Below are 126705 nucleotides of genomic sequence, written 5' to 3' on the forward strand. Positions count from 1 at the left end.
TTCCATTTCAGGAAATATATAAAGAGTATGCACAATTCAGCGCAAGAAGCACTGACTCAGAAGGTTCAAGATTGCAACATCAGAACATGCTCTCGCAAGACATCAGAAGATGGTCAAGTAGAATCAAAACATGGTCTATGAAGCATCAGAAGAACTTGAGTTCAGAAGTAGAAGCACTGAAGTTCTTATGGTATCACGCTAGAAGAACTTCAAAGTCAGGAGACAAGAAGATGCTTTGCACCAAGCTGAATGACTCTGATATTCAAATGTTGTATCTACAAAGATCAGATTAGAAGCAAGTACAAGATGACAGGCTACGCTGACTGACAAAAGGAACGTTAGAAGCTATTAAAGGCAAAGACAGTAAAAGCAGGAAAAGCAAGGCTCGAGGTAGTTGACAAAAGAGTGAAACATTAAATGCAACGATGTATAGATCACGCAACGCATTAAATGCTCCTAATGGTCATCTTCTCGAAATGCCTATAAATAGTGAAGTTCTAATCAGAAGCAAGGTTACGAATTTACACAACACTTAACGCAAACAACTCTGCATAAAATTGCTGAAACGCTGTTGAATCAAACACTATCAAACTTCATCTTCAACCTCACATAACTTGTAATATTTAGTGAGTGTTAAGCTTAGAACTTAAGAGAAATATCACAGTTGTGATTACTGCTTTATAAGAAGCACTTTGTATTCTTGTAAGAATTTGTTTACATTAATTTGTAAAGGTTGCTAGAGTGATCAAGTTGTGATTAGAAACTCTAGAAGTCTTAGAAGGTATCTAAGCATTGAATTTCCTAGAGTGATCAAGTTGTGATCAGTATACTCTAGAAGACTTAGAAGGTATCTAAGTGGAAAACCATTGTAATCAAGATTGATTAGTGGATTAAATCCTCAGGTGAGGTAAATCACTCTAAGGGGGTGGACTGGAGTAGTTTCGTTAACAACGAACCAGGATAAAAATCATTGTGCAATTGTTTTTATCTTAAGAGTTTTTAAAGTCACACTTATTCAACCCCCCCCCCCTTTTAAGTGTTTTTCTATCCATCAATTGGCACCAGAGCGCCGGTTCTAAGGTACAAGCACTTAACCGTGTTAGAAAAGATTCAGGAAGAGAAAAACGCTAAGTCAAGATAGTTGAAACTCCAACACCTACATTTACATCTGGCTCTGCTGAGCAATACAATGGAAATGGTAACAATGGTTACACTAGACCACCAGTATTCGATGGTGAAAACTTTGAATATTGGAAAGATAAACTCGAAAGTTACTTTCTTGGATTAGGGTGACTTATGGGATCTTCTGGTGGATGGTTACAAACATCCTGTGAAAGCTAGTGGAGAAAAGCTGACAAGACAAGAAATGAGTGATGATCAAAAGAAGCAATTCAAAAATCATCACAAGTCTAGGACTGTTTTGCTGAATGCTATCTCTCATGCTCAATATGAGAAGATATCTAACAGGGAAACTGCCTATGATATTTATGAATCATTGAAAATGACTCATGAAGGAAATGCCAAAGTCAGGGAGACCAAAGCTCTTGCCTTAATCCAGAAATATGAAGCCTTCAAGATGGAGGATGATGAAAACATTGAAACAATGTTCTCAAGATTTCAAACTCTAACTGCTGAATTGAGAGTTCTTGACAAGGGATACACAAAGGCTGATCATGTCAAGAAGATCATCAGAAGCTTGCCAAGAAGATGGGGTCCAATGGTGACTGCATTCAAAATTGCCAAGAATCTGAATGAAGTCTCTCTTGAAGAGCTGATCAGTGCTCTGAGGAGTCATGAGATAGAGCTTGACGCTAATCAACCTCAGAAGAAAGTTAAGTCTATTGCGTTAAAATCTAATTATAAAAAAATGTACTAACGCATTTCAGGCTAAAGAAGAATATTCTGAAGAATCAGAATCAGAAGAAGAAGATGAACTGTCCATGATCTCCAGAAGGGTAAACTATCTCTGGAAAAGCAAGCATAGGAAGTTAAAGAACTTCAAAAGTTCTAAAAGGCTTGAAAAAGGAGAATCTTCTGGAAGCAGAAGATATGACAAGAAGAAGGTCACGTGCTTTGAATGCAATGAGCCAGGACATTACAAGAGTGAGTGTCCAAAGCTTCAGAAGGAGAAACCAAAAAGAAGTTTCATAAGAAGAAAGGTCTTATGGCAACTTGGGATGATTCAGATTCATCAGAATCAGAATCAGACTCTAAAGGCGAGCAGGCAAACATTGCACTAATGGCCACAGTTGATGATGGATCAGAATCTACACCAGAATCGGATTTTGAAGAGATATCCTTGGCTGCAAAGAAGAAAAAGGAAAGCATGTCATGGTACCTGGATTCTGGGTGCTCGCGGCACATGACGGGAAGAAGGTCTATGTTCCAAGACCTGGTACTTAAATATGTTGGAGAAGTTAAGTTTGGAGGGAATCAGAAGGGTAAGATAATTGGCTCAGGAACCATAAGTACTGGTAACTCTCCTTCCATAATTAATGTTCTTCTGGTAGATGGATTAGCTCATAACTTATTGTCCATAAGTCAATTAAGTGACAATGGTTATGACATAATCTTTGATCAAAATTTTTGTAAGGCTGTAAGTCAGAAGGATGGCTCAATCCTATTTACAGGCAAGAGAAATAACAACATTTACAATATTGATCTTTAGGATCTTAAGAATCAGAAGGTAACTTGTCTTATGTTTGTTAGCGAAAAGCAATGGGTCTGGAATAGAAGATTAGGCCATGCTAGTTTGAGAAAGATTTCTCAGATTAACAAACTAAATCTGGTCAAAGGACTCCCTAATCTGAAATACAAATTAGATGCTCTTTGCGAAGCATGTCGGAAAGGGAAGTTTTCCAAACCTGCATTCAAATATAAGAATGTTGTCTCTTCCTCTAGGCCGCTAGAACTTCTGCACATTGATCTGTTTGGCCCAGTCAAAACAGCACCTGTCAGAGGGAAGAAATATGGATTAGTCATCATAGATGATTATAGTCGATGGAGATGGGTAAAGTTCTTGAAACACAAGGATGAGTCTTATTCAGTGTTCTTTGAATTATGCACTCAGATCCAATCTGAGAAAGAGTGTAAAATCATAAAGGTCGGAAGTGATCATGGTGGTGAATTTGAGAACAGATTCTTTGAGGGTTACTTCAAAGAAAATGGTATTGCCCATGATTTCTCTTGCCCTAGAACTCCACAGCAAAATGGAGTTGTAGAGCGAAAGAATAAGACTCTACAAGAAATGGCTAGAACCATGATCAATGAAACCAATATGGCTAAGCATTTATGGGCAGAAGCAATAAACACTGCATGTTATATTCAGAATAGAATCTCTATCAGACCTATTCTTAATAAGACTCCTTATGAATTATGGAAGGACAGAAAGCCCAACATTTCATATTTTCATCCTTTTGGATGTGTTTGTTTCATTCTGAATACTAAAGATCATTTGAGTAAGTTTGATTCTAAGGCATAGAAGTGTTTCCTTCTTGGATATTCTGAACTCTCTAAAGGCTACAGAGTATACAATACTGAAACATTGATTGTTGAAGAATCAATCAATATCAGATTTGATGATAAGCTTGGTCTTGAAAAACCAAAGCAGTTTGAAAATTTTGCAGATATAGATATCTCAATTTCAGAAGTTTAAGAACCCAAAAGCAAAGTATCAGAAGATCAAGTTGCTGCTTCTTTAGAGAATCTCAGAATTTCTGAAGAGTCAACTGTCAAAAGATCTTCTAGACTTAACTCTGCTCATTCAGAAGATGTTATTCTTGGAAAGAAGGATGATCCTATCAAAACAAGAGCGTTCCTTAAGAACAATGCAGAATGTCAATTAGGTCTTGTTTCTCTAATTGAGCCAACTTCTGTTGATCAAGCTCTAGAAGATGCAGACTGGATAATTGCTATGCAAGAAGAACTAAATCAGTTTACAAGGAATGATGTTTGGGATCTGGTTCCTAGACCAAAAGGATTTAACATCATTGGTACAAAGTGAGTCTTCAGAAACAAGCTAAGCAAAAAAGGAGAAGTTGTAAGAAACAAAGCCATACTGGTTGCTCAGGGCTATAGTCAGCAAGAAGGTATTGACAATACAGAAACCTTTGCACCAGTGGCCAGGTTAGAATCTATTTGTTTATTGATTTCTTTTGCCACTCAACATAACATCACTCTATATCAGATGGATGTTAAGACTGCCTTCTTAAATGGTTATATAGATGAGGAAGTCTATGTCCACCAACCTCCTGGTTTTGAAGACTCTAAGTCTCCAGATCATGTTTTTAAACTAAAGAAGTCATTATATGGATTGAAGCAAGCTCTTAGAGCTTGGTATGAAATATTAAGTTCTTTCCTTCTGGATAACGGTTACAGTAGAGGAAAAGTGGATACTACTCTCTTTTGTAAAACCTTTAAAAAGGATCTTTTAATTTTCCAAATTTATGTTGTTGATATTATCTTTGGAACATCTAATGCTACACTTGGAAAGGAGTTTGCTAAGTCTATGCAGACTGAGTTTGAAATGAGCATGATGGGAGAACTCAAGTACTTCCTAGGGATTTAGATCAATCAAACATCAGAAGGAACTTATGTTCATCAAACCAAGTACGTGAAAGAACTTCTGAAGAAGTTTAATCTTTCTGAAAGCAAAGAAGCAAAGACTCCTATGCATCCAATGTGTATCTTAGGTAAGGATGAGGTAAGTAAGAAGGTAAATCAGAAGCTCTATAGAGGTATGATTGGATCTCTCTTATATCTTACTGCTTCTAGACCTGATATTCTATTAAGTGTTTGTCTGTGTGCAAGATTCCAATCAGATCCTAGAGAATCTCACTTAACTGTTGTTAAGAGAATTCTGAGGTATCTGAAAGGTACTACTAATGTTGGTTTAGTCTACAGAAGATCTGAATAATACAACTTAGTAGGATATTGTGATGCTGATTACGCTGGAGATAGAATTGAAAGGAAGAGTAATTCTGGAAGTTGTCAATTTCTTGGAAGTCACTTGATCTCCTGGTACAGCAAGAAGCAAGCTACTATTGCCCTTTCTACAACAAAAGCAGAATATGTTGCTGCTGCTGGATGTAGTATACAGATGCTCTGGATGAAGAGTCAGTTAGAAGATTATCATATATGTGAGAGTAACATCCCTATCTTCTGTGATAATACTTCTGCTATCTGTTTATCTAAGAATCTAATCTTACATTCCAAAGCTAAACATATTGAGATTAAACATCATTTCATTAGGGACTATGTTCAGAAGGGTGTTCTGTCTTTAAACTTCGTGGATACAGACCATCAATGGGCTGATATCTTTACAAAACCCCTTGCTGAAGATAGGTTTAAGTTCATTCTGAAGAATATCAGTATGGATTTATGCCCAGAATGAGAAAGATGAGAAGCTCTGATGTATGGATTAGTTTTGAAATGTTTTTTGTCTTATCTTCTTATAAGAAGTTCTGATATTGATCAGTTAGATATTTTGATTCTATTATTACTAACGTTTCATATGTCTAAGTTGATTCAGAATCTCTTTTAAAGTAAAACAGCTGTCACCAGCTATTCCAGAAGATGAACACGTGTTCACTCTATTTGGATAGGCATGCGTGCAGTTGAGGAGACGTCGCCCTAGGTAATTGTGCAAATCATTTCAAATATTACATTCTCTCTCCTAACTTCATTCATCATTAAATGCAATTGATTCTATGTTTTTCTGTAATCCTGTTCACTCAAACACATATTGCATTTCATTTCAAATCCGTCTCTATATAAACTCATCTCCATAACAGTTCATCTTTTTACATTCTCTCTCTTCATTGTCTCTTTCGTTCATCTCTCTCTCTCTTTGTTGCATAAACCCTAGTTTCTAAACCGTATCTCAGAGTGCATTCATGCTTTCATCCTCGAGTATTCAACAAAAAATGTCTTCAGCACATCTTGTTCAACACAAATATTGATATCATCCCTTGAAGACTTGTTATATTCCGTATGATGAACTGGAAGTTCTATATGAAATAATGGTGGACTTTGAAAATCTGTTAGAACATGATTTCAAAACCAAGGCTGCAATGCTGGTACAAGGTTGGTCAAACTACTTCGATAGATTGGTTGGCCCTATTTATCCTCTCTTGGTCATGGACTTATGGACTCATGCAACAGTTACTCCAACTGCTATCATCTCCTTCATTTTAGGGCATGAAGTTGTTGTAACTGAAAATATGATAAGGAAGTTGTACGGTCTTGATGACTCAGATGGAGTCACAGGTGCTCCTCCGGGAAGATTTGATTGGGAGAAAGTTGATAAAGAATTCTCTTCTTCTGGATCGGCATCTCATATCACTACTTCGTTGAAGCCTTCTTACAGAATATGGGCAGAGATTGATCTGGGATCCTTCTATCATAGAAAGCTATATCTTGCTGCTACGTATGTTAATCAAGATCAGAAGAATGTACTTTTCTGCATTGGAAAAGGTACGAAAGTTAATCTCTCTCACATTCTCTTTCAACATTTGAAGACAAATATTGAAGAATCAAGAGATGAAGAACGTAAGAAGAATCCAAATTTCAAGAAGAATACTATTCCTCTTGCCAGAATGATTTCAGACATTCTGATGGAATGTGACTTGATGGATGTTCTGAGAGCTGTTGGTTCACCCAAGTTCTTAACTGTCATTCAAGGACGCATTCTGAATTCTTTTGATTTACAAAGGATGCAGCTGATTGAAAAGATAACTTCTATTCCAAGAATATTTCTAGATATTCTGACTAGAAGAACTCCTATTGAGAGCTTCTCTCACATGTTCAAAGAAGAGCTAGACAAGTCTGTTAAGCGCTATTTGAAGTCATGTGTCAAAGCTCAAACTTCTCTTGATCCTGCGTGGATTCGAGGAAGAACTCTTCCATCTCTGGATGAGTTAGGAAAGAAAGAACATAAGGAGAAAAAAAGAGATTAAAGAGAAAGGTCTCAGAAGTAGGACATAAAGCTAAGCCAGCTAAGAAACAGAAGTAACCTTTCGATCCTATCAAGGTACAATCTGATGATTATCTTGAAAAACGGATTAAGAAAGCTTTTTTTGCAGATTCTTCTGCTTGTTCCTCTCAGAAAAATCCTCCTTCTTCTGTTAACCAATCCTCTTCTTTAATCATCAACAGTAACCATCCTTTTACTTCTATACCTTTTCTGAACCCTCAACCACTAAATATTATCCCCCAAACACCTTCTGAAAATCCATCGTCATCCTCCTTCACCACAGATTCTCTACCTTCTGTAACCCCTCTGTTCTCCAGAAAATCAAAACCTACAGTCTTCTGTACCCTAATTATCGTTTCACCTTTAACCCTCCTGAACCATCTATTGATATATGCTTTGACTTGTTCAAACTTAAGTTCAGAACAAGGATGGAAACTCTGAGAGCTGCTCATGACTCCAAGTTGGATCATGGTGCTATTCGAAGTTTGTGGAAAATCTTCAAGAAGGAATTTCAGATTGATGCTATGAACATCGAGAAGAGATACTTGGCTGAGGCATCTGGTTCTCCTGGTTGTTTCTTGGAAGCTGATGATGGTAGGTACTATCATCTAATCAGAAATTGGAAATCTCTTGAAGAGAAGAAGTTTGTTGATGAGCTTGATGATGAGCCTTATCTCACCATGGTCGTGTGGAAGCCTCATTTTTATGTTCTGACTGGAGACTTTCAGTCGTTATTCAACTGGATAAGGGAGAATCCCTCAGAGAAAGCACCAAATATGGTATATCCTGCTGTTGAATATCCATCAGAATTTGCTGCTCCTACTCCTCCAAGGAATCTGGCTGAGATTCTTCAGGCTCTTGAGAATGAAGATTCTGATATTCCTGCTCCAGATTATGCTGAAGATGCTTCTTTGTCAGAAGCTGATGCTGAGAATCAAGCTGCTGAGAATCATCCTGCTGAGAAACTTCCTGTTCAGGAAAATCAAGATGATGTTCTCATGATTGATGCTGCTGTTGAGCATGCTATTCCTCTGAACGATAGTTGTGAAGCTTCTTCTGGTGAACCTTCTGTTCTGGTGAACACTATGAAGGCTCTACAAAAGAATCAAGCTGATCTTGCTTCTCGTTTGGATAAGCATGAAGATACTCATAATGAGTTTCGCTCAGTTATGAAGACGCAGACTGAAAGCACTTCTGAGATCCAAAACCTTCTGGCCAAGATAGTTTCTAAGCTAGGCTAGTCGTATGTGTCTTGGTCTTAGTTGTTCTCTTGTTTCTTGCATCTGCCTCTGTCTTTTGTATCTTCTGATATTTTATTGAATCAATGAAATATTATCTTCTTCACTCATATTGTTTTTCATCTGAATCTTTTAAATGCTTTTTGATGTTATGACAAAAAGGGGGAGAAACATGATAATTGATTTGGTTTACTATATCAATTGTTGGGATTAAGTCTCAACATTCCTAACAATATTTGCAAGTTCTATGTCTTTGAGATTTTTTTGCAGGATTGATGATATTCTGAAAAAGCTCAACATCAGAAGCAAATACATGGGAAAAGCAATTCTATACAAAAACATGTTCTTGGAATTTGAAGTAAGCTTAGTGTTGTGAAGCTTCAAATATCAGAAGCAAGAAGGAAGAATGTTCTGATATTCTCGTGGCAGAATATGCTCTAACACGTTCTTATCTCTCTTATGTTCTGATACATTTTTCTTTTTAAGAACTTATCAAAGCTTGCTCTGATACATGTTCCTTCTTAAAAAGAATGCTCTGATTCATTCATGCCCTAACTGTTTGTCTAGTTTGTTTTGAAACATTTCAGGATGTAAAGATGCTCTGATGATGCTCTAATACATTCAAGGATGTTCTGATACAATCAAGCATGCTATGACTCAAGAAGAAATTCAAAGATCTGAAGCTGTCCTATGGAAGCAAGAAGCAGAAGCTCTGAATGTTCTGAAGTTCTAGGAAAATGTGAATGTCTCAACTGAAATGGAACATATTAAGGGAAGTATTTTATTTATAAATTCATCTAGTATTCATTTCAGGGGGTATTGTTAATCTCAGGGGGAGATTGTTAATCTTAGGGGGAGACATATTCACACTATGTTTATATGCTAATGCTATAACTGTGTAATTGTCTTTAGTCATATGTTATTCTGATTGCAAATTCATATCAATTATATATGTTTTTGTCATCATCAAAAAGGGGGAGATTGTTAGAACAAGAATTGTTCTGATCAATATTCTTAGTTTTGATGATAACATTATATATGAATTTTATATAAAACAATGTGGTAATCTAATCCTATGCATTTTCCATTTCAGGAAATATATAAAGAGTATGCACAATTCAGTGCAAGAAGCACTGACTCAGAAGGTTCAAGATTGCAACATCAGAACATGCTCTCCCAAGACATCAAAAGATGGTCAAGCAGAATCAGAACATGGTCTATGAAGCATCAGAAGAACTTGAGTTCAGAAGCAGAAGCACTGAAGTTCTTATGGTATCACACTAGAAGCACTTCAAAGTCAGAAGACAAGAAGATGCTCTGCACCAAGCTGAATGACCTGATATTCAAATGTTGTATCTATAAAGATCATATCAGAAGCAAGTACAAGATGACAGGCTACGCTGACAGACAAAAGGAACGTTAGAAGCTATTAAAGGAAAAGTCAGTAAAAGCAGGAAAAGCAAGGCTCGAGGTAGTTGACAAAAGAGTGAAACATCAAATGCAACATTGTACGAATCACGCAACATATTAAATGCTCCCAACGGTCATCTTCTCAAAACACCTATAAATAGTGAAGTTCTGATCAGAAGCAAGGTTACAAATTTACACAACACTTAACGCAAATAACTCTGCACAAACTTGCTGAAACGCTGTTGAATCAAACACTATCAAAGTTCATATACAACCTCATATAACTTGTAATATTTAGTGAGTGCTAATTCTAGAACTTAAGAGAAATATCATAGTTGTAATTATCGCTTTATAAGAAGCACTTTGTACTCTTGTAAGAATTTGTTTACATTAATTTGTAAAGGTTGCTAGAGTGATCAAGTTGTGATTAGAAACTCTAGAAGTCTTAGAAGGTATCTAAGCATTGAATTTCCTATAGTGATCAAGTTATGATCAATATACTCTAGAAGACTTATAAGGTATTTAAGTGGAAAACCATTGTAATCAAGATTGATTAGTGGCTTAAATCCTCAGGTGAGGTAAATCACTCTAAGGGGGTGGACTGGAGTAGTTTCGTTAACAACGAACCAGGATAAAAATCATTGTGAAATTGTTTTTATCTTAAGAGTTTTTAAAGCCACACTTATTCAAACCCCCCCTTTCTAAGTGTTTTTCTATCCTTCAGCAATCAGGAGTTACCTACCCTAAATTTTAGTCTTTCTTGTTCTTTTCCTTTCGTTTAATGGAAAGAGACTATCCACACCATTAGTTAGTGGGAAGTCCTTTCATTGGATGTTAAGGGACATCGAAGGGTCGTCCAATGGTCATAGAAGGCAACATGTAAGGATATCTTAGCACTCATAGTGACTATCATCATTTTATCGTAGCGTCATCGAGGGACAAGATCATATCATCGTAGGGAACTCGAAGGTATTATGATCTTTATATCGAAGAGACTATGATGATTTTGTAGGCAACATTTACTAAGATGTCTCTACGCTCGAGAGACTTGACCATGTTATCGTAAGGCAACAAAGAGAGGATACCCTAAAAGTGCAAGTGTGAGAGGTGTTTGATTTCAGTTTTTATCTTGAAGTTAGTGAGCTAGCGTTCAATTGTTATATTTCCATGCACACCCTAATTACTAACAGTTTAAATATGCACAGAAAATTAAAGTTCGGAAGGTAAAGTTCCTACGCTATTACTGGGCTTCGGGATGGGGATTACAATAAAAACCTTGTGGGAAAATAAAGTGCGGAAAAATAAAGGCCCTGAGTTACTATTACATCCCCTAAGGAGTTACATAACTGGTAAAAAATGCGGAAATAATATATACAAATCAAAATGGATTATAAATGATTATCCATGAGATAGTCCAATAACTCCATGGTAGTAATACCTCACAAACGAAACCAACTGTTAGTAGAATAACAGTGCATAAAATAATATATGAATGATGGAAAAAAAAAGATGAACAAATACTATCAAAGAGAAATCTACCAATTAAATTATAAGAAGTGAAATTAAACATTTTTTTGTATTTTTTTAGATATTAGAAAATATAATAAAAATAAAATGCATTTGTATTTTTGGAATAATCAAGAAATTAAAATATTATTAACACAAAATTAACAATAAAACTAGAATAGAAATAATAAAATAAAGGAGGTCAAAAAACAGTAAATGGGGTGTAACAAAGTAAGAGGCGTTGGGCTTTTAGAGAAGATGGACCCAAGAATCACTTGAAGACTCAATCAAAAGGAAGGAGGTGTAGATTGAATTACGTAGGCAACTTGGAGCAAACCGGATGGGCCAAGGAGAGACTGAATTATGAGGCCAAAAGCAAAATTAAAAACCCTAGCTGAACCAAAAATCGGTCCATCCCCTTTTCTGACTCCATTTCCACCCCCTTTCTTCTCAATTTCACTACTCTCTCTCCTAATCCAACACTCTTCATCTTTCAAACTATGTTCAAACAACAAACTCTCCATAATTTGTTCTCTAATGTCCATATGCTTTCAATCAACTACAAAAATGGCCCTCTTATTCTTACTTCTCTAAAGAACTTCTCATACTCTCAGAATTAAATGTTACACACAAAGAAATAAACCATAACAAGTCAAGAATAACACAATTGCGTAATGAAATGAAGCTACAAAGATATCACCAATCAAATGATGCAGTATCAAATCGAGAAACTAGCAACTATAATATGACAAAATGTTACCGATCAAAGAATCAGTCATGTATTAGCTATTGTGACGTGCAAGTCACGATATGTTGTTGTGCTTGGTGTGTCGATCCATTGTAATTGTTGCGGATGATTGTTTCGAGTGTTGTTAGCTTCTGCGATTTGAATCAAAAGGTCTCTGGTGGATGTTGTGAAGCGTTCATACGTACCATTTTCTTGCTGTATTTGGCCATAGTTAAGTGATGAAGCTGATGGCCGAAGGTTTTATGGTTATCATGCGATGGAAACAGGCGCACCGTTGTTCCCTGAGCGGTAAGCTGGTGGTGGTCGCGAAAAGCTGCAGGTCGGACCTCTCTTCTCTTTTCCTTCTACTTAGAAATTCAATTCACTGATTATTATCCTGCCATAAAAAAAACAGAAACAGAAAACAGGTTATTTGTAATATTGAAAGTTTGAGAATTTTAATTTGTGGTGAACTCAATTGTTTATGGCTTGAAATTGTTTCTAGTATGATTTTTTGTTAATGTCATGAAAAATTTTATGAATGATTGAAGAGAGTTTGGTTTTGTAGATTTTATACAAGGTGTGTTTTGATAAAAAAATGGCTTGACTAAAGAATAAATATAAAGATTTGACTTATATATATATATATATACATACATACATGTATATATATATATATATATATATATATATATATATATATATATATATATATATATATTTTATATATATATATATATATATATATATATATATATATATATATATATATTATATAGTACGGAGTGTTAATTTTTAGTGTGTGAATGTGAGATCAATTGAAAAATGGTTGATAAAAAAAGTGAGACGTTAGATCTAGATGATTGCCAAATTGTCTGTGAAAAGGTGGAAAATTTATATGTGGTATAAAATTATTAGTTTGTTAAAGAGCAAGAGCCATCAGAATTGACATCATATGATTGAAAACAAAAAAAAAAATTAGGGAGGGGGCCTCATATGGAAATCATTGGCCAAACAAATAGAGGGTTTGAAAAAATGTATGAAAAAAAAAAAGATCTGTAAAAATTGTGAGTTATTGTTGGTTACTGTTGATGAAGGTTAGAAAATTGTTGATGATCGAAAAAAGAGAGTGGGAATCCTACTATTTATAGACTATAATTAGATTAAAAATCAATCCTAAATAAGGAAATGATCCAACCCAGAGGCCCATGGACCTTCTTGGTCCCAAGATTAAGAACCTGGACGTACTTGTGTCCAGGTACGTCTAGGTGGAAAAAAAGATAAAAAATAGTTTAAAAAAAAGATAATGCACCAAGCGGGATTCATACCTGTGACCTTCTGTCTGCAAGTCTTTCCTTCTTACCAAATGTGCTATGTTATTTATTTTAAATAAAAAAACCAATTGAAATTGTATGAAGCATAGGCAAACATTTTTCTATTTATTAAACTATTATATTTTAAAATAGACTTTAAATTGAATATTTATAAAACATAGGATGTCAATGTAAATGAACCCAAAATTTTAAAAATAAATTTGAATAGTTTGAAAAGTGCGGGCAAATTTTGGGGTACAACAATATGTCACCAGGTTTTCCTTGGCACACTTGTACTCTTTAGTTAGTTATTTTACTACCAACTCTAAGTCACCTTTCATATCCACATCTCTGATGCCCACATCTAATATAATTTGGAGTCCTATGATCAAGGCTTCATATTCGGCCTCATTATTAGAGCATTCTCCCTAAATTTTGTACCTGAATTTTGGTTAGGATTCCATCTGGCGACACCATGAAAATGCCTACCCCAGTGCCTTCTTTTTGTCGAGACCCATCAAAGTATAATTGCCAAGATTTTGTATCTACGTAGGCTTCTGTGATGTCGACCACTGAATGGTCAGCAATAAAATTAGCAATAATTTGGCCTTTGACTGCTTTTAATAGGACATACGTAAGTGAATATTAAGTTAATGTTAATGCCCACTTACCAATTCGACTGTGTAAGATAGGCTTAGACAACATATGCGTAATAACATCATAGTGGGAATAAACAGAAACTTCAACTGGTTTTATATATTGTTTGAGTTTACTAGAAGAGCAGTACAAACATAAACACAACTTTTCAATAGCAGTGTACCTAGTTCCAGCATCGTTTAACACTCGAGTAAGATAATAAATGGCTCTTTCAACACCATTTTCGTCGTCTTGGGCCAACATGCTACCCAACGTCGACTCGGACGCTGAAATATACAATTTCATGCTCTTATTTCTGCTAGGTGGTTCCAACATGGGAGGTTTCATCAGATACTTATTTAGGCAATCGAACACCTTTAGGTGACGATGCTCCCATTTAAACTCTAACTATTTACCCAGACGTAGAAGAGGAGAGAATGCCAAAGTCTTGCCACTCGTGTTTGACAAAAATCGTCTCAAGAAGTTTATCTTCCCCAACAAAGACTGTAACTCCTTCTTGGTAGTTGGCGCTTTGTTATTCAAAATTGCCTTAGTCTTGTTCTGATTTATTTCAACTCCTTTTTTATACACCACGAACCCTAAAACGTCACTTACACGAACACAAAAAGCACATTTCAATGGATTCATTTTCAATCCATATTTCCTCATCCTTTCAAAGGATTGTCAGACCATTCCCTGAGGGTGATTTAACTACAATGTCATCAATGTACACTTGCATAAATGTGCATATGAAGTCATGGAGCATTTAATTCATTGCTCTTTGATACGTTGCCCAACATTCTTCAACCTAAAAGGCATTACCACCCATTTATAAGTTCCTAATGCCCCAGGACATTGAAACACTATTTTAAGAGTGTCTTCTTCAGCAATAAAGATTTGATTATAACCAGAATAACCATCCAAAAAACTTAAATACTCATGGCATGTGGCTGAATCTACCAACATTTCTGCCATAAGCATTGGGTATTCATCTTTTGGAGTAGCTTTGTTCAAGTCCTTAAAATATACAGAGACTCTAAGTGTTCCATTCTTCTTAATCACAGGGACTATATTAGCTAACTATTCAACATACCTGGTTGTTCTGATGAATTTACTCTTTAATAATAGTTCAATTTCAATCTTTATTTTTTACAACATTTCTGGGGTGAACCTCCTTGGAAATTGCTTAACTTGTCATTTTCCCTCACGGATAGGCAACCTCATTTCAACCATCTCTCTACTGAAACCAGGAATTTCGTTGTAATCCCGTGCAAAATAATCCCTAAACTCCCTAAGCAACTCAATCACTTGTTTCTTCATTGCTCCATCGACCTTGGTGCTGATGTACGTGATTCGCTTTGTGATTCCGTCCCCCAAGTTGACTTCTTCCAAGGGATCTCGCGCTTGCATTCTTTGAATACCATCTCTTGGGTCTTTTTTAAACCCCAAAGGCTCATCATCATAATTCCAATCAAGCCTCCGGCTTTCTAAAGTTATTGGTTGGCTGATTTGGCCAATATTTTCTGTCAACGTGGCTTTAGGTGTCATATTTATTATGTTACTATTGGCCTCTAAAGCCATATTTAATCTGTTTTCGGCTACATAGGCTAAAATCCTTGCCACAACTTTTGACCCAGGCATCGTCACTATTATTTTCAGCATCCCACCCATTGGATGGTAAACCCATTTCATCAGCTAGATGTTTGTCCACTTTTCTTGGTCTAAAATGAAACCATGTGTGGGATGCAGGGTTAAAACACTTTCGGTATCTGGGCGTGGCTAGAATAATTCATGTTCTGGATAACATGGAGGTATTGTCGCTAATTCCTTATCAAAACAAAGTTCCTTCTATTCACCATTTTTGCATCAGCAGTGAAGTAACCATGATCAGCTTCTATATTCTCAACAATATGATCTTCACGCCAAATTGACACTCTTTGGTGCAGCTTCGAAGGTACAACTCCTATTCCATGAATCCATTTGCGCCCTAAGAGCAAATTGTAATTTTCTTTGGATGGAATTACCATAAATAATGTTGGTCTCACAGTCGATCCAACTGACAAAATTACTTGAATCACTCCCAAGATGTGGCTTGTCTTCCCCTTAAAGTTTGACAAGACCATGTTGTGTGGGCGTAGGTCTGTGTCGACCTTTACGATCCTTTTCAGCAATGATTGAGGCATTAAGTTCACTGCGGAACCCCCGTCAACGAAGAATTTATTTACTAGAAATCCATCCACTTTTGCCCTTATGAACAAAGGCTTTAGCTGATACATCATGTTGTTACGACTAGCTTTAAATTTTGAGTTATTCTAACTTAAACTACAGAGTTGCCACTTATGTTTTTATTTTATCCTAAGATAAGTGTAAATACGGAAGAAAAAAACCTAATGTTAGAGAAATTGGGTAAGTTGAGAAATTAGGGTCAAGGGAAGGTGTTAGGCACCCTTAACCCTTACTTAAGGTTTTACATTTTACGATAAGAGTTTTAGGGTAAGATTTATAAAAAGTTGTGGTTAAAGGTGCACTGTAGGGTAGAGAATAAAATCTCAAATCTACTTAATTTTAGGGAATATGGACTCGTTTCGGTTGCCCAAATGCCTACGTACCTCTTTATTGGAGGATCAGAGTCAACGTAGTTTGTAGTTATTTGTTGGTGTTTTTTTTATGGGATTGTACGTTATTTTGTATGTTGAATGTGCTTTACTTAGTTTGCAGTTTTTCGTAGTTCGTAGGTGTGATTAAAAGATTTTTTAGTGTACAATCCCTATTTTTATATTATATGTATTGAATAATTAATAATTAGTGTTTTAATTGAATTAGAATATTAAGTACTTTTTAATAGAAATAGAAATCTGAGGTTTATTAACTTAGAGAAACAAAAGTAACTTTAAGAGTTTATTTTACAACTGTGATATAATTTTGGAATGCAAAAGTTATTTAGTAAAAGAGTATAATTTATGGATTTATAAAGGAGATAGTAAAGAGAAAATTATTTACAGGTTTTTTCAATTATAATTATAATAAATCTTACAAAATTAAAAGATTGGTAAAAGAGTTAAATATAAAGCCATTTGAAATTGGTTATAACGTACAACAGGAATTAATATTTTAATGATTTTAGCAATTAAATAAATCCTTTTTTTTTCAACATGATGAGATATTTGACTAAGCCAACTTTATTAATTAAACTAGTCGTTATTTCTAATAAGAACATAATTTTAGTTATTAATCTTCTAAATTATTTGTTAAACAAAATAATAATTGCTACATATTAGAAGATGTCAAATAATTAGTTATTACATTATTAATTTATTATTCAAATTATTTATTTAATGTAAGAATATAGATTAAAATTTATTAATTAAAATCAGGGGGTGTATTTTATGTTCATGAGTAATTTTCAGGGGGTGTTAATAGATACAAGCCTGACCCAATAGACATTTTCGAGTCCGTCAGGCACTGTGTAGGCTCGCTTATGATGTTACGGTGGGGTTGCAAGATCTTGATCGTTTGATCCAAATCTAATTGTCCAAAGAGTTGCGATCTGGGGCGTAGATCCAGAATGAGACGATCTAACGGTCTGCATGTGAGCTGGACCGAGGGACCATGGCAAGGGTTACGCATAAGATCATTATTATTATTATTATTATTATTATTATTTTAACAAATTGCATTTTTTATAAAAAAGAAAAGGGCTGGTTATAACGATTCATTCCTCTTTTCTTTTTTTATCCGCTCCTCTCTCACTTCTTACCAATTCTCTCTCACTTTTCTGCAAAAAAGGAAAACCCAGAAACATAACCACCACCCATGAACTCCAACAACAACACAAGAACCCTAACCCCAATTGCTAACCTTAATCCCCAAAATTTTCAGATTTAAGCAATTTCTACACAATCAGAACAAAGCCCTAAGCTAAGTTTCATTCGATTTAGATGTTAGGGATTTGATTTTGTATAGATTACAGAATTGATTTTGTACCACTTTTAAAATTAGGGATTTAAGTTTTCATGAGTTTTAATGTGAGATTCGATTATTATTCTAATTTTGGAAGTTTGTAATCAGATTTTGATTTACTGATAAATGAAACAATCAATTTCGTCTATGTCTATATTTGATTTATTTCCGAATTTGTTTCTTCCTTATTTGATTTTGAGTGATTGTTGATTTAGATTTTAGGGTTTGTGTTGGTAGAGGGCGGCCGCTGCGGGGAAGAAGATGAACAGGGTTCTAAACCCTAATTTAATGTAGTCAACAATTTCCAAATAAACAATAATAATAAAAAAATAAATAAATTAATATGATAATGTTAATACTTAATTGTTCTCTTACATTCAGGCTTCATTATATATATGATAATGTTAATTACAGAATTGATTTTGTACCACTTTTAAAATTAGGGATTTAAGTTTTCATGAGTTTTAATGTGAGATTCGACTATTATTCTAATTTTGGAAGTTTGTAATCAGATTTTGAAAACAATTAAGTATTAACATTATCATATTACTTCATTGTTTTGTTCTCTTACATGCAGGCTTCATTATTTTGTTCTCTTACATTCACCACCATATTACTTCACTGTTTTGAAATCCATTTACTCATGCAGCAATTGCCATGGATGCATTGCTTGGTAATATCTTCTTTTTTTCTTATCCTTGTAACCACCATGGATGCATTGCATGGTAATATCATATTTCCAACTATTAACATGCAATAGAAAGAAATAATATTTTTCAAGTGTTCTTCATTTTGCAAACAAAAATGCAAAGGAAAGAAATAAAACTATCATTATCAAGTTCAAATGTGTGAGAGAGAGAAGTGAATGGCTTCCTTTGTTATTGTTATGGCTTCCTTTGTTTGTAGTCATATTAAGCCATTGTGAATCAATCCTCCCATGCAAAGTTCAAAAACAAGCAGTGATGTTTCTGATAGCAGTAGCTCTCAAACCGAACTTGAGAATCACTTTTACGCTTCTTCCTACGCTGAGGAAAAGGTTATGAACATGAAAGTTCAAACTAAAAGAAATAAGCTAAAAAACAAGCTTAATAAATCAGTCACAAAACATGGGAGAGAATATAAACTACATTTGCTATTACATATTCACTTATGCATGGAAGATGTGGTTGTATTTTTATGCATAATAGCCATAGAAATATAGAAATATGTAATGAGGACGGAAATAAAACGTTTTTCTTTTTCTGAGTCGGGGGAGTCTTACTTGTATATGCATGCATGTTATGTTGTCTTGCTACATCTTGTTTTTATTACCTTTTATCCACACATTTCCTTAAACTTTTGATTGAACAAATTGAGTTTGTCTTTCAATGGTTTGGCTTCCTGTCTATCCATTGAAAATTGAACGAACCTGAAAATCACTTGCCCACATGAACACATGAGCTGCAGTTTCGGTACTCCACTGTAAACCATTGATTGTTTCCATCTTCTAAAACTAGTAACAAACCCGTGCATACTTCTAAAACTAGTAACAAACCCGTGCATACGCACGGGTTCTGGTCTGTTGCGCGTATTTGTGTACATAATATATTTATTTTAAATAGAAGGTTCAAAAAAGTATTTAGATCAATAATAAACTTTTTCATAAATAAAAATATTTAGATCAATAATAAATTTTTTCCATATATCATTTTTGAATTAAAAACTATTTGGATCATAAATATCATTTTTCATATATAAAATATATAGATCAATAATAGATTTTTTCCCGTATACAAACTTCATATTTGTTTAGGTATCATTTACAAAAATATTTGGATCAATATAAATTTTAGTATATAAAATAATTAGATTAATAATAGATTTTTCTTTCGTATAATAATTTTGAATAAAAAATATTTCGATTTTAAATACTATTTTTTTATATAAAAATATATAGATCAATAATGGATATTTTTTTCGTATACAAATATTACTTTTGTTTAGATATCATTTTAAAAAATATTTGAATCAATGGTAAATTTTCGTATATAAAAATATTTAGATTAATTATAAACTTTTTTCCGTATACCATTTTTGAATAAAAAATATTCGGATCATTAATACCGTTTTTTATTAAAAATATATAATTCAACAATAGATTTTCCCCGTATACATACTTCATTTTTGTTTAGGTATCATTTACAAAAATATTTGGATAAATAGTAAATTTTCGTATATAAAAATATTTTGATTAAAAATAGATTTGTTCTCGTATACCATTTTTGAATCAAAAATATTTGGATTTCGTATATAAAAATATATACATCAATAATAGATTTTTTTCCTGTATACAAATTTTAATTTTGTTTAGGTATCATTTACAAAAATATTTGGATCAATATTAAATTTTCGTATATAGAAATATTTAGATTAATAATAAATTGTTTCTCGTATAATATTTTTAAATAAAAAATATTTGATATAAAGTAATATTAAAAAAAAGAAAGAAATTGTAATTGAATTAGATGACATCATCAATTGATCCAAACTTGACAACAAAAGGCATAATAAAATAAACATGTAGTTGAAATAGAATAAAGTAACATCATTGGTTTGGGAAAAAAGTAAATTTTAGATACAAATTGCCCTCAATTAGATGAGGTGACAAAATAAGAAAAAATGGAAGATGAGAGATTTCTAAATCATCTAAATTTTTTTTATATTATAGATTTTACATAAATATTCTACATAGCTAAAAAAACATAAATAAACACCAACTTTTTAAAAAAAAAATTATAACATATATAAATAGTTTATAATCATAATATTATCATATAATCATAATATTTGATATAATAACATATATAAATAGTTTATAATCATAAATAGTTTATAATATAAAAAATTTAATCATAAAAATAATGATTAAAATTTAATATATAGAAGTAATGATTGGATGAGAAAGGTATGAACATGTTAACTATTAGCAAATTATATGTCAAAGTAATTAACAATAAACCAAGTAAACTATTTCAACCGTCTAAAAAAGTTATAATAATTTTATTACATAAACACACTGACACACATATCAAAATAATGATAAAATCACATATTTTTGGAACGGTGATATAAAAAAATTTGGATCAAAATTAATAATGATTAATATTTATTTTTAATTTATTGGATCAATACGATAATAGTGACTCTAATGGTTCTAAATCATGATTAATATTTTATTTTTAATTTATTGATAAATTACCTTTTAAGTTTTATTGTTAATTGATTGATAAATATAACAAAAATTTGAATTAAAAAATGTTTCCTTTTCCATTGCAAAAATAACATAAATTAATTAATTTTTTCAAATGACAATAAATTCTTTTTATACTATTTAATATATTAACAAATTTGTTTCAAAAACTAAACATTTAAAAGTCTATATGAAAAAGTCAATGCAGTTTCTAGATGAAACTGATTTTTTTTTCCGTATTTGGATATAGATGAGTTAATTTCATTTCCTTTTTGAAAATTCATTGTTGCCAAGATTTAAAATCACAATCTGCCTCATATATATATATATATATATATATATATATATATATATATATATATATATATATATATATATATATATATATATATATATATATATATATATATATATATATATATATATATATATAAATCACAATCAGTATTTTATAAAAAGAACAGTCCATATCAACCAATTAAAATTAAATCACAATTTTAAAATATTTAACTTTAAAAAAATATACTAATAGAGATTTTGAGTAAAGGAAATTAAGTATTTTATAAATCAAACAATCAATATCAACTAAGTATATTCATACATAATATATTCACGATCAAAATCAATTATACACCTTAAATTTTTTTTATATATAAAATCAATATTATATAATACATAATCAGCATTTGTTATAATGTAATTATTGTTTTTAATTTTTAATTTAAGAAATACCAATGTAAGGTAACAGTATAACTTTTACCTTATAAACACTACTCTGTTAATTAAATAATTTATTTATCTTTTGCCTGAGTTTGTTGATCGATTTCTCTCTATTTTATATATTAAACAATCAATATCAACTAAGTATATTCATATATAATATATTCACAATCAAAATCAAATAAGTATTTTATAAAAAAAAATTAAGATAAAATATTATAAAAGAATTGTCCAGTTTGGTTCCACTACATTCTATTTTAAATTATATATTAAATATATTTGTAAACCTATAAAGTTTATTATTTTACTTACTATAAAAATTTAATCAAACTTTAATTTATCCTCACCACATTACACATCTTTATCAAAGAAACAATACATCAAAATTCAGCAATGCTTTTATTCCTATGCATATGTATTGAGAAGAAGACCAAGTGTGACTGGAGCAAGAACAACCTGTAAAAGAATTTCAAATTAAATTGTCATTAATTAAAATTCAGGTTAGTGTTGTCAATTGCATAAAACAATGATATGTACAAATTTCACTAACAATTCATGTTAAAAATTGTATCATTGTGTTTGTAATTTAAATGTTTTATAGGTATCTCCAAAAGTATTACAATTACAACCCTATTTAGTTGTGTTATCACTGACTCTTACTTAAATCTGGATATGCTCTGATATAAATTTTTTTCTGCAAATACATAATCGGGATTAAGTCACATACCTGGAGAATTGATAAACCCTGCAAAAATAAATTTTTATGAAAGAGATTTGTGAGAAAGAAATTTGATAATTTATTTCAAATATTAAATGTCAAAAAGTACTCTGTAGAAATATTCAGATAACACACCATATCAGCTTAATTTAATTTTTCTGACTGCCCTGTGATATCCTAGTCAATGTTACTGTTAGCTTGAACTTTCCATGTGTATGACTTTCAATTTCTGCAAGTTTCACAGCAACTTTAGGAGATAGTGATAAGAGGTTACCAAATGCAATAAAAAGTATATGTAAATACAATAAAAAAAGGTTCATATCATAGAATCGTGTTCTCAACATTAAAAACTATTCATATGTTGCAACAATAAAAAAAATCAGTTCAACACCATTGAAATTAAAAGTATAAATATTTAATAATGTATAACCCAAATTATTTCTACTATGCACCACTGCTGCCTCATACATCAAAGGAGAAAACCTGCAAAGTCAAAAACACAAAAGTTGAGCAAAGTGAAATCTAAAAGAAGAAGATGGTGAAATCTGTAAAACACAAAAGGCGAAGAATCAAAAATCGCAACATCATAGTTTCAATATTAGTCACGGTTTGATTTCAGATCTGGTGGTTTCGATTTCAGATCCGCCTGGAGGCCGTTTCATATCACAGTAAAACAACCTGGAAAAAAACATTTAATAGATCTGAAAAAGAAGAAGAACATCTATTGGTGAAACAACACAAAAAAAAACTATGAAATCAACAAAACCATGAAGAAGAACATATATTGATGAAACAACAAACAAATACCTTCTTTGATTTCATAGATTCAAAACATCACTTGTCTTTCTCATAGATCTAAAAAAACCACTGATTTCACAAAGAAAAGAGAAAAATAATTTTGTGATGTTTGATAGAAGAGAGAAAAGAGTAGTACTGAAAGAAGAGAGAGTTGTTGAGGAAGAAAGGCAATGTGATAAAAGAGTGAACAGTAAAAGCATTGGAAACATATATTTTGGAGTAGCTTAGGTTAGTTTGTGTTTTTCATGATACTTTGGTTCAACTGCAACGAAACTGAACTTATATAATATATAAATATTGGTTATTAGCTTATTTTCTTGCAAATCATGTTTGTAATGTAACCAAAATCAAGTAATTGACTGACATTTAGTTGAATTGGACTCAAATTGTCCTCAAAATTGTGTGGCACCAAATAAATAAAGGGTAAAATTGTATAATCCAGAACAATTTCCTTTCTTATATTATAGATGGCAAATTTTTTTCTGTTTAGACTACAAATTTTCATGGTTTGTTGATGATGATCAGTTGGTGGTGGTTCGGGTGTGAGCCATTTGAAATGAAGTTTGGATGGTAAGAAAGTTTGTATAAACAGAATGTGAGAGGACTACCTATTGTGTTGCTTCAGTAATAATGTTTATTTACTACACTTTTAGTCCCACATCGTTTGTTGAATAAACATAATAAGTGTTTATATAACAACCAAACATATAATGTTATGGATTAGAAACAATGTGAGAGTAAGTGGACCACTGGGCAACTAATGGACAATATTGGGCTTAGACCCAAATATATTATTTTGTTAATTTAAAAAAATAATTTCTAAAAAGTATTAATAAAAATTATTTAAGAAAACGTAAAATAAATAAATAATACAAAAAAGTAAATAAAATAAAAAAATCAAATAAAAAATTAAATAAATTACACGTGGCTGTTAGAAATTAAATAAAAAATAAAATAAAAATCCAACTGGACTGCCTAGTCATTAAAAAATGGAATCTAGGCTGCACAGGGGCTATATCCACATAATCTGGAAATTATGAGGGTGGTTTTAAAAAAAAAAGTTTTTACATGGGCTTAAATCGAATCTCGCTAATATTACAGGGGGGTTTTATATATTTAACCCTTTTTTAATTTAAAAACTTATATAACTAAAACCAACATTTTAACTTGTTAAATTAATCCATTAGTTAAATTCTATATATGTAAGATAAATATTAAAAAATAAGATACCCCTAAATAAGCTCTAATTCAATGGGCCTAAGAAATATTTTAACGACTCACATCCCTATTTTGCATACATCCTTTGGAGATTTTTTTAAAAAAAATGGGCTTAACAATTACAATGTTAAGCCCAATAAAACCCTTATTTTTTTTATACACCTCCAATAAGTTTAATATAAAAACAAACAATAATAATAATAGTAATAATAATAATAATAATAATAGCATACCAAATAATATAGGGTAAATTTTGGGGTATGACACATGCTTGTAGTGGGTTTCTCAAACACAGCTTGTTGCTCTTCTATAACTCCATTACCCATTACATAATAGCATAGAGGCTTTTGGTCGCTAGCCTCTTAAGTTATTGACTAATCTTCAGCTTTTGAGACTTCAGATACACGGTCATATTCCATAGGTAACACAAACACAATGTTACAATGGATGATCAAGTCGTCTTCTAAAATATCCTCGAAATTGCAAATAGGGTAAATTTTGGGATATGACTGAAGGATAGAAAAACACTTAGAAAGGGGGGGTTTGAATAAGTGTAGCTTTAAAAACTTGACAGATAAAAATAAATTGCACAGTTATTTTTATCCTGGTTCGTTGTTAACTAAACTACTCCAGTCCACCCCCGCAGAGATGATTTACCTCAACTGAGGATTTAATCCACTAATCGCACGAATTACAATGGTTCTCCACTTAGTCAGCAACTAAGTCTTCCAGAGTCTTCTGATCACACACTGATCACTCCAGGAACAACTGCTTAGATACCCTCTAAGACTTTTCTAGAGTATACAGATCCACACGATCACTCTAGTTACAACCTGCTTAGATAACTTCTAAGACTTCCTAGAGTATTCTGATCCACACGATCACTCTAGTTCCTTACAACTTAATGTAATCAATTCTAAGAGTATTACAATTGCTTCTTCAAAGCTATAATCACAAACTGTGATATTTCTCTTAACGTTTAAGCTTAATCTCACTAATATATTACAACAGCAATGTAGTGAGCTTTGATGAAGATGAAGATTCTGAGCTTTTAATTTGAACAGAGTTTCAGCAAGTTAATAGGCGTTGTTTTGTTCAGGATCGTTTTTGTTAACCTTGCTTCTCATCAGAACTTCATATTTATAGGCGTTGGAGAAGATGACCGTTGAGTGCATTTAATGCTTTGCGTGTTCCGTACAGCATCGCATTTAATGTTATACGCTTTTGTCAACTACCTCGAGCCTTGTTCACGCTGTGTCTACTGACGTAGCCTTTAGTAGCTTTTAACGTTCCTTTTGTCAGTCAGCGTAGCTTGCTACTTGTACTTTCTTCTGATCTGATGTTTGTGAATACAACGTTTGAATATCATCAGAGTCAAACAGCTTGGTGCAAAGCATCTTCTGATCTTCTGACCTTGAAGTGCTTCTGAGCGTGATACCATCAGAACTTCAGTGCTTCTGTTCTCTTGTTCTTCTGATGCTTCCATAGACCCATGTTCTGATTCTGCTTCGACCATCTTCTGATGTCTTGCCAGACCATGTTCTGATGTTGCATGCTGAACCCTTTGAGACAAAGCTTCTGAGCGCTGAATTATGCATACTCTTTATATATTTCCTGAAAGGGAATTGCATTGGATTAGAGTACCATATAATCTTAAGCAAAATTCATATTATTGTTATCATCAAAACTAAGATAATTGATCAGAACAAATCTTGTTCTAACAATCTCCCCCTTTTTGATGATGACAAAAACATATATAAATGATATGAATTTGCGATCAGAAAGAGCAGACGGCAAAAGACAAATTACACAGCTATAGCATAAGCATATGAATATGTCTCCCCCTGAGATTAACAATCTCCCCCTGAGATAAATAATCTCCCCCTGAAATAAATACTCGAAGAACTTTAATAAAAGACTTCCCTGATTATTTCGGTAGAGACGATCATATAAGCTTCTGTCTTCAGAGAATTCATAGCTTCTGACTTCTGCTTCCATTGGACAGCTTCAGAACTAGAATTTCCTTAGATCCCTAGAACACTCACAGCTTCTGATTCCTGCTTCCATCTAGGACAACTTCAGAACTTGAATTTCTTTGATCTTCTGAACATTCACAGCTTCTGATTTCTGCTTCCATCTAGGACAGCTTCAGAACTTGAATTTCTTTGATCTTCAGAACATTCACAGCTTCTGATTTCTGCTTCCATCTAGGACAGCTTCAGAACTTGAGTTTTCTGGATCTTTAGAACATTCACAGCTTCTGATTTCTGCTTCCCTCGGATAGCTTCAGAGCTTTGAATTTCTACCAACATCACTTCATGCTAGATTTGTATCAGAACATTGTTGAATGTACCAGAGCATCATCAGAGCATCTCTACATCCTGAAATGTTACAGAACAAAAACTAAACGACAAAAGTCAGCATGAACGAGTCAGAACATAAAATGTATATTAGAACACATGATATGTATCAGAGCCATATAGGCTAAAATAATGTATCAGAGCAAATAGAAGTTTGTCAAAGCAAATAGACAAATATGGATTAAATTCTATTTTCAGTGCTTCTGATTTCTGAAGCTTGATAGCACTCAGCTTGCTTCAGTTTCCATGAGCTTATTCTTTTTACAGAATAACACTTCTTATGGTTTTGCTTCTTGTGTTTGCTTTGAAGATTTTCTTCCCTTCTTTATACCTGCAAAACACTTAAACCATATAGAACTTGCAGTTCTTGTTAGTAAATGTATGGGAGCTTTACCCAGCAACTGATAGATTAATCAAATCATTTATCATTTATCTTCTCCCCCTTTTTGTCATAACATCAAAAAGAATATTTCAAAAGATTCAGATGAATAAAACGACAAATAAAATCACTGGAATGTAAAACAAGGAAACTTTTCATAGATAGACAAAAGACAAATTACAAGAGAGGAATGCAGAGAGATAGAGAAAGAGAACACAGATAGAGTGTAAAAAAGAGAACATATATGAGGGAAGGAGAAGCGTTTGAAGAGTATTTAAAAGAGAATAAAATGAAACGAATGATGAATAGCATTTAATGTTACGTGACATGAGGAGAGATAATAAAGACAAATGAGGTGACTAGCACAGTTACCTATGGTCGGCGTCCCTTCAACTGCACGCGCGCTTATCCATGAATAGTAACAACAGGTTTACCATCCCGAGATAAAACGTTACAGCTGTTTTGCTTTAAAAGAGGTTCTGAATCAACTTAGACAATGAAACGTTAGTAATAACCGAATCATAATTTCTAAAAGATTTCAATCAGAACTTCTGATTTAAAAAAAATTTCATTTCAGAAGATAGTCATACATAAGAACTTCTCATCTTCTCATTCTGGGCATAAATCCATACTGATGTTCTTCAGAATGAACTTAAACCTATCTTCAGCCAGGGGTTTTGTAAAGATATCAGCCCATTGATGGTCTATATCCACAAAGTTTAAAGATATAACACCCTTCTGAACATAGTCCCTTATGAAATGATGTTTAATCTCAATATGTTTAGCCTTTGAATGAAGAATAGGATTCTTAGATAAACATATAGCAGAAGTATTATCACAGAATATAGGAATGTTACTCTCATATATCTGATAATCTTCTAACTGACTCTTCATCCAGAGCATCTGTGTACTACAACCAGCAGCAGCGACATATTCTGCTTCTGTTGTTGATAGAGCAATAGTTGCTTGCTTCTTGCTATACCAAGAGATCAAATGACTTCCAAGAAATTGGCAACTTCCTGAAGTACTTTTTCTTTCAATTCTGTCTCCAGCATAGTCAGCATCGCAGAATCCTACTAAGTTGTATTCTTTAGATTTTCTGTAAACTAAGCCAACATTAGTAGTACCTTTCAGATACCTTAGAATTCTCTTAACAGCAGTCAAATGAGATTCTCTAGGATCTGATTGGAATCTAGCACACAAACAAACACTGAACAGAATGTCAGGTCTAGAAGCAGTCAAATATAGAAGAGATCCAATCATACCTCTGTATAACTTCTGATCTACCTTCTTACTTACCTCATCCTTACCTAGGATGCATGTTGGATGCATAGGAGTTTTGGCTTCTTTGCAGTCTAGAAGATTAAACTTCTTCAGAAGTTCCTTCACATACTTGGTTTGGTGAACATACGTTCCTTCTGATGTTTGATTTATTTGTATTCCAAGGAAATACTTGAGTTCTCCCATCATGCTCATTTCAAACTCAGCCTGCATAGACTCAGCAAACTCCTTTCCAAGTGTAGCATTAGATGTTCCAAAAATAATATCATCTACATATATTTGACAAATTAAAATATCCCTTTTAAAGGTTTTACAAAAGAGAGTAGTGTCCACTTTTCCTCTAGTGAAACCATTATCCAGAAGGAAAGAACTTAAGCGTTCATACCAAGCTCTGGGAGCCTGTTTCAATCCATACAATGATTTCTTTAGTTTAAAAACATGATTAGGAGACAGAGAGTCTTCAAAACCAGGAGGTTGATGGACATAAACTTCTTCATCTATATAACCATTTAAGAAGGCACTCTTAACATCCATCTGATAGAGAGTGATGTTATGTTGAGTGGCAAATGAAATTAATAGACGAATAGATTCTAACCTGGCCACTGGTGCAAAGGTTTCTGTATAGTCAATCCCTTCTTGCTGACTATAACCCTGAGCCACCAGTCTGGCTTTGTTCCTTACCACTTCACCTTTCTCACTGAGCTTGTTTCTGAAGACCCATTTTGTGCCGATTATATTGAATCCATCTGGTCTAGGAACAAGATCCCAAACATCATTCCTTGTAAACTGATTTAGTTCTTCTTGCATAGCAATTATCCAGTCTGGATCTTCTAGAGCATGATCAACAGAAGTTGGCTCGATCAAAGACACAAGACCTAATTGACAGTCTGCATTGTTCTTAAGGAATGCTCTTGTTCTGATTGGATCATCCTTCTTTCCAAGAATGACATCTTCTGAATGACCAGAGATGAGTCTGGATGATCTTCTGACAGATGGTTCTTCAGAAATGCTTAGATTCTCCAGAGAAGCTGATGCTTGATCTTCAGATTCTTTGCTTCTGAGAAGCTCTGCTTCTGATGCGTTGCTTCTTGGCTCAGCAACTTCTGATATATCAATATCCCAATCTGCAAAATTATCAAACTGCTTTGGTTTTTCAGAACCAAGCTTATCATCAAACCTGATATTGATTGATTCTTCTACAATCAATGTTTCAGTATTGTATACTCTGTAGCCTTTTGAGCGTTCAGAATATCCAAGAAGGAAACATTTTTGTGCTTTGGAATCAAACTTACCAAGATGATCTTTAGTGTTCAGAATAAAGCATACACATCCAAAAGGATGGAAATATGAAATGTTGGGCTTTTTATTCTTCCACAATTCATAAGGAGTCTTATTTAGAATAGGTCTGATAGAGATTCTATTCTGAATATAGCATGCTTTTTATTTTCACCAAACTGCAGCCTTCCATCTTTCAATGCTTTTTGCACTAAATCCCTGAAAAGAACACATTGAGAAGTATTATGACTCAAAAAATTATGATATTTGCAAAGACCTCGTTTTTGTTTCTGCTATAATGGCGGATTTTTAAGGCCCAGAGGCACTACAATATTCCCATCTGAAACTAAAACATCAAATATTTCATCACATTAAGTAATATCAAACGTGTAAGTCTTAGTAGCGAATTTATCATTTTTTAGTTCTTCAATGCTTTTTTCCTTTTGATGGTTTCAGCACTTACATGCGTACCGAAGACCAGGCTTTAACTCAACTACATTGACCTCTCCTGTATCCACGTACTCGTCGACCCATTCCAAAGGGTACTCATCATTGTAAACATAAGCAATTTTCTCTCTTTTATGGCTCTTTGCTGCCCTAATTTTGTCTGTCTTTAAGCGTTCGACTTGTCGAACCCTATCCTCCTGCTAGGCCATATCCCTAAGGTATTGAGTGTCTAATTTCTTCCTAATGGAATAATCTAACCCCCAAGTGGCCATTTCGACTAACTCATGCTCGGGAACCCTGGTAAACCACCTGGCTTTCAGCAACCTGAACCTATTCAAATAATCATCCATGGATTCAAACGATTTTCTCTTAACTAGAGATAACTCTTTCAGACTTATCTTAGATTGTCCCATATAAAATTTCTCATGAACACACATTCTAATTTTTCACAACTCCTCACAAAATTTGGAGCTAACGTGGTAAACCAAGTAAAAGCATTCTTGGTCAGTGAACTACGAAAATATCTCATTTTTAAACCCTCGTCGTTGGTTATGTCGCCAGCTTCGATCTCGTACCTAGCTATGTGTTCGACAATAGACTCATTGGTCTCCCCTGCAAACTTAGTGAATTTTGGTACTTTAAAACCTTTGGAAATTTCCACCTGTCAAGTATAATCAGGCAACGTAGGCCAACATTAAGCCCACCACGAGTCAAGACATCTTCGACTACATTTGTTATGTTATTACGACCTAACATATTGTTGGCATTTCTAAGTATGTGATCTTCATCTTGATACTTCCTAACCACTACCATCCTGGGATCATATTGCTCAACGAATCCATCCTCTTCATACGTAGCTGGCTCTACCACTTGAGGTCCACTAAGACCCTCTTGGTTTCAAAGAGGTACATTTACCTCTGGTCGATCAACGTTCAACCCTAACGGCCTATGGCGTGCATGAACTGGTTGAACCCAACTACTTACAACATTCTTCCTATTTGGTAAACCATGGGAGTGAAAATAACCCTTATTTGTTGGGTCAAATTGGGTACCAACTCTAGGTTACTCTCATCCATTTTCTGCCTTAAAGCCATAACAGAAGTGGTGTTTAAGGATGGTGTCGATTGGGGTAAATAATTGACTCCACCTAAACGACCGCTTAACCCTGCGGTTACTGAAGGTATTGTTGCATAACCTCCTTGATGGATCGTCGCCATAATATTATCAATGTAAGTGGATGCATTTGACTGAAGTCCAACCATCATGGTTTGAGGCATACCATATTGCTATTGTCCAAGAGGTACAGAGCCTACTTGAAACAACGCACGTGTGGGAATAATCGGAGATACTACATTTCCTGTCAAGACCAGTGTCTTCGAACTGGGAGCAACAATCGATCTCACGGGAGATAACAGTGTCACGCTTTGTGTTGTGGCGTTCATCGGTATGACATCCACATTTTGTGTAGAAAATTATGTGAGTGAAGGATTTGAAGTACTTGTGTCTACGCTCGATCGTGACATTTTGGACACTTGTTTACCACTTAAATTTATACACACATAACAACGAAAAAGAAAAGAAATAACTTTCACAATAACTAAAAAACAAAAACTTTAGCACTTTCCCACCGGGCGTGCCATTTTGTTCACCTCGGATTTTGGTAAACATCGCTAATCTATTTTTAAAGGTTACTTGCGAGATCGACCAGAGAATCTCATAATAGTGCTTTCGTTTGCAAGAGATTTTGTGAGAAGTTCTTTTGTCCTAAATGAGAAAACTAGGGTGTTCGACGCGGCGTGTAACACACTTAGAATGATAATTTTTTATAAATGAATTTGGTGAAAATCAAACCAACAATAAACAAAAGGAAAACGACAAGAATGAAAGATAAATGACAGAACATTTAAAGTTTTGCAGAAAAGTAGATGGTTCAAGCATACATAGCCCTTGCTTGACTAATTTTGCTCGTTCGCTTGGGTACTCTGAATGTTACAGCGTGCAGGCATTTGTAAAATTGTGAACCTCTAAAACTATTTACAAAGTTCTTTATTTATAGTGCATAAAAATAACTACCTTGGGGAGGTTGTTGACCTCCTTAAGAACCCCACGTTCTTTACCTTAACTTTCATCCCACGCTTCCACGTTCTATATTCAGGTGTCATTTCCCTCCAAAACCTCCACTTGCATGAAATATAATTTTATTTGAATCCTTTGGGTCTTTTGCTCACTTCTTTGGCTTTTAAGTACTTTTGGGCCCAATAAGCTATGTTGCCTTTCGGTTCTTAGTCGACCAACTATGGTTCAACTTGAGGATATTTCTCTCACAATGCTTTTTATTCTTTTTGAATGGATTTTAGCTCAGGTTGAAAATCCCAGCCAACACATACATTAGCAAAATTTTAGTTATTTACATGCTTAAATGCACTTTTGGTCCTTGTGAGTTAGCGAGTTTTTGATTTTCGTCCCTGTAAGTTTTTTTTGTTTGAGTCTCCATATCTTACTTTTTCCTTAAGGTTTAGTCCCTAAAGCCAAAATTCGCAAGAAAATCTGCAGTTTTCCTGGGAATTTTCCTACATTTTTTCCCACGGATTTTGATTTTAAGGACTAAAACGAACGCGAAAGTGAAATATAAGGACTCCAACAAAAAAAACTTATAGGGACGAAAATCAAAAACTCGCTAACTTACAGGGACCAAAAGTGCATTTAAGCCTTATTTATTTACATCATTCCCCCTCAAAGTTTATTAAAGGCAAAAGATGAAAATGGGAAGCTCAGAAGTGGAAAATGGAAAATCGTTGATTATTTTTTGAACGAAGAGTGACGGTGTAGAAAATAACAAATACGAATGAATTAATTCCAAAATATGCATGATTATTTTATTAGAATAACTAGTCAAAAGATACAAGTTTACACCAAATACAACTTAGCAACTAGGAAATTACACATTTGAAATTGATAAACAGGGCCGACCCAAACCGTTTAGAGATTCTATTCTATTTTAATAATAAGGCCCATAATAAATTAAAGTATTAAAATTAATTTAATTATGAATAGCATAAAAATTAAAAAAATTAAAATTATTTAAAAATATTTCGACAAATACAACTATAATTTTACTATAATTTTTGTATCTTTTCATTCAGTAAATTATCTCTACTTTTTAAAATTGTTACTAAGTCCTTCAACAACTAAACCAATTAAATTTAATTTACAAGGAAAACTTTAATACTTTGATCTATTAATATATATTTTTGAATACAAAACATTAAATATTTCTTTAGAAAAAACATAGAGATTTTATTAGGAGGTGATATATTAACATGCTAAAGTAATAAAAAGTATAAATTTACAAAAACTACATTAAGTTAAATTATTCAAAATATTTCAAGTTTAATAATTTATTATCTATTTAATTATAATAATTTAATTTAAAATAACAATTAAATATTAATTTTTAAATATATTATTACACAATAAAATTGAACAATACATCTTCAAATATATAATAGATTTTTATCAACAAAAAAAAAATTAATAAACCATAGTATTATAATACTTTTGAAATTCAAGAGCTAAAATATTAATAAATTGTTTGCATTTCAATTGTAAACAATGTGTATGGTAATGAGTGTGAGGCATGTCTTAAAACTTCTATATCTTCACTTTTTGCGATTAAAATAATCTAATTAAATACCAAAGAACTGGAAGGATTGAATTGACGACCTTCTGAGCGGAAATTGAACCCCCACTACTTTGCCACTTATTTTTTATTTGTCATAGTTTGTAATATTATATATTTTATTTAACATGCATAATAAACATTTGGAGGCCCCTAAATATGTGAGGCCCCGTGTGTTGTGACCCATGTTGCACATGCATAAGATCGGGCCTGTTGATAAAGTCTAATAATCCTTTGACATTTGGCCATATCTAAGTCAAGATCGAAATTGAAGATTTTATTTGTTATTTTTCTTTATGATTATTGTGGATTGGTGATTGTATATACTCTCAGGATATTTATCAAAATAAAAGGAACAACTATTAAAGTGGACGTAGACTCATACGAGGGCGATAGAGTTGAACTACTATAAATCCCGGTGTCATCTCTCTATCCCTTACTCTTGAATTTTAATTTCGTAGAACATGCATGCTTAGGTTTAAATTTGGTAACAACTATTAATTTGATAAGCTTAGATTTTGTTTGAATAAGACACCTATCAAGAGCTTTAGTGGTTATTAAATTCTGAGAAATATCGTGTGTATAGAATTCGCCTTGATGATTAATTGCTTAACCACATCTGGTGACTTGTACAATTAATTAAATTGCATACATTGTGTTTCCTCACGATATTTGTAAATTGATTTGAGATGTTACACAATAATTACTAATTGAGTATAATTTTACTTTTTCGCTCGACAAATTGCTGCGCGTAAACTCCGAAAAACCTACAATTATTTTCATTTATAAAATCGGTTGATTTTGTTTTTAAAAGTCTATTCACCTCTTTAGATTGTTTTCTATTGTCACATTCTCACTTAACAATCTGCACCATCAACTCAAGATGCACCCATCTTCTCAAATTATCAATTTCTCTTTCAAGCACAAGATGACAAATACCTTAAGGCGATGAATTACAAAATAATGCGAAAAAGAGCTTTTGATGTCTAAATTTGGGGGTATACGAGGATCTAGAAGAAATGTTGATGGATAGAATTTCATAACTTGATCCAAAACACCAAATTGGTTGGCTTAAAAAAAATCGACTTTTTTTTTCTTAAATTTTTTAATTTCTTTTTTGAAAATAGAAATAAATTTTAAAAAACAACTGTTATTTTATTTAATTATATTTTTTCAAAAAAAAAAAAAATCCTTTTTTATTTCATAAAACATGAAAAATATATTTGTGCATAAATAACATTTATTTAAAAATAAAAATTGAAATAAAAAACTTTGAGAAAAAATTGGTGTAAGGCTCTACTTGAGTTTTTGAAGGTTTTTAATTAATAGAACTTATTTATGTTAAAACTCATTTCTTTTTATCAATTAGGCTCCTAAATATTGAAGAGCGTTAAAAATTAGACCCCCAATCCGTTGTCGTAATGATTGTATCAAAAACATGTTTTTATAATTCATTGTTTTGGTAACTTTCTTTTGCAGGGAATCTAATAAATCCTTTTAAGGGTGACTTTAAAAGTTAGACAAAAATCAAAATAGGATTTAAAGTTTAATGGTATGCATGTGATTACAAATTATTTAGGACATTTATAAATTTTCGTTATTTTGATTTTTTTTGTAGTCATCTATTTGTATAGTACTATCTGATTATGATATTTCTTTTATTGGACCCAACACTTAAAAAAGAAATTTATAGGATGGTTGTCTGTTTTTGGGATGCCTACCAATTTTTCACTTTTGTCATAACTCATGATAAATGTTTCGATTTTGGACAGAGAGTTGAATTCAAACAATGATATTCTTTTAATCATTTCAATACTTATATCCAAAGAAAATTATTACAAAAATTCCATATGAGTTACAATAATAGTTCAAATAATATATAAAGAATATACATTAACATATATTTTTTTTACTAAGCCTCAATATTTATTTCAAACTATAATTATAACTTTATTAGTTAAATTTTAAAACATCATACAAATGTAGTAAATTGGTTCAAAAAAAAATTAAGAAAATTGTTACTTATTAAAGTTTAATTGTTCTTATTATACTAACTTAATATTTACATTCATATAATATAATATTATTTTTATTTATGATTAATATTAAAAAATTATTATTTTATCAATGTAAAGAATTAATTAATGTGTAAAAATAATTAGTATTTTGATAGTTTTTTAAACTTTTTTGTATCAGTTAATTATAAATTATTTATTGAATCTCTAATTAATGTTTTTAAGTATAATTAATTATATTTTAATCATTATTTATTTTATTTGTGATTTTCTAACAAATCCTTTATAAAAAAAAAAAGACCAAAATTTAACTAGTATTTCATACTCGTTAAACTATGACACAATAAAATAGACACAAAAATATAAACCAGTTAGAAAATCATTAAAGAAGTGGGGGGTCATAGCATGAGACATGAGTAGCAGCATGCATGAGTATAAGAGAGGGTCTCGGAGCACATTTATTTTTTGAAGAAGTAAAATAAAAGAGGAACTCACTAGCACAAGACAAGACATGCTAGGAGAAGCCAAAGTTAATACAGCAGTTTTTCCATAACAGAAGAGATAAAATCTACCTGCATATTAACAGACCCCTTCTCCAAAGCACCTTTGGAATCATTATTTTCTTCCCTCGAGCAAGGAGAGGGTCTCGGAGCACATAGAGGAGCAGCTTTGGAGTTTACTACTTACTGCAATGGAGGTTACACATTATTTTTTAACATTTATCAATTATGTTTTCAGAATCTAATTTTGATTCAATTTAAGTTTCAAACTCTTCTTACTCTTCATCAACAACAACAATGCAGGTGGTTATCAACATTGACGAACACCGTGGCAAACGCAAGAAAATATCTGAGATCCAAGATGAGAAAGATGAGAATGTCCAAACAAGCATTGTTGGAGAGTCCAGCTCTAATGAAAACCGCAAAGAGCCTATGGCGGAAGAACTAGTGACCAATACTATTTGGAGAAGAAGACCTATATTAAAGCAACACCCAGGAGGAGGTCAGTTTGCTCCATCATATCTCAAAGATGAGGATCACTCAAGTAAGTATAAGAAAAGAAAATTGTCTTTTGATTTTACTTGAAAGGCTAGGTTTAATTCTTATACCTGCTTTATTATTAACCTTGACTCTTCCGTTTTTGCGGAATACGGATTACTGGGAGGTTAGTATTTGGAAATGGGAAATCATGGTTCTTTTTTTAGTCTCGGGTCGGTTCTTGTCTCGTTGTATCATTAGTATTATTGTGTTTTGGATTCAAAGAAAAATTCAATGGAAGATCAAGGTTCTTTACTATGTATATACTTTGAAGAAAACAATTCAGAATTGTCTGTGGTTATTGCTATTTTATTTAGCATGGTTTTTCTGGTTCCATAACCGACTTCACAGTGTGATCAACTCTGTTTTATTGAAATATTTAGAGAAAACTCTGTCGTGTTCCTTTCTGGCTGCTGCATTATGGCTCTTCAAATCCTTAATTGCTAAAGTTTTAACCAGTTATTTTTACTTGAGAACATATTTCGGCAAGATTGAAGAGTCGGTCATCAATATATTATTGATTAATATGCTTTCTGGACCACATATGGTTGAAATTCGAAGGGCTAAAGCACGAGAGGAGGAAAGGCTTGCTACTCGTAACTTTTCTACCATCACAATTGAAAGGTCAAGGAGTGAGATTAAGGATGGTGATGGAGTAACTCAATCTTTTGCATAAGCTGAATCCAAAATTTGTGCCTTCTTTGGAAATGAAGAGCTTAGTGAAAACATTTACCTACGGAGCACTTGATTTGGAAGACGACCATTCCACATTAGTCACAACTGAAAAGGATGCTAATGCAGCAACGGAACAAATATTCAGAAATATTGCTATGTGTGGTTCCAGGTCTATAGACATTGAGGACTTGATGCCTTTTATGATTGAAACTCAAGCTGCTCAAATTGTAAATCACTTTAAAGGAGCATCAGATTCTGGAAAAATAAGTCAAACTGCCTTGAAGGAGTGGATTCTGAATGTGTTCAGGGAGAGAAGAACACTAATTTTAAGAATAAATGACACCAAATCACCAGTCCCAAAGTTATACAACTTGCTGAACTTCATAGCTTTACTTGGGATTTTTGTTAGTTCGATTTTGACTTTGAAAATGATCACTACCAAAACACTTGCCATTGTTATTGCGTCACAGTTCGTGTTCGCTACATTGATATTTGGAAGCTCATTGAAAACTGTTTTTGAAGGAATATATTTTGTGTTTGGAATGCATGAATATGATGTGGGAGATAAATGTGTCATTGATGACATTGAAATGACCGTTGAGGAGATCAACTTACTAAGTACCATGTTTCTACGGTTTGATCAAAAAGGGATAACCATACCCCACAGCGTCCTTGACAAAAAAAAAATAAATAATTGTAATCGTTGTACTAATATGGAAGAGACTCTGCAATTCTGTATCCATATAGCAACTTGCGATGACAAAGTTTTATTGTTGAAAGAGAGAATAAATGAATACATTGACCGAAAGCAAGATCACTGGTATCCTTCACCTACAATAAACATGGATTATCATGAAAAATTGGACCTGGTAAAAGTGGCTGTCAGGCCAACTCTTAGAATGAACTTCGTAGGCATGAGAGAAAGTGGCATCAGGAGATCTATGTTGATAGAAGAGTTGATGAAGATCTTAAGGGATCTTGACATTCTATACTTGATGCCTCTAGAGATAAATGTCGGAGCTTTTCCTACCACTTATGATTTGCTCCCTGTTAGTTGTTGGACAAAAACTACCTAGTACTGATCATCACAGATTCTTGGTTGGTTGGCTCTATTTGAGATATAAGAGGTTAGCTAGATTAATTATTGTTGGTGTTCTTTACTTAGTTAGTTAGTGTGTATGTATAGGCTTAAGATGGTCAAATTGTAATGATGTCTTAACTTGTTGATTGGAAAGCTAAGAAACCTTCCTGCTGAGAAGGAGAAGGATAGCAAGTTTGCTCCTAAAGATATTATGCAGATTATCGATTAGCTTCTCTTTTTCTTATTTGTTTTTATTATTTTGGTATTAGAAAAATATTATTATATCAAACTTTGGAGGTTTTAAATGACAATTCATTCTTATTTATTTTATCAATTTAATGTTGTGATTATGTTAAAATTAAACTGCTGTGATAAGGTATAAGATAATGTATGTGCTTTGATGAAGACTTTTGCTACCTTGAGACTTGAGTGGTCACTGTAACCTTTTGTAATGGAAGTGGAACTCTTGTGTGTATGATCTTAAAATTTTGTAGCAGAGCAGCTCCATTTCCAAAAATGAAGTCTATGGTTCCATAGATTTCGCATTTGCTGTAGAATTGTCTCAGCGAGTGTGCGCAAAGCATGTCTCGATGCCTTCCATACATTTGTCTTGGTTGCTAAGCGCCGCGCTTAGCCAAGCTTCGTAGTTTCCTTATTGCGCGGTTCTATCAGTTTTCGACTTTGGAGGCTGAGTTGCATTAGGACATGCTGCGGGTTTGAAAGTCGTAGCATATATTCTTTTAAACATCAATTGTTTTTTGGTGTCTCTGCTGTGTTGGAATTGTGATACAACATTAGCCTCTTCCTGCTATTATTGATATTCTTGTTTGTATTTTATGCTTCCATCCATTTCAAGATCTCCATGAGAATAGATATTCCACACATTACAGTTCCAAACCCAGCAGTAGGATTGCCAAAACAGCTACCATATGAGCCAGTCAGAGTGCTGTTTCAAGAAAATGCATTAATACATTTAAATACTTCATATTAGAAAAAGCTTCTTTCATACAATTTGGGCTTGTGCGCTTGTTTTAAAGTGTGGAAGAAAAACATCTCAACACATTATGTACAGTAATGTCCATTCTTCTAATGATCTCTATTCAAGTCAATGAAATTACTTGGTTTACCGTAAAAAAAGTGAGCATCAATCACTATAAAGCTTGACTAATATTAAAAATATAGACAAGGCTTTTTCTCTGCCTTAACGGGTAGGTAATTAAGTGAGCACAAAATATTTCATATTCTTAGTCCATAACCTTTTTTGTCCGGCTCCCCTTGACCTATCATATGCTTATCCTTATACTATGAATTCACTCTTGTATGTCCATAGTTTTTCTCACACCTCTTTTACTTCCCTTTTTTTTTATCTTGTAGGACGCTTTCAAAAGTATAATCATGATAAGTAATATATTGTGTGCATGTCATGAATTTCTTAATATGAAAATCTCATAAGAAAAGGAGTTAGCCAATACAAAGATGAGAAGAAAGACAGTCAAGAAAAGTGTGGGGTTTGTGGATACATAACGAGATGCTCTTTTGGATAAAGACGAAGAGAAGGAGTCGATGAAAGGAAGCTGCAACAGTGATTGTGGTATCGGTCTTGATGAAGGAGAAAGAGAAAGGATAAATATTAGAGTGAAGGTAAAGATGACAAGGGAAGAAGCTGCTAAGTTTCTGTCAAAATTTAATAACAAGGAAGGAGCGGTTCTTCCATTCAAGGATGTCATATTGTTGCTCTCCCACTCGACAGAGTTACCATTCACATTCAGTGTCAGAATGACCACCACATTCGCCTTCATGGGCTAAATTTAAATCATTGAAAACTTGTACTAAAGTATGGGAATGGACATGAGGATTGCAGAGATCCAAGTTGTTCAAATAGTACTGTTGTCAAAATAAACAACTGGGAGAGTTTTATCTTTTATTAGGGAGATGCTTGTATGTCATGCTTGACTAGTGTACAAGAAAAGGGAAGGGACATGCAATAGCACCAGATCCCATACTTGAAACCTGTCATCAGTAACATGGATAATTCATATTAGCTTAAACAAAAATAGTGTTAGGGTCTATCAAACCGACATGAACACAATATTAAAATTGACACGTTGTTACCGGTAGTAATTTAGAAAGAAAAAAAAATTGAAAGAATTGATGGCATTAGTTTTGTTGTGTTCTTGTACAAAAGTTTAAAATTGAGTGCATAGAAAATTGTTCATCAAAATCAAAATGCATTGGTCAAAATATTTTCTTTTTTAAAAAAAAAATTTCAAATACATGCTTGAAATTGTACATTGTCAGGTTAAAATAATCTCTAGTAAAATTTTACAATCAAGAACTACGATGTTAACTGAATATGCGATCCTTTCATCCAAGTAAAATATTAAAAATTAAAGCACATCAACATTTTCCGTTGCCTGTACTGAGAAGTTTCATCTAAGTGATCTCTGTCCAATTGCAAGTTAGCTTGGTGAAGTCTTAAAAGTGTGATAGGTAAGTTCTGAACTTGTTTGCACACATGACACTTATTATTACCTTTATTTCCAATCCATTTAACTGCATATTCTTTGTGTGCAAGTGAAAGCTCACCCTTTGCAGCTGCTCTCCAATTTAAAATTACCAGTTCCTTCTCCCAATTCAACCATACAAATTCTACAAACAGCTTCTACTTTCACCTCTTTTTTTTTTTTAATAGGAAATGATGTATTAAAACGGTTACAAAAAATACTCAACAACACGGTTACAAAATGTTCAAAAACACCAACATCCTCTAGTCAACCTATTTACAGAAATCTAGTGGTGAATGAAACTTGAAAATGGAGAGAAAGATAAAGATCAAATTGTGAAAAAAATGGTTCTCATTAAATTAATTTGAAATTAGTTACATGTGTCATACCCCAAAATTTACCTTTTGATTCATTTGGATACATTCATGTTTTTGATTCAATTGCATACATTCTACTAATCATTCATTTAGTAGTCATTTCACATTTATTTACATATGCCTTCTTAGGTCAAAGGGTTGGCACTTAATTTTTAGTGGTTCATTTGATCAGGTGGTGTTCATCATCTTGCTTATGGTGCAAGTTACATGGTTGTTCTCTACATGGCTTGAAAAAAAGAAAGATAAAAGATATTTTTCATTCAACTCAAGGTTGACTTTTGTTGACATAGTTTATTTTGCCTTCATCATTCAAGATTGACCATTGTTTTTTGATACGCATTGGAAAGGGGAATGGAATAATACCATTCATATATGTTGACTAAGTCATGTTGATTATCCATGGATACTGGACCACGGCTACATTATTGGAGGTCAACAGGGGTTTTATTGGATCATTAAAGCATTGAAGGAAATTCAAATTTCAAATAGTAAAAGAGGGAAAACTTCTTTTTCTAATTCAAATGTTGAGTTACAAGTTACAAAACCAAATACATTCAAATTTCAAGTGCAAAAGCTAATACAAAAAAGAAAAAGAAAATCACATTGAATAAAATACAAAATTCAAAAGTTGACTTCATGGTCAATAGTTGACTTTTTGAACCAGGACCTTCGACCTTGACTCGACACTCTTTCCTAGACTATTTCTTTTCAATTCTTCAAGGCCACTCCATCATGCCTCAAAGTTCTTCATGATCCATAAGCCTTGTAACTTGGCATCATGTAGTACACGACATAGACCAATCAACGTTGTTTTGAAGATTTCAGACCTGCAAAAATCAAGTACATATCAGTTGATGGCCACAATACCAACTGCATATTACAAGCAAGCTTTCAAAACAGTTCCATAAACAACAACTCAAAGCGATGCCAACATTCAAAATGTACGCCCACTTAAGTTGTTCAAGGGCATGATAGATTAAATGTTCAGTTCAGACCATGACAATACATGCATACACATCCTAATAACAGACCATGACAATACATGCATACACATCCTAATAACAGACCATGACAATACATGCACACACATCCTAATGCAAACAAGGGACATACACAATGATCACCACACATAAAGTTTAACAAAGCATCAATCATCAAAACACATCAGTTCATCATACATTGATGTTTATGTCTAACTCCAAAAAAGAACATGCATTAGTCCATTAAGAAAAGAAGACAGTCACGTATCCACAAGTGAAAAGTCACAAATTCAGACTTGAACCAAAGCCATTACAGATGCACATCCAACCATAAGATTCCACACAATTCTCATTAAATTCAAGCATAAGTACAAACCACATGTTGAAAAGCAAATCAAACACATGACACCCAAGTTAATAACCTGTTACACCATTTCAATTGACCTCACTAAGAGCATTGAACCAGCTTCACAATAATCTAACTTCCAATCTTACCCTAACCTTATTTTACTCTACTAGCCTAATTTCAATTGAATCTATACTTCAGCTTCACAAACAAACTGTCATAAACCTCTTAGTCAGTTAACCTTTACTCTAATTGTTGCCATTAACCCTCCAACTGACAATTAACCTAACTGATACAAACCCTTAACTGTTTTTCTAAAGGCCATAAACAGAAATAACCAAACTACTAACTTCCTAACACTATACTAACCTAACTCTAACAGAATTTCTAACACCTAACAACCTACTTACCACTCTAATGAACTTTTAAACTAACTATTAACTAACTCTCCAAACCACCTCTAACAAACTTGACTCACTCTAACTAACTAATATAACCCTAACTATATTAAACCTTGTAACTAATTCTAAACTGACTTGACCAATGAATAACTCCTCATAACCAATTCTGAACCACTTCAACAAACTTGCAATTGATCCTAACAGAATTAACACTAACTCAACCAAATTAACTGTAAAAAAAACAGTTAAATGGTCAACTGAATTGCTAACAAATTATCCTCTAGCTGACTTCCTATTAACTACCTATCAACCCGCTGCCCTAAAATCATAACTAACCTGACCTAGCTGCCCAATTCAGTTACTAACACATTCCCTCCAAAATCAATTTAAACTAACTAACTTCTCCTCCAAACTAACAGAAATCTCAATTTTCCTCGAGAGAACAAAATCCCTTTGCTCCTTGACTGAAACTAAGCTTGATTGTCATTTGATTTTGGATTAGTTATTCTAGGGTTTAGGCTTAGGGGTTGTGATTGGTTGTTAGGATGAGTAAGGATCAGAAACGAATAGAGAAAGGATAGAGGAGTTGATTGGTGGATGTCTCGCCGCCGGAAGCGACTCCCGACACGGCGGGAAGGTGGCCGGCACGCACTTATCAACCATCCAAAGTACTCTTGCACTCCCTCTGCCTCCAAAGAACTGAAACAAAAGCATGTGGGCCTCTGGCTTCAGGGCCCAGCGCACAAGTTAATTTTTGGAGAATTCTAGCCACCTCCAAGTTATCCCTGGCACCCCCAAATGTATCCCAAATGTATGAAAAGACCATAATGTCTAACTAAAATAATTTATTTATGTTTAGAAATCTACGGGGAGCACCGGATTTTTTTAATTTTTGGAAGATACCGGAAATTTGAGCAGTGTACCGAAAAATATGCGAAAACAAGTTTTCGGTATTTTTATATAATTTTCAGTATTTTTTACCGGAAATTGTGAAATTTCCGGTATTTCATACCGGCATCTTTATAAATTTTTAAAAATACCGCAAATTTTAAAATTTCCGGTATTTTATCAAGTACCGGAAATTTTGAAATTTTTGAAATTTTTGATAGTTTGTATTTTTTTTAAATTATATTTTTCTTATATTTTTATTTTTTTTCAGTGAGGACTAGAGGCAGGGATGGTACAGTTGTGAGTCGGGCCATCGATAGAGCCGAGGCTCGTGCTCTGGCTGATGCCGATGAGGCTGGTACGCTAGTCCTGCGTGCAAGACGCATTGCTCCCGTCGGTTCCTACTGGAAATGGAGGGCTGAGGAGGCGCAGGCGGGTAGGGGGTTTCGTGCACCTTGGCGCAGGGGTGGTAGAGCTTCCACTGATGAGGACGGGCATGATGAGGTGTGTTAGGATGCTAGGGTTGAGGTTGTTTCTCGGGAGGATCCTAGGGAGGATTTTGCTACGGTTGGGGATGTTGTTCGGGAGGATGCTGCTAGGGTTGAGTCGGTGGTTGCTAAGGTTGAGCCAGAGGTTTCTAGGGTTGAGCCGGAGGTTGCTAGGGTTGAGCCGAAGGTAATCAACTAAATACACACAAAGTTTTCATCTTTTTTCTACTACTTTTCTCATTCTATGTGACAAGTGTTCTTATCTGATTGGTCCAACTTTTTTATTTCAATTTCCCTCCAACTTGTCCAACCCCATATATCGTACAAATCCATTTGTTTCTAACCTTTAAACATTGTCCAACAATTTACTCTCCTACCCAAACTAAAAGTACTCCTCTCATCTTCTCTGCATAAGCTTTTCATCTGTATGCAAATGCTTTGATTTACACCGGTTTGAAATGGATTGGTCTTCATCATTGTTGGTTCTTTTAACTTTAAGTGTTTGAACCATTTTGCACTTATTTTTTCACTGGAAAATCAATGTTGAAGCTCTTTCTGTAACATGCTATTGTACTTGATCAATGTGTGGTTTCCAATTAATATGTAGCTTTATCAAATGTAGTTTTGCACATCTTTTTTCAAAACACAACCAAGTCCCAAAATCAATGTTTTGGCTCCTATTAATATATAGCTTCATCAAATGCTATATAGGCTCTTTATTAATATGTGATTTATCACAACCAACGCAGTAAGAAAGTATACTGGTAAAATACACGAAAGGTGCGGCCTAATGGTTATAATGCTTTTTCAAATCAATCAACCTGCGGGTACTTGAAGCATTTCTTATGAAGATTAACCATGCTTAATATCTTTTTGCAAATTGAGTACAATACTTATTTATCATTACATAACTTTCAATAGTGAATAATATAGTTTTTTTTAATATTTACTTATGCAGGGCCTTTTTCGAGTTTTAATAACCAAACTGTCCTGCTTTTTCGGTCTTTGATGCTGAAATGGTGTTGTCACTGTCACAACCTGCTATTGTTGCTGCTGAATTAACCAGAGTTTCTATATATTTGGAAGAGACTGAATACTACATGTTGCTTTAAAGGTACTACATTAATCCAATGACTTGGAATTGTTTCAACAAAGTGTTCGTTTAAGGTTATTCTTATTCTCGATACCCGTGTAACACTAACAAACGGATAAAAAGCAAGCTATACATATAACCAGACTATTTGATTAGTAAGTTTGTATTACCAGACTATTTGATTAGTAAGTTTGTATTAGCTCAACTTTTTCATTGTACACTTGTAGTTTCAATAAATAAAGTAATGCTTCTGAACCTATATAAAATATTTCTGATCTTTCCTTGATGAACCATGATCAATTCTTGATCAAATGGTGAATGATACTTCAATATGAGGATCTTGACAAAAAATCAGGAGTTTTGACTTTACTTTGACCATAGTTGACTTTTAGTCGACTGTTGACTAGGGGTGCTCAAAACCAAACCAACCCAATAGAAAACCGCAAACCAAACCAAACCAAACCGAAACCGCAAAAAACCGCATTTGGTTCGGATTAGTTTGGGTCATTTTTTAACAAAACCGCACGGTTCGGTTCGATTTGCGGTTTGTATTTTGTAAACCGAACCAAACCGCATTATGATAAAACCTAAATTTTACTTAACTCACATCCAACCCAAAATTAAACCTATTATACATTAGCCTTATGAATACGAACAATTTTCTCATCCTTACACATATAATTTCAGTCCCGATCTTCTCAAATCTCTAATAACATTATTTCACCTTCTTTGCCACATGCATCTTCCCTCTTCTTCTATAATCTTTACTCTCCTATATTCTTTCTTTTTCACCTTCTCATTTTTATGTAAATGTTCCGTATTTCAGTTTCATTTTTATCGCACATCTTCTTCTCTAATCTCTCAACACTTTTTCTTCTTCTTTTCCACCTTCACTAATCTTTCGTCTCTTCTATTTTTTTGTTTCATTATAATAATTTTATATTGTTTTATGCTATTATTTTATGTTTAATATTCCACTTTTGTCTAATTTAATTTTTACATATTACATGGAAAATTGTTGTCAAACTATGACGAGTTTTGTTGTTATTTGTTAGTGTATGAATGTCTAAATATAAAATTATGTTGTCATATATATGTGTATGTATGGCTCAATAAAATATTTGTATAAAACTGAACCAACCGAACCGAACCAAACCGCATTCATTTGGTTTGGTTTGGTTCGGATTTTTCTTAAAAGTCAACCGAACCAAACCAAACCGCACTATTTTTTCTCTTGCGGTTCGGATGATTTTTTTCATCAAAACCGCCCAAACCGCACCTCGAGCACCCCTACTGTTGACTTTCTGAACATTTGAATGATCAATCCTTTGAGCTGAGACTTGATACTTGTCATAGAGGTAATGTGAGATATATTAGGCCATATGGGATGCCTTGGATCCATTGATCCATTGATTTTCCTTTGAACAAACCAAACCCTAGTTTCTGATCTTTTGCTTAGGAGAGTGTGTCTTTGAGCTTTGTGTATTGATTTGAACTTGCATATGAGACATAGTATGAGCAAATTTTGGGGTATGACAATATGCATATGTTCATTCAAAATTATCATTGGACGTTTGCGAATTCGAGAGAGAGAAAAACTCAGAAAAATAGAAAGGAAAAAATAACTTGTATTTAAGGAAAAGCCATGAATAGGCAAGATAATAAGAGAACATTTGTGTGTTTTTAGAAAAGATAAACAGTAAAACAAAAGAAAAATAGCTATGTGGAAACAATCCTATTGAGTTTCAATTCTGCTATTTCTAATATGTCTTCGAGTATCTCATCCCTTGCTTGTTGGAGAACGATGATTGAATCGGCCCGTGCCTTTTGAACTTGATATTATAAATAGAATTGAATGATGAGTGATCTGAACGAGACATAGTCGTACACTTTAATCCTTAACTTTTTCCTAGGCCGCCCTTTCAGGTTTTCAGCCTACCAGGATACCCTTTTTTGCCCAAGTCGCCCTTTCGAGTTTTCAACTTGTCGGGTGTACAATTTTTTCTATATATATCCCTAATTTTTGCCCGAACCCTTTTGGTTCACCGGGACGCCCTTACTTTTGCCTAGGTACGTCGACCTAGCGGGTCTTATTTATGCGTAGTATTTTTTGACTATGTCTGCATTCACAGGATGTGGAAAGTCTTCGCCATCCATAGTAGTGAGTATCATTGCTCCTCCAGAGAATATCTTTTTAATTACGAATGGTCCTTCATATGTGGGCGTCCACTTGCCCCCAGGATCTCCTTGTGGTAGAATAATTCTCTTTATAACCAAGTCACCAGTCTGGTATGCTTGTTGCTTGACTCTCTTATTGAACGCCTTGATCATACACTTCTGATATAACTGCCCATGACAAACAGCCGCAAGCCTCTTCTCATCAATCAGGTTTATCTGGTCTAGTCGAGTTTGGATCCATTCATCTTCCTCTAACTCTGCATCTTTCATAATTCTTAGAGATGGAATCTGAACTTCAATCGGTAACACTACTTCCATGCCATAGACTAGTGAAAATGGGGTTGCCCCAGTTGAGGTACGTGCTGAAGTGTGGTAACCATGAAGAGCAAATAGTAACATCTCATGCCAATCTTTGTAAGTACGGTCATCTTCTGTACAATCTTCTTTATGTTCTTGTAGGCGGCCTCCACTGCGCCATTCATCTCTGGTCTATAGGGAGAAGAGTTGTGGTGTTTGATCTTGAAATGCGTGCAAAGTTCAGTAATCATCTTGTTGTTCAGGTTGGTACCGTTGTCTGTGATAATCCTTTCGGGGATGCCATATCGATAAATAAGGTTATGCTTAATGAATCGAGCCACCACATTCTTAGTAGCGGAGGCGAATGAAGCAGCTTCTACCCATTTGGTGAAGTAATCAATGGCCACAAGGATGAAACGATGTCCATTGGAAACAGTAGGTTTGATTTCCCCGATCATATCGATGCCCCACATTGTAAAAAGACAAGGAGCAGTCAGGACATTTAGTGGAACTGGAGGTACGTGTACTTTGTCAGCATAGATCTGGCAGTTGTGACAAGTTCTGGAATGCTGATGGCAGTCAGTTTCCATAGTGGACCAGTAGTAACCCGCTCTCAATATATTTTTAGCCATAGTATGTCCACTAGAATGAGTTCCAAAGGTACCGTCATGCATATCTTCCATAATCTCTTCTGCTTCCTTCTTGTTCACACAACGAAGCAAAGTTGAATCGTGATTGCGCTTGTATAGGGTACCATTACTCAGGAAGAATTTTGAAGAAAATCTTCTCAAGAACTTCTTGTCATTGATAAATGCCCCTTCAGGGTATTCCTGAGCTTCGAGATATCTTTTTACTTCGTGAAACCATGGCTTTTCTTCAACCTCGTCAATAGCTATCTCGAAACAGTACGCCGGTTCGTCATGCCTTTCTATGATAACTATAGGAGCTTCGTTGTCCCATCTGACCTTGAACATGGATGACATAGTAGCTAATGCGTCTGCCAATTGATTCTCCTCTCGGGGAATATGTTCAAAAGTAATCTCTTCGAAATGAGGAATCAAAGATAACACTAAATCCTTGTAAGGCATGAGATTAGGAAGCTTCACCTTCCGTTCTCCTTTGATCTGATTAATTACTAGGGCTGAATCCCCATATACTTCCAAGAACTTGATTCTTAAGTCGATAGCAGCTCTGAGACCCAAGATACACGCTTCATACTCATCCATATTGTTGGTACAATCGAAACAGAGTCTTGTTGTAAATGGAGTGTGTCCACCTGCTGGAGAGATAATTACATCGCCAATACCATTACCAAGTGCATTTGAAGCTCCGTCAAAAACCATGGTCCATTAGGATCCTGGTTCAGGTCCTTCATCCGGACCAGATTGTTCATAATCAGTAACAAGCATAACATCTTCATCTGGGAATTCAAAACTCATGGACTGATAATCGTCTACAGCTTGTTGAGCCAAGTGGTCTGCCAACACACTTACCTTGACCGCCTTCTGTGTCGTGTACTGAATGTCGTATTCTGTTAGTATCATTTTCCATCTTGCTATTCGTCCGGAGAGAGCGGGTTTCTCAAACACGTACTTGATAGGATCCATTCTAGAAATCAATAAAGTGGTATGGTTCAACATATACTGTCCCAGTCGGCGAGCAGCCCGTGCCAAAGCACAACAAGTTTTCTCGAGCAGTGAGTATCTTGTTTCATAGTCGGTAAACTTTTTGCTAAGGTAGTATATTGCATGCTCTTTTCGAGCAGACTCGTCATGTTTCCCCAGTACACACCCCATTGAGTTCTTCAATACTGTTAGGTACATAATTAGAGGTCTTCCTTCAACAGGTGGTATCATAATCGGAGGTTCTTGAAGATATTTCTTGATCTTGTCAAAAGCTTCTTGGCATTGGTCATTCCATTTCACTACTTGATCTTTCCTTAGTAACTTGAAGATCGGCTCACAAGTAGCGGTCATATGGGAGATGGACTTGGAAATGTAGTTCAAACGCCCCAAGAATCCTCTAACTTCTTTCTCATTCCGTGGAACCGACATTTCTTGTATGGCTTTTACTTTCGCAGGATCGACTTCAATACCTTTGCTGCTAACAACGAAACCTAGTAGCTTACCAGACCTCACCCCAAAAGTACACTTATTTGGATTCAGTCTCAACTTGTATTTATTCAACCTATCAAACAACTTCTGCAGGTGGACCAGATGTTCTTCTTCGGTGTTGGACTTTGCAATCATATCATCAACATAGACCTCTATCTCTTTGTGAATCATATCATGGAACAAAGCTACCATTGCACGCTGATACGTTGCCCCTGCGTTCTTCAACCCAAATGGCATGACCTTGTAACAGAAGGTGCCCCAAGGAGTAGTAAAGGTTGTCTTTTCCATATCTTCGGGTGTCATCTTGATCTGATTATAACCTGAGAATCCATCCATGAAGGTGGACACTTTGCACTGCGGCGTACTATCAACTAAGATATCAATATGTGGTAGCGGGAAGTCATCTTTGGGACTTGATTGATTCAAATCTCTGTAGTCTACACACATCCTGACCTTTCCGTCTTTCTTAGGTACCAGGACTATATAGATTCTAACCTGGCCACTGGTGCAAAGGTTTCTGTGTAGTCAATCCCTTCTTGCTGACTATACCCCTGAGCAACCAGTTTGGCTTTGTTTCTTACCACTTCTCCCTTCTCACTTAGCTTGTTTCTGAACACCCACTTAGTGCCGATGATGTTGAAACCTTTTGGTCTAGGAACCAAATCCCATACATCATTCCTTGTAAACTGATTGAGTTCTTCTTGCATGGCAATTATCCAGTCTGGATCTTCTAGAGCTTGATCAACAGAAGTTGGCTCTATCAAAGAAACTAGACCTAATTGACATTCTGCATTGTTCTTTAGAAATGCCCTTGTTCTGATGGGATCATCTTTCTTGCCAAGAATCACATCTTCTGAATGAGCTGAAGCAAGTCTAGGTGATCTTCTGACTGTTAGATCTTCAGAAATCCTGAGATTTTCTAAAGATGCAGCAACTTGATCTTCTGATCCATTGCTTCTGAGACTTTCAGCTTCTGCAGCTTTGCTTCTTGGTTCTACAGATTCTGATATATCAATATCTATATCTGCAAAATTCTCAAGCTACTTTGGTTTTTCAAGACCAAGCTTATCATCAAACCTGATATTGATTGATTCTTCTACAATCAATGTTTCAGTATTGTATACTCTGTAGCCTTTAGAGCGTTCAGAATATCCAAGAAGGAAACACTTTTGTGCTTTAGAATCAAACTTACCAAGATAATCTTTAGTATTCAGAATAAAACACACACATCCAAAAGGATGAAAATATGAAATGTTGGGCTTTCTGTTCTTCCACAATTCATAAGGAGTCTTATTTAGAATAGGTCTTATAGAGATTCTATTCTGAATATAGCAAGCAGTGTTTATTGCTTCTGCCTTGAAATGCTTAGCCATATTGGTTTCATTGATCATGGTTCTGGCCCTTTCTTGTAGAGTCCTATTCTTTCGCTCTACAACTCCATTTTGTTGTGGAGTTCTAGGGCAAGAGAAATCATGGGCAATACCATTTTCTTTGAAGAGCTCCTCAAAGAATCTGTTCTCAAATTCGCCACCATGATCACTTCTGACCTTTATGATCTTGCACTCCTTCTCAGATTGGATCTGAGTGCAGAATTCAAAGAACACTGAATGAGACTCATCCTTTTGTTTTAAGAACTTTACCCATGTCCAGCGACTATAATCATCTACGATGACTAATCCATATTTCTTCCCTCTGACAGATGCTATTTTGACTGGGCCAAACAGATCAATGTGTAAGAGTTCTAACGGCCTTGAGGAAGAGACAACATTCTTAGACTTGAATGCAGGTTTGGAGAACTTTCCCTTCTGACATGCTTCACAAAGAGCATCTGATTTGTATTTCAGATTAGGGAGTCCTCTGACCAGATTTAGTTTGTTAATCTAAGAAATCTTTCTCAAACTAGCATGTCCTAATATTCTGTGCCAGACCCATTGCTCTTCAGAAACAGACATAAGACAAGTCACCTTCTGCTTCTCAAGATCTGAAAGATCAATCTTATAAATGTTGTTCTTTCTCTTGCTTGTAAATAGGATTGAGCCATCCTTCTGACTTACAGCCTTGCAAGACTTTTGATTGAAGATCATATCATAACCATTGTCACTTAATTGACTTATGGACAATAAGTTATGCGTTAATCCTTTTACAAGAAGTACATTAGTTATGGAAGGAGAGTTACCAAGACTTATGGTTCCAGAGCCAATGATTTTGCCCTCCTGATCTCCTCCAAACTTGACTTCTCCACCTGGTTTAAGCACCAGGTCTTGGAATGTAGACCTTCTTCCCGTCATGTGTCGCGAGCACCCAGAGTCCAGGTACCATGACCTTTTGCTGTTTGTCCTCTTTGCCGCCAAGGATGTCTGCAATAGAAATTATCTTCTCCTTAGGTACCCATAATTTCTTGGGTCCTTTCTTGTTAGTTCTCCTCAAGTTCTGATTGAACTTGGGTTTAGCAAAATATTTAACAGGAGGAACAACATGATATTCTTTAGGTTTGTCAGCATGATATTTCTTAGGATGTGTCACATGCTTCTTGGTGTGAACAGTGTTAAACTTCTGTGCATGTGAAGTGAGCCTAATATCATGTGCATGACCATATTTGAACTGGTCATACAATGGCTTGTATGTGATCTTCAGATCATCAACAGGTTCAAATTTATGTGAGGTATCGCCCTCATAGCCAAAACCAAACCTTCTGTTTCCAGAAACACCATATATCATAGAAGCAAGGTGACTTCTGCCAATACTTCTAGATAAGAACTTTCTGAAGCTCGTGTCATATTCTTTCAGAATATGATTCATGCTAGGAATGGATTTTTCTGTTTCAGAAGGAGATCCACTATCTTTGGAGATCCTCTGGAGAGCGTATCTGGCGGCCCTGGGCATGGCGTCCAAATACTCAGGATCGATGTGAAAGCCGTGGATGCGGGAGAAGTAGGAGATGATCCAGCTCTGAAATAGAAACAAGATAATGTATTAAAATTAAATACGAAACATATATAAATAAATAAATACGATAATGTATTAAAATAAAACGTACCGTAAGCAGTGTGCAGGATCCGACCAACTGCCTCGTCCTCCAGTTGGAGGCCTCATTCAGCTTCTGGTAGAGATATGCCAGAGTAGCTGACCCCCAGTTCCACTGGTGAACGGTATCCAGGTCCATGAAGTAGCGCAGGTAGGTCACGTCGACGTACCTTGCACTCTTGTCCACAAAGCATGCAGCGCCTACCACATGCATGTACCAGCACCGGAGAGCGCAGCCGCGGTGGTACTCCCTGAATAGGTCGTTATCCTCCTGCTCGGCCTCGGCCGCCGCGTCCAGGTGGAACTCAAAATAGATCCTCAGTGTAGTGAACCGGACATGAGGCCCACAAGTCGTGACACACTCAGAGTGAGCAACCTCGTGCGGCAGGCCCAAATAGTGCATCATCCACTCAATGGCCTCGACCCTCTGGATCCTGGAGATGTGCAACAGCGGCCCCCTAATAGGCAGGTGGAGAAGACACTGGACGTCATGCAAGGTGATCGTCAACTCCCCCACCGGCAAATGGAAAGAAGACGTCTCCTTGTGTCAGCGCTCCACAAATGCCCCCTGCATGCGGGTGTTGTTGGTGGTGTACCCGGTCATGCAGAGCCCGCTAAGCCCTGAACCTCGCACATGGTCGTTAAACCACTGAGCTGCTGGTTTAAACAGACCGAAAATCTTCCTGGAGTGGTTCACCATTTTCAATGGCTCTCTCTCCTGTTACAAAAAAACAATAAGCGAGAAATAAACGGTAAAATTATAAAAAATGGTGACAAATAAACGGCTAAGTTAAAAAAATACCTCTCCCTCCCAGATCCGCCGAGCGACGTGATCCTGGTAGTGAATCAGCAGGGAAGTGTCAAAAGGCCCTCCCGGATAGCTATCCACCTCCTGCTCCTCCTCCTCCCCGACTGGAGGGTCAACATCCGGTATGACCTCCTCCTCCTCATTATCATCATCCTCCTCCTTTCGTTGGCGGGAAGAAGATACCCGAGCCAGCCTACTCCTATAGCCTGAAGGAGATGAACTCTCTACCAAGTCCTGTGGAACGCGCACACGGCGTCCCCGGCCCGCCCGCGTGTCGACGCCAGCTGCGCCGCCGCCCGCTCGCGTCTAGCCGACGCAGTCTGGGATTCCCTGCCCTGTCTGATGCGTGCTGGCTGGTTGCCTGTCATGTTCCTGTAAACAATCGAAATCGAAATCGATTAATATGCGAGATGTCATACCCCGAAATTTGCCCATCTCATTTCATCTGAGGGGTACAAGAGATTACAGGTCCTCCAAAAGTCAACAAGAAATACCTTTTAGGTCAAAGCTCATAACTGGAGCATAGAAGATCCAATCGAGGTGAAAACCAAAAGGAGGTTTTAAAGGACTCATCAGGCTTTCTAAAAAGTCCTGGAACATGGTTACATGGCAAAGATTGAAGGAGATACAAGGCTTAGAAGTTGGTCGATTTTGGAGAAATACATAAAACCCTAATTAAGTGGTTTTGGTTCTCTTGATCAACGGACCTAAGATGTGGATTTCAAACTTGTCTATGAGCTTTGCGATGACTCTTAAAATAATTATTTTATTTTTATAATGTTTATTTTTATTTATTTGAATTTTAATTCATATAAATATGGATAAATCATATAAAATTGGAATAATTTGTTTTAAGTCTAATATTTGATTTTTCAAATAGATCCAACACACCCGTAACATGAATAATATTTCTAAACCTATTTTCACATTTTTGTGACTTTTTGGAATTTTTTTTCAATTAAAATCTCAAATATAAAAAAAAATATAGAAAGAATGGTGCACGGCTTTAAGACTTGGATAGCTATCATATTGGCCCATTAGTAACCCTAAAAAAGAATGATATATATACTGGTAATATATGCAGACCGAAGGGGAGGAGAGAGATTGGCAAAGAAAATAAGGGTTCACGTTGTAAGAAGACCAAGAAAACTAGGGCATAGCTAAGGTTTTTCTCCAGCGAGTTTCAAGGACTTCTGATCATTCAATCTTGTCCCTGAGGCTTCCAGGAGTGCGACGCAACCATTGTTGAAGGTTGAAGCGTCCCGGATCGTCAGCAGTCGTGTTGCACCGGTTGTGAGAACTTTCGGACTTTCAAACTCTCACGTCATGCGATAACTGGTACATTCAGGTGCGTATTCAGGTTCAGAATGATGATTAGGCCAGTTTATGTCCATCGTTTTCAAGTTTTCACGCAGAAATCAAAAGTTGCCATGTTTATGGTTTGAAGCTTGTGAGGTTTCGTTTTCGTAGCTACGCGCCGTATTACGCAAAACTAACCACACCATTGCATCCGGAGCTATCAAATTAGTGTGTCTGGGTCCCTTGTTTTTCGTTTTGGTTGATTTCCGCAGGATCCACGAGGGCTTCTCGCCGGAGAAGACGAAGAAGCCACCGTCGACGGTGGTTTGAAGGATTCAGTTGCTGGTCAAAGCTCGCGTGGCCGGTTGAAGCGTCCTGATTGGACAAATCGATTATCGAGTTCCTCTCTCCACTTCTGATAGGTTCGTTAGTGTTCATGGGCCCCGCGATGGACTTTTGTTTGACTGAATCATTAAACTCTTGGTGTATATTATATATTCTTTCACTTATTTCACTAACAACTAATTGAATGCAGCACATTTGGTAACAACGCATCCCTTGCAATTGCACCTTCCTGGGTTCGATACCCAGGCAAGACAATTTATTTTTATTGACTAACAATTTGCAGATCATGCGCGCCCAGCCACTACAAGACCACGGTACACCCTCGGTGTTCAGCCTTTGGATCTCCTACAATCCGATCTAACGTACCAGAATGGTAAGGCTTACCATGGGCACTCGTCAACGCAATGCACAGGATTACCACCCAGGTTTTTTTCATATAATTTTTTATTTTTATTTTTATATTTAGGTTATTATTAGTTAATATTGTTTAGTTTAATTAGATAATTTAGATGGGATAGAATATATAATTAGGGTTAGGAGTATCATATTTTCCCCATTATTCGATTATGTCGATTATTCGACTTAATTGATTTAATTAATTTTAATTATAATAAAAAACCCTTATAAATATATTAAGATATTAGGGTTTGCTCCATCCCGTTTGCCCAAAGTATCAAAGATATTAGGATTTAATTTATTATTCGTTCCGACTAAACCTATTGGTCGCGATGGTTAATAATCGATTAATTTAATTAATCAAATCCTATAAATTAAAATTCAAATAAATTTATTTTGCTAAATGGTTTTAACCATCTTATTGGTTATGATGATTAGCATATTTCTCCTTATCAATTCGTTATTATTTGAAATCGAAACTATCGGTTATGAGGGGTAACGATAAATTAATAAATTAATAATTAAAATACTTCAATTTGCTAAAAGTGATAATCGAATCAATCGATTAGAATTGCCAGCAATCCTTTACTAATCTGTTAACTATGGTGATCGAATCTATTGATCATTGCGGTTAATAGTGCCATATCAAATCAGGGTTGTACGCCCAAACCTTAAAACACTAAACCACGATACCACAGATTTTCATCTCTTCAATTCTGCGATGTTCAAACTACGATAAGGTAATTCAAAATACCTTCGAACTTCGCATTTCAAATCAAATTCAAATACAATCAATTCAATTCTAAGGCGTACAATCCTGTGCCCGAACTACGTTGACTCTGATTCTCCCTAAGGAGATACGTAGGCACTTGGCAACAAGGCGAGTCCCCTTCCTCAAAAATCTCAATTTTCCCCCTGTCCAATTCTTTAGCTATAAAACCTTGACAGTTAGCCATAAACCTTTATCTTTGAATGTTAGCCTTTAGGAAAGAGTTGAGGGTGCCTAATACCTTTCCTCGACCTGAATATAGTATCTGACCCAGATCTCTCAACTACGTAAGGTTTCCTATTCGCCTTGGTAGAATAGGTGGCGACTCTCTAAGTTAAATTTTTAGGCAGGTTGCTACAGCTGGCGACTCTGCTGGGGACACACTTAACGGTGAATTACTATGCTCCTAAGGCTTGAGAGGGTTTAGGTTTAGGTTTGTGGCAAACGGTTTAGGTTTTTGGCGAAATTTTTAGGGTTTGGCTAATACGCCAAAAATTAGGGTTTATTTATTTTTGTAAATATCTATTTTTTTTAATTTTTTGTTATTCATTTATTTGTGAATATATATTTTTAAATATTCGCTGCTTTAATATATTGTCTAAACTATAAGCGGCCGGATTTCGAGGTTAGTATAAATATTTAAATTTTATTTATTTATTTTCCTCTGTGATTTCATTACTGCAATGTAATTAAATATTTATTTAAGTGAATATTCTATTTCTATTGCATCTGTTGGGTATATTATATTGTTGTTAAAACCTAAGTGTGGGAGTTAACTTTGAGACCAAAAGGGGACATGAATCGCCTTACGAGTCTCACTGATAACTCCACTCGGAGTGGGTTAGGTATTCAGAAAGGTCCGAAACGAAGCTTGACTTTATGGAGGGCTGGACTGGATACTTAACTGATCTCTTCGGGAACCTACCCAAAAATTCGAACCTCATGGATAAAATGAGTTGTTCCAAAATCCGAAGAGACGAAAAAGTCTCGGAGGCTACGAAAGACCCCATGAGACCTTCTAGAACACTCCCAAAAAAAAAGGGTAGGCTCCCTAGAGCCGCTACGTCGAACCTATGAACCTAGGACTTTTATGCTACTATGCTCTTTATATGTTTGCAATTTATATACTTCGAATATCTATGCGTTTCGATTTTGCAGGTATCCCCACGTGGTCCCTAGCCTGTAGGGGCTCTAATTTCTAAAGACCATGTCTTTCCCACGAAGGACATCACCATCTATGCATCCCCTAGCCTGTGGGGATTTTATTTTTATATCCTTGTATTCTTACAACTACGCGTCCTTCCCACGAAGGACATTTCCATTAACGCACGTCAATTGGCCTCTCGATGGCCATGCGATCTAGTGACCGTCTCGAATGGTCACCTCGTGCCTACACCTACGCACTCCCTAGCCTATAGGGATTTTCTTTCACACCCGTGTGTTTTCACAAAGACGCGTCCTTCCCCAAAGGACAACTTCACTAGCATGCGTTCGATTGGCCTCTCGATGGCCATGAAATCTAGTGACCGTCCTGAACGGTCACTCCATGCTCAGTCCCGCGCACCCTCTAACTTGTAGGGTTTGGATCTCCATTTACACATCACATCCCTAGCCTGTAGGGATTGCTCTTCGTCCATATCGTCCTTAGATAGGTTGTGTTCCGCATAGAGAACCTTCCCACGAGGGACAAATTCATTTGTACACGTTGATTGGCCTCTCGATGGCCATGAGATTGAGTGACTGTCTTGAACAGTCACTAGCCTCTATCTTCTGCATACTCTCGAATCCAAGGGATTTCCCTTAGCGTGTCATAACATTTACCCTGTAAAGATTCCAAGAGGGTCTAATGTCGCCTCTAAGGCTATCCCTAGGATCATATGTTACACGTCTGCATTGCATACACGGAGTTACAATATAAGGAGTCTCTCGCTTACGCGTGCATTTGCATTTTCATGCATTCATACATTCACATTTGCATTTCTATCTTCGCCCGCATCCATACCAACCATGCTAGCCGGTTTCCCGAAACTCCCAAAAAAATCAAAGGATCGTAGACTACGGAGCAAGGAGAATAAAAGATCTTAGTCTTGCTAAAGAAAAAAAACAGATGCCTTTCGCCATGCCAGCCGCATGTCCATGCCTTGTCATAACAGGATTATGAATACAATGAAGGTTGTCATCGAGCAAGGATTAGTTCAACAAAGAGTTCCCTCATAGATACACTCAAGATGTATCTAGTTATAAAGGGGTTCATCTTAGAACATATCAAACTTTCGAGGACGCTCTACGATAACCTGGGGGCAAGGATTAGTCCAACTGGGGCAATATCCTGAACAAAGAGGCATAACTACGATGGAGGGAATTCGACATATGTCAGCCCCATGTAACACCCTTCTAAACCCCGCGGCAATTAATTAAATAAATCAGAGTAACATGCACAAGGGCGTCACAATTCATAAATAAAATAAACAACATCGGTCATATGTCATGCATTCACTAAGGAACATTTCATTATAACTCATAATTCATAATATATCATGTTGACACAGCGGAATAACACCATCAAATTACATCACATCATCAATATATTAATCCTCAAATAAATTAAACAAAAAAATGAGTTATTATCATAAACTCAAAAACAACGTTTCCCCCAGTGTTACACCTATCAGAGCATGACCCGACGCTAAACAACATATCGACTCATGAGCTAATCCTCACCAAGTCGGAGCCGCTATCCTCAATCTGAAAAATATAGTGTAAGGGTGAGTCTCATTCGCAATTAACAAATATTATTGCATTATAAATAACAACACATCAATAGTTATATTTTTCACCCAATCCATCTATATCATCACACAAAACACACAATACCAATCATAACAATGAAGTACATTCAGTCACGTTATCAAATCCATGCATATGAATGCAACTGACTCTATGCATGTGGTACCAAACATCACCAGTGGAAATTATCCACCGACCGATCTATCATCATCCAGATACGGCCCTGCCAGCACAAATTCCACACAATGGGAATTCTGCCCCTCGCTGAATCCTCTCATCATATAGGATTCAGCCCATGTTTATGAATGCATGCAACATATATATAACATACTTTCATTATCACCATTCTATGAGTAGCATCATCTATACTCATTTCATCATCATCATCATCATCAATACTAAGCATGTTCATATATACATTACATCATTCAATACATTCAATCATCATCACCATCATTACAGAACATACATGTATTACACTAATCATCATCATCAAAAGTAAGAATATACATGTATTCACATCTTCCAAAACAATTCAATCATCATTGCACAATTCTCAACAATCATCACATAATCATGTTTTCAAACACGTCTTATATTGTCACATCTCATCACATATGTCAACAATATATCATCCATCAAACGAACAAAGTATTCAAATCATACTCATATTATCACATGAAATATCTCATGAGTTCCATTACACAATCAAACAAGATCATCATACGAATCATGTTTAAAACATAACATGTATTGTCATATCTCATCATATATATGTACAATACATCATTCATCAAACAATAAATTCATAATTCAAAATTAATTGAAAGCTACACCTCAATTTATCATTTAAACTCATAGGTTATCTCATAAGGTTCATCATACTCGAAACGGCACTAAAAACGGAGTTACGGATCAAAAGTTACGCATCATTGAACTTTCGAAGAAAATCACAAAACAGAATTTTTACACACAGAACCCATACGAGTATGGCACCTCCCATACGCGTATAGCCCAAAGTCATACGCATTTCAGGCATCCCATACGTGAATCAGCAGAACTAATTTTACACTGAAAATTCCCATACGAGTATCAACAGACCCATACGCGTATGGCCTCATCCCATACGCGTATGCCAGAATTCTATACGCAAAACACCAGTACAGGGTATTTGGGACAGGGCAGCTGCGTATCATACACGTATAGCCCTTGGGGAATGTCCTTCATACGCGTATGACCTCATCCCATACGCGTATGGCACTGTTTCATACGCGAAACACCAGAAAATGCCCAGAACCTGCAGAATTCGTAACAGTCCAAAACCCATTCGTTTTTACTCATTCCAGTCCACGATTTTGAGTCTAAACAGTCAAATTTTCACTCTATTATTCATAAGATTCATTCATACGGATTAATCTATCATCCTACACCAATTCATACATCAAAACCTAAAATCTAAACCAATACTTAGGACCCAAAAGCCTAACTCTGACATACAAATCAAATTGAATCAACAACACAACTATCATGCACCAATCATCTATAATCACAATAAGAGATGATAATTGGAAGAGTCCCCCCTTACCTTAGCCAAAGATTCTTGATTGGTCTTCTTCCTCTTTGGTTCCTCTTTACGTTCCTCAGCTCTTCTCTTCCACTTCTCATTTTTCACGTTCTGACTCTTTTTCCTTATTTTCTTTATTTTATGAAAACATAAAATAATTAGTAATGGGCTTACTCACTTAGCACCCCCATACTACCAATCCCACCCTCCGGCCCAATGGCCCTTAATCCATAATTCTCCAATAATTCAACAAAATACCAAATAATTCTAAATAATAATTTAATTTCCGATTAAATTAAAATTAGAAAATATGGGGTGTTACACCCCACACCAAGAAAAAAGGGTCATAGGTGATACTATCCTTAGGAAAAGCAAAAGAGGTTCAGTCAAAGGAAACTCATGAAGTTCCGATACGACGAAAACCCACCGCTAACGATTTATTCCCGCCAGGTTTGACATGTCCAAAGAAAATTCGAGGTTGCCCTCACTTCTACAAGTTTAAGAATCTAAGGAGTGAAACAAGGTCAGTGGATCTACAAAGGAGATTATCCCTAGGATTAATAGGTGTTTACCGTGCTCACAATTTCAACCCTTACGACCGCTAAGTGTTACTCAAGATAAAAGTTGTACCTTCAGATTAGTAATTCTAATGGGACAACCATGCAGGTTTTGGAGTCAATTCATTCACTCACTACCATGACTTTCCAGTCACACACTTCTATTTTTAGGGTTATTAACAAACTTGAGGGAGAATGACGAATACAAAAACTAAGTCCAGCTAAATATACGCTTTCAAGGTAAGACCGAGCCGAGGATGTACAGGCATTGTTTCCATTCCCAAATAATGGAGATATAAGGATGTTAATCCCTCGTCACCCCCTCGAGCCAGGAGTTGGAGTTTTCTTCTACTTTTTAAATAAACCTTGATTTCAACTAGGGGCAGGGTAGATTTCAATTAATTCAATGGTGTATTTTGGTTGTCAAGAGAATCACTCAATCCAAGCAAAGCAAAGGTTCAAGCATATTTTCTTCCTCGCATTCATCAAATATTGAGGAAGTAATGGAGATAACATTCACAACAATCTTCTTCCTCATTACATCATTCAAGATCGAGGAAGTATCAAAGGCGAAGCTTACAAATCAAAATCGACATGGCAGTCACAACATTCAATATCCAAGGATCAAATATTTCAAAGGGGTATTCAAAAGAAAAGAAGAATAAAGCGCCCGCTAAGTCAAAATGGAAAATTCCATAAAAGGAAATAAAAAAGGACTTAGGCAAAATTGGGGCATCCCGATGGGTCAAATCCAAAAGAATTAGCTCATGCAAAAATAAGGGATAAAAACAAAGGTGAAATACACAAGATAATATTGTGACTGCTAAATCATCGAAGCTTCCCTACAATGCTTGGATCTTTACAAAAATTTTCATCAATACTTGGATCTCTACTAAGGCTTTTGCTTAAACATCAAAAAAAAAAAAACGATTCTCTTACAAACAAAGCACATTCATTGGATTAGGCGAATTTTTAGGATCTGGAGAACATCAAGGAGAAAGGGGTGGGACGAATAAAATGTGAGCCTTATATCCATTGTTTCTTAAAACATGAACCAGGCCAAGTTATAACATTTAAAAGTCCTAATTGAGGCAAGGTTAATCATGAAAGCATATTAAGCAGGATTTGTTATACTGACTCCTATGTTTGTTAAAACTACTTCTAATCACTATGCTTCTTCAAGCGTTCTTTTCAAAACCATCCAGTCCTAATTCATAACGGACTTCGATTTCAAAACTTGCATACGCATCGCATTGGGGTTACTTCTCGAAAGGTACAACACCGTCTACGAATATGCACTTAGCATCGAGGAAATCTCGAAACTTGGTTTAATCAAAGGTGATCATTCCTAATAAAGACCCTGGAGTCGGGGGAACCACATCTAGAGGGTTCTCCTAAACAGGGGCAAACTTTCAAGGATCGCAGGGGCATACAATCAAAGATCCTATTTACTAGGGGCATTGTTCCTAAGGTTCAATCGACTCGGGGCACACCTCGAAGCCATGACAAACAGGGGCATGTCAAACATGGGAAGAATTCAAATTCAAAGGATAGAACACTATGGATAGTCCTCCATATCATGGAGATCAAGGGCACACCCTTCAATCTAAACATCGAAGCATATGACAAAGCTATTTGCTGGGGCACTTCCCTCATAAGCATCTTTTTCCACGAAAATATTGGGGCAATGGATAGCAAATCCATAAGACGCATAACAAAAGGAAAAGGCGTCTTCACACTTTACAACCTCGAATCAATCTTTCTCCTGACTACGATCTTCAAAGTTCAAACAAAACAGGTATTGGGAAATCGCGCTAGCATCACACCCCATCTTATCAAGCAAACCTGTAACTCCAGCGAACTATATACGCTTTGGTTATCAATAACCTAACATTGGAGAATCCTACAAATACATACAAATCATGCATTACATACATGGGTTGATACATTACACCGTAACCTTTTCTAGGGGGTCTTCTTTAAGACAAATATCACGATCCTTTCTAGGAGTTTCCTCAAGCAGTCTTATTCAAAGCAAATTGTCATCCTTTTCAGGAATATCTTCAGGTAGTCTTTTTCAAGACATTCTTTTCCAAGAACCTTTTAGGTAGTCTTCTTCAAGACATTCTTTTCAAAGAACCTTTTTAGGTAGTCTTCTTCAAGACATTCTTTTCTAAAAAACCTTCTGGGGGTCTTCTCTAAGACAATCATCGTCATTTCTAAGCACCTTTTCAGGTAGTCTTCTTCAAGACATTCTTTTTCTAAGTACCTTTTCAGGTAGTCTTCTTTAAGACATCCCTCTTTCTAAAGTTCCTTTTCAGGTAGTCTTTTCCAAGACGTCCCCTTTTCTAAGTACCTTTTGAGGTAGTCTTCTTCAAGACATTCTCTTTCTAAATACCTTTTCAGGTAGTCTTCTTCAAGACGTTACTTTTCTAAGTTCCTTTTCAGGTAGTCTTTTTCAAGACGTTCCCTTCTTTCTAAGTTCCTTTTCAGGTAGTCTTCTTTAAGACATTACTTTTCTAAGCACCTTTTCAGGTAGCCTTCTTCGAGACATTCTTGTCCTAAGCACCTTTTCAGGTAGTCCCTTTCAAAAAAAAAACAATTCGTCATCCCTCTCAAGAACCTCTTCAGGTAGTCTTCTTTAAGACATCTTTCAACCTTTTCAGGTAGTCATCTTTAAAGACATTCTTCATCCCTTGCTAAGAATTTTTTCAAGTGATCTTCTTTAAGACAAATTTCTATCTACGCTAAGAGCCTTTACAGGTGGTCTTCTCTAAGACAAATTGCTACCATGTCGAAAAATCATTTCAGATAGTCTTCTTTAAGACAAACATTCACATCCATTCAAAAGACCTTTTCAGGTAATCTTACAGAAGACATTACTTCGTTCCACTCATTACGTCAACAAAACATACGCATATGCATAAGCATTATCCACATTACAAAGCCAACATAAGCATAGTCATGGTGTAGGTGCAAGCATGGATTAAACAAGTTCAATAGGTTTAAGGAGATAAAATCTCGGGGTTGCATCGGCATTAGCATACATACATACACATTAGCATTAGCATATACAAAAAGCCCAATTTCTATTGGCAATCCAAATCATTACAAAGTCCAGTTCTCATACTGGAAAACCATCAAATCCAATTCTCGTTTGGTAGTCAGTTCCCGTCTGACTATTACATCAAAATTCAAATCACGCTACAAAAGCCTAATCTCCAACCCTCGTGTTGTGATAGGTGTATTGTCCGACCCACGTGTCGTGAGTTTCCAACCCTCGTGTTGTGAAAGGTGTATTTTCTCCGACCCTCGAGTCGTGAGTCTCCAAACAGGTGAATCTCTTTCATGCAGGTATGTTTGCTAGAACTATATCAAACGATTACTTTTATGCAGGTACGCTTGTCAGAACCATGGCAGGTAATTCCTTTGGTGCAGGTAAAATTTGTCCGAACCAGGGCAAATAACCCTGTTGGTGCAGGTAAAATTTGTCCGAACCAGGGCAAATAACCCTGTTGGTGCAGGTAAATTTTGCGATAACCCTCGCAAATAACCCTATTGGTACAGGTAAATTTTGCGATGACCCTCGCAAATAACCCTGTTGGTACAGGTAAATTTTGGGATAACCCTCGCAAATAACCCTGTTGGTGCAGGTAAATTTTGCGATAACCCTCGCAAATAACCCTATTGGTGCAGGTAAATTTTGCGATAACCCTCGCAAATAACCCTATTGGTGCAGGTAAATTTTGCGATAACCCTCGCAAATAACCCTGTTGGCACAGGTAAATTTTGCGATAACCCTCGCAAATAACCCTGTTGGTGCAGGTAAATTTTGCGATAACCCTCGCAAATAACCCTATTGGTGCAGTCCTTTTCAGGAACCTTTCCAGGCAGTCTTCTTCAAGACATATTCCATCCTTTCTAGGAGCTTTTTCAGGCACACAAGGTTTTTCAAATGATTCCTCAACTGGGTTTATCACGTTAGTCCCTCGGCAGTGATCTTCTCCAAGACATCAGCAATAACACACATAGGTTTTATCTTTCTTTTCAGAATTACTAACATACTTTAATTAACAATCATGCATCATCCAATTAACATACCTCATTCATACATATTGCATATACATACACCGCTCTCATTTATTTTGAGAAGCTCGCTGCATCATGCATCTCATGCATCATAAACATTGCATAAAAATTCAGGTTGCCTTTTTAGGCCGTACTACAATCAAAGCAAGTGATTCTTTTTGAAAGCATCTGCTTCACATCCTGAGAAATGGTATTTACCTTGGGTGGCATCTATAAGCCCATCTCCCACGGAGTTTGTTCCAACGAACGCAAATTTCAGGGCATTTCAGTGTCCAATCATCTTCTACCTTTAGATCACGATAGGCAGACGTGTCTATCCGATTCTTCAGGTTCAAGAAGATTGAACAGGGGCAGCTGTCATACCCCGAAATTTGCCCATCTCATTTCATCTGAGGGGTACAAGAGATTACAGGTCCTCCAAAAGTCAACAAGAAATACCTTTTAGGTCAAAGCTCATAACTGGAGCATAGAAGATCCAATCGAGGTGAAAACCAAAAGGAGGTTTTAAAGGACTCATCAGGCTTTCTAAAAAGTCCTGGAACATGGTTACATGGCAAAGATTGAAGGAGATACAAGGCTTAGAAGTTGGTCGATTTTGGAGAAATACATAAAACCCTAATTAAGTGGTTTTGGTTCTCTTGATCAACGGACCTAAGATGTGGATTTCAAACTTGTCTATGAGCTTTGCGATGACTCTTAAAATAATTATTTTATTTTTATAATGTTTATTTTTATTTATTTGAATTTTAATTCATATAAATATGGATAAATCATATAAAATTGGAATAATTTGTTTTAAGTCTAATATTTGATTTTTCAAATAGATCCAACACACCCGTAACATGAATAATATTTCTAAACCTATTTTCACATTTTTGTGACTTTTTGGAATTTTTTTTCAATTAAAATCTCAAATATAAAAAAAAATATAGAAAGAATGGTGCACGGCTTTAAGACTTGGATAGCTATCATATTGGCCCATTAGTAACCCTAAAAAAGAATGATATATATACTGGTAATATATGCAGACCGAAGGGGAGGAGAGAGATTGGCAAAGAAAATAAGGGTTCACGTTGTAAGAAGACCAAGAAAACTAGGGCATAGCTAAGGTTTTTCTCCAGCGAGTTTCAAGGACTTCTGATCATTCAATCTTGTCCCTGAGGCTTCCAGGAGTGCGACGCAACCATTGTTGAAGGTTGAAGCGTCCCGGATCGTCAGCAGTCGTGTTGCACCGGTTGTGAGAACTTTCGGACTTTCAAACTCTCACGTCATGCGATAACTGGTACATTCAGGTGCGTATTCAGGTTCAGAATGATGATTAGGCCGGTTTATGTCCATCGTTTTCAAGTTTTCACGCAGAAATCAAAAGTTGCCATGTTTATGGTTTGAAGCTTGTGAGGTTTCGTTTTCGTAGCTACGCGCCGTATTACGCAAAACTAACCACACCATTGCATCCGGAGCTATCAAATTAGTGTGTCTGGGTCCCTTGTTTTTCGTTTTGGTTGATTTCCGCAGGATCCACGAGGGCTTCTCGCCGGAGAAGACGAAGAAGCCACCGTCGACGGTGGTTTGAAGGATTCAGTTGCTGGTCAAAGCTCGCGTGGCCGGTTGAAGCGTCCTGATTGGACAAATCGATTATCGAGTTCCTCTCTCCACTTCTGATAGGTTCGTTAGTGTTCATGGGCCCCGCGATGGACTTTTGTTTGACTGAATCATTAAACTCTTGGTGTATATTATATATTCTTTCACTTATTTCACTAACAACTAATTGAATGCAGCACACTTGGTAACAACGCATCCCTTGCGATTGCACCTTCCTGCGTTCGATACCCAGGCAAGAAAATTTATTTTTATTGACTAACAATTTGCAGATCATGCGCGCCCAGCCACTACAAGACCACGGTACACCCTCAGTGTTCAGCCTTTGGATCTCCTACAATCCGATCTAACGTACCAGAATGGTAAGGCTTACCATGGGCACTCATCAACGCAATGCACAGGATTACCACCCAGGTTTTTTTCATATAATTTTTTTTTTATTTTTTTATTTAGGTTATTATTAGTTAATATTGTTTAGTTTAATTAGATAATTTAGATGGGATAAAATATATAATTAGGGTTAGGAGTATCATATTTTCCCCATTATTCGATTATGTCGATTATTCGACTTAATTGATTTAATTAATTTTAATTATAATAAAAAACTCTTATAAATATATTAAGATATTAGGGTTTGCTCCATCCCGTTTGCCCAAAGTATCAAAGATATTAGGATTTAATTTATTATTCGTTCCGACTAAACCTATTGGTCGCGATGGTTAATAATCGATTAATTTAATTAATCAAATCCTATAAATTAAAATTCAAATAAATTCATTTTGCTAAATGGTTTTAACCATCTTATTGGTTATGATGATTAGCATATTTTTCCTTATCAATTCGTTATTATTTGTAATCGAAACTATCGGTTATGAGGGGTAACGATAAATTAATAAATTAATAATTAAAATACTTCAATTTGCTAAAAGTGATAATCGAATCAATCGATTAGAATTGCCAGCAATCCTTTACTAATCTGTTAACTATGGTGATCGAATCTATTGATCATTGCGGTTAATAGTGCCATATCAAATCAGGGTTGTACGCCCAAACCTTAAAACACTAAACCACGATACCACAGATTTTCATCTCTTCAATTCTGCGATGTTCAAACTACGATAAGGTAATTCAAAATACCTTCGAACTTCGCATTTCAAATCAAATTCAAATACAATCAATTCAATTCTAAGGCATACAATCTTGTGCCCGAACTACGTTGACTCTGATTCTCCCTAAGGAGATACGTAGGCACTTGGCAACAAGGCGAGTCCCCTTCCTCAAAAATCTCAATTTCCCCCCTGTCCAATTCTTTAGCTATAAAACCTTGACAGTTAGCCATAAACCTTTATCTTTGAATGTTAGCCTTTAGGAAAGGGTTGAGGGTGCCTAATACCTTCCCTCGACCTGAATATAGTATCTGACCCAGATCTCTCAACTACGTAAGGTTTCCTATTCGCCTTGGTAGAATAGGTGGCGACTCTCTAAGTTAAATTTTTAGGCAGGTTGCTACACGAGACAAATGAAAAAACAAAAAAAATTGCACTTCTGATACAGTTCGGAAGTTCATTTCCGAAACTGGGATGGAGGTGTTTTTGGAAATGAACTTCCGAAACACCCCTGCGCAGAGCTTTTCTGCAACCTTCAATGGCAGACCCCAAAATCAAAATTCAAACCTATGTATACACATTCTAAACATCCTAAATATCAGTATAAACCTAACCTAATACATTTTTTGCTATTTGTAAACACCCTAATATACATTTTAATCATAGATCTTAAAATCAAAATGCTTACCTGTTGAATAGATTGGAGGACTTTAGAATGTAATAGAGCAAGTAGATGGAGCCTTTGAGGTAGCTTGGAACTGGTTTGCACAAAAATCTCTTTGGGGTTGAGTTTGAAGAAGATTAGGGTAAATGATTTGGGGGAGGGGGCTGTTTTGCTTAATCTGCAAAACGCGCAGTATTTCGGAAATGAACTTCCGAAATGGTGTTTTCGGAAGTTCATTTCCGAAAAAAGTCAAATTTTTTTTAAAAAAAAGGCGCTTTTGGAGATGCATCTCCGAAAACACCTTTTTCTTGCATTTCGGAAGTTCATTTCCGAAGTCAAGGGTAGTTTGGGTTTTTCACCAGAGGTGAACTAGAAGGTTGGGAGGTTGGCAAAGAAATTTTCAGTAAAAAAATATCAAGCTTTTTGTCTTAGGAAAAGATGAATGTGTAAATAGTTGAACTGTGTAGCAGGACGGATCAAACCATATTAATACTAATTGAATTATGGGGTCAAAACATATATATATATATATATATATATATATATATATATAGATATATATATATATATATATATATATATATATATATATATATATATATATATATATATATATATATATATATATATATATATATATATATATATATATATATGGGGATAGGATAAAATAACACTAAGGTGTCAAAGTTTAATTTGACACCAAATCTCAACGGTTAAAATAATTGATTAAACGGTAATACTAAATAGTCTATTTTTTAGGAGAAAAATATGCTAAATATTTCTTTATTATTATTTTATTATATTTACTATCACTGTTTGATCAATTATTTTAACGGTTCAGATTTGATGTCAAATTAAACTTTGACACATTGGTGTCATTTGATACTATCTAATATATATATATATATATATATATATATATATATATATATATATATATATATATATATATATATATATATATATATATATATATATATATAAAAGTATATATATATATATATATAAGTTAATTAGTTTAGCTATGTAACGAAAAGCAGAATGTGTATGTAATGCAATGTGGGGCCAATTTAGAAAGATGATCATATGCTATCCAAATTAATTTTCTGTATTATTCAATTATCCTATGCTATCCAAATTAATTTTCTGTACTATTCAATTATTACATCTAAGAAGTCTAGCTAATCTTAAATAACACACACTAGTCTTTCACTTTTTTATTTTGTCGAGCAACCTAAGGTTAAAGTATTTACCTATTATAATAAATTTCAAATGAATTATTATTGATCATCCACATTATCACTAGTATATTTCAAAAGTCTTTCACTTTTTTATTTTGCCTGTTTTCCTAATTCAAGCAAGCTAAGGGTTAAAATATTTATCTATTATTTATTATATGAAAACATGTAGGTTTTAGATTCGCTTGGTTAAGATAACAATTAGGTATTACTGTTAAGGATAAACTAATGAACTAAACTATTTCTCTACCATAAGAAACAACTAAAATAACATTTCATTTAATAATAAACAAATTAATGATCAATTATAAATGATCTACATTTAAATAATATATAAAGAATATACATTAACATATATATTTTTTTACTAAGCCTCAATATTTATTTCAAACTATAATTATAACTTTATTAGTTAAATTTTAAAACATCATACAAATGTAGTAAATTGGTTCAAAAATTTTTTAAGAAAATTGTTACTTATTAAAGTTTAATTGTTCTTATTATACTAACTTAATATTTACATTCATATAATATAATATTATTTTTATTTATGATTAATATTAAAAAATTATTATTTTATCAATGTAAAGAATTAATTAATGTGTAAAAATAATTAATATTTTGATAGTTTTTTAAACTTTTTTGTATCAGTTAATTATAAGTTATTTATTGAATCTCTAATTAATGTTTTTAAGTATAATTAATTATATTTTAATCATTATTTATTTTATTTGTGATTTTCTAACAAATCCTTACAAATAACTTTGTAAAATACATCAAAAATATGTGTTAATTAGTATTAAAAGAAGTGAAAAAAATATATATTAAATATAATAGAAAAACAAAACCTTATAAATGTACGGTGTAGTGGTTATATTTAGTGTAAACATATCATTACTCAAAAAACAAAAACCAAAATTTAACTAGTATATTTTGTCATGCAACTTAAGGTCTGACATGTATGCAACTTTTCTGATTCTTTTGATGATCATGGAGGGTCCGAAAAACTATGGAGAAAGTTTCTGATAAGTGCGCTTGCAAACTATGTTTTGTCGGGACGGTTGTAACTTAAGGAGAACCAGATCTTGTGGTTGAAAGGTAAAATACACCCTTTTGATGTTAGCTTGTTTTTCCATTTGAATACGGCTCTTTTGAAGATTTGTTTTTAATGTGTTCAAAATTTGTTGACGTTGTTGCAAGGAGTCTTCAAGAGATTTTTCTTGGACGGATTCGGCCACATAATCAGTAATACTAGGTGGGTCACGGCCGTAAAAAGCTCGAAAAGGTATTGTCTGAATAGAGGAATGGAAAGGCGTGTTATACCAATATTATTCAAGATGGAGAAACTTGTACCATTGACGAGTGTGGGTACTAGCAAAACATCTAAGGTAAGTTTCAATTGATCTGTTCACTACTTCTATTTGGAAGTCGATTTCAGGATGGTATGATGTATTGTATTTTAATGTGGTCCCTTGTGTTTTATGAAACTCCTTCCAAAAATTTCTAAGGAACAGAGGGTCTCGATTCGAGACTATGGATATTGGGCAGCCGTGAAGACGAGCAATGTCAACCGTGAAGCGGTTTGTGATATCTTTTGCTGTGAAGTTAAATGGCAGCATGATGAAGTGTGCAGATTTGGTGAAGCGATCACAAATGACCCAAATACATGTATGACCGAATGAGTTTGGCAAGTGGGTGATGAAGTCCATGGAGATGTCTTCCCACACCTTGTTTGAAATAGGTAAATGTTGAAGCAATCCTTTTTTTGAGTTAAATACTTGTTGTGTTGACAGATACCACAATGTTTAACCAAGTTTTTAACCTCCTTGTATATACCTGGCCAAGAAAAAGATGCAGACACACATACGAGAGTTGCTTTCACTCTTGAATGTCCAGCAGTCGAAGTGACATTAAATTCATTGAGAACACTAGAGTGCAACTTCTCAATATCAAGTATGAAGAGTCTTTATTTGTAGAATAAAAGTCCATTGGAGTACTTGAAATTTTTTTTGGCAGTTCCATTGTTGAGTACCTTTGTAATGACTTGTTGTCCTGCTCTATCTTTTGTATAAAACTCTTGGAGCATGGACAAGAGATCTGGAATTAGTGATAAAATGGAAAACAACAAGGGCTCATCGGTGGAGTATTTCCGACTTAGTGCATCTGCTACCACATTGGACTTACCAGGTTTGTAAAAAAATTCGAAATTGAATCCTTGCATTTTGGCTTCCCATTTTTGTTGTTCCGGAGTTTGAATTTTTGGAGTAACATTTTTTGAAAACTCTTTTGATCTGTGTAGATATGGAACTCTTGGCCTATCAAGTATTGACATCACTTTTAATTGCTTTGTTACAAAAAAATTTCTCAAACATAGACAGATGCCAAATGCATTCAAAGACACATCTTTTTGCTGAAGAAGACGATGCGGTGACCATCTAAGTCTTGGGACAAAACCGCACCAATTGCTACGCCTTAAGATCACTATGTCGGTCATTCTTCTTTGTAATTCTCTAAAGTCTACGGCCGCATCTATACCCCAAACGAATTTAGTGGAACGCAACAAATCGGTAAGAGGAGCGGCGAGTGTGGCATATTGTTTAACAAAACGGTGATAAAACCCTGTGAGACCCAAGACTCCTCTGAGTGTCGTGATAGATCGTGGTTGGGGCTAATCCAAAATGGCCTTCATCTTTTTTGGGTCTGGTGCAACAGTACCAACAGAAATAACATGTCTGAGATCAAGCACCATATTGACTGCAAAAACACATTTGGACAACTTCACAACATAAGTATTGGTCAGTAAGAAATCAAAGATAACCTACAAATGAGATATGTTCAGTGAAATTAGAACTATAGATGAGGATGTCATTAAAAAACACCAGAACAAATTTTTCTAAGTAAGGTCGCAAAAGGTAATTCATAGCCGATTGAAAGGTAGAGGGAGAATTTTTCAAGCCAAAAGGCATGACAAGAAATTCATAGTATTCGTTGAAAGTACGAAAAGTTGTTTTATGTTTATCTTCTAATGCCACTCGGATCTGGTGATAGCCTGAGCATAGGTCTAATTTGGTGAAAGATTTGGATGAGCCAAGTCCATCTACCAATTCATCAATTATTGGTATAGGAAATCTATCTTTAATTGTTACCACATTGAGCGCGCGGTAATCAACACAAAACCACCATGTGCCATCTTTCTTTTTTACTAGCAAAACAATGGATAAAAAAGGTTGTGGCTAGGAATAATCGTTCATGCACTCAACATGTCCTCAATAATTAATGCCACAATAGTCTTTTGTGAGTGGGGATAATGGTAGGGCTTAACATTGATAGGGGCGGTATTGGGAAGAAGGGTGATATGATGATCGATGGGCTTGGGTGGGGAAAGTCCTACTTGGGATTGAAATATTGTGGGGTACTGATGGAGTAGGTTTGAGAGACGAGGGTTGATATCAGAAGGTAAATCTGCCAAGGGGTGCGGCTGTGTGGAAGTGTTTGATGCAATGGTTGGTTAGAGGATCATGATATGTATGGAAGCGGTGTAATTTGTATGTACAAGTTGTTTGAATTGATGGAAAGTGGTGTGTTGTGGAAGAGATCCAGAATCCCCTAGTAAGGTCATGGGAGCATCATTGTGGGTGAAAGTATTTGAGGGAATGGAGAAATCTACTTGGATGGTACCTAGCGTCTGTAACCAAGCCATGCCAAGTACAACATCAGCCCCTTCAATTGGAAGTATATAAAAGGGAAGGTAAAAGGTTTGTCCTGTAGAATAATCTTGACATTGTTACAAATTCCTTCACATTGTAAATGGGAACCATTCCTAACCATCACTGAAAATTATGGAATTGGTGTAGTGGCAAGGTCCAGATGATGTGTGATTCGAGGCTGAAGGATGTTATGTGTATTCTCAGTATCAACTAAGACCATAATTGGTAAACCGCTAATTAATCTTTTAAATTTGAGTGTTTGCGGCAAAATTGACCCGTTAGAGCTTGGGTTGATAATTTAAAATAAGTGTCTGATGGGTTTGTTTGTATTTCTTGGTCAAGGGTGTCTTCAACAGTAGGTTGAGTATCCATAGGGCCTTCTTCGGTCAAAAGGATTAGAAATCTTCACGAGGAACATTTATGACCGGGAATAAACTTCTTATCACAATTAAAGCATAATCCTTGGGCCATTCTCTCTTGAATTTGGGCTTGGGATAATTTTCTGATGGGTAGCCGGGGTTGGTGGAGGGATGGGGTTTTGGGATGAGGGTTATTTTGGGTTGAAGTTATAGGCACGGTTTTGGAGGTGGGGACAGTTGGGTAATTTAAATTTTATTTGGTGTATGGGTTCACATAGGGTTTTGAAAATTTTGACTTTGAATCTTTAAGTTTTGCTTTAATTAGTTTCACTAGGCCGACTGCTTGGGGTATGTCGGTGAGTTTATGAATCACCATTTCATTACGAATTTCAGTAGCAAGGCCATAAATAAAACAGTTTAATATTGCATCTTGTGGTAATCCAACAACTTGATTACCTAGTTGTTCAAACTTTAGGATAATCAACAACAACCCCATCCTATTTTAACTGATATAATTTGGCCTGATAATTATTATAAGTTGATGGGCCAAAACACAATTCTAAAGCCTTTGTAAAAGACTTCCAATCGGTTAATAATTGATTTTAATGCATCCATTTAAACCAACTCAAAGCATCACATTTCATATAAAAAGAAATTAAGGGTAATCTATTCTCATCAGGCAGTTGGTAAAAATTAAAAAACTGGTCTGCTTGAAAAAAGTCATTCCAAAGGGTTAGAACCATCAAATAAAGCTAATTCCAATTTTGGTGTTCTAAAAGGGTGAGGGTGGTGTGTTGGAATTGGGGGTATGGTTATTGTTGGTCAAAGGAAGTAGTATAGGGTTGTGTGGTTGAAAAAACAGGGGTTTAGGGTGGTAAGGAACAAAAGGGGTTGGTTGAAGTTGTTGAGGGGACGTGAATCTAATGGGTGTTAGAATGGTAGGTTATGGAGTGGTGTGAGAAAAATTGTGGGGTGTCTAGTAGGTGTAAGGTTTGGAGAGAAATTTGTGGTACTCAAAGGTGTAGATTGAGGTTGTTGGGATATATCTAATGAACTGGAAACTGTATGAACAATAGTGGCTGTATGAGCAGACACGGTGGGTTCCTTCCCCTTTTGAGTCGCCAACTTGGTGATGGCAGCCATAAGAGATTCATAGTTTGAATTTTCTAGCTTATTGTCCGTGTCCAAACGAGTGTGAATCTGTCCAACAGTGTGCTGCAGATCTGTAGCAGCTTTCTCAAAATGTTCGTCAAGTTATTGTTGGGTCTCATTCATGACATTGTCAAGATGGATGTGTGTTGTTTGAACAACTTCTTCAATAATATCTTTAGAAGAGGGATTTTTGGGTTTGGGGGGAGCCATGAGTGTGAAAGATGAAAGCGCAAATGATAGGCTATGCTTAGCTAAAGTTAGATCTGACCAACAGTGTGCTGCAGATCTGCAGCAACTTTTTCAAAACATTCGTCAAGTTGTTGTTGGGTCTTATTCATGGCATTGTCAAGATGGATGTGTGTTGTTTGAACAGCTTCTTCAATAATATCTTTAGAAGAGGGCTTTGTGGATTTGGAGGGAGCCATGAGTGTGAAAGATAAAAGCACCAATGATAGACTATGCTTAGCTAAAGTTAGATCTAAGAGGCATTAAAACAAATTTTAATAAAAATAAACTTCATACTCAATCCGTCTCATATTATAAGAGAAATTTACTTTTTAGATTCATTGAATAATTAATGTATTTGGTCTATATATAGACCATATACATTAATTATTCAATAAATCTAAAAAATAAATTTTTCTTATAGACAGAAAATACTTCATAACACTACAACAACAAAAAAGCTCATTAGTGACGTGAAAATCACGCCACAAAGTGCAAAAACACATCACAAACCAAAATTTGCGACGTGAAAAGTTACGCCGCAGGAGTCAAGGTGGCAACTCAGTAGTGACGTGATTTTCACTTCACTAAATAGTGAAGTGAAAATCACGTCGCTAAATTTGGACCAGATATTCACACGTCAGTCAAAGCAGGCGTGGCAGGTTTGGTTCAGAAAAAGATTCTTAAGTTGCGACGTGATTTACATGTCACTAATTGGTGACATGGAAATCACGTCACTAAATATTACCATTATTGAATATATATATATATTCTGTTGGTCAACGGTCAAAACTTTATTGTCCAGTCTGCACCACATCAAGTCAGTCTGAGCATGTTTTCCCTCTTAAATGTTGCGACGTGTTTATCATGTCACAATTAACTTTTTTTTAAATTCAAAATTGTGTCTCTCTGAACAAAGTGCCTTTTTATTTTTTTATTTTTTTATTTTATTTTAGCGACGTGTTTTACACTTCACAGCCTTTTTTTATTTTATAAATATTCTGACAACCAAGATATATAACATTATTTCCATTATTTTATTTAAACAAATAGTAGTGACGTGATTATCACGTTGCAACAGCTTTTTTTTAGCCATGTGATAATCACGTCACAACATCACGTGGCTAGGAAAATATTTTCTTGTAGTGTAATTTCTCTTAAATAGCTAGGGTTGAAACTTCTAATTGGCCATTGGCCAGAAAACATAAAAATAAAAGAAATAACTAATGCAATAATGTTAAATACACCCTTTTTTTAGTAGAACCGATGCTTTCTTAACTCTAATTTTTTTTAATGAACTCTCATATATAAAATTAAAAAGGTGGGGAACATACAAAATAGATCGGTCAGAGTCCTCAAAAAAGATGGAAAAACAAGCTTCCATCAACAGGATATGAACCAATAGCAAGGCAAACCTAGCCTATTACTTACAAAGTTCTTCCTTAAACCTAACGGAATGGACTCAAAAATGGTTAGCGATGTCAACTGTAAACCTAAATTAGCCAGAAAATCTGCACAAGTGTTGTCTTCCCTATAAATGTGAGAAAAGAAAAGATGATGATTGGAAAAGAAAGTGGTACAAACCAACCACTTTCTTCTAAGCTGCCACAGAACAAGCGCAGAATTTGAGATTGCTTGAACAACAAGCTTGAAATCCGATTCAATCCAAAGCTTGTGCCAACCCTTGCTAATCGCAATCTCTATCACCATAATAGCTGCTTGGAACTCATCCAAAGTTGAAGACAACCACCGGACAGAATCAGCAAAAGCATAAATGAAATTACCTCTGCTGTCACGAAAAAGACTCTCACATCCAACAGAAGAAGATTCAAGAACGAAAGCCCTGTCGCAATCGCACTTCATACAACCGAAAGACGGAGGCTGCCAAAAAAACTCTATGATCCGGGGAGCATCCGGAGGCCGCATTTTAATGTTAAACACCTTAAGAAGACAAAAGTCTTCCATAGAAGAGGAGGAAGACATCAAATAATTCTTGAATCAGGCCCAGTTGCGCGCCTCCCACACAAAATAGAAAATGTAGACAACCGCCGCTTTAAGCACTAAAGAACATTGCTTTGACTTAGAGGAGCACCGAAGCCAGCAATCCTCCAGAGGCGAGGGAGGAACACGGATATTGATGGAGTGATAAAACCATTTCCATATTTTCTTCGCAAAAGGGCAATCGAAGAATATGTGCCTGGCCGATTCCTCCTGAGACCTGCAGAGCGAACACATAGAAACAGAAGGGAAATTAAGCCTTCTGAATTTGTCATCTGTTGGAGTTTTATCCTGCACAAACTTTTAAAGAACCAAAGACTTAGCCGGAGGGATATCGCAGCTCCAAACCGACTTGGTCCAAGGCTGCTGACACGAGGGAGCCTTGTAAATATAAGCATCTTTGATAGAAAGCTCCCCGGTTAAGGAATGCTGCCAGTACAAAGTGTAACCTTTTGAACTTCTTACCATTGTTCATATTGTTAAGGTAATATATTAAACTATAATCATTTTTTTTTTAAATTGTCATTTTTTGTAATAAATAGTTGATGTATTTTCCGTGACTTACTCCATTTAATATTGGATTCTTAATTTATTGCATGGACAAATTTTAGTGCCTATAAAAATGTCGCAATCTATATTGTTAATGTGGAATAATAGATGGTCTGGTTAAAGGGTTGCTTGGTCTAGGAGGATGTGCCTTATTTTGGGTCCACTTTTTCTAGAATTGGAAATTCTTCTTCGTTGCAGTCGATAAACATCAAATAAATGTTAGAACAATATTATCTTTCCTTATTCACTTAATTTCAAAGTCTATAATAGAGATGTGTCCACTCTAATACTAGTTTTGTACATTTGTCATTAAAAATTTCCTTAAACCGAATAAATGATGTCATGGAAGAATGATACATATAGCCATTAAAAAGCAGACATAACTTTGATAATAAAATGTTGATTACAAAGAGAGATGAATGTTGGCATATGTTTATTAGAAATTATGATTGCGTTCAGATAACAATAATGTTAGAAAAAATTGAAAGTTTTATGTGACATAAGGAATCTCTCAATTTCAAAGTCTATAATATAAAGATGTCCGCTCTAATGCTAATTTTGTACATATGTCATTAAAAGTATCCTTAAACCGAATAGATGATGTCTGGATGGATGGTACATAGCCATTAAAAAACAAACATAACATTGATTTGAATACATAATTAGTTCTTTCTTTTATAATTGAAAAATTATAACTTGAATAATACATGTTTAATTAAATAAATGAACACATTTTAAAATATTTATAATTTAATTATTTATATTAAAAATAAGATAGTTATTTATAAGTATAAAATTTCAATTTTTTTAACCAAATAACCAATCTGTTTTTAATATAACTATAAAAGCAACAAAATTCATAAACCCTAAATTTAAGAATTTGTGTCTCTAAATATGAGATGTCTATACCAATCGTTAGTTGGTCCAGTGGTGATTGGCGCTGGACTTAGTAGGGAGAATTACGGTTCGATCCCCTGCAATTTTTTGTTTATAATTTTTTGTTTATAATTTTAATATAAATGTAATTTTGTTTATAATCTTAAATTTGAAAATAGTATAATTTTGTTTATAATCTAAATATAATAAAATAATATATTTTAATTACACTTTAACATTTTTCACATTCAGATTTTTATTTCTTTAAAATTCTAATAAAATAGAAATGTAATTTCTTAACAAAGAAAAAACATTCCATGAATCTCTCATACACCACGCGAAATTTCAAAAATGTCCGCAGCTTTTGTAGATGCATTTTCGAAAGCATTTTTTTAAAAACATTAATTTTTTCGATAAATACATCTACGGAAGCGTTAAACATAGTGGAACTTGATATTACTCTCGTTTCAACCCCTTCGATAGATACATCTATGGAAGATTTTATGAACTTAATTAATTTGGATTTTTCCAATTAATTGAGAAATTAATTTGGAATTTTCCCAATTAATTTGTAAGTTAATTTGGAATTTTCCCAATTAATTGAGAAAATCTCACGTGAACTTAATTATTTTGGGATTTTCTCAATTAATTTAAGAAAATCCCAAAAATTACTATGTTTTAAGACTTCCGTAGATGCATCTACGGAAGAGTTATGTAAGTGCAGCTATAGAATAAAATAACGTTAAACAAAAAAAATGGTGTTTTCGGGATGCATCTAGGGAAGCACAAAAACATTTTTGTCAATTCGATAGTGCGTAAGAGACTCATGAATTTGGATGAGTAATTATAAAAAAAAAAAGAAATTTAGTTAAATTTATTACTAAAGGAGATGGACTATTTATTTAAGGGTATTGCTAGCCAGTGCCCTCAGGGAAATGGTTAAGCATTCAAAAAAAAATTATAGAAAATTTAATATTTCAATTTTCGAGGCATTAAATACGTAGATTACCGAAATAAATTTACTATTTTTAAAGTCTTAACTATTGCCCTGAGGGCACTGGTTAGCATTTTTCTTTATTTAATACCATTAAAAAGTTTTTATGTAGAGTAGTAAATACACTTAATTTTTAAAAAGTTTTTTTATGCCATTAACTAATTATTAAAAAGTGTATATAATTATTTAATGACGCAGTTTATAAAATATTTAGTGTCATTTATAAGTTTAAAAACTACTCTATTTTTTTTAGCAGTTTAAAATGTTTGAATTAAAATGTTTGATTAAAATGTATATTTTTACTAACTTTATTTCTATTGGAGTATTTGTTTTAATTTCTTGCTTTCCCTACTTTTCATTTTTGTGATTGACACTCTTTCTATGATCAACTAATTTTTTAGAGTCTCTTTTACGAAAGATGTTAACTAAGAGAGACAATGCGACATTATATTAGATTAATAGAGAGAGAAAAGTCACGAGGAGAAATAAGTGTCCACCAATATTTATTTGTTGAGAATTGCTATTCATACATCAAAATTCTTACACTTATACTTTGTAAAATACATCAAAAATATGTGTTAATTAGTATTAAAAGAAGTGAAAAAAATATATATTAAATATAATAGAAAAACAAAACCTTATAAATGTACGGTGTAGTGGTTATATTTAGTGTAAACATATCATTACTCAAAAAAAAAAAACCAAAATTTAACTAGTATCTCATACTCGTTAAACTATGACACAAAAATATAAACCATTAAAGAAGGGGGGTCATAGCATGAGTAACAGCATTAAATGCATGAGTATAGGAGAAGCCAATAAAAGAGGAACTCACTAGCACAAGGCATGCTATGCTAGGAGAAGCCAAAATCAATACCGCAGTTTTTCTTCCAAAGCAAGGAGAGGGTCTCGGAGCACATAGAGGAGCAGCTTTGGAGTTTACTACTTACTGCAATGGAGGTTACACATTATTTTTTAACATTTATCAATTATGTTTTCAGAATCTAATTTTGATTCAATTTAAGTTTCAAACTCTTCTTACTCTTCATCAACAACAACAATGCAGGTGGTTATCAACGTTGACGAACACCACCGTGGCAAACGCAAGAAAATATCTGAGATCCAAGATGAGAAAGATGAGAATGTCCAAACAAGCATTGTTGGAGAGTCCAGCTCTAATGAAAACCGCAAAGAGCCTATGGCGGAAGAACTAGTGACCAATACTGTTTGGAGAAGAAGACCTGTATTAAAGCAACACCCAGGAGGAGGTCAGTTTGCTCCATCATCTCTCAAAGATGAGGATCACTCAAGTAAGTATAAGAAAAGAAAATTTAGTCTTTTGATTTTAGTTGAAAGGCTAGGTTTAATTCTTATACCTGCTTTATTATTAACCTTGACTCTTCCATTTTTGTGGAATACGGATTACTGGGAGGTTAGTATTTGGAAATGGGAAATCATGGTTCTTTTTTTAGTCTCGGGTCGGTTCTTGTCTCGTTGTATCATTAGGATTATTGTGTTTTGGATTCAAAGAAAATTTCAATGGAAGGTCAAGGTTCTTTACTATGTATATACTTTGAAGAAAACAATTCAGAATTGTCTGTGGTTATTGCTATTTTATTTAGCATGGTTTTTCTGGTTCCATAACCGACTTCACAGTGTGATCAACTCTGTTTTATTGGAATATTTGGAGAAAACTCTGTTGTGTTCCTTTCTGGCTGCTGCATTATGGCTCTTCAAATCCTTAATTGCTAAAGTTTTAACCAGTTATTTTTACTTGAGAACATATTTCGGCAAGATTGAAGAGTCGGTCATCAATATATTATTGATTAATATGCTTTCTGGACCACATATGGTTGAAATTCGAAGGGCTAAAGCACGAGAGGAGGAAAGGCTTGCTACTCGTAACTTTTCTACCATCACAATTGAAAGGTCAAGGAGTGAGATTAAGGATGGTGATGGAGTAACTCTCAATCTTTTGCATAAGCTGAATCCAAAATTTGTGCTTTCTTTGGAAATGAAGAGCTTAGTGAAAACATTTACCTACGGAGCACTTGATTTGGAAGACGACCATTCCACATTAGTCACAACTGAAAAGGATGCTAATGCAGCAACGGAACAAATATTCAGAAATATTGCTATGTGTGGTTCCAGGTCTATAGACATTGAGGACTTGATGCCTTTTATGATTGAAACTCAAGCTGCTCAAATTGTAAATCACTTTAAAGGAGCATCAGATTCTGGAAAAATAAGTCAAACTGCCTTGAAGGAGTGGATTCTGAATGTGTTCAGGGAGAGAAGAACACTAATTTTAAGAATAAATGACACCAAATCACCAGTCCCAAAGTTATACAACTTGCTGAACTTCTTAGCTGTCCTTGTGATTTCTGTTAGTTCGATTTTGACTTTGAAAATGATCACTACCAAAACACTTACCGTAATTGGGTCACAGTTCGTGTTGGTTGCATACATATTTAAAAACACATTGACCACTGGTTTTGAAGGAATATTTTTTGTTTTCTTTATGCATCCCTATGATGTAGGAGATAGATGTGACATTGATGATACAGAACTTGTTGTTAAAGAAATAAACTTAATGCAGACTGTGTTTATATCGTTTGATCAACAACTGGTAACCATACCCAACAGCGAACTTAGCAAGAAAGTCATATTTAATCATAATCACAGTCCTGACTTGGAAAAGGCTCTGCAATTCTATATTGATGTATCAACTCCCGATAACAAAGTTTTACTGTTGAAAGAGAGAATAAAGGAATACATGGACGGAAAGCAAGATCACTGGTATCCTTCACCTACCATAAACATGGATTGTCAGGAAAGACTGGACATGGTAAAAGTGGCTGTCTGGCCAACTCTTAGAATGAACTTCGTAGGCATGAGAGAAAGTGGCATCAGGAGATCTATGTTGATAGAAGAGTTGATGAAAATCTTAAGGGATCTTGACATTCTATACTTTATGCCTCTAGAGATAAATGTCGGAGCTTTTCCTACCACTTATGATTTGCTCCTTGTTAGTTGTTGGACAAAAACTACCTAGTACTGATCATCACAGATTCTTGGTTGGTTGGCTCTATTTGAGATATAAGAGGTTAGCTAGATTAATTATTGTTGGTGTTCTTTACTTAGTTAGTTAGTGTGTATGTATAGGCTTAAGATGGTCAAATTGTAATGATGTCTTAACTTGTTGATTGGAAAGCTAAGAAACCTTCCTGCTGAGAAGGAGAAGGATAACAAGTTTGCTCCAAAAGATATTATGCAGATTATCGATTAGCTTCTCTTTTTCTTATTTGTTTTTATTATTTTGGTATTAGAAAAATATTATTATATCAAACTTTGGAGGTTTTACATGACAATTCATTCTTATTTATTTTATCATTTTAAGGTTGTGATTATGTTAAAATTAAACTGCTGTGATAAGGTATAAGATAATGTATGTGCTTTGATGAAGACTTTTGCTACCTTGAGACTTGAGTGGTCACTGTAACCTTTTGTAATGGAAGTGGAACTCTTGTGTGTATGATCTTAAAATTTTGTAGCAGAGCAGCTCCATTTCCAAAAATGAAGTCTATGGTTCCATAGATTTCGCATTTGCTGTAGAATTGTCTCAGCGAGTGTGCGCAAAGCATGTCTCGATGCCTTAGCCAAGCTTCTTAGTTTCCATATTGCGCGGGTCTATCAGTTTTCAACTTTTGAGGCTGAGTTGCATTAGGCATGCTGCGGGTTTGAAAGTGGTAGCATATATTCTTTTAAACATCAATTGTTTTTTGGTGTCACTGCTGTGTTGGAATTGTGATACAACATTATTTTATGCTTCCATCCATTTCAAGATCTCCATAAGAATAGATATTCCACACATTACAGTTCCAAACCCAGCATTTGGATTGCCAAAACAGCTACCATAAGAGCCAGTCAGAGTGCTGTTTCAAGAAAATGCATTAATACATTTAAATACTTCATATTAGAAAAAGCTTCTTTCATACAATTTGGGGCGAACATAATTCAATCTTACAAAACTGCAGTGGGCAACATATTTCATATTACATGATACATTCAAATTTCAAGTGCAAAAGCTAATACAAAAAAAAAAAAAAAAATACTTTGAATAAAATACAAAATTCAAAAGTTGACTTTTTGGTCAAGAGTTGACTTTTTGAACCAGACTCGACACTCTTTCCTAGACTATTTCTTTTCAATTCTTCAAGGCCACTCCATCATGCCTCAAAGTTCTTCATGATCCATAAGCCTTGTAACTTGGCATCATGTAGCACACAACATAGACCAATCAACGTTGTTTTGAAGACTCCAGACCTGCAAAAATTAAGTACATATCACCACAATACCAACTGCATATTACAAGCAAGCTTCCAAAACAGTTCCATAAACAACAACTTAAAAGCGATGCCAACCTTCAAAATGTACGCCCACTTATGTTGGTTCAAGGGCATGATAGATTAAATGTTCAGTTCAGACTAGGGATGTGCAAAAAAAAAGTTAATTGGACTAAATACTATAACTGAATTGAACCATAAAAAACTACAACCACTAAAATAGATAATAAACTGAACCACATATTACAACCAATTCAGTTAACCAAACTTAAATTATAAACTACTAATGTGTCTACCCGTGTAAGCAACGGGATAAAATTAACGAATATAAATGTTACAACAAGTTTAATTACCAAGCAAATAACACTACACGATTTTTATAAATTATTGAAAACTCACTATAGAGAACGTTTGTAGCGTACACACACAAAATTCCTTCAACATGAAATAGTAATTTATCTTGATTAAGAAAAAGATGATAATTTTCCAAATACATCACTTTATAAAAATGTTAAAGTTATTACACTAACTACAATCAATCAAGACCAAGACTGATAAAGGAAAACAACAACTAACTAACTACAATCAATCAAGACCCATAACTCTATGCAAAGATATATGATTCATGTCTTTTATAAGCCATACGTTGGAGAAATAATTGCCGACTTCTTTACATAAGTTATCAACATGGGGTTTGTTCGTTAATTTTGAAACTTCGCAACCAATGTAGTAGATTGCATCTCATCTCCATATTCCACTAAGAAAATTCTGGCCTTCATTTAACCATTCTAACTTCAACGAATACGGGATAATAAAGACAGAGAATTTGTAGCATCACATGCATTGTTTTAATGGAAAGATTCGGAATAAAGAGAATATTGTTCGTTGGTGTAAGAGCCTCAATAACATGAATTTTGCAGCTCCTGGATAACGTATATGGGATAGCTGCATTATAAGAAAAAACATGTAACAGATGCAGAGTAAAAAATATCATGATTATATTTGTTACCAGTTCCAAGCTCTGTATCTACATGACCATGTAGAATCAATTTTAATTACAAGGTAACAACCAATAAAAGAATGATTTTGTTAGTACTCCTACGTAGGATTATATCGTAGAATCAATTAGCTGTTCAGTTTTAGAAATAATGTTAGGAATTATTTCCAGATAATTTACAAAATTCAATGACTTATTTTTATTTTATTTAAAGTGATAGATATTTCTCATATTATATTAGTTGCACGGGCATATTTATGTCAGGCAGACTAAATATATTAGTATAAAATATACTATCGGTTCGACTTAACAATACTTTAGTCATAGATAAAAACATCAATTTAAATAAGTCCCTAAGGAAGAAGAATTCATACATTATAATATCATCACCATCATCACACATTGCACAAACAGAATCAAACAAATCATCATCTACTTTTGAGTCTTCATTAGTTTCGGATGTTACTGTCGGTATCATCATCTGTAAAGCCAGATAGTGACAATTCTTCAAATTTCGGAAATCAGTAGTAAAACCAACCATAAATAAATATAAATAATATATATGCCTAAATAAAATGAATGAAAGGGAGATAATAGACTACATAAATCATTTCTGATAAAGAAAATGAAATTAAATATGCAACAAATTCTCATAATTAAAGCTGTGAGCAAAAGTTTTTTCCATCATCGCGGTATTTTCATTAATCCCTTAAAACCTTTAGTTGAACAACTTTTTTTAATCATACTTAAAGAGAAAAATAATTTTTAGCAAAATAACATGAAAAATTAAATTAAAACTCTAATAACAAAAATGAGAAATGTGAAAATCAAACAAAACTGACAAAGAAAAAAAAATTTGAAGAGTACACAAAATACAAATCATTCATTACTTAAATAAATAAGGACTGCAAACTAATTTTCCAAGAGTAAAAAGCTGAGAGAAGAAAAACTGAAGAAATAAAAATTTTAAGAGTACTCGAAATACAAACCACTAATTACTTTTTTGATAAAAAACCATTGATTACTTAAATATGTTATAATTGCAATCAATATTTCAAGAGTATAATGCAGAGAGATGGAAAACGTGGAAAATATCGAAAGAAATAAAGTTTAACCAATCAATACTGCAATACAGCAATCAATATTACAAGCACCAAGAGAATAAAGTTTAACCCATCCTTATTTTAAAAAAATAAATAATCTCATTGCTGAATCTGGGCCTTGGAAACCAAGAGAATAAGCCAAAAACATCCACAGAGGGTTTACAAAAACAACTAATTAAAATCTTCTTTTTATCAACCAACACATGAACATAGGCACCATCTTCATGGCAACTAATTTAACTTATTACAAAAGCTAACTACTAAAACTAAAACTCATTGCAAACACAACAGAAACACAATTTAAATAAAAAAATCAACCACCATTTCAATGATTAAATTTAAACAAGGGATTGGGGAATAAAAAGAAAAAAAAATGGTTTCCTATTTCAACACCACAATATATTTGAGAAAAAAAATACATACCTTACACCGAGCAAGTACAACATCTATTCTAGTAGCTTCACCAACAAAAGACATGTGATCCAGTAAATCCTTGTGTGAAGATTTAAACCCATAAGAGCTACAAAAAACATTCAGTAAAAAACCATCACAAAATGCACTTTTCACTTAAGCCATCACTCATTACCTTACAAAAATGAAAAATCAAGAAAAATACCTCAAATCTCTATTCTTACACAAGTTTCTCAAAAAAAAATCAATAGAAAATCAAGGTTTTGTCTTAACACAATCAAGAAATCAAAGTGTAATTAAAACAATTTTAACAGTGTCCTGAAAGCTTTTATGCAGCTTCTGAAGCTTAATCCACCTTCCATCCTTTGGTAGAAATAGCACCTCATGTTTCAAACCAAACAGATCAAACTTCCAAGTGAAACCTACATGAAAATCTTCTACAATCCAATCTGCAAATTCAATTTGAATTGTTGTTTATGGTCCTAAACGCTCAAGTATTAGCGGCAACAACAAAGGACTTAAAATTATAAGCAGCTCCCTCACGAATCTTATTTTTAAATCAAGACAGCATAGCTTTTCGAACAGAAGCTTAGATTTTGTCACCCTATAAATTTATAAACAATGAATAATAAACAATAAAAATTATGACAAAACCATATAATATAATCGACCAAGAACAATCAAAGGAAACAACAAATAACCTTATCATCCATGAGAACCATTTCTATTGCAAAAAACTTATGTTTCACATTCATATTTTGAACAAACAATAACAGAATAACTCAAACAACAATGTTCCATGATTCCTTTGGAGGAGTGATTTCCTTAACAGAGTCATGTCCTCGGGAAGCCATTCAAAAAACCTGATCGAGAAATCTGGAGGAGAATCAGTAAATATACCACTGAGTAACAAATCCAAAGTCGGATGAAATTGAGGTTCAAATTGGTCTTATTTATACTATTGAATTCATATGGAATCAGCATAAATCAACATAAAAATCAATTAATTACCTGGAAAACAGAATAGATGACATTGATGATGAGATGAATCGGGACTGGGAGAAGAGAAATCAATGATGACATTGGAAGTGTATCCGCTGATAAGTTGTATTGAAAAATGATTTTATTGAGAAACCTATGTTGGAGGTGAAACTGACCGATTATTCTTCACGTTTCATCTGTATTTGGAAGGAAAATCACTTATGCCTGTACCAAAGGATTTTAACTGACACATAAATGGTTTTTCCAAAAGGCTAAAAAAAAATATGAAAAGAATTAACCTTTATTGGTTTCGCATGGCCCAATGCAATATAATAAACCAAATAGCAAACAAAATAAAATAAAATGATAATGACAATTAACTTAAACAATACAATACCTCAATATTATAATAATATTTTAATATTATAAATAAAAATATTATTAATTATAGAAAGATTATTATTAATAGCAAATTTAAAAATAATAAGGACTCTGTATAATTGAGAAATGGCAAACTTGCCAAAAAAAACTCCTTTTGTTTTATTATATTTTACTAGTATTTAAACCTGTGCGAGGCACGGGTTAAATATTTTATAATATTTAAAAAACACTTATAATTTAAATTTATTATCTATCATTATTATTTATAAAAAAAATTATTGAACTGATATAAAATTTACTAGTTTGTATACCCGAGCGAGGCACGGGTTTAAATTTATGAGAAAAATATATTTTAGATTTATTTATAATTTACAATTTAAATTGAATTTTTTTTATAAGTGGTGAGATTTATAATAGTTTTTAAAATAAAAAAAAATATTTAGATGTATTTATAATTTATTAAAAATATTGATGTGAGCTTGTCATGTGCATTTACTCATCTTGCTTTATTATATTTTATAAAAATAATTTAATTATTAAAAAATAATTTTGGCAAAATATTTTTAAATTCTAAATTGTAATGTTTATTTATAAAGAATAGAATTTGTTTTAATATTTTTGTAACTTAGCAAAAAAAAACATTCAATTATTAAATATATAGTATCAATTAAGAAACTAAAACCAAAATCTTTTCTGAAGTTGCTCGAAATTATCTATGCGACCACGTATGTTCTTCTTTCTCATCTTAATATATATAAATCCAAGGTTGTCATGATGGCAACCCTAGCCACATGTCACCTTGGTAATATCTCTAAACAAAACTTGGCCACATGTCACCTTGATATTAAATCTAAACAAAAACCCTAATTTTGACATTTACTAATTTGTCCTTACATTGAAAATAAAAAATAATAATAATTATAATAATAATAATAATAACTATAATAATCATAAACATAATAAAAATAATAATTATTATACTTATAACTAAAATACATATTATATTTATTTAAATATGAAAATGAAATAAAAATTTCCTTAAAATATATATTAGAGAACATAAATAAATTATATATATATATATATATATATATATATATATATATATATATATATATAATAGAGAAGAACTAAAAAAACATAAATACAATTTAAATTTATATTTATCATTTCTAAAATATAATTTAAAAAATCTCTCTCCCTCTCTCTCTCTTATACATTTTAAATTTAATTAAAAGTAATAAATCAAAATTTAAATTATAAATTAATTGTAAATTTCATATATAGTTGCAATAGTCCGTTTTTTATACTCATGAAATTATGTATTAAGATTCTTTATTTAAATAACTTATAATATAGAAGAAATAAAAAAAAATACTAAATGTAAATTAGTTTTAAAAACTCTTCAATACTTTTAATTCATGGAAGTTACATAATAAAAACATCACTAAACTATTAATTTCCTAAACGTTACATGATAAATGAGTTATAAAAAGCATTTTAAAATTTAATAAATAAAATTACATAGTTAAATATTTAAAAAAATTCAATTCATAGTTTATTATAGTAAAAATAATTTATTAAAATATTTTGAATTTTATTATTTGTATAGGAAAACCACATATGCCAATATATTAAATTATTTTTTATTAAAATTTATTAGATTTTTCGTACAAGATTTTATTAAAATCTACAATTATATATTTTAATATTATTAAACTATTACTGTAAAATTTCATTAATTTCAATTATCTACTCGAATTTGTTTTATAATATAATGACTTTAGTTTTATAATTTATTACTATTACTATAAAAAATTCTATTCGTAATTTACTATAGTACAAATGTATTTATTAAAATATTTTTAATTTTATAATATTTTGAGAAAAAATAAATAAGTTAAACTATTACATTATTATTTTTTTTGTTTAGATTATTAGATTATTACTACAAGATCTTGATACAATTAATAAATATATTGTGTAACTGATATTCTTAACCTTTGATTAAAAAAATATAAATGAAATTTAAATTTATATTTATCATTTCTAAAATATATTATAAAAAATCTCTCTCTCTCTCTTATACATTTTAAATTTAAATATAAATAATAAATCATAATTTAAAACTTAAAATTATAAATTAATTGTAAATTTCATATATAATTCCAATAGTCAGCTTTTTATACTCATGAAGTTATGTGTTAAGATCCTTTATATAAATAATTTATAATAGAGAGGAAATAAAAAAATAATACTAAATATAGATCCATTTTAAAAACTCTTCAATACTTTTAATTCATGGAAATTACATAATAAAAACATCACTAAACTATTAATTTGCTGAACGTTACATGATAAATGAGTTATAAAAAACTTTTTAAAATTTAATAAATAAAATTGCGTAGTTAAATTTTGTAAAAAAAATCAATTCAAAGTTTATTATAATACAAATTTATTTATTAAAATATTATAAATTTTATAATTTGTATAGAAAAACCACATATGCCAATATATTAAATTATTTTTTATTAAAATTTATTAGATTATTATTACAAGATTTTATTAAAATCTAGAATTATATATTTTAATATTATTAAATTATTAATGTAAAATTTCATTAATTTTCAATTATCTACTTGAATTTTTTTTTTATAATATAATGAATTTAGTTTTATAATTTACCATTATTACTATAAAAAATTCTATTCAAAATTTACTATAGTACAAATGTATTTATTAAAATGTTTTTAATTTTATAATATTTTGAGAAAAAAATAAATAAGTTAAACAGTTAATTACATTATTATTATTTTTTTTGTAGTTTATTAGATTATTACTACACGATTTTGATACAATAAATGAATATATTTTGTAACTGATATTCTTAACTTTTGATTTATATTTGTTAATATTTTGTAACTCATATTCTTTTATTATTATGATCATTTATTTATTGTATTAATATAAAATTTAATTAATAATTTTATCAGTCATTATTTGTTATTATGTAGTCCGTTATCATTCTATATATAAATATTTGATATTGCATTATCATTGTGTTCTAAACACATACCATTTGTGATGCTCTTCAATTTTGTATAATAAAAATTTTAGTTTCTCTTAATTTATACTCCGTAACATTAATTTTTGGGGTATAATAGAGACTCAAATTATTATGTTATAAATATTTAAATTCTCTTTTATATTGATACAATTTTTATTTGTCTTTTTTTGTATCTTTCTATCTAATTTATATTTTTATCTAATTATCTTTTATTGATTGATTTGAATCAGGAGAAGATCATAAATTTCTGGTGCATCATTGTTGCTTTCTTGAGAATTTTGTGAAATGATCGTTCATGTGGCCACATAAGTGAATATCTAAATATCTTTAACTCTAATATACGTCTCAATAAAAATCCTATTTTATTGATATAGTTTTTGTTAGTTTGTTATTTTTTGAGTGTAATGTTTCAATTCGACATAGATGTAAGTATTGTAGAATAAGTATAATGATTTCGCAAATTTTTGTGATTATATTATATGTGTTTTTTCTTTTTTATCTTATAGATCACATCATATAAAGTAATATAAACTAAAATTTTTTAATCATCTATCACCTAAAAAATGTTAAATATAAAAATTATCATTTATTCTTCAAATATTTCTCTTATGATATTTTACAGAAGCGATGTAATTAACATTTGTGTTTAAATTTTTTGGTATGTTTTGGTTCACGGTCTTATACACATTAATACATATCGAATGTCTTGAACTGTAATCGATCGTTTTAATAATGAAATAAAATAAAAATAGAAATCTGCATCTCAAACATGTGATAGTATATCTACCACAACTAATTTTCTCTCATGGACAACTATAGGTTGTCATATCAAGAACATCCACTCAAACATGTTATATTATATCTGCTACAACTAATTTTCTCTCATGGACAACTATATGTTTCCATATCAAGGGTTACTTCAAGGAAATAGTTGAAGATATTGGCGACTAATGATGAATGTGGAGATATAGATACAACATTAAATGTAGTTTACAAAGAATTATTAAATAATATTTTTTAGTAGATTAATATTTCTTTTTTTAAATTTATATATTTTAAATTATCATAATAGATTTTTTATCTAATTTATTTTCTTTCACATTAAAAAATTAATAATATAATTTCAAACATAATCTAAATGGTCTAAAAGATAATTCTATAAGCTTTAACATTAAAAAAATTAATAGTATAATTGCAAATATAATCTAAATAGCCTACAACATAATTTTATATGCTTTCACATTATAAAAATTAATAGTATAATTGCAAACATAATCTAAATTGCGTACAAAATAATTTATATGCTTTCATATTAAAAAATTAATAGTATAATTGCAAACATAATCTAAATGGCCTACAAGATTATTTTATATGTTTTCACATTAAAAAATTAATAGTATAATTACAAACATAATCCAAATAACTTTTAAAATAATTTTATATGAAAATAAAAAATTAAATATCAACTATTATAAAATAATTGAAGTTTTATTTCAAATATATCCGTGCGAAGCACGGGCCGGTGATCTAGTTTAAGTAATTTTGTTTATGTGTTCTATTAATTATGCAGACCTGAATGATATAGCATCCATGTGGCTGATATGATAGAGAAACACCACCAAATTTACAAATCTTCATTAATTTTTTTTAAAGAATATATATAATTATTTTAATGTTTCAAAAATAAAAAATATTAAATTTAGATGTATGATTAATAATAATGATATAAACTTAAATATATTAGAATAAATATTTAAAATAGTAATGGGTTTTACATAAAACATAATTGTAAATAATTGGAAAATTATCGAAGTTATAGTAAGATATAAGATTTATTTCAGAAAGAAAAACAATCATTCAAAATATTGAACATAAACATTGAAAAAAGAGAATAAATATTATCAATTCAAACTGTTGAGTAGACATAATCCAACACTTCATATATCTGAGTAAGTTTATAATTGAACAAACCATCAATGTCACCTGTAAAAATATTTGGAATCTTATTAGATTATAATTCAATATTTGTATTCATAAGGAAATTATTAGTATTAATTATTAATATATTATTAATATATAAAAGCAAAAGTACCGGGAAATTACACTAAAAGCCCTCTGAAAAAACTACTAAAATTTTTCTAATTCCATGAGTAGAAAAGACTTTTAACAAAATAACTCAATATTATTGATTTGACATTAATTACGGGTGATGTGTTACCCTCTTAATTTTTGTTGGTATTTTATTTTTATTTTTATTTTCTAAAATATACATTACAAAACTCTATCTATCTATTATAATATATAAAAAGTAAAGTACCTGATAATTACACTTTAAGCCATCTGATTAAATAACTAAAACCGTTCAAATTCTATGGGTAAATTTGTCCTTCTGAAAAATAAAGCCACCATATTCATTTAACATTAAATGTTATCTATTGTGTCACTTTTTGATTGGTTGATTTCATTTTTATTTATTTGGTTTTTCTTTTTTTTATCTATTTTATATTATATTATTTTATATTATAGGTGAAATAATCTCAAAAGCTGCATTGATAATATAATTTGGGTTTAAATATCTAAGTCAACCCATAATTACTCCCCTACACAATAAATTCCTGGCCACGTGAATCAAAGAAAAAAAGCCACGATATCTGGCTTGGAAAACACAGAACTTCATTTCTTCATTAACTGCAATCTTTCATTGTTCAATAAACCTTTTGTGTTCCATAGGCTGCATAAAACATGACCAAATGCATAACCATGTCTATTCTGCTGCATCTTAGTACCCTGCGATTTTCGCTCCTCTTCCATCTCAAGACAAATCCTTCGTCTCCATCACCTTCGCCGCGATTTTCACTCCTCCTTCATCTCAAGACACTATCTTCGTCTCCATCACCTCCGTCTCTAACTTCTGTTAAACACTGTTTATATTCATCTCCATTTGATTCATCTTTGATAATTAACTAATATCTCTACTCTTCTTGCAGTGTTTGTATGTGAATCATGTGTCGCCCAATTGAGCCATTGAAAGAGAGCAATGATTCAAAAGATTTGTGGAAGATCGCTGTTAGATGCAAACATCTATGGACTGTCACAAGTTCTTCAAACAAAGAACACATGGAGATGGTTTTGGTTGATTCTAAGGTACTGTAGCAAGATATGGTTCCCCACTGATTACTTATAATATGTTTTGTGTTGATTAACCACTGATGATGAAATGTTTATTTCTTGCAGCGTGATATGATTCAGGCTGTTATCCCTGCTTATTTGCTTTCGAAATTCAAATCTGAAATTGAAACGGGAAACTCTTATATCATGCAAAATTTTAAAGTTGGAAAGAATGATTTTGCTTTTAAGTCGACAAATCATACATACAAATTGGTTTTTTGTGGCTCAACTTCTGTTAAGAAAGCAGAATTTCCTGACATCCCTCATAACTACCTTAACATTATTGGTTTGAATTCCATAGTTGAAGGAAGGTTTCAATCAAATGTTTTGGTTGGTAAGTTCCCTACACCCTAATTTCAAACGTTATAATTTATTTTTGTTGAAAAACTTTAACCAATCCATTTTTTTTCTTAGATTTGATTGGAGGAATCACTGATATCACTCAAACCCAAGTTAACGGTGACAACAGCAATAACAAAATAGTTTTTTCAATTGTAGATGCCAACAAAACAGTTGTACAATGTACTCTTTGAGGGCAACTTGTTGTTCAGCTATATGAGTATTATAAGAATAATAAGCAGGCCTCTGATATTGTCATTGTGCTAATCAATGCAAGGGTTAAAGAGGCTCAAGGTAATCATGCATGATACAATAGTTTAAATGTAAATGCTTATTTTCTTTTATATCCAACAGTTGTAACTGTTTCTTCAATTTCTTGTGATTCAGGAGGATTTCCAGTTAGTGTTTCCAACACATGGAATGGAACGAAACTGTTGATTAATGACCTTGCTATTGAGGAGGTCAAGAGTCTAAAAGAAAGATACTAAAGCATGTGTCTGTTTCTTTATTATATCGTTTGGAATGCTTATTGAACTTCTTTTTAACTGTCTTGCATAATCATTTATTTAACTTGATGTTGATTTTAATTGAATTAAATATTGTGTTTACATTTTTCAGACTTGGTGTTGATTTGCCTTTGTTATCATCTTCAAGTGTACAAGTTAAGGCAACGCAAAACTCATTTTATTCTGACTATGACAAATTTGCTTGGAAGGCTGAAATAATGAGTTTCCCTGAAATAACAAATCCGCAACATGTAAGAAAGATTGATTGATTGTTTCCTTATATTGATATCGTTCTTAAAGCCTCATATAACTGTAATTTATATTGGCCAACTTTGTAGGAAACAACCGGTGTTACCGTTGCTACCCTCGATAAGTTTGATGCTAGGCAGATAGGATGATACTATGATGGATGTGTGGAATGCACAAGGAGTGTGACTGCCAAGGATGGAAAGCTGAAGTGTTTTAAGGATCATATTAGCCCAGAACCTGTGCCACGATATACTTTATATTCCTCTTCCATTTCCAACTAGTAATGTTTATATTTTCTTACAAACAATGAAGATTGATGTGTTCTCCTACCTATGTTTCATGAATTATTTAGGTATAAGCTTGATATAACAGCTGTTGACGGCAGTTCGAAGGCAAAGTTCGTATTTTGGGACACAGACTGCGTGAAGTTAATTGGGAAGTCTGCTCTTCAAATGAAGATGGATTTAACACAGGTATGTAATTGTTGCATACAACAATATTTAAATCAATTTTTTTTGGTTTTTAAGGTGTCTAATACTTTTTATTCTTATAGTTTGTTGATTACGATCCACTTGAGTTCCCTTACGAACTTGACTCCATATTGAAAAAAGAATTGGCAATTAGAGTTGTTTATCAGCCTAAAAATGGGCGACTTTCTGTCATTGGCTTCAAAGACTGATGAAGATGTGCGTAATAAAATTAAGGAGAGTTTCAAATTTGAAGAGGTAATCTTTTGTAATCTCTGTTTGATGAGTGCTTAGTTTTCTTAGGTCGTACACTAACTGTTTGTTATTTTCACCAGACCTCAAAACTTCGAGCACCAGAACCTCTGTCCTGGGATGACATGAATAACATTTCTGTATGTATTTTTTACATGTGATATTCTTTGTTTGCTGAGCAACTTTATCATTGTGTCATTATTGTAAATCTTATTGTTGCCTTTCTTTATTCATGATAGGAACCTGTATCTGCATCTGCAGAAAATGACCTGACCATTGAAAATTCAGGACTCACTCCATGTAAGAGACTTATAAATGATGCAGTAGAAGATAATGATAGTGTACAACAATCATTAACCAAGATGGCCAAAGATATTAAACAGGAGAAATAGTTAGCTTCAAATTTTCTAAGTTTTAAATTTACATTGCCTTATGATCAAGACATTTGGTTTATTTAATTTGTTGGATGATGTTTTGTTTTGCTGTTCTGGTACTTAGTTTATCATGATTGTTGAATTTGAGGTTTTATAAAGACATAGTTTTTTTGAATTTCAATTGCCCCATTTAGTTACAAGGTTTTCATGGATTTGAGTTTATCATGATGAGCATTGTTTCAAATATACTTCTGTTTGAAATGTTTCTAATGAATTTGAATTTGAATTGCTTAAATGATATACCCTTGCTGTCATATATTATTGAAGATTCCAATTGATCGAATTCCGAACAACCTAAAGTTTTATCTTTAACACTATCATGTTGTATTGATATGCATTTGTATATGTTTTATAATTTATAGTTGATGGCATGGTTTATATTCTAAGTAAAAAACAAACACTCTAATTAAAAAACACACTATCTAAATGAGCCTAACTATAAACATTTTAAAAAACAGATATGTGAATAACAGTTATGAAAAACTCTGTAGAAGTTAGGTTCTGCCCTTACAAATTGACTGTAACAGGTTTTGGAAAACTATAAGTGTCATCATTACATAGATATTGGGATTGTGTTTGACAGATTAGGTTTCTAAATCCAAAATTGTGAGTTCATTCTTGACAAGCCAATGTAACTTAAACCATTGAGCAAATTATGAAGTTGTGTTAGCAATATATTTAGAACAACAAACAAATTTATAGTCTGATCCAATCAATATATCCAGTGCAGACAAAATAAGTAACCTTATATTGAATATTGTCATGGTTTAAGTTATAAACAAGTCCACATGTACACATTGCGAATTTAACGAGAAAATTAAAGAACAACACCATATATGCAAATTGTGATGGATAGAAAAACACTTAGAAAGGGGGGGCGGTGGTTTGAATAAGTGTAGCTCCATATTTCTCTCCACATCTATCACATTAAGACAATGTCTTACATCGAGGCTGGACCAATATGGAAGATCAAAGAACACCGGATCTTTTTTTTCAAATATTTCTCTCAATGGTCCATTTTTTATTCTTTCCAATGACAATAGTTAGGTGTTCTTCTCATTGATAAACTTCATCTTCGGTTAAAAGTTTTGAAACAATTTCAAACTCATGCTCTTCGTTAAAAGCCTTCCGCATTCTATATGCAGAAAAGTAATTGATACTATAAAATAACACGACACCTATCTTAAACTTTTCACCTAAATACACATCATCAACGTCAATGCCTTCCTTACACAAAAGTCTTAAATCTTTAATTAATAGAATTAGATGAACATCTATGTCATTTCCATGTTGTTTTTGTATAGTAATCATCATAGATATATGCTTTCCTAAAACACTTGTCCACTCCTTATATAAATGTACATCCTCATCACTACATAAAGTATCATAATATGGGTTTTCCTAAAAGATGGTTCTCCAATAGCACATGTCATGTCTTCTAATCGATCATCCATATCTTAAAAGATTTAAAATCACTTGTGAGCTATTTGTTGTAATTAGCGTTGTGCCTTATTTACTGTACCCAAGAGTTTATTAACTTTTTAAAATTATTTTGTAAGGTTGATAGCTAATTCTATATTAAAGACTGGTTGTAGGCTATTGAGTTTGCCTTATGTTAAAAGTTGTGTTTGGTTCTTTAGTTTTTCCTATGATAAAAGCTATGTTTGGTTCTTGAGCTTAACATGTTAAAAGCTCTATTTAATTAAGAGATCAACATGTATAAAATCTCTTGTTTAGTTTAGAGATTGGTTAGTGTTAAATCTTTTGTTTGGTTGTAAGAAGGTTTGTGGGCATAACATATGAAAAATGCATGTCTCTATTTAGTAGAAATTTTCAACAGAAAACTCTTAGTATCAAGAGTAAACCAATTTGTTAGGTCAAACCGGTATAAATCTATAATGCATGTTCTCTATCTCTTATCTCTTTATTTTCCATCGCTTAATTTTCTTAACGTTTTATTTTTTATTCGTCTCTTAACTTCTTTTCTTTACTTATTCTGCTCGTTAATATCAGTTTGATTAATAAAATTAACTTAAATGTTTTTATAAATTGGTTTCATTTTTTAATTAACACAATTCACTCATTTATCTTGTATTTAGAGCCACTTGGCTATCACTACTTTCTTTAAAATACCATCAACAAATCAATCAGCGGGATCATCCTATTTGAACTTAAGAAAAAGACTCATATTTCCACCGAGAAGAAGAAAATTAAAAATTTGAACTCCTTCTTCGTCCCCAAAGAGCGGAAACAACTAAAGCACCATACATAACTACAACAATGTTACATAGAAAATCAGAAGCAACTAAAAGCAACATTCATTTCCGTTTAGTAAAAAATCTAGATTAACCATATGAAGTCTCAAGTTCCTAATTCGTATTTACACTTAGGTTTACAAGCATTATCCTACTTAATCAAGGAAATATTAATTTCTTTCTTTACCTTCTCCCTAAAGAAACAATCTTTGTAACCTAACAAACTTTAGCCATAAAATCATGATTACCGTACTAGCCAAGCCCCTAGCATCTTCTAGGAGACGTTGCCCTTCGTTCTAGCATTGAAATAACCAGCTGTAACAGGGACACCAAGGTCATTTTGATCAGCAAAATTTCTTGTGTTGAAGCAGCAACTAGTACTTGAGTACTTGTTGTTCTCCCTTTTTTGTTTGATTATGGATTCCTACATAACATCTTAATCGCTATATTTTTGGTATTATACATTCTTAATTTCGTAGAGAATATAGATGGGTTAAATGCAATTCATCCCCCTGCCATTAGGGCGTGTTTCAGATTTGCCCCCCTGATTTTTTTTTTAAGAAGACACCCTTATAAAAGTGTAAAGTCAGTTTCACCACACCCTTTTACTACTAATGCTGACTGGGCTTTGACTGATTCGCTGACGTGGCAATTGTAGCTAACTAATATCATTAATCATTTAAATTGTTATTAATTAGGATATTAAAATTATTATATTCATTTATTTATTATTATTATATATTTTTTAAAAGAAACAAAGAGGAGTAGTTGAAACCTCAACCCCAACCCCTCCCCTTCTCGATCGTACTCTCCCTCTCTCATCTTTACCAACTATCTCTCTCATCTCCATCAGCCTTTCATCTTTCTCCTAAAACCACCAAAAATCATAGCACAAACCCAGAAGAAATCATGCATTCAAACCCAGACAAACCCTAATTTCCCCAAATAAATCCCTAATTCAGTCAATAATCAAGAACCAGCTGAAGAACTCTACCCACTGATGTACTAATTTCAAATTTCAAGCTTGCTTACAATCTTCTCCAACGAGCAGATGGAACATTCAACCGAGATTTAGCAGAGTTTCTCGACAGAAAATGCCAGCAAATGCGGTTCCCGTCGACGGGGTATTCTCATTCGATCATGTAGATCGAAACAGCGGTCTATTCAGGTGGGAACATAGTTCATCATGTAGCAGTGAAAGCCTCTGAGGAGAAAATCGATTTAGTTTTAATTTTAGGATTTGATTTGATTTTAAGAGTTGAATTTTTTTATTCGATTTGTTGTAAGTTTGTTTTGGATATTGAATGTAATAGATTGTTGATTCAGTTGTAGAATGTTTTCCTGATTTGCGTTTGATTTTGTTGGATCTGGGCTTGAAATGAAATTAGGGTTTGAGTTGATGATGGTGGTGGCCGCCGCAGCAAGGTTGAAGAAAGTGAACAGGGATATAAAAATTAATAATCATTAATAATAATATATTTTTCTTAATAATAATCATTAATAATAAAATGAAATATTAAATAACTAATTTTAATATCCTAATTAATAACAATATAAATGATTAATAATATTAGTTAGCTACAATTGCCACGTCAGCGAATCAGTCAAAGCCTAGTCAGCATTAGTGGTAAAAGGGTGTGGTGAAACTGACTTTACACTTTTATAAGGGTGTCTTCTTAAAAAAAAAAATTCAGGGGGGCAAATCTGAAACACGCCCTAATGGCAGGGGGTGAATTGCATTTAACCCAATATAGATTTAGTAAATTGTCTAATTCTACTCTCTCATCCAAAAGAAACCAAGCGATGCGTAAATTCTCTTCCTTTCAAGCCCTAGGGGTCCAGCAAACATATTTAAATTTTTAATATTTTATTTTAGTATTTTACTTTTAGTATTTTATTAAAATAAAATTCTAAAAATTTAAATATTTAAATCGCTCCCACAAGATAAAATTTCTGGGTGAATCCAATTATATACTGACCCTGCGGAATACAACAAGTGGTGTACATGAATTCAATTAATGTGATAATTGTAATACCTTGCTGATTTCTTGAATATGATGAAATATATCTTCCTTAAGCAGTGATATAAGATTTTCCAATGCAAATACCTGTAGCGACTCAATTAGTTAACAGGATTCCAGAAACAAGTGCCAACCCTTTTAAATGAGATTACAGAAAAAACAATAATTGCTCCTCCAAGCCGTAAAATTATGTAGACTATTTACGGAAGTTCCCAAAATCAAACCAAACTCTTTTAAATAGTATACGGGAGAAATGATAGAGAACAATGACCCTTTTAATAAAGGTTTCAATAGAATGGATTAGAGAAGCATAAATAGTATATGGGAGAAAAATACCAAACTACCCTTTACAAACAAGAATGAACATTGACAGAAAATTAAATTCTGTTACAAAAACAGATTAAACTTTGTCTTAAATCAAAAGTTTTGCAGAAAGTTTGACTGTATTACATAAGTAAATTAAACCTGTCGTAAACATGATTTTAAATTGCGGTTGCACGGTTGCGGGTATTGTGGCTATTGTGATGCAGAATGCGATCGTTGCGGCGTAAATTTAATATTTAGAGCATAAAATATTATACTTTATTATTTAGTTTATATTTGACATGTCTTGCATTTTCTCTAATTTTTGATACATATCTCATTACTAGTTCGCCATCACTTTGAAAATCACTAATATGTTCAAAACATACTTTAAATCTATGATAAACATAGAAAGGAAGATAGATTAAACGATTTTTGCTTGCAATGTATAATCTGGCGGTCTGATGCGGGCTGATGCGACCATTGCGGTGTTACGATGCGGTCGTTGCGGCATTTTGTTGCGGCTTTTAATGTGATTTACGATCACACTGCAATTGCGGCCTGATGTGGATGCGGACACTACCTAAAGTTTATGTTTTGTTTGCTTCCTTGTATTTTATAATAGATTGTAGTATTGAATAGAAGCATTATTTCCATTGATTCAGTGAAACTTATTGGCAAGCTACAAGATGAAACTATCTTTCTTAAGAAGGGTCATGATGATGATCAGCCATTTGAGTTCAAAATTGATGAGGGTACTTTTAAACAATGGTTTTAAGTTGAACTTTTTGACTCTTTAAGTAAGCTTCTACAATAGTCCTAATTGATATCTTCCATGTACCGTGTAGAGCAAGTAATTCTTGGACTTGATAGAGCTGTGAAGAATATGAAGCAAGGGGAAGTTGCGTTGGTGGTCATACAGCCTGAGTATGCTTTTGGTTCATCCGCCTCCCCTCAGGAATTGGCTACAGTTCCTTCTAACTCCACTGATTACTATGCAGTTGAGCTGGTTTCCTTTGTAAAGGTGAGAACTCGTGTTTTAATTTTCTTAAGGTTTTCTTATTTTGGCTAAGTTACTGACTAAAAAGTGGGGTGCAGGAAAAGGAATCATGGGATATGACTACGCAAGAGAAGATTGAGGCAGCTGGAAAGAAAAAGGAAGAAGGTAATGCATTGTTCAAAGTGTTAAATATGCTTGGATCTCAACCTCAAAAGCTAGCTCAAGAGGTGAGGTTGTCCTCACATATTTATACACCCAACAGTCCGGGAACCTAAGCAATGTGGGACTTCAAACAAACTCACAAATACCAACTTCAACACCCACCCTCACGCCTAGCGTGGGCATGGGCCAAACGCCCACATTGCAGTCCTTAACCCGGCTCTGATACCATGTTAAATATGCTTGGATCTCAACCTCAAAAGCTAGCTCAAGAGGTGAGGTTGTCCTCACATATTTATACACCCAACAATCCGGGAACCTAAGCAATGTGGGACTTCAAACAAACTCACAAATACCAACTTCAACACCCACCCTCACGCCTAGCGTGGGCATGGGCCAAACGCCCACATTGCAGTCCTTAACCCGGCTCTGATACCATGTTAAATATGCTTGGATCTCAACCTCAAAAGCTAGCTCAAAAGGTGAGGTTGTCCTCACATATTTATACACCCAACAGTTCGGGAACCTAAGCAATGTGGGACTTCAAACAAACTCACAAATACCAACTTCAACACCCACCCTCACGCCTAGCGTGGGCATGGGCCAAACGCCCACATTGCAGTCCTTAACCCGGCTCTGATACCATGTTAAATATGCTTGGATCTCAACCTCTTGAGCTAGCTTTTGAGGTTGAGATCCAAGCATATTTAACATGGTATCAGAGTCGGGTTAAGGACTGCAATGTGGGCGTTTGGCCCATGCCCACGCTAGGCGTGAGGGTGGGTGTTGAAGTTGGTATTTGTGAGTTTGTTTGAAGTCCCACATTGCTTAGGTTCCCGGACTGTTGGGTGTATCTCAACCTCAAAAGCTAGCTCAAGAGGTGAGGTAACCCGGCTCCGATACCATGTTAAATATGCTTGGATCTCAACCTCAAAAGCTAGCTCAAGAGGTGAGGTTGTCCTCACATATTTATACACCCAACAGGCCGGGAACCTAAGCAATATGGGACTTCAAACAAACTCACAAATACCAACTTCAACACCCACCCTCACGCCTCGCGTGGGCATGGGCCAAACGCCCACATTGCAGTCCTTAACTCGGCTCTGATACCATGATAAATATGCTTGGATCTCAACCTCAAAAGCTAGCTCAAGAGGTGAGGTTGTCCTCACATATTTATACACCCAACAGTCCGGGAACCTAAGCAATGTGGGACTTCAAACAAACTCACAAATACCAACTTCAACACCCACCCTCACGCCTAGCGTGGGCATGGGCCAAACGCCCACATTGCAGTCCTTAACCCGGCTCTGATACCATGTTAAATATGCTTGGATCTCAACCTCAAAAGCTAGCTCAAGAGGTGAGGTTGTCCTCACATATTTATACACCCAACAGTCCGGGAACCTAAGCAATGTGGGACTTCAAACAAACTCACAAATACCAACTTCAACACAAAGCTGGTAAACATGAAAGTGCATCAAAGAGATATGAAAAGGTACACTTGCGGAAACAGAAAGACCCCAAGCTGCTATGTAAATTACAGATATGCTGTAGTAAAAAAGTGAGTTAATTATACATGATTTCTTATTGTTTTTCTGTGTGACAGGCCATGAAGTATATTGAGTACGATTCCACCTTTAGTGATAAGGAGAAACAGCAGACCAAAACATTGAAAATTACGTGCAATCTTAACAATGCAGCATGCAAGCTGAAACTCAAGGACTACAAACAGACAGAGAAGTTGTGCACAAAGGTTAGTTTATGAAATTTTCTGCTTTTTTGTTATCTTTCTTTAGTTGAAATCAAGAGGAAATGAATTGAAATCCATTGATTGACCTTATGAGAGTTTTGTTTTACTGTGTAGGTGTTAGAGCTTGATGGTAGGAATGTAAAAGCACTATACCGCAGGGCACAAGCATATATTCATCTTGTAGACTTGGATTTGGCTGAAATGGATATTAAAAAGCCCTTGAAATTGATCCAGATAACAGGTACGATCTTTGATAGAAGAGTATTTTAGAATTTATATTAATAGTTATTAGTATATTGTTATTGGATTCTAGTAGTATTTGGGCCTTTAATTAGTTATTGGGCTTTTAGTTACTATCCACTTCTACTACTATATATGTACTCATTGAGAGGTGAGAAAAATCATGAATCAAAGAAATCAAGTTATCTTTTATTTTAGTTTCCTTTACTTTTAATGTTCTTCCCCTTTCTATTACAAACCCTAGATTATAGTTTTGATAGGATTAACTTCCTATCAATTGGTGCTTTCATCCATGTACTCAAATCCTCCTATGAATTATGCTTATCATACACCTTCATCTCATCAATGGAGCATTCCTCCAACCTATTCCACACCCACACCAACACCTTCATTTCCATCATTCCCATGGGAACTCTTCACACCTTACTACACTCATGGATCTTCATCACCAAAATTTTATCTAAATCATGGATATTCACCTCATACACCTACCTCATATCCACCACCACCTAACTCATATTCATCATCTCATTATCCATTCTACTACAATAATCATCATCAACCACTGCAACCAACAAAAACCTATCACACATTTAAAAAAGATTTTGAGAAGCATTTACAAGTGTCTCATCCTTGTTTTAAGAAAAGATAAAAAAAAACCTCTCAAAAAGTCCAGCTCTGCAACTATTTGGAACATGATGTTGGGAATAGGAATCTTAAACATAAACACAAACACCGAGAGAGTACTCAGTTATTTCTGTCCATTCCTTCTTCCCATATTGTTCCCGTGTGTTTTGAAGTTGTTGAAAATGTCGCAGCCAGAACAGCATTCAAAGTCCTTCAAATCGATGCAAAGTTCGGTTTCCTCAGCTCCGCGCGCACCATCCTCGATCTCTCTTATAACAAGAACTTAGAAGAATTCCAGAAAACTGAAGAAACAGACTCAGTGAGAGAGATCTCACCATTGGACCCACCACCGACGTCAATCTTTAAAGAACCACCGATACTTCCGCCACATCGCGCCGCTCTCTCCGCCGTCGTCAACAGGTTCGACGATTCCTTGGTTCCTAGGTCTAACGTTTCTTCTATAGATGTCAAAAGAAATCCTTTCTCCGATGAGAATCTTCTTCGTGTCATTGAATCGGAATCCTCCCAAACATTGCCTCGTCATTTCCCTCGTCAGCCGCCACAACAACCCTCTAAGGGCAACTTTGTCTACCATCCCAATCGCATCAATGACACCGCCGTTTCAAAACCCTCTAACCCATTTATAGTTTCTCCAGATCCCCTCTGGAAAACCGCAAACAAGGCTCGCAGCGGAGCTATTCCGTTTTCAACCTTCGGCGAGGAAGGAGAATCCGACCGTGACAAACTCGAAGAACCCAACAGAGCCACCAAATCTGACGGTGTAGGTCCCTCAAACGGATGGCTGCCACTTGAACAAAAGGGTTGGGAACTTGAGTGCAAAGTGTTGGAGGAGGCTGTGTTAGCAGCAAAAGGTGAAGCTTCTGATGAGAATTTAGTGAGGCTGTTGGAATTGATTCATGGTTATGATTCTTTTCGAGAGGGGCAGCTTGAGGCTATCAATAATGTTCTCGCTGGGAAGTCTACTATGCTTATTTTGCCCACTGGTGCAGGGAAGTCGTTGTGTTATCAGTTGTGTGCGTTGATTTTGCCCGGGATTACGCTTGTTGTTAGTCCGTTGATAGCTTTGATGATTGATTAGCTTAAGCAATTGCCTCCACTCATTTCGGGCACTCTTCTAAGTAGTGCGCAAACGCTTGAAGAATCATCGGAAACGCTCTGTCAGCTTCGGCAAGGCACAGTAAAGGTGTTTTTTGTTTCACCCGAACGGTTTTTGAATACAGAGTTTTTGTCTGCTATCTCTGCTGGGTCAGCCGTCTCACTCGTTGTTATTGATGAAGCACATTGTATATCTGAATGGTCTCACAATTTCCAACCTTCATTCATGAGACTTAGAGCATCACTACTTCATAGAAGTCTTAATGTAGGTTCTGTTCTCGCAATGACAGCTACTGCTACAACCACAACTTTAGATTCCATCATGCCTGCCCTAGATATTCCTTTCTCGAATCTTATTCAGAATGCACACTTAAGGGACAATTTGTGTTTATCCGTGTCTTTAATAGAAAATAGAATCAAATACCTACTGGTTCTGATCAAGTCTCCTCCTTTCACGGAAGTTAAAAGCATCATAGTGTACTACAAATTTCAGTCTGAAACTGATCAAATTAGCAGATACTTGAATGATAACAATATCTCGGCAAAGAGTTATCATAGTGGTATTTTTGCAAAGGATTTGGTTAAGAAGTACCATATGAATACTTTTGTGTTCACTTCCATTCCTGATTTTTGGAGCATGGATCATTTGTTTCCCATTTTCCCAATTCTTCGTTTGGATGGGAAACCAACTGTGAGGGGTATTTTATCTAACTTAACTTGTGACAGTGATGGGAAGATTGACAAGTTTATCAGTGGTGAGTCAAGCTTCCCGCTTCATGAATTGGAAGGACTTGGCATAGGATACTATCTGGGAATGTTCTTAGGCAGGGCGTACGAGGAGGCACTTGGTGGGTTGCACAACCTGTTTGGTGGCCCTAGTGTAGTTAAGTTGTTACAGAGCGATAGTCCGCAGGCAGTTGCTGGACCGTCTTATGCAAATGTTGTTCGAGTAATGCATCACGAGCTGCAACTCATGTTTAATGTTGCTGATAAATGGATGCTCAATGAGGGTCTTCCTATTTCCTTTCGTGAACAAGTCGTGCAGTTCATATGCCAAAATAGTGGACAAAAGGATATTACTTTTGATGCTTCATTTTGTGATCCATACACCGACTACATTGCTTACGTACCAGGTACACATTCACGCACATCTAATATCTCTGCGAAGCCTACATTCAAGCATATTCCTAAGAAAGGGATGCTTGTTTTAGATATTGCTCAGTTTGACGGGATCCCTAAAAAGGTTGTCGAGTTCAATAATGCTTTATTATCTGACCAGGAAAAGCAGAAGTTATCTTTGGCTGAGTTGGACGTTTACAGACTGGATGACATTGTTAAAACACTGAAAGATACTTCACATTACCATGCTAGTAAATTTCCTGTGAGTGATATCGTAAGGATGTTAGTTGATCACCTAGAAGGGGTTGTTGCACTTCACAAGCATCTTGAATTTCTTCAAACTCTTTCTGTTTTCTACTACCGTTATATTTACATTCTTAAGGTTTTTCTCTTCCTTGTGTGGGATCCAGGAAAGAGTAATGTAGCCACAACAATTATGCAGTTTAAGTGTTATTTTACAACCTTGAGGACAAGGTTGTTTTGAAGGGGTTGGCAATGATAGAAGAGTATTTTAGAATTTATATTAATAGTTATTAGTATATTGTTATTGGATTCTAGTAGTATTTGGGCCTTTAATTAGTTATTGGACTTTTAGTTACTATCCACTTCTACTACTATATATGTACTCATTGAGAGGTGAGAAAAATCATGAATCAAAGAAATCAAGTTATCTTTTATTTTAGTTTCCTTTACTTTTAATGTTCTTCCCCTTTCTATTACAAACCCTAGATTATAGTTTTGATAGGATTAACTTCCTATCAATCTTGGTCTCATGTATGGTCCCGGTGTTGTATATTCAGGGACAAGTGAAGAAATTCCCAATTCAAAATTTTGTTTAAATTAATCTTTGTTATGTGGATGTTTCCAGGGATGTGAAGATTGAGTGCAAAAGATTGAAGGACAAAGTGAGAGAATACAACAAGAAGGATGCACAGTTTTATGGAAATATATTTGCAAAAATGAATAAAGTGGAACAAGCAAAAACTGCAGCAGCAAAGCAGGAATCTGTGGCTATGGCTGTGGATAGTAAAGCTTAAAGTAGAACTTAGAAGCTGACAATGTTATATTTCATACCCAAGACAAAGATCGAACCCAGGCCCACTGGTTAAGCTGGAAGAGATCTTTGCCATCTCACCCAAGGTTCATCATCTTTGCTAGGTTAATCTGGTAAATTAATTATATTGTGAATTAATTATAAATCTGGAAGAGATCTTGTGAATTAATTATAATCTGGTAAACTAGGTTAATACAAATTGTATTGAAAAGTATAAATCTGAAAGTATCTTAAAACCATGCAATTGACACAAGCTCAGCTTCTCAAAACCATGTCTCTTAGTATCTTAATCTCCGTATTGTATTGGGATTATTGCGAAGATAGAATGTTCTCAATCACAAGTATTATGATACAGCCATATATACTCTCCAATTTTAATCATAGTTATGTATTTCTATTCCAGCCTCTCACTTCTCTCATATTATTGTGAAATTATTTGTTGACTGTTTATGAAGATCAATTGTTTTTTTTTCTTTAAACGTAATGAACACCTGAAACTTGATTTGAAATAATGCAAGAGAAAGTACGGGGGTGACTGGTGAGTGGTATGGATCTAAAGGATGGAAAGGAAGTTGTTTAGATAATAGAAGAGGATCATTAACAACGAGAAATAGAGATAGAATTTTTTTTATGAAGAACTTTAAGTATGAATTTTCATAATTTTCATAATTTTTATGTTCGAGTTCATGATAATCAGTAAGTATGAATTTGTTGATGTTATATAGTAGTGAACATATATATGTTTATTGATTTATCATAAATTATAATGATTATTGTCTTGCAAACTTTCACATCATGTGTCGTTGCTCAGTTGCTTTCCTCATTATGGTTGTCACTATGACTATGTTTTCTATACTGATGATGTATGCGGACCTTTTCTCTACTGATCGCGACTTTACGTGTCTATTAATTTGATGATTGTAAGTGCACAGTCATGTCGTGTAGTTTTAAAAGATATCGAATTCACAGGGACTTTGAATCGATCTACCGTTATCTAAGGTTACTATGTAAAGCTAAGGCTAAGCAAACTTGAGTTGTTTCTAAAGGGAAAATTAAAATCTTAATTCTAAGAATGTTATAATAATAAGTGGATATCAGGATGTATTTCGTCTAACTTAGATGATCCGAAATTCCATTGGCTATGGTTCTCATTTAATTAAAAATCTCTAATACCTATGTCATTTAAAAGTCCTCCTCTCAAACTCTCGCTCTGTTGACTCGGATCATGCTAGTATTCTCTAACGTACGCTCTCGCTGTCCCGCGTCGGGTTTAAAAATACTTTTTGAAAATAAATAAATTCTAATTAGTTTTAATATGCTTTCGCTGTCCTCAAAACTAATGTTCTATGTCTATTATTCAGTTAAAGATCTCAAACTCTCGCTCTGTTGATTTTAACCTTTATCAGTTCTAAAATCTCAAACTCTCACTCTATTGATTTTATAACTTTAGCATATTCAATAAGACACAAAACGAGAAACGAGTGATTTTTAATAAAATATATTCAAGCCAACTTATTATGGATCCCTACGGTTAAATTACTTTACATACCGATATCTTAATTAAATTAGCTAGACATATTGATACGGTTAAACATGCATAAATAAATTCAGTTCATAATCTTAGGCATATTAATTGGCATACAATATATCATGCAATAATAATAAATAAAGCGGTAAATAGAAACCTGAATAATGTAAATCTGAATTAAATAAATCTTGAAATCTTCGAGTACTTGAACTTCTACCACAGATCAGTTGAATCGTTCTTCAGAAATTATTCGGTCAAATAATAAAAACAAGGAATTAAAACTAAATCTAACGTAAGGTTAGATTTATTGAAGGTTCACAACAATTTCCGGTGTAGAAATTGTTGCGAGAAAATAACAAGGAAATAAAAATTGCTGGAAAGCAAGAAAAATAATTCTGGTGCAAAAACTAGGACCCTGATAAAGAATTATCAGTTCCCTTTTATAGCTGAGTAGTAACGTCCATTTTCTCCCACGCCGTGCCTTTTTTCCGGATTTCACGTAACCTATTTTTGACTGAGTTGGAGACGTGCGTCTCAACTCTTGAAATTGACTTGGCACACACTTAGAGACGCGCGTCTCAAGTGGAGATTTTCTAGGGGGAATGGAGACGGGCGTCTCCCTTTAGTGGCGTGGTAAGAGCCCCTTGGAGACTGGCGTCTCCCTTTGACAAGTGGGAGTTTCAGCTCCCACGTGGGCTGAACTTCCACTATGTCTTTTGGGCCTTGTATATTTGCACCTCCAAATCTCTTTTGCACCTCTTTTCACTTCTCTTTAATAAAAACGGATCAATTTTTCTCTGTTTCTTCTTCTTTTCACAAATATGCTCGCGCAGACACGTTACCTGAAACAAAGGAAAATACCCGCATAATACCATAATAAAATAACATAATTAAATGAAAATGCTAACAATGTTTATGTAAAATAAGCTAAATATATCATATAAATTCGTGTTATCATCTGCCGACCTTCCTACCTTCCAAGTTAGCACTGGGTCACTCCACTCATTCGAGGTTACCAAAACTCATTTAAAAGTTAAGTTCAACATTTTAATCTCAGTTAGCAACCCCAAAAAAAATACTCGCTTTTATTACGAAACAGGCGCAGTCTCCGCAAAGGTGATGTTTTACACGAGTGAGGGTGAGAGTGTTGTTTTAGACAACTCAACTCTTCCAGCTTTCAACTGGACTGGTTTACTTATGTTTCATATATCACGATTTGTTAACATGACCATAGATTTTTCAGTGGCAAAAAACATTGCTCGGAATCGCCATGAGCACAGAATAATGGAGTTTGGGCTAATTATTTCGGGTTTGTTCAACTTCACTAACAACATCTTCCATTCTCAGAAGTCTTTAGAAGTGCTTTGCAATCCTCTCAGATTTGAATCATCTGGAGCTTTATTGGAAAGCTTAAAATGCAATGGATAAGTCTTGATATTCATTTTCAAAGTAATGTATGATTATTTAGTGGTTGTTTATGTTATGTAAAGGTAGAAATGTTAAATAATTATAGCTTGATGTGTTTTGTTTTACTATAACCATTAATACGCATATTTTCAACTATTTAGCCTTAACATTTTATGATTGTTCTATGTTATATTTGAAAATTATTTAATACTGGAGAGAGTTTAGTTATACTTTTTTTACTAATGTTATGATTCACAAACAATTTAAAAAATTTAGAAAAACCATTCATTGAAGAAAAATTTTATAGGGACTAAAAACGTATTTAACTCTTAATATTATTTACTTGCTCATTGTTAGTAAGATGAACTCCCCCATTTGAGTGAACAATTTCAGTGATAAGTGTATCTTTGGAAAGAAGATTTATATGCCTCACAATTTCCTCTTCCACTATATACTTTTGATGACCATTATTATCTTCAAATCTGGTCATAATAGGTTTAGACTTAGAAACTTTACGTCTGTCTCCTTTTTTCATTCATAATCGTGAGTAGCGTTAGCTTTGGTGCATTCACCAGTTGCATGACCCACATTTTTATAGAAGAAGTCCCAATCTGCAACAGATACGGAGACTTCTCAATTTGGAATTTCTAATTCATTGGTGTATGGGGAACAACCAGAAGAGTCGGGTATCATGCGATGCAACAACAAAATACTAACCTTTCTAGAGCCTAGTTCTGGTGAGAATTTGTGGGAAAAAATTATTGTCTTGGGAGTCAGATATGGAGATAACAGAAGGGATTATCAGAACAAGATTAAGGTTTTGTGGGAGGCGGAAGCCGTGAGAATAGAGGGAAGGAAGATGGAATAAAATACTTCTTAATAATAGTGGGAAGCACGAACATTAGGGGAAGCGGCAGTAGGGTAAAGTGAAAAAGGATTAGTCAAATTATCAATAGAGGGAAGGTAGATATGTTCCTCATTCAAGAGGCGAAAATGGAGGATGTTTCGATTGAAATGGAAAGGAATTTTTTGGGGATGGAGGACATAGATTTTTCATTTTCAGATGCTTTTGGGAGATCGGGGGCATCTTGACATTTTGGAAAACGAATTTTGTATCAGTAATTGTTAGCTTCATAGGCGATGGTTTCTTAGGCACGAAGGTTGTTTGGAAGGGTAAAATTTACTACATAATTAATGTTTATTCTTCTTGCACTTTAAGTTTGAAACAGAATCTGCGAAAGGACTTGTTGGATTTGAAGACCAAGTATTAAGACGGAGAATGATTAATAGGGGGAGATTTTAATTTGACCAAAAAGAGGAGTGAAAAGGTGGGGTTTACAGCAGGAAGTAACAATATGGAAAGAAGGAAGTTTGCGGAGTTTATAGATGGAAGCGGCCTTGTTGATGTGTCGTGCAAGGGCAAGTAGTTTACGTGGTACAATAGTAACGAGAGCGTGAAAAGTAGGAATGATAGGTTCCTTGTTTCCGATAACATTGTTTCCTCTTGGGATGTCACAGGTCAACTCATAGAACAAAGGGACGTATGAGACCATTGTCCTATATGGTTGGAGGCGGATAAAGAGGATTGGGGACCTAAGCCTTTTAGGTTAAACAATTAATGGTTTTCGGACAAGAATATTTTTCCGTTTGTTGAAAAGGAGTGGGAGATGTTGGAGGTGAGGGGAAGAGGAGATTTCGTGTTGAAAGAAAAATTTCGTCGTATCAAAGATACTTTGAAATAGTGGAACAAGACTATGTTTGGTAAATTTGACTTGGAAGTTGAACAAGGAGTCAAGGAGATTAATGAATATGATGATGATGAAGATGTGAACTTGGGAGTTATTGGCTTCTAAAAGGAATGCTAACAAGAAGATTTGGTTGAATCTTAGGATAAAGGAGAACTTACTTATTCAAAAGGCTAGGTTAAATTGGTTGAAAGATAGAGATGCTAATAGTAAATTTTTCTATAGAGTGATGAAGGAGAGGAGGAGGCAAAACCATATTAGCTCTATAGTTACTAACGAAGGGGTGGTGAAGTCGGTCATAGGGGTGAAAAAAGCCGTGAAGGATCATTTCGAATAGAAGTTCAAGGAGAATTGTGAAGATAGACCTACGTTAGATGGGATTGATTTTACTACTTTGATTATGGAGGAGAGACTTTCTCTTGAGGTCCCGTTTTCGGAAGAAGAGATTAAATACGCCGTGTGGAGTTGTGATGGAGCAAAGAATCCGGGACCGGACGGTATGTCGCTTCTTTTCATTAAAAATTGTTGTGGTTTCACTGGTAAGGATATTGTCTCTTATGTTAAGTTAAGGAGTTTCACGTCGGGGCAGTTTTGTCAAAATCCATTACCTCTACCTTTCTTTCCCTAATTCTGGAAATAATTCTTGAGTACTAAATAAAACTAGCTTCACGATCCTCCACTGATGTCGGCAGGATTCGCTTGCGAAAATAATTAATTGAAATGCAGAAAATTATAAACCTAAAACAGGTTCTGAAGGATAACAAGGAATCTAATGGTGCAATAGTTCTCCTATGTGGAGAACTATTGCTAATTCAGGTGGGAAATATTTTTGCTTAAAATCTAACAAAATTGTTCTGAACAATCAAATGAAAATTGGAACAAAAGTCGAGAGTGTTGCTAACTGCCTCCCTTTTATACTTCCTTGCTAAAAATCAGTTGAGAAAATCTAGGAGTGGTGGAATGAGTCATTGTCGTTTCGTTTACTGCGAGGAACTTGGATTGGGCTGAATTTGTGGAGGAAAAATAGGAATACATGGAGTTTGTGAGTGATTCCTATAATGTTCAAACACACTTGGAAACTGAAAGGATTTTTCTCGGTTAGAGTGATTCCTTTGGGGGCCAATCTTTGTCTTTTGGAGGAGATGGAGGAAGGGATAATCTATGAGCTGTTAAAAGAAGGTTGTTCTTGGTGGAAACAATGGTTTAGTTACATTAAGCCATGGAAACCAACAGTTGTGGATCGTGAAAGGGTAAGATGGATTAGGGTTTATGGTGTGCCTTGCCACACTTGGAGCATCGAGTCTTTTGTTCATTTGGATAACTCTTTAGGGAGTTACATATGTTTCAACGATAACACCTCTTCTGGTTGTAACATGGATATTGCCAGGATCTTGATCCGGGTTCCTTTTGACTTTTGCTTGATGGAGTCTGTTTTGGTTGCTATTGATGACGTTGTTATTAAGTTGGTAGTCCGAGAAGATTCATATGGCCCTATACGCCTTTATAAACAGAGTTTGCTTATTCAGAAATCTGAAGATTTTTCTAGTTCCAACGGTTTGAATTCTATCCCTGAGTGTAATTCAATGGGAGAGGAAGATGGTGATAGTTCTTATTCTAGAAGCTTGGATTCTATGGAAAGGGAGTGCAGAAAGAACAAGGAGGGAATATCTGAGAGGTATAGGCATGAACCGGATAAAGAGAATAAAAAGGTTTCGGAGGAAGCAAAATATTTGAATCTTTTGATGCGTCCGCCTTTTCAGCGGCAGATGCAAAAAGGGGACACTTGGAGCTTGGTGTCATACCCCAAAATTGCCCATCTCATTTCATCATCAAGGACTCAAGGCTCAAGGGTTGGCTCAATGAATACTCTCTTAATCCAAGATCTCCAAAACTAGGGTTTGCATTTTATCAAAGGATTTTGAATCTACAAGGCCTCAAATGGATCTCAAGGTCTCTCATATGTCTCAAGGCACCTCCATGTCAAAAGTCAAGCTTCTATTCTAAGGATTGCTCACTCAATGGCTCAGATGATCAATAATCGACTATGCTGACCTAAAAGTCAACTATAGTCAAAATACAGTCAAACTTCAAGATTTTTGGTCAACATCAAGTATGTGAGGTTATATCCATCATTTGATCAAAGGTTGATCATGATCCATCAATAAAAAATCAGAAATGAACAAATGCAAAGGTTCAAATTAGGGTTTTTTATAGGAGAAAGTCAACTCAACTTTGACTGGCCATAACTTTCACATGGAGCATCAAAAATTTCCCAACCAAAGCCTATATTGAAGGAAATTGGATTCTCTACAACTTTGTCTCTCACAAGCCAAGGCCAGAAATGCATCATTTGTGAGATATGGTACAAGAGATTATAGGTCCTCCAAAAAAGTCAACAAAAGATACCTTTTGGGTCAAAGCTCATAACTTGAGCATGGAAGCTTCAATTGCGATGAAACCAAAAAGGTCATTTAGAGGACTCTTTGAGCTCTCTAAAAAGTCCAAGAACATCCCAAAGTGATAAAGATTGAGCAAGATACAAGTCGCAGAAATTGGATATTTTAAAAGAGGTGCACGAAGAGAAATGCTTGTCAAAATCAATTTTCTTCCAAATGGGCCTAGGTTCTTTTGTTCTTAACTTATTCATAAGCCCATCTATGGTCTCTATACTCAATAGCACGCCCCTTGCTATTTCCATTTAAATACAAATTAAATTAAACAAAATATGAAAACAAGGAATAATTGTATATCGGCTTTGCTTTCACTTATCTTGAGGTTCAAGATAGCCCATAAAACATGTCAATTTCGTGCACAAGCTTCAAGGACAAGAAAAGAGCCAATTTTGGAAAGATTGCATGTTGATTTCTCAATCAAATATTTTCATCAATGCAAGATGTTATTGACACAAAACATAACCCTAAAGACTCCATATATATATATATATATATATATATATATATATATATATATATATTCTAAAATAGCAGTAGGGGAAAGGGGAGACGAAAAAAGCCAATAAGAGGAGCCCTAACCAAACTTCAAAGGAGGAAGAATAAGATATTTTTAGTTTTAAGTTTTGCAGCCACCCTCGAGCCTTTACAACCGTTTCAATCAATTGCTGGGGAAATAAGGAGTAAGAATGCATCACTGAACCAGGGCCATAACACTCAGAACGTATAGATCACGTTCTTCATGTTCATGTATGAGTAAGTTTCGTTTTTAAGTTTTCGCCTTGTTTCAATAAGAACTAACTGCACTAATATGTTATTGAGGTCGTGTAGAACAGGTTGAACGCATCATAAGAGGGATTGGGGCCATGAATCATGAACTCCCATGATTAGGGCAAGGTTGAGTTTCATCTTCGGGTTCACAATTCCAGGGGTTATCGGATCAAACGAACGTCATATTTGAGATCAGAGGCTATTTTTAATGCGATTTGGGCATTTTCCTTTCGTGTTTAACGTTGTTTTGCAGGATTTGGCGTTTGAAGGTTTTTTCGCAGGTGAATGCCCGACAATTTCCCTAAATGATTCCGCAGGTAAAGAGGAAGACGGAGATGAACAGTGCACGAGGGAGAGAGGTTACGCGTGGGACGTTTTCGTTCGCTAGTCAACAAAGACCATATCCCTTTGCATGCGTGGCAGGTCCTGGTTTATGAGTCAAAAGTCCAATCTTCTCTTCCTAATTCTAATTAGTTGCAGCGTATTCATGTGGGGCCCATGTTTTCTTGTTTTGACTTTTCCCCATGTGCACCATCGTTTCATATTAATTATTTTTTAGATAATTTGTTAACAACTAACAAGGCTTGGCTGGGTGTTTGTGGCGTGTGTTTAGTAACCCAAGGGTCCAGGGTTCGATTCCTGGCCCCTGCAACCTTTTGAACATTTTTTCCAAATAACTTCTATATGAAGTTTCAGTACATACATGCTTACCAGGAGTACGACGCACCCTACAATTACCACCATCAGATCTCCTACAATCCAATCTAACGTACCAGGATTGCAAGGCTCACCATGCACCTTCACAAGGGAGCCACATATGATCAAAACCAGGTTTCTATACAAATTTTTTTGTACTATTTATTTATTTGTTTTGTTTATTTATTTAGATTAAATTAATTGTGGTTAGTTTAATTAATTAATTAGAATTAGGATTCGAATAAATTAGAATTAGGATTAGGATTATAGTTAGGGTTAGAATTATTTTCCCGATTTTTCGATTATGTCGATTTAATTTATTTAATCATTATTAATTAATATTAAAAATCACAAAAACCCTAGGAAGGGTTACGACGTATTACGGTTTGTCCAATCCCACTGCCCATTTGGCAAAAAACATTAATCCTCAATCAATTTTCTCCTCGATCCGACTATATCTATTAGTCGCATTGACGAGGAATAAATTTCATCTAATTAATTCATTTAATCTAATATTAATTTAATTAATTCTTGACTAATTCTCTCCTCGATCTGACTAAATCTATTAGTCACATTGACGAGAGATAAAATAATAAAACGTAAATAACTGAATTCGTTGTCATGTAATAACTGAATCTATCAATCAGAATAACCAGCAATACCTCATATAATTCGTTAATTATAATGATCAAATCTATTGATCATTGTATCTAACGAAAACACATCAAACCAGGGTTGTACGCCCAAATCTAAAACATTCAAAACACTTCAAATTAAACTACGGATTTTCATCCTTTTCGACAAGGCAACTCAAAATGCCTTGGAAACCACAAAATTCAAAACTACGATAGGCCATTCAAAAATACCTTCAACCCAAATCAAATCGAATTCAAAGGCGTACAACCCTGTGCCGAACTACGTTGACTCTGATTCTCCATAAAGAGATACGTAGGCACTTGGCAACAAGGCGAGTCCCCTTCCCTCAAATTCTAATCAGGTTCGAATCTTACTGTTCACCCTTTTCATTTCTTTAGCTATTGACCTTAATAAATTTAGTCATAAAACCATTGCCTTAGACAAAACCTTAGGAAAAGGGTTGAGGGTGCCTAACACCTTCCCTTGACCTGATTATAATAATCTTACTCTGAATCTCTTAACTGCGTAAGGTTTCCTATTCGCCTTGGTAGAATAGGTGGCGACTCTAAAAGCTTAATTTTTAGGGCAGGTTGCTACACTTGGTAAGGAGTGTGAAGATACAATTTTTGACCCCATATCTGACACATGCTCTTTTAGTACTTTTGTCAAAGACACTTTTCATAATGCAAAGGATACTACAGAAGTTACTAAGGAACAGGTAATTAAAGAGGCGAATGAGGTTGTTGATAAAAACGCCCTAGATATGAAGAAAAGAAGGAAACGGCTTAAGTTGAAAAGTATGGATAGTTTATGTGGGCCAATAAGCATAAAGCTAGCAAACGTCCAAAAAGAATATTAGGTCCATTTTGAAGACTGATGTTGTTAACACAAAGAAAAAGATCCGGGAGGATAGTAGAGGCAAGAGTACAAGAGCGATCCCTCAATAGATTGTTCACCACTTCTCCTTTGCAACATCCATCCCTCTCTTAGCAGCAAGAGAAAGCTCGTTGAACTTGATGGAAGGTTGAAACTCCTTCTCCTTACCAACGCGTTTGTTAATACAATTCCATCCCATTTCAATATGAGAGCCAAACATACTAAACATAGAAATGAAATCATTTAGTCACTCATGAACCAACAAGAGAGTCAACACATACAAAACATAATAATGGGTTAAGTTATCATTAACACAAGATCTTCAAATGGCGGAGAGTGAAGCTATTACTGTTGGCGAAGCCAAAAACATTAACACCTGAAACAAAGTTGCCTCATGCAATTGATAATGTTGGTGTTCCATGTCTTAATACGTCTCGTGATGCATAAAAGGATTGGTTTAGTCTTCCGAATTCTGATTCATGTTGGCTTATTGATGCGTCCGCAAGCGCACGGATATATCGAAGTAATATAAAAGATTGTCGAACCATAAAGACCAACTAGTAACAAACCCGTGCGTTCGCACGGGTTCTGGTACGGGACGCGCATTTGTTTCACATATATATTTTTTAATAGAAAAAAAATAAATTAAAAGTAATTAACATTTTGTGGAAAAAAATAAGAACAATTAACATTAAATTGTGTCTAAAAAAAATAAGGAACAAAATTGAAATCACCAAAATTAAATTGTGTCTAAATAGCCTTTTGTAACTCCACGTTCCCGTTAATAATCAATATTTTGATCAGTAACTTCATGCTCCCATTAATATTTAATATTTTGCTCAGTAACTTCGTTCCCGTTAATTTCAAAATATTTTGATCAGTAACTTCATGTTTTCGTTAATATTCAATATTTTGATCAATAACTTCGTGTTCATATTAATATTAAATATTTTAGTCAGTAACTTCAAGTTCACGTTAATATTCAATATTGTGATCAGTAACTTCATGTTCCCGTTAATATTTAATATTGTGATCAGTAACTTCATGTTCCCGTTAATATTCAATATTTGAATCAGTAACTTCCGGTTCCCGTTAATATTTAATATTCTGATCAGTAACTTCATGTTCCCGTTAATATTCACTATTTTGATCAGTAACTTCATGTTCCCTTAATATTCAATATTTTAATCAGCAACTTTATGTTCCCGTTAATATTCAATACTGTGATCAGTAACTTCATGTTCCCGTTAATATTCAATATTTTAATCAGTAACTTCAAGTTTCTGTTAATATTCAATATTGTGATCAGTAACTTCATGTCCCTGTTAATAAAAAATATTTTAATCAGTAACTTCAGGTTCCCGTTAATATTCAATATTGTGATCGGTAACTTCATGTTCCCGTTAATATTCAATATTATGATAAGTAACTTCATGTTCCCGTTAATATTCAATATATATATTGTGATAAGTAACTTCATGTTCTTGTTAATAAAAAATATTTTAATCAGTAACTTCAGGTTTCCGTTAATATTCAATATTGTTCAGTTAGACGAATTTGGATACATAATTTATTTTAAATAAAAATGTTAAAAAAAAAGAAGAAAAAAGTTAGATAATTAATTGATTATTTCGTATATAAAAATATTTAGATCAATAATAGATTTTCTCCCGTATACCATTTTTGGATTAAAAATATTTAATCATAAATACCATTTCTCGTATATAAAAATATTTAGATTAATAATAGATTTTTTTGTCCGTATACAAACTTCATTTTTGTTTATGTATCATTTACAAAAATATTTGGATCAATAGTAAATTTCGTATATAAAAATATTTAAATCAATAATAAATTTTTTCCCGTATACCATTTTTGAATAAAAAATATTTGGGTCATAAATACCATTTTTCGTAAATAATAGATTTATTTCCATGTACAAATATTATTTTTGTTTAGGTATCATTTACAAAAATATTTGGATCAATAGTAAATTTCGTATATAAAAATATTTAGATCAATAATAAATTTTTTCCCGTATACTATTTTTGAATAAAAAATATTTGGGTCATAAATACCATTTTTCGTAAATAATAGATTTATTTCCATATACAAATATTATTTTTGTTTAGGTATCATTTACAAAATTATTTGGATCAATATTAAATTTTCGTATATTAAAATATTTAGATCAATAATATATTTTTTCCTTATGCAATTTTTGGATCAAAAATATTTGATCATAAATATCATTCATCGTATATAAAAATATTTAGATCAATAATAGATTTTTTCGCGTATACAAGCCTCATTTTTGTTTAGGTATCATTTACAAAAATATTTGAATCAATAGTAAATTTCGTATATAAAAATATTTAGGTCAATAGTAAATTATTTTCCCGTATACCATTATGGAATAAAAATATTTGGATCATAAATACCATTTTTTTGTAAATAATAGATTTTTTTCCATATACAAATATTATTTTTGTTTATGTGTCATTTACAAAAATATTTGGATCAATATCACATTTTCATATATAAAAATATTTAGAAAATAATAGATTTTTTGGCCTATTCCATTTTTGGATAAAAAATATTTGAATCATAAATAACATTTTTCGTAAATAAAAACATTTAGATCAATAATAGATTTTTTTCTCGTATATTTTTGTTTAGGTATCATTTACAAATATATTTGGATCAATAGTAAATTTCGTATATAAAAATATTTAGATCAATAGTAGTTTTTTTTCTGTATATCATTTTTAAATAAAAATATTTAGATTATAAATACCAATTTTCGTAAGTAATATAATTTTTCTGTATACAAATATTATTTTTATTTAGGTATCATTTACAAAAATATTTGGATCAATATTAAATTTTCGTATATAAAAATATTTAGATCAATAATAGATTTTTTGAATAAATTTTTCCTGTATATCATTTTTGACTAAAAAATATTTCGAGCATGAATATCATTTTTCGTATATAAAAAATATATATTAATAATAAAATATTTTTTGTGGAAGAAAGAAGTGAGAAAGTGATGAAAGATAAAAAAAATAGAGAATGGAGAGAGATTTAATAAGTTTAATAAAATATAAGAGTTGTATTATTTTAATAATAAAATTAAGAACTTTTTGGTGCAAAGACCAAAAAACCACCATTTTAATGTGGTGGCAAAAAGCTAAATAAGGGTGTTTTTGACTTTTCCACAACCATTAATTTTCTTATATTATAGATGTCAACCTACTGTAATATATTGTTGCTTTGTAAAGCTAAGGATAATGAATGTTCGATTGAGGGAAAACTAAGACTAAAACAGAAATAAAATAAAGATTAAGACTAATATAAGAAAAGATAGACCGGAATGTGGATTTCGCGTACTTCGGAAACTCTGTAATTCGTTGACTTATAAAAATGTTAAAAATATATTTAGTAGAAAATATTAGCTTACAGACGAAACCTCACACTTCCGTGGTTTTGAATAAAGTCACACTCTTCAACCGTAGGATTTTGCTTATGCTCGCCCACTTAAGTCAAAGAACGCGTTTTGAAAACTAAACAAGTTCTAATTAATCCTTAAGCGCTTTCGATGTGTTTAGATTTAATGCCTAGTTTTTACTATCCGGTTCGACCCCCACGCTTCCGCAGTGCCGGTTTGAACCTTAATAGAGCTCTCACTTCCGTGATCATATCGTGGTAGGTAGCCTCTCACTTCCGTGACAAGGTTACCTAAATTAATATTAAAAACATAAACCAAAACAAAATTTAATAATAATAATTTAAGCCAACACAATTACGGAGTCCCATCGAAGACGACGGTCCTTGAAGGATAGAAAGACACTTAGAAAGGGGGGGGGGGGATTGAATAAGGGTTTCTTAAAACTTGGCAGATAAAAATATTTAACATAATAATTTTTATCCTGGTTCGTTGTTAACCAAAATACTCCAGTCCATCCCTTTAGAGTGATTTACCTCAGTTGAGGATTTAATCGACTAATCAATCTTGATTACAACGATTATCCACTTAGAACTCTCTCTAAGTCTTCTAGAGTATACTGATCATAACTTGATCACTCTAGGAAATCCTTTTACAAACAATGTAAAATAAATATTACAAGAGTTTAGATTACTTCTTGAAAAGTTGTAATCACCAAGTGATATTTCTCTTAAGTTCTAGTTCTTAAAACTCACTAAGATATTACAAAGTTGTGAGGTTGAATATGAAGTTCTTCTTTGCTTTAATGTGATTTCAGTTTGACATCGTTTTTGTTCTTTTTCACGAGAGTTGGTTAGATTCTTCTGAATCAGAACTTCTATATATAGGCGCTGAGGAAAAGTGACCGTTGGGAGCATTTAATGCTTTACGTGAATAGTACAACTTTGCATTTAATGTTTCACTCTTTTGTCAACTACCTCGAGCCAGGCTTCAACTGCTTTTACTGACTTTGCCTTTTGTAGCCTCTAACGTTCCTTTTGTCAGTCAGAGATTTGACGTTATAGCCTTTTCATCTTGTACTTGCTTCTGGACTCAGACTTTGTAGATTAACGTTTGAATATCAGAGTCTTCAGCTTTGGTGCAGATGCAACTTCTGTCTTCAGACTTTGAAGTGCTTTAAGCGTGATACCATCAGAGCTTCAAAGCTTTGCTTATGAATGCCATCTTCTGATGCTTTCCAGATCATGTTCTGATTTCTCCAAGACCATCTTCTGATGTCTGACAGTGCATGTTGTGATGAAGCCATCCAGAACTTCTGGGTCAGTGCTTCTGAGCGCTGATTTTGTGCATACTCTATATACTTTTCCGGAAATGGAAAACGTGAATAATTAGAGTACAACATTGTCTTATACAAAATTCATACATAATGTTATCATCCAAACTAATAATATTGATCAGAACATTTCTTGTTCTAACAATCTCCCCCTTTTTGATGATGACAAAAACATACAGAATTGATATGAATTTGTATCCAGAATATCATATGAAAAAGACAATACACAGATATAGCATTAAAGCATATTAATCAGAGTTTTTGAATATGTGTCCTCTTGAGATTAACAATCTCTCCTTGAAATTAATACTGGAAGAATTTATAAATAAAAGACTTCCCTGAGTATTTTCAATTTCAGATGAGACTTTCACGTTGAACTTTAAACTTCAGAGCTTTACTTCAGAGCTTCCATTGGACAGCTTCATAGCTTTGAATTTCTCTTTGAGATCAACTTGGCTTTATCAGAGCATAAAAAAGACTTGCTTCTATCAGAGCTTGAAACTTCTTGTATCAGAGTACTAAGCTTGCTTCTTTCAACTCTTTAAAAGCTTTTCTTCAGATGCATTTCTCCCTTTTTTGTTTCTCCCCTATTGAGCTTGTTCAGAATATCACATTCCTACAAAACTATCAGAGACAGAAAACTTGCAATAAATGTTAGGAATGTTGAGACTTAAGCCCAACAACTGATATTATAAATCAATTCAATTAGCACGCTTCTCTCCTTTTTTGTCATAACATCAAAAAGCATAAATGATTCAAATGAAAGACACACAGAGTGAATAAAGAAGATATATTATCATTGATTAATCAGAAGGAGAGAGTACGAAGCAGATGCAAATCAAAACAGATGCAAGAAACAAGAAAAATAACTAAGACACAAGACATACTAGGACAACTAACTACTGAAGCTTGATTCTGTTGGAGTTCCTTCAGAGTGTTCATCAGAACAAAAGTAGAAGGACCAGCAGAAGAAGCCACAGGACCAGCTTCTAGAACAGGAGGATTAGCAGCAGCTTCAACCATTTGAACATCTTTAACATGATTTTCCTGAACAGGAATTTATTCAACATGATGTTCTTCAATAGGTTATTCTTCAACATTTTCTTCTTCTTCTTTAGCAGGATACTCAATGACTGGATACACCAAGTTAGGATACTCTTCCAGAGGATTCTCTTTGAACCAGTTGAACAAAAACTGACAGTCTCTTGTCAGAATTGTATATGGATAAGGAGTCCATACAACTAGAGCCAAGGGATTTTTTTCTTCCATTTCATCAATGAAAGGCTTCTTTTCTTGAGGCTTCCAGTCAGTTATAGGATGATAATACCTACCACTTCCAAAATCCAGATTTAGTCCAACAGGTCCAGGAGCATCAACAAGACAATCCTTCTGGAGATCCAGAAACTCAGCTTGCACTTCTTCAGAGAAAGCTTTCCAGCAGCTACATGATCCAACTAGGAATCATGACCAACCATCAGAACTTCTAACCCTGTTATGACCTTATATTTTAATATTTCAAAACAAATATCAACAGAAGATTTAGGAGGGTTGGATCTGAGACGGGTGACTGGAGAGTCTGGGTTAAGGATGAATTATGGTTCAGGTTCTCTAGAAAACAAGACAAAAGAGGTTGAAGAGGATAAAGAGGATGGTGATTCTACTGTGGATAGAGATGAAGGGTCAGAAATTGGTGAGATTGGTTTAAGAATAGGGTAGGTAGGTTGAGGCTGATTAGTGGAGAGGATAACATTTAGTGGTTTGGGGTTCAGAGTTTGAGGTTCGGAATGAAGAGGGTGTTTTCCTTTAGATTTGGTGGAAGAAGATGGATTTTTGTAGGATGGTGGATTTTGCTGAGGGGAAGGTCAGAATCAGAATGTAAACTATAGGTGTCTACATTATCAATATCTTGAATAAGCTTCTGAAGTTGTTCGGAAGTTCTAGGGATATTGAGAGAATCAGGTTTATCTGTTGATACTTGTTCAGAACTATTAATAGGTACAAAATCAGAGATAACAATACCTGAAGGTTTCTTCTGCTTCTTAGCTTTCTTTATAGCAGGACCTTCATCAGCATCCTTTCTCTTCTTTTTCTTCTTCTTTTGTTTCTTCTTCTTATCATTTTTTATTAGATCATCCAAAGATGGAAGATTTCTTCCACGAATCCAAGCAGGATCAACATATGATTGTTCTCTTACACAAGGCTCCAGATAGAATTGGACAGATTCTGATAGTTTTTCCTTGAAAATCAGAGGGAAATCAGCAACTAGAGTTCTTCTTATCAGAATATCAAGAATCACTTTTGGAGTAGTGGTCACTTTTCCAATCAACTGCATTCTTCTCAGAGTATGGGAAGTCAAAGTACTCCCACTAACAATAGTCAGATCTTGAAGTGAGCCAGCTGCTCTCAAAGTATCAATCAGACCACTCTCATTCAGAATGTCTAATATCAACCTTCCCATAGGGATGATATTCCTTTTAATCTTGGGATACTTCAGACGTTCTACTTCTCTTGACTCTTTCACATGAGTTTTCAGATGTTGGAACATAATATAAGGTAGGTTAACTCTCATACCATTTCCAATGCAGTACAGAATGAACTGTTGATCTTGACTTATGTAGGTTGCATAAACGTATGATTTTCTGTGATAGAGAGATACAGAATGATTTTTCCCAAACTCTGTAAGAAGGCTTCAGATCCTTTGTGTGAGGTGAACCTATTCCAGAAGTAAATATTTCTGGATAAACTACATCCCAATCTGTTCTTCCAAGAAGAGCACCAGTTACTCCACCCAAACCTTGGAGATTCAGTAACTTCCTTATCAGATTCTCAGTAATTGCAACCTCTTGCTCTAACACGAAAGAGGTGGTAGTATTTGGGGTTAAGGTAGCATGAGCCCAAAAATCCTTTACCAAAACAGGATAAACTGGTCCAATCAGACGATCAAAGTAATTTGCCCATCCTTGAACAAACATGTCTGACTTGATGTTGAAGTTGTGCGCCTGAAGATTTTCAAACTTC

General features: G+C 34.0%; 4 protein-coding genes, 2 long non-coding RNA genes and 1 pseudogene across 21 annotated transcripts; 4 read left to right on the forward strand and 3 right to left on the reverse strand.

Annotated features, from left to right (window-relative positions):
- Nucleotides 1-21947: 21947 nt before the first annotated feature.
- On the reverse strand, nt 21948-23509 carry LOC131619415 (uncharacterized). 2 transcript variants are annotated; one of them, XR_009288948.1, is made up of 5 exons: nt 23238-23509; nt 22861-23108; nt 22566-22659; nt 22440-22457; nt 21948-22168 (listed from the first exon to the last, which is right to left on the reverse strand). It is a non-coding gene; the product is annotated as an uncharacterized LOC131619415 (long non-coding RNA). The 2 variants fall into 2 exon arrangements; XR_009288947.1 differs by having other exon boundaries at nt 22861-23131.
- Nucleotides 23510-36363: 12854 nt separating this feature from the next.
- On the forward strand, nt 36364-83801 carry LOC131644507 (mechanosensitive ion channel protein 6-like). 2 transcript variants are annotated; one of them, XM_058915025.1, is made up of 2 exons: nt 36364-36579; nt 81516-83801. In XM_058915025.1, the coding sequence occupies exons 1-2, from the start codon at nt 36574-36576 to the stop codon at nt 83502-83504; spliced, it is 1995 nt and encodes a 664-aa protein (XP_058771008.1). In that variant the 5' UTR covers nt 36364-36573; the 3' UTR covers nt 83505-83801. The 2 variants fall into 2 exon arrangements, with proteins under 2 accessions (XP_058771008.1, XP_058771007.1); XM_058915024.1 differs by lacking the exon at nt 36364-36579 and adding an exon at nt 81264-81409.
- Nucleotides 42051-44016, reverse strand: LOC131644508 (uncharacterized). The gene is made up of 2 exons (XR_009296528.1): nt 42959-44016; nt 42051-42383 (listed from the first exon to the last, which is right to left on the reverse strand). It is a non-coding gene; the product is annotated as an uncharacterized LOC131644508 (long non-coding RNA).
- Nucleotides 83802-84153: 352 nt separating the features above from the next.
- On the reverse strand, nt 84154-88571 carry LOC131644509 (protein ENHANCED DOWNY MILDEW 2-like). Of its 14 annotated transcripts, none has more exons than XR_009296537.1 (5): nt 88318-88571; nt 88008-88182; nt 87319-87415; nt 86167-86273; nt 84783-85740 (listed from the first exon to the last, which is right to left on the reverse strand). XR_009296537.1 is itself a non-coding variant. In XM_058915027.1 (4 exons), exons 1-4 carry the CDS (start codon nt 88338-88340, stop codon nt 84679-84681), a joined length of 324 nt encoding a protein of 107 aa, XP_058771010.1. In that variant the 5' UTR covers nt 88341-88571; the 3' UTR covers nt 84154-84678. The 14 variants fall into 14 exon arrangements, 4 of the variants coding, with proteins under 4 accessions (XP_058771010.1, XP_058771011.1, XP_058771012.1 ...); XR_009296535.1 differs by having other exon boundaries at nt 87319-87755; XR_009296531.1 differs by having other exon boundaries at nt 87319-87910.
- A 6167-nt stretch (nt 88572-94738) lies between these two features.
- On the forward strand, nt 94739-97108 carry LOC131657975 (uncharacterized). The gene is made up of 11 exons (XM_058927318.1): nt 94739-94879; nt 94970-95237; nt 95318-95397; nt 95485-95536; nt 95597-95675; nt 95861-95999; nt 96087-96121; nt 96350-96470; nt 96551-96655; nt 96800-96856; nt 96956-97108. Exons 1-11 carry the CDS (start codon nt 94739-94741, stop codon nt 97106-97108), a joined length of 1230 nt encoding a protein of 409 aa, XP_058783301.1.
- Nucleotides 97109-102401: 5293 nt separating this feature from the next.
- LOC131619431 (peptidyl-prolyl cis-trans isomerase FKBP65-like) lies at nt 102402-109135 on the forward strand (annotated as a pseudogene).
- Nucleotides 105151-108305, forward strand: LOC131619424 (uncharacterized). Its single transcript, XM_058890522.1, has one exon. It carries the CDS (start codon nt 106851-106853, stop codon nt 108225-108227), a length of 1377 nt encoding a protein of 458 aa, XP_058746505.1. The 5' UTR covers nt 105151-106850; the 3' UTR covers nt 108228-108305.
- Nucleotides 109136-126705: the final 17570 nt, after the last annotated feature.

Source organism: Vicia villosa, linkage group LG1, assembly GCF_029867415.1.
Source record: "Vicia villosa cultivar HV-30 ecotype Madison, WI linkage group LG1, Vvil1.0, whole genome shotgun sequence".
In the NCBI taxonomy this organism is placed as follows: Eukaryota; Viridiplantae; Streptophyta; class Magnoliopsida; order Fabales; family Fabaceae; genus Vicia; species Vicia villosa.

Excerpts from the sequence above, each read along its gene's own strand:
- LOC131619424 (XM_058890522.1), top strand. The coding sequence starts at position 106,851 with ATGAGACTTAGAGCATCACTACTTCATAGAAGTCTTAATGTAGGTTCT.
- LOC131644509 (XM_058915026.1), bottom strand. The coding sequence starts at position 88,340 with ATGTCATCTATTCTGTTTTCCAG. Across the intron at positions 87,416-88,317 it reads TCATCTATTCTGTTTTCCAG|CTCTTATGGGTTTAAATCTT; the intron begins GTAATTAATTGA and ends TGTTTTTTGTAG. Across the intron at positions 86,274-87,318 it reads TTGTACTTGCTCGGTGTAAG|ATGATGATACCGACAGTAAC; the intron begins GTATGTATTTTT and ends CTGGCTTTACAG.
- LOC131657975 (XM_058927318.1), top strand. The coding sequence starts at position 94,739 with ATGTGTCGCCCAATTGAGCCATTGAAAGAGAGCAATGATTCAAAAGAT. Across the intron at positions 95,238-95,317 it reads TCAATCAAATGTTTTGGTTG|ATTTGATTGGAGGAATCACT; the intron begins GTAAGTTCCCTA and ends TTTTTTTCTTAG. Across the intron at positions 96,471-96,550 it reads TGAAGATGGATTTAACACAG|TTTGTTGATTACGATCCACT; the intron begins GTATGTAATTGT and ends TTATTCTTATAG.